The following is a 116599-nucleotide window of genomic DNA, read 5'->3' as shown; positions in this document are numbered from 1 at the left end:
TTTTTTTATACATAGATGTATATAACAATCTCAGTCCGGGCATTCAAAGAACTAATGGTTATGAAATACTGAGCAACAGCAATGTATAAAAGGTAAATGACACATAGCAAAGGAATCTCCCTTCACATCACATAGCACATGAAACCACTCTGGTCTGTGACAACTACACCACTAGATTTTTTCCATGTTTATCCAAAGTAGCTTAGTAAGCATATCATGCATGCCATTCACTAAGTCTGTGTACGAAAATACAGAGTATAATGACCCTAAGCGATGTCTGCAGTGCTTGTAAGCTTGTCAGAAAGGGAGAACGGCTGCTGCTGCTGCTGCTGTAAAGTATTTATTTCAATTAATTTTTGTGAGAGAAGCAATGGAAATAGATCCCATTCTACTACAGCTATTCAACTGTTATTTCAGTGGAATTATACCTGTGTAACTTTCTTATAAAAAGAGGTAGGAGTTGTGCACATGTTCTCTGAGCTAATGAGAATGCAGGAAAGGTTGTCAAGAATGGCACAAGGCATATCTATTATTTTCAATTCAGAACCAACTCATTTATCTTTCTGTTTGCTAAAAAGGGCAATTTCAGGGTTTTTCTGGTGACTGAAAAAAAACGTAATGCTAGATGCAGGCTTCCTTCTGTCCCATATGTCTTAAGTGTACAAAGCTTTTTTTAGAGAATAGCTTTCTTTCAGGGCAAACCAGTTCTTACTAAAAATAATTCTTATGAGATCAGATAAAATGAGAGGAATGCTGCTGGCAGATCCTGGTGCCTTATTTACAAAAAAATAAGGCTAAATCAGCCTAATCCAAGCCTATAATATAAGAAGAGAGCTGAAGAACCTTCTCTGTTCCCTGGGGCTGTGGTTGACAGCCCAAGAGCTATTTTGGTGGTTGTGATCAGAGGATGCAAAGGGCCCGTACAGATGCCTTCCCCCATCTGCCCTAGCCCCGGACTGGCCCACAGAGATGGGCACAGCCACATGCTGGGGTTTTTGAAAAGGCACAGGGACAATCTGCACACCCGTCTGGGGACCTGCAACCACAAAGCATAAGGGCATCTCTTAGATGAGTAGGACCTACCTAGATATGCATCTGTTTAATTTTAAAAATTCAGGTCTAGTTACAGCAGCACTAGAAATACATTGAGGACTGGCTACGCGCATGGAGGTGATTCTCCCTTTGGCAGGTCTTGAGGTTGCATCTAGTATGAAAGTAAAACTTAGATGCCTTTCTAGTGTTAACGTCCTCTTGACTTTGAACTTCACAGTTCTGTCTCCTCTTCCTTCATACCAATCTCTTCTCTCAAGTCTTTAGTATTGAATGGTGCCAGACTCCCCCCAATTTCTGGTGTTGTGTATTATTTTCGATCTTTTTAGCCTGTTACTGAGGTAAACTGCAAGCCCCTGAGGCAGGGGCTTGCGTCATCTATTAAAAAAAAAGCTCAGTAATTATTTGTGATTCATTTGTGGGAAGGGATTGCAACATTTGTGTACATTATTTAAAAACAGATATGGACCACAACTGTTAAGCAGACAGAAAGATCCATATTGTCAGGAAGACTGAAGGTGATTTTGCAAATTGCACGTGTTGTCAAATACCTACGTCAGCAGACAAATTTACTGCACGTGTACATTCAAATCAAGCCAAAGCATACTGATTGCCTTTTAGTTGCTTAAATGCTTGTTCACACGAAGCTGTGTGTGAATTGCTTATCCACACAGTTACTTGAACTGCATCAGACTAGCTTAAATGTAATTTTGTGGTCTGGTTTTACATCTAGCTTTCTTTACTCTTCATTTAAGAGCAAAACTGAAAGGTCTGTGAGGGTTTGGGGTCTTTTTCTCCAAATAATGCATGTCCTTATAAAGAATTAATTGAGTTACTGTGTAAAAAACTGTCCCTTGATCAGGTTAATTTTATTTTAGGTCAAGAAGAAGAATCCCAGGATCCAATTGTTCATTTATAATTCATCGCTAAGGTAAAGAAACAAGAGCAGAAAATGCATAGTTGTAAATCACGCTAGCAGCCACAGAACAACATAATGCCGAGCAGCCATTTTAGGTCTTCAGTTGCTTTATACCCTTTCCACATAATGAAGCCTGCTAAGTGAATCCTTATGGGAATCATTCATGAGGTTTGCGTTTTGTCCATGAAATTCCAAGTACAAGAGCTTAATTTTGCAAAGTAAATGGTCTGCATTCTGTTAAAATTACTTCAAGGTACTTTTTTTTTGGAAAGGCTTCTTGCTTTCTAGGCGTAGCAATAGCATTATCCTTTTAATAAAATATAAACCCATTCTCTCTGGAAAAAAAATAGATTTCAGTGGGATTATTTCAGTCAGAAGGAATAAAGGTGGCAAACGCAATTCCTGGTGTATTTTATTCAGAAGGATTCCCAGAATACCTATATGTGGACCAGATCCTACCTTCTCTATTACAGAAATCTCCAAAAGAAACAAACTGTTGCTGTTTCATTTCAGTCTTAAAAGGGAAGCCCTAACAGTGAATGGAGTAGAGGCTCTACCTAGTAAACATGCTTAATTCTAGCCCACTTTTTTCCTAAAGCTTTGTTGATGAAATTACCACTCTCTTCACAAAATTTGGTTGTGGATAGATGTATTATTTTTTTCAGTGAGAAATAATCCAGGTATCCAATCCACCCAAAGGTTGTGCATTCATTATTTCTATTTAAGTCAATTAGAACAGTGCAGATGCCTCTTCTATTTGATGATTTGCTTCCAGAGGAAGATTAGAGAATTAATTAAGATACACAATCTAATTGAACCGAAATGATAAGATTTTGTTTCTAGGAAACAACTTATGAGTAAAGATGAATCTAAAGTTGTGCATTTATATCTAAGTATAGAACATATCATTTCAAGACGCTCCACCAAAGTTTGTGTCTGAGGTTAGTTTTCAGACTGCAGGTCTAATTTAGTTTCAGAATGGAGAGTACAGCTTAAGATTCCCAACACCCAGAGACCTAGGTGGGGGCGTAGGGGGGGAAACATGTGATTTTGGTTTCAGTTAATTTTAGATTTATTTCTGTTTATGAGATCAGTTGTCTATTTCTAAAAGTGTTTTCATTTTGGCAGACTCCTCAAATGAAAGGCTTATTTCGAGACATTTCCTGTTGAGTAACTGAAGTTGCTGCTGCTGAGAGGTAAAAGAAGACATATACAATGCTGAAGGGAACGTATGGTAGTGTCATGGTAATGACAGGCATGAAACCAAAGACTGCCAAGATTGTTCCTTCCATCACAGAGGAGCTTAACAGGCAGCGCAGAAGGTGAACACAGTGTATAGCATTATTCAATATATCCCTCCAACCTTTTGGGTGAGCTCTGTTAGCCATGTATTGTGAACATGGATTATAATTTGTATTTCATGTGATCATAGCTTCTAACCCTTCCCTTTTCTTGCACAAAGATTCCCAGTTGGCTTTGCATATGATCTATTTTTGGTGAGCGCAGGGATTCTTCATCATTTATTTCCATTGTGCTGAAGACACCAGAAGCCAGCAAAGCAGAATTCTGCATGATACTCCGGTTTGGATGAAGTAATGGTAAAGTGAAATAGTGGCAAAAATTCCTTCTTTTGAGGTGAATATTCAGAAATCTTGGCATTTTGATGAATTATGGAAGACCACTGTTCCCAACTAAGTATTCGTTTCTGTCTTCCTCTACTAATGACCTCAGCTGTGCAATTACTTTGTAGTTTCTGTACCCACCTAAAACTTTTATCCAATTTCACAGCTGTAATAATAAATTTAACATTAAAGAAAGAGCTTTGTTACATAATAAGAGGAGAAGAGGCAGTGAAGATGCAATACAGGACAGTTAAGAAGAATCTTTTTTTAATTGCCTTGTGGATGTTCTGCTCTTACATTTAAGTCCTTTAAATACACTAACACAAGCCTTTCCCTGGTTATTATAGTCGGTCGGAACTCCTTCTTGTAGCTGCTGTAAGAATGCAGTAGCTGGATAGAAATCATGAAATGAGTGAGGTCAGCATCTCAGGAGAGTATGTCTGCAGAACTTGATAGGTAAAAACTAGGTTATGGAAAGTTCTTAGCTTTTGAGGAAAACCTGTTGTAAAGGTTTTAGCAAATGTACATAGTAGCATATAGGAACAGAAACACATTTGTTGCTGCTTGAGAGCCCTAACAGAAGCCAGTAAGATGTGCAAAAGGTGAAAGAGAATTTGAGGGAGAAATGCTTATGAAGCTGAACAATTTTGTGAATTGTGGCTAAGTTCACAAAATTCTTAGAGGAGGAACAAAAACTGCAAGGCAGTCTCTTGTGTGCTTATTTAATGTAATTAATTAATGCATTTCGAACCCCTTTTTTGGTGCAAAGGGATCTTAATGATAGCATAAAAATTCAGATGTAACTGATGTAAAAGATCTTAATGTAAATGAAAATACGAGCTGCTATGTTTCAAAACAAAGGGAAGAGGAAATGCCCTATTGTAAGGTCACAGCTTATGTGGGCCAATCTCATCTGACTTGCATGTGCTAAAGGTCCAAGTCGCGCAGAAAGCAACATGCTCAGATACTTGTGTAGCACATAAAGCAGCATTACGTTGTCATGGGTGAGACTGTAATGCAGAGATAATGAGGATAATTTGCTTATTTCTGAGGTGAAAGATCCATTCCAAAATTTGCCTGAAAACACTACAAATTAAGAGTTTGTACAGTAAGTTCATTGGCTGAGCTGTGCTGAGTAGAGCTTCTCTGTCTGAGACCTTCCTGCAGTCTATACCAGTCTGATCTTCCTGAACATAATCAAGCGCTTTGGGCTTTCCTCAGTGATCCATATGTAACCAGAGGCAAGAATACCTCTTTCTTAGTTAACATAGGAGCAAAATTTCCTACGTCTCCGTATGTGGTGGGTTGACCCTGGCTGGATGCCAGGTGCCCACCAAAGCTGCTCTGTCACTCCCCTCCTCAGCTGGACAGGGGAGATAAAATATAACAAAAGGCTCGTGGGTCAAGATAAGGACAGGGAGTGATCCCTCACCAATTACTGTCACAGGCAAAACAGACGACTTGGGGAAATTAGTTTAATTTATTGCCAATCAAATCGGAGTAGGGTAATGAGAAATAAAACCAAATCCTAAAACACCTTCCCCCCACCACTCCCTTCTTCCCAAGCTCAACTTCACTCCCGATTTCTCTACCTCCTCCCCTCAAGTGGTGCTGGGGGATGGGGAATGGGGTTTGTGGTCAGTTAATCAGATGTTGTCTCTGCTGCTCCTTCCTCCTCAGGGGGAGGACTCCTCACACTCTTCCCCTGCTCCAGCCTGGGCTCCTTCCCATGGGAGGCAGTCCTCCATGAACTGTTCCAATGTGGGCCCTTCCCATGGGCTGGAGTTCTTCACAAACTGCTCCGGTATGAGTCCTTTCGATGGGGTGCAGTCCTTCAGGAACAGACTGCTCTGCCATGGGTCCCCCGCCTTGGGGCCACCAAGTCCTGCCAGCAAATCCGCTCCAGCGTGGGCTCCTCTCTCCACGGGTCCACAGGTCCTGCCAGGAGCCTGCTCCAGCGTGGGCTTCCCACGGGGTCATGGCCTCCTTCAGGCATCTGCCTGCTCTGGCGTGGGGTCCGCCATGGGCTGCAGGTGGATATCTGCTCCACCATGGACCTCCATGGGCTGCAGGGGGACAGCCTGCCTCACCATGGTTTTCACCATGGGCTGCAGGGGAATCTCTGCTCCAGGTCCTGGAGCACCTCCTCCTCCTTCTTCACTGACCCTGACATTTGCAGGCTGTTTCTCTCACATATTCTCACTTCTCTCTCCAGCTGCAGTTGTGCAGGCTTTTTTTCCCCTTCTTAAATATGTTATCACGGAGGCACTGCCACCATCACTCATGGGCTCAGCCTTCGCCAGTGGTGGGTCTGTGTTGGAGCCAGCTGGCATTGGCCTTGTCGGACATGGGGGAAGATTCTAGCACCTTCTCACAGAAGCCACACTGCAGCCCCCTGCTACCAAAACCTTGTCACGCAAACCCAATGCACCGTACAAGTCACAGGCAAGGATTCAAAAGCCACGCTTTTAGTCTCATTTTGTTCAGGTTTGAAGGCATCAGTTCTAGTGATGCGCTTTGACTTAACATGATCTGATTCGTGTATAAAATCCCCTAGGATTCCCTGTGCTAGTTCGTCTTCTGTACTTTAGCTAGTTCCTCTCTCTTCCCAAGCATAGCCTGCTAATGATTCCAGCCTGCTCTGAGTTACCACAAGTGTAGTCCACCTGAAAGGACCATTATGAAGCAGGAATCCATGCGCTTTGGTGTGATGGGGGGCACATCTCCCCTTTCAGCTGTCCTCCAAACACACCATCTATTCCAGATTGTGGAGAAGCACATGAAGTGAGTGATGATTTTTGTCAAATTAACCTTGTAATGTGTCTTGTTTTTTAAAACTTATTTTGAGCTTCCATGATGAAGTTAAGAGATGGAAGGGTGATGTAGCTTTATCAGAATAAAGAGCTGTCCGCCTTTGGTTTTAATACCATATTTAAAATGATAAATGCAAAGGTCACCTCTACAAAGGCAGACTGACTTTGGTATTATATTTTCTCTGGGATCGGCCTTAGAATAATTGTCTATGAAACACTATTATATAATATTTCTTTAAAAAAATACATTCCCTGCCTTTGTATATCCATATATTGCTCTTTTCTCAGGAAAAATGCTGATTAATTCCTGCAGGGTTTTATAGTTTCTTTAGCATTATAACCTTGCCACCTTTTTGCTAAAAGAACACTTCTTTTCCTGCTTGTGTTCTCAGCATTGCTTCAAAGGAGCACACAAGGATTTCCCTTGCTGCTGTGTTTTAGGAACAGGCTTGCAAATCTTGCATCGCTTCTCCTTCAGTTCTGCATTTTTCACCCTGTCAGTCACCTCTTGTGGAAGGGGACTGGCTTCTCATCTTTCTAGCATTTTTTGTCTGAGCATGTGCTCTTACTATCACATCTGCTCATATTACTGATGATTTTATGAATATGCCAACCCTATCAGATGCTAATGCTTATGGTTGCTACGAGCTTAGGGTGGTTCTAAACCATGAACAGGTAAGAGATGGAAGGCTTTTTATTTCCTTGCAGATAGGCCAATATCCTAGTTGTACAGTTGTTTTAATAATAATAATTTCAAACATTACAAAGCTAGCACTTCCCCTCCACCCACTGGTGTAGTCACAGCAGAATGAATGGTTCATTGTTGTAAGAATCATTTTGCTGTACAAGGCAACCTCTATTCTCAATTAGAAGGTTAGAAATGTTCAGCCAGTTGTGACAATTAAATAAAATGATTGTCTGAGAATCCCTTAGGGTTATAAATCAGTTTGTCTTCACACAGTTGGTGTTACCTGTTTTTTTATTATAAATCCACAGAATCTGTTAGAGTGACAACAACCCTAATGAAAATAGTGTCGTGAAATGTGATTTCTGTTTCCATGGTCAGAAGCAAAGAGCAGTTTTAAAAAGACATTAGTTTTGCACACCTGCGGCTAGAAGCATGAGAGGGAGCTTAGAACTAAGCCACAAAATCATAGTGGAGGCTTTTCAGAAACTAAGCTATAAGAACATTTTAAAATCTTGCTTTAGTGACATAGAGCAGTTGACAGTTTAGGGATAGCTGGTGTCTGAAGAAGCTCATGATAAAATTTACAGTTATTTAGAAGAGAAAAATACAGGGAAGGTAGAATTTATCTAAGCATAGTAAGCCTAAGAGAAACAAGGAAAGTTTTACAAAGAAGAACTTCCTGACAGTGAAATGTATTCCAGATAGTATAAGGTTGTTTTTTAAACAAAACTCTGGAAATAGTCTAGTAAGGAAGATTTCTTTATTGGTCTTTTCCTACCTCTATTTATTTATGTTCTCCAGAAGAGCAACGCTTTCTTACTAGCCGGTTAGAAACCCCAGCATTCAGCAAGGATTTGGAAAAGGCTTTATTGCTACGAAAACCTTTATTTTTTGAATGTAGACTCTCCAGTGGTACTTTTTAATGAGTGGTATGCTTGGAAAGCAGTCAGTTGACTGGAGTACCTAAACTCCTGACTGCACCATGCCAGCCGGTGGCAAACAATTGGTATGAGTTGTTTAGAAAAAACCCTGTGAAATAAGAAATAGGGTATGAGATGGTTCTGTTCTGTCTGAGGCTGGAAGGAGCAGGAGAAAATCCGTCACTGTTGTATTTGTGAAACATGGGAGCTGAATTAACAGCGGAATTGGAGAATAAATACTCAGCAGAGAGAGAGATTATTGTTGAGGTACAGAGCCTTAGTCCTGGAAGTGTGACTTAGAGCCAATTGCAAGGAATTCCTTCTCATTGATTTTATAGAGTATTTCTTAATTTTGAAATTGTTGCTAACTGGTTATAGTAATAATAATGGCATGTGTTAGTGTTGTAATCTCTTAAGAGCTCATTTCTTCACATGTCTTTTTATAGAAACATTAATTCATTTGGCAAACATTTTTGTGATGTTCTTTCTAAAATACTGAAGAAGAATATTTTTGCAACTGCTGCTTTGTATATTTTGGGTCTCATGCATGATTTATCACTTACTAAATTTGAAATCCAAATTATGGAGTTGGCTATAGCTATTGCCAGAAAGCAAAATCTGCAGTGCTGGAAAGGACTAAAGAGGTTATCATCATCTTACTAAGCTTCTACCTTTATTGGAACGATAATTGGATTGGAAGTTACTTCCAGCTTTGCAGTCCACAGGTGCTCACTTACAATAGCAAAAGTGTTGTCATTCATCTATAATCGGGACATTATTTTTACTGCAAGTTATTCCAACTTTGCAGTCAGTGGAAACTAACCAGCTATAGTAAAAGTGTTGTCATTCATCTATAACTGGGACAGTACTTTCATCGTAAGTTATTCCAGCTTTGCAGTGAATGGAAACTAACCAGCAATAGTAAGCGTGTTGTCAGTCATCTAAAATAGAAGGGAGAAGAAAGGAGAAAGATGGTCAAAAGACAAAACATAATTGCAGTGGAGTCAGAGTAGAATATTCCCAGGGTTTCAGAACAAGTTTTGCAATTGTTTGCGGGGTGGTAGTGGCATTGCCCCTTAAAGATAAACTGCAAAATGCAAGGTAGCTTTAAATTGGTGAAATCTGGTACAGGCTTCCAACTGAATGGCTACACCACCTCCTTTGGCATCTGCCTACCTAAACTCGGGCCGAATGAAGGGGTACGGTGCAGTGAACACGCTCTGGTAAAGTTGACTCTGCCAGTGTTGGGGCCAAGAAGCGAGATGAGCAGCTGCTTGCGGAGCTCAGTGCAGTTTCAGCTAGATGGTACCAGATAACTAATACCACCTAACTGAGCTAAGTATTTTAAAGCTAGCTCAGGTATGGGAGACTGCAGGGTAGACACCCTCTTAGAGTAACAGCTTTTTTAGGCAAGAAGCCTGCCCCTTTTTTTATGCTACAAGTGCACTGTAGGCACTTAACAATTATTAATAATAACTAATTAATAATGGCCCAAATCCTTGGCTGTGGTTGAGGAACTTAAAACATAACTCATCTGGAGTTGTAAGAAAAGATGGCTTAAAACAATCTTAACCAAATCCTGGGCCAGCTTTGTGCCTGGACTTTCCTCCAGCATAAGATAAAGCAGCAGAGTACAATTTGTTCTAAGACATTAGCAAGGGAGAGCAAAGAACATAATGAATAAATTTTATTGGTAATGCATAAGAAGAATGCAGACTGGTGGCAAATAAGACCATTAGAGGATAAGAGTATAAAATTAGATGGAAAGTAAGAGATGAGATTGGTCTATCGCAGTGGACCTAAATCAACATGTCATCTCAGAAACCACAAAAGTCAGCAACTGAGTGGAGGTGAATGAAAGACAAGGGTCAAAACAACAATCATAATTTACGTGAGTGTCAGAAAAGCATTTTTACACTTAGTACACAATGCATCGATTTACACTTGATAGACAGTACTTACACAAAAAGAAGACTTCAGCCCTCACTGAATAGCCTGCAGCACAATACAAATTCTTTTCATGATAAATATAAGGGTGGAAAAACAATCCCTTTTTATTCAAGGAGTTTTCACTTAAATATTTGAGTCTACTGGGAACAGACTGAAAGACACATACCATACTCCAGACTCATGTCTACAGAGGCTTGCGGTTAGACTTGCTGATGCTATTTGACAGTACGAGGGGCACTATTAGGAACCTTAGAGGAAAGATGCACAGTGGAAAGCTTCAGCTGTTGTTTTCATTCCTCTTTGGAGGTGCCTGATGGAAGATCTATGAATTGTTTACTTCTATAACAAGGAGCAGGGTATGCTGGTAGGAAGAGCTTCACATTCAGGAGTCAAAGGACTGTGTTTGATAGCAAAAGATTTGCTTCCTTTTCTGGTGATGTTGTTTTGCCTTTTTTACAACAAAACAAAAACATTATTCCCTTAAGAAAAGACCTTGCTGGCTATTGTTGTCATTATCTGCTGAGTCACACCAATAATTGTTTATTTTAGCATTCTTAAAGAATTTTAGAGATAGTTTACTCCTCCTCCCCCAGAAGATGGTTGAGAAATACTGCATAATTTCATAAATAAAATAAAGCTAAAGAGTTTTTGGTTGAAAGCATTTCCTTTAATGGTCTGCTATGCAACACTTCAGCAGTTGGCTGACTCATGGCAACCTGAAATTGAAAATGACTTGGGGGTGAGGGAAAGAAAGAGGACAGGAAGAATTACACTAGCCAGTATATTTTAACTATCCATATAGTAGTCTGATCCTCATCTTGTTCAGCTAACCATGACCTCATGGAATTGGTTCAGGCGTCGGCTCTGTGTCCGGTCCAGAGCAAAAGATGTATTTATAAATTAGATTAACATAACCAGTGATGAGAATAATATATTAAATTACCTAGTTCACTTGTGTTTTGATAATCTTAGATGCTAACAGGAGCACACTGTCAGAGCCATTTTCTTTTAGTCCACCATTTTTGGAAAGCCCTTCACTATCACCAGAGAGAAAGTTCATGCTTCGTCGCAGTTCTCTCACTTCTATTATACAGTAAATCGCATTTTCTTCCTATACTAGTTCTATGGAAAATAATCTGAACAAGTGAAATAAAAAAACTTTTCCTTCATATTAAAAAAAACAAACTCTAGGCACATTAAGTAGAAAGTACAATAACCTTCAAGAAACCAAACCCACCAGAAAGATCCACTTCCCTCCACTCCAGAAACCTCTCTGACCGTATATCCTGCATTACGTTATTTACAGGTCATTGAAGGCAAAAGTGATCTTGCATAAGCACTGCTGTCCTAGGACACTGACTGTAGTAAGACATATGAAGATCTCAGCTACTTTTTCCTCTTAAATACAAACAGATTTTCCAAAGAAACAAGGACTGCAAAGTGGGAGATTCTTTCAGAGAAGATGGGAGAAACCTCACTGTGAGAGGAAGAATTACTCTGCTTTTTGAAGCTTTTGGATTTCCCTCATGTCTCCAGAACATTAGTCATGCATCCTCCTCATGACCCTGTATGAAGGGTGATCCATGTTGATGAGATGTGACGGACTCGGCTGGGTTTGCTCAGGAGTAGCCTGCCAAGCCTTTTGCATCTGGCTGATACTAAACAGAAACACATTCACTTCTGGTTTGTGCCTGGGTGAGACATTTCTCTAGCATTCAAAAAGCCTTCATTAGCTGGGTTGTTTGGAGAGGAGGCACACCACACTGCTCAACCTGAGCTTGCTTAGATTTTGGAAACATCTGAACTCTGGTCCTTGGTTCCAGCTCTGCAGCAGAAAATGCAAGAGGGAGGGGTGGCTTTGGTGTATTCTGAGCTGCTTGGATCCGGAGGAAGGAGGGCACAAACACGGTCCTCGGAGACAGATCAGAAGAGCCATGACATGGCTGTGCCTCGTAAGTTGTCAGCAGCCCCAGGTTATTAGCGTGACACCACCAGCCATGAAGGCTTTCTGCCACACTGTTTTTGTCATTGCCAGAAGAAGGGAGAGCTGTGGGAGGTGATGCGGAGGGCATTAACACCCATGCTGTGCCGCTGGAGGATCCCGTCAGCGAACAGCAGAATCGCACAAAGTGACTTGGACACATCGAACGATTACAGCTTGAGAGCACACGGGCCTGCTACAAGAGATTACAGATCTCTCAATGCATAATTCAATATCATAAATATGTACACGACACTAACTCATTTTTCTGCTAGACTACTTTAGTTTCTTGACAATAACATTGCTAAATTGACCTGGAAAGAAAAAAGCACTCAACGTTCATAATGGATTACTGCCCTATATAATTTTGGCTCCCCTCTTTCTCATGTAACTGCTAATACGAGTTACTGCAGATTTAGTGTTTTGTTACAGATTAATTCAATGGGATTTTTTACTAAGCTAGCATCCAGAATGACTTTGCACTTGGTGACATCTGTGATGCCAGCATGCAAAATGATTCTTCTGGCATTTTTACAAATTCTACTGTACCACAGAGTATGTCTTGAGAAATCCAGCTATGACCATATCTGATTTGGCTAGGAACACCACGTAATACAACACAAATAATGATAATAGCTATTTTGCAGGAGTAACAGCTTCTGGCTATTTTCCTTCCCTCTCAGGCAGACTTGTAGCCCGGGCATACTTTCCGTGGTTTTTATATACCTGTCACAGCCAAACTTCTAATTAACTAATATGACCAAACAGTCGTGTCAGAACAGCCACATTATGATCCTGTTTTTTTCTGGTATAGACCAACTGGGATCTTAGAATAGAACCCTCCTTCTTCTGACTGTCTCTGCCATTCCTTCTACTGATATATCTCCTGGAGTCCGTTAGATATACATCTTAGATAGATCTATATAGATACACAGATATATCAGTTAGATATAGATCTTAACATTTATATTTGGCTGCCTTTGAGATATTTTTCACTGTCAGAACAGCTTTCTTTCCAAACCTTTTATTTGGAGGATGTTATGGTGAGAGGAAGCCCAGATCTTAGAAAATTCACGATTCCTTAAGACCTGACATCCATTGTCAGTCATTAGTCCTGAGTATTTGCTGGAAGCAATTAAGATAAATTTATTTACCAGGTTCAGTTGTGTCCCCTTTTCCCAACTGTGTTTACATTGTTGTCAAAGATACCCGCTTAATTTTTAAGAGTATGATGCTGCTTTTCTTCTGATTACTCATCTGCATTTTGTGATTCACCTCTACTGCAACATTTTCATTGACATCATCCCAATGCCAGTAAAAACATATTAATTTTCTTACTAAACTCTTATTCATTAGCTTCAGTTTGAGAGCCTCTCCTTTTTCCTGAAGTAGTATTTTAGAACAATTGACCAATTTTTTTCATTGACTGGCTCCTCTCTTCTGCATTACTGACACCATGAACTACCGGTGGATGCCCCCGTCTCAGACGCCATACTGATCAAGGAAGAGGTTGTATGCATAGCATCAAATAACTGAGATTCACAGTAAAAAAACCCTGAAATGTGTGAGAGCAAGATCTGAAATATATAAAGAAGATATATATGTATTTCTAAAATTCTTTACCTTTTTATACCTAGAAGTCTAGAGATTTATAAAGAAGATACCCATTTATTTTGCACATACATTTTAAATAACTATTCATAATAACTAAATAATTTTAATAACTAAACCCTAGAAAACACTGGTATTTGTTAGGGGGAAAAAATGAAATCAAAGATGCAAAAGAACTAAGACACCTTAGCATCACTGGAAATCGCAAAGACGCTCATCACTTCTATTCACGGAGACAAAAGAGAACGGGCATTTCGGTGCTTGCCAGAACCACAAGTCGGGTTAAAGTTATGCCCTCCGTGCGCTGGATCCGCCGGGGGCACTAAAAGCAGAAGGCGAACCTGCGTTCAGCAGAGGCGCGGGGCTAGGACGGGCGTAGGGCCGGAACACGGCTCCCGCCTTCCCGCCAGCGCGCCCCGGGCCAGCCGCCGCCGAGGGCGCGAGGGGCAGCCGCGGCGCCCGGAGCCGCTCCCGCCCGCCCGGCTCCGGCAGCGGGCTGCGTCTGGCGGCTGCCCCTCTGCACGCACCGAGCCCGGCCCGACCGCTACGCCCGGGGCCGCCGACACGGGCGGGAGCCCCCGGTGCGGGGAGCCGAGGGGCCGCGGTGAGGAGGTGCTCGGGTGGGCACGGGGCCGCTGGGACCGGGACCGGGACCGGAGCCGGGGCCGTGCCGCCAACGCCGCTCCTCCGGCTGGCTAAGGGAGCCTCCCCCGAGGGGCCACCGCCGCCTCACCTGCGGACGGCCCGTCCCGTTCCGCCCCCCCGCGCGGGGGTCGCCGAGCCCCGGTCACCCCCACGGGCGGCGCTGGGCGCGGCCTCCGCCCTCCGTCCCCCGCCCCTTCCTCCCGCCGCACCCCTCGACGCTCCCTCAGCTCCGCTGGTGGCTCCGGCCTCCCCCGCCCGCCTGTTCTCCTCCTCCTCCTCCTCCTCCTCCCCCCCCCCCCCCGCGCCCTTCCCGCGCGTTGGTTCGCTCCTCCCCGCCCCTTTCCCCCACCTCTCCCGTCCCCTCCCACCCCCCGGCTCCCCGCGGTGGTCTGGCCCGGCCCGGCGGCGGAGGGAGCGGCGGAGACGGGCGGGGAGGCGCCGGTGGCGGCGGCGGCCCGGGGGTCTGGCTCTCCCTTGACGCGCCGGCCCCTGTGGAGCGGCGAGGGAGCGGAGCGGGGAGGGAACGGAGCGGAGCGAAGAAGCGGGAGCGGCAGCGGCTCCCAGACCCCGGGCAGCACCATGAGGTGAGGGGCCGGCCCCGGAGCGGTCGGACCGGTGCGGGGTGTGTGTGTGTGTGCTCTGTTATCCCCCTCTTCTAACGGTCCGCAGCCGTGAGGAGGGGGTGGGGGGGTGCTCGGCCGGCGGAGGGGGAGGGGGCCGAGGGGAGCCCCGCGGTGGGGGAGGGGCCCATTGTTAGTGGCGGGTGGGGGAGGGGCGGCCCCGCCGTCTCCGGCCAAGTTGCGCTCGGGGGGCGGCAGATGGGTCCGGGCCGGTTTGGGGAGGGGGGGACACGGACCCGCTCCACCCCCCCCCCACCCCCCCGCGCTGGCGGCGGCACCCCCCGGCGCGGCGTGAGCCCCGGCCGCCCCGCTCCTTTCTTTCTCTCCCGGTGTTGTTTTTTCGCTTCCCCTCCGCCTCGCCCGGCGCGTGTTGCATTGCAGCAGCAGCTGGGCTTTTCCCTCCGCGATCAATAAAGGGGCGCCGGGGCGGGGGGGAGGGGTAAAGGGGGGGATCCCCTTCTCTCGGCAGCCGGGAAAGTGCCTAGTTTGGAGGTTTCGGATGTAAACAGAGAGGTGGACGCGGCTGGGGGCCGGGGGAGGAGGGAGGTGGGCGCCCGCCCGCCTGCCTTCCCGCTGGGGACTCCCGCTCCCCGCCGGCTCATTCATTTGAAGGCGATTTTCTGCCTCCCTGGCCCGCCCCCCCCCCCCCGCCCGTCCATCCGTCTCCCCCCCCCCCAACTCCCTCCCAGATCTTTTTAGTGCCTGCTCTTGTTTCCATAATCTTCCTTCTGGATTGGCGCAGGACCCGGTGAGAAATGCGGCTCGGTAGCCCCAGCGCTGGTCTCTGCCTGTTGGGGGACGGTGTGCTCCCTGTAGGCCTGTCCCCGGGTAAACAACGGGGGAACCGAGCTGCTCTTCTTTTTCTTCCCCTGGAAGATATTGTCTGGCTTGTAGTTGGATTTGAACCTTCTTTGTCTTAAAGATGACCGTAAGTCGTGAGGTCCTTTGGAGTATAGGTTGGCAAGGTTTGTATGGTGAAAATCAGCCCATTCCTCTGCTGCAAAAAGCTGACCATCAGTTAGAATTCTCTGTAAATTACAGTAAAATCCTAATTGCATATTTTGAACTTTAAGGGTGTGTGTCTTCTTCCCAGCTCAGTGTGCGTACACCTTCAGTGGAGAGGGTAGCATTTCAGTGGGAAGCATGGGAACAATCTCCCTGCTGTTTTGTTCAGAATTGTGTTCTGTATTTCCCTCTAGTTTTCTTTGTTAACTGTAAGTATTTACATTCTATGTTATTTTAAGCTTTGTTAGGCTTGTGATAAGTTATTTTCACTTACTCATGTGGCTCATGTAGAAGTCAGATGCCCTGCAAATGAAAAGTTACAACTTACAAAACTCACAGTTTGTATCCACATCCTTTAAAACGGAGGTTTCCTTTTTTTTTTTTAATTATTATTATCTTGACAGTCTTTAACACAATGACCACTGTTAATCTAGCAAGAGTTGGCATAAATATTTTGAGAAGCCCCGTGTAAATTTGGTTATTGTACTGGCAAAAAGTACTTTAGTTGTGCAGTTAATACTGAGTGAAGTAAGCTATACCAGCAAGACTATGCTTTCGCTGATGTAACTGTATGTGCGCTAGGACTTCTGCCAGCTTGGAGGGAGCACAAATATTTCTCTTAACCAGCATAACAGGAAAGTGTCTAGGTTGAACCTACCCTTAGGTTGCTTATTTAGATGTTTGAATAGTTGACTTGAAGCAGTTTGTAAATACAGGCAAATGAATATATTATAGATCTGAAACTTTCTACCTACTGGTGAGTGCAGAGCGTTAAGCTGGTTAATGTCGTTGCAAGCTGGATGGTCGCGTTCAGTGGTCATCAGGTATTTCAGAGAAATATATGACCTCAGGAGTGCTCAGTTCCAAGGCTTTCGAAAAAAGAAGCAAACTGTCTCAATTAGACTATGCAGGCGAAGAAAATGATGTGGTTAAAGGAGTATTTTCTCTCTACAGAGGCACTATTAAATTGACTCAGTTTTGTTTAATTGGTCCGACTCCAGTACAATGGCAAGCTTTCACTGCACGTTCTCTCTTTGGACTTGTTTGGACTAGGGTTGACGGTATATTTCTGAAACATGTTTCAACAATACCTTCACGACGTGTTTTGTTTGGGCAATGCCTTTTAATGTGTAATTGCTGGTCAAGAAGGCAAGTCGTGATGGGGAGGAGTGACAAGGTGGATGAGGCAATCAACTAGTGTTTCTTATATAGCTCCTCTGTTCGCAGGTGCTGTTAAATCTTAGCAGTTAATACTAAAAACATACTTTTGACGCAATATTGATGGTCTCCTGGAATGCATAAACTGCATTCTGCTCTTGCTGTTCTGCAGGTAAGTATGCAGTTGCTGCTCCAAACAACACAAAAAGAAACAAACATTAGAAGTCATTCTGAGATGAGCTGGGGGGTGGGGGGGGAAGCCCTCAGTTTCTGTTCCGTCCTTTCATATGTACATGTGCGAGAGCCTATTCTTCAGCTGTCACAAGCCTGAAATAATTCTGATGATTTCATGTTAAGGTCTTGCATCTTGTCTGAGTGGTTAGCTGGTCAGTTACCAAAGAGCAAACGTTTTCCTTATGCCAAATAAAACTAAACATTGTAGAGAGCATCTTTGTACTATAAAACAGTCAGCAATTCCGTAAGACGCAGCCATCAGCTGTACAAATTGACCACAAGAGTTAATTCTTTTAGAAGTCTGTTTTGTATTCGAATTAAAATTACATGCTATTTGAGTAGCATCTGTTAGGGGTTTTAGGTTGCTGATAAACTTTGAATATTAAGTATTGCAGTTAAATGGTCTAGCCTAAGTATGAAGTTACTTGTTTCAGGAGCCAGCTTGAATAGAGCTTGCGTGTATCTCTCTCCCCCGCTTTAGGTAAACAGTTGATTCCCATGGACACCTGTTGTTCTCATTGTATTGTGGTTAGCTGACTAAGTACTGCTCTTAATATACTTTCCTGAATGCACTTATCTCATAATAGGTATCCAGGAATAGGCATATTCAGTGAGGTTTCCATTTACTAGCTGACTGGAATGTGGTGACGGGGGGAAAAGGTAGTTGAGATCTAGGTGATAGCACAATTTGGTGGCCCGGTTCTAGTAATAGAACCCATCGTATTCGTGCAAGAACATGTGTGAACAGACTTTTATTGAAGCATATGGTGAAACCTGTATTACAGAACTCTCCTGCTAGAGCTGGGATTCTACAGTGAAGGTTAACGGATTTCTCTTAAGTTTTTACTTTTTTTTTGTTATGTAGCTCATTTTGTATGCTAACTCCAATAAAAATAAATGAGCTTTCCAAGATACTGACTTTTTTTTTAATCAAACTGTACAGCCTTCTCGTGGGATTACTGCATCCATTTCTTTGTGTGGGAAAGAATTGTTTTTCATTAGTGTGCTAGTCAGAAAGCAGACTGCTTAGTCTGGTTTCATTACCCAAGTTGCAGGAACTGGGAAAGAACAGTATTTTTTAGAATTTTTAAATCTAGTATTTCCAGAGCCCAGTATATTAATCTGTGTTTAGGATGGGCTACTGTGCATATCATATGTGTGAATATTCATTCTGTATTTAAATAGGGCAAGCAGCTAACTTCTTACAGATTTTTGCCTTTTTAGAAAATCATGTCGTATCCTTACTTGTGTTTTCAAGGTAAAAAGCTACATTTGTTGTCTCTAAACCATATTAAAATTTTTACTTACTTACATTCACCAGCTTTTCTGCTCAAGTATGTTGCTTTAGCATGTAATTCATGTTATCATTTAAAAGTCAGTGCCTGGCTTAGTAAGCCTTCATTATATTTTAAACATAGTGCTAGGATATCCAATACCATACTCACTGGGGTTTTTTTTAAGTCTTTAATACATGAGTGAAAGCCCACAGCAGAAGTAACAAAACATGTACCTTCATTAGGACTAGGAATTCTTGAAGGAACCCACACGCGTTTCCCAGGGTTTCCAGAAAAGTGGTATAACAGCATCGTATTATTAGTGACAGTATGGTTCGGTCTGCTGCAATAACTGCAGTTATTTAAGGTAATAAATACCAGAGTAGCAGAGCCATTAATTTCAATGGTGGCATTAAGTTATTGTGTACATCAAGATGTAGGGTAACGCTTTGGAATTGTATTAAAACTAAAGCAAAGGCACTTGCACAAATAGCATATTTGAAGCAGAAAGCTTAATTTAGTTGAGAAATATTTGACAAAATGTTGGAAGTGCAGTTAAATTAGGCTGGATACGCATAACTGCAACCAATATAGTTCCTAAAATTGCTCATATCTCAAGAGTAAAATTGGTGGTGTAGGCAGGTTTTTTTTTTTCCTTTTCAGGTGAATGCAAGAGTTCAGGTTACTTTCCTTGTTCTTAAGTAAACTAACAGATGGACTGAGTCATCTGTCTGATAGAAGTGCAGTCTTCAGCTAGCAATTTATTTGTGACAGTTGCAAGTAATTTTTGGACGGGTTGTTTCTGCCCACCTGATATGGAATTTGACAACTGTTTTGCCCTCAAGGTCCCTGGATAGTTTAGTGAATTATTTTGGTAGTAAAAGTATAAGTCTTTAAAAGATTACTGTGTGAATGGAGGGTGTGGGGATCAGAATACAATTTTTTTAGAAAAAGCTATTTATGGTCATCTGAGCAATTATGTTGTCAGCCTCTAAAAATTAGAAGCAGTCTGGGAGAGTGTGTAATTCAGGAATGCTCTCTGGAAGGGTATGTACAAGTTTTTTTCTTGACTCTGATTCAGGGTGTCATGTTTGTTGTTAGAGGTCAGAAAACAAGACCCAGTTGGTTAGTGCCCTACTTCAGACCACTATAGCATAAAAGTATTTTTTTTCTAGACTTCCATAAAAAGGAGAGGAATTATTCTTCCAGCACCTGTTTCAGCGGATGCTTTGCTAGCATGCTTATGCCCTAAGTGATGTATCGTGGCACTGCCTTAGGCTTGTGATTGGAAATACTTAGTAATGAGAACTGCTTCTTGCCATGCCAGTGCATTTTGTGCAGAACTATTGTAGAAGTAGGTTATTGAACCACTGGATAGAGTAATCTGCTTTCATTACTAGAGAGCAAATGTATTTTGTGAAACAGATATTATTCCCTTCTGTACTTTGACCTTTCATCTAAAATTGCTCTTGATAGTTCATGCCTGCTTCCACTCAGCAGTGTAGAAATACATGTGCCAGCTCTCTAAACATCCAGACATGTTTAGGTTTTAAGAGTGCTGTAGTGTTGAGAGAAAGCAGAAGATATGTGCTTTTTATGTTTGATTCAGAAAATTTGACTTTTAGTAGTAGCTAAAAGTAAATGTGGCAGAGACAGAAGCCACACAAGCCTTGTTGAACAGCTTCAATATACTTAAGTAGGTGGTGCCTACCTCACTTCCCCACCCCACCCCTGCCTTTCCCTGCCAGTCCTGGTGAATTGTATAAAACTACCTTGTGTTCTTGGGCAGTTGGCACCTCTCTTGGGATTAATACGGGAGCATTTTGTATCTGTCAGTAGTAAACCTGCCAGTGTTTTGTGTCCCTACTGTCCCTCCCCTGCCCTAACTTCCCATGTGTTCTCACAAACCTGGAAAATAATGAGGTTTGTGTATAGCTTTTTTGGTTGAATAATGTGCAGAATCTTTTTTCCCTTTTAGAAATGGCTGCGCTACCTTATTTTAACTTCCCAATTTTCTAACCTAAGAACTAAAACCATGCATCTAAGTAACTGAGTTGGAAGTAGTTTTGTTTTAAAATGCTCTGTACCAGTACAGGTTTTAGAGGAAAATGTTGAGTTTTATTTCAGATACTCATAATTAATTGTTCTATGACTTATTACAAGTCTCCTTTGCTGTAGCTGTTTCATGACTGTTTAAAAAGTTCCAAAAAAGAATGCAAAAGTCACGCTTACCACCTTGTGACAGTGTTACGCATGTGCTGCTTCTAATGTTATAGTTCTGTGGACACTTAGGGACAGCTTATGGAACTGCTCCTTGGGAGGTGATTTGACATTCTTCAGGGTTTACTGCCCAAATGCTAGTGATGGCCCGGTGGAGAAAACAGGACTGTTCAGTGTGATGTGAGATGAATTGTCAATCTACTTTGGATTAGTCTTTCCAGTTGAGCTGCTAATAATAAGCACATGTTTTGGGAATCAATGCACAAGTTAATGTGAGGAGTTGAAGTAAGATTCTCTTGTTCTTCATAAGTAATCTTTAGGCAGGGCTCATTAAAAGAAAACACGATCAATATTCAAGCAAGAAAAAATACCTGCTCTTAGTTTCACACACTGAAAATTCTCTGGGCAAAGCTGGCTTATATAAAGGAAGAATAGTAAAAAGTGTTTCAGTTTAGTCTAAAACTAGTATGCTTCTCTAAGTGTGTAGGTTGGTGTTGTGGTTTTTTGTTTTTAATTTTTTTCCTTTTTTGTTTTTTCAATTATGATAGAGAAAGGTGCTGACACCCAGTGAAGCATGGGGGAGAGAAGTGGAAACTGATTGCACTCCAGAGGGTGGTACAGAAATGCTACTTTGCTGGACTGGTGTGTTGCCAGAAATAACTCTCTAAACTCCTAGCTTGGAGCACAAACAAGATTGGACGGATTTTGTTTCAAATGTTCTCTATTCTTTTGTTATTCTTCACAAATTTGAAACTTCTTTTCAGTTTCCTGAATCAGGTTACTAAGTAATCTATACTTACTGCTATTCCCATAAAGAAGGTGAGGGTAGGTTGTTGCATGTTCTAAGCGTACCAGCTGCCTAGTTTAAAAAATAAAAAGCTTTAAAACTTGGAATTTATCAACATAGTAAAAGAACAAGGGTTATCATTGGTACAGCTAGAGCCTTTATTATGCCTTAGTTGCAGTTTTATAGCAACCAGAGAAATATTTCAGTTTTCTTTCTAGAGGAAATCAGTTTCTGTGTGTGTGTCATTCTCCTTAAAGGAACTTCCTAAAATATAGACTAATACTTGAATTTTTTTTTAGGCCACTGACTGCTGTTGCTTTATTGCTGGTTACTGTACAGTGATACCAGGTTTTTAACTGAAACACTTTGAAGGGCATGTAGTTGAGGGAACACTTTATTGTGGTTTCATCTGGTTACTGGTAAATGCTTTTATATTTCAGTTGTACAGACCAGTATTTGTCTCCATATGTGGTCATATCAGCTAGAATTGTATATTTGGTGGAGGCTTCTGCTGCAGTTGCTTTTTTTTTTTGTTCATATTGCATGGGATTGAAAGTGCACATACTAAATGGGAAGATGATCAGGAATCTGTTGTAGTTCATGTATTTCCAACAAAACTTTCAGTACTGCTGTATTGGTGGTGTTTTTAATGGCATTGGTGGAAAGAGGAGGTTGGTATTTTTAGGTTCCATTCAGCTTTCTAGTTGGCCTTGCAGATGTGACTTAAGCATATGCTCTGAGTAAATCTAGGCCTTGAACCTGGTAGTGTTGCTACTTAAAATCACTAGCTCTTGAAATAGCTTTTGTTAAATAAGTGTTTTTCAGGTACCAAGCTTCCAACTCTAGGCTCACAAGAATTTTTCTTTTCTAGCCACTGTAAATGTTCATGCCAGTAATGCGTTACAATGAACAATATACACTGCTACTTGTTTTGAAAACTTGTTTTCTCTGTATATTTTAGTGTTCTATAAAAATATCTTTCCTGTGCTTCACTTTCTTTTAAAAGCTTGGAGTCTTTTATAAACAGTGCCTAGCGATGTGTACATCTTTTATTTCCTCTCCTGTGTTGAACTCTTGTTGATATCTCAGGAAAGTGTGTGATCCTTTTGGCAAACCTTGGTCTGTTAAACAATGCTGACTCTTCTATAGAAGTACTCAGACTAAGTTAATGGAACTTTTTTTTAAAACTCGTTGGATTTGTACTTAAAATTGAACACAGTGAAGCTTTGCTAGAAAACCTGTACTGTGTTCTTGAATGTATTTACAAAGCCCATTTTTAGAAAACTGCAGTTGGCTACTGTGGATTAAGTTAAATGGACTTTACAACTTCAGAATAAACATTGTTATCTGTTGTCTGAAATAGATGGTGTGGCCAGAACAACAAAACAGTGAAACCTAATCCGAATGAACCTAATTATGGCAGAGAGAGTAAATCTAAGTAGTGAATGACAGCACCGTTATGAAAATGATCGGTGGTGAAGCTCAGATGGAACATATTACTTAAGAGCAGGCATAGTTTGGTTGTAGTTATGTACTACTTTAGCAAAAATACTGATTTTCTTTGTTTGGTGGTTTGGTTTTTTTTTTTTTTTGGAAATTAGGTTTAGAGGTACTTTTCTAGCTCCGCATATTCCTCCTTTGCAAGGAGTCTCTGAATATAGTCAGAACTGGGGAAGCTACTATTATATTTTAATTTACTGTTATACACTGATGTATTCAGTTGAATCATTTTGGTATGAGTAGAGCAGGAGGATGGTGCATGAAGTAGCTGATACTTTTATCTCCATTCAGCCTGGTGTATATATATGAAATAAGAGAGGACTGCCTTCCTAGTCAGATATGAACCATCTAGTCTGAAATGGAATATGGAGACAGTAGTTGCTACTTTGCTCTGTTTGAGGGGTGAGCGAAGGCATGAAAGACCTATCCAGGTCAATGTTTTTCTGACCAAGAGAAGGCTGAGGAGATAGGTTAATCTTAGAAAGCTAGCAGGGTATTCATGTCTAATTGAGAGTAGGAGGAAGAGTGGATGAGTGGCTAGAGCACTTGAGTAGTAAGTTGTTGCTAATAAACTTAAGCAGAAGTTGAATCCAGTACTTCAGCTGCTTCTTCAGCGTTACATGTTTTGGAGAGTAATTGAGAATGATGTTTCGGAGCATTTCAGTGGTTTCATGGGGTTTTTAGCTACTGTCTAGAAATGCAGTAATAGGTTTCACATGGAAATTTTGACTTGAGCTTGAGGGAGAAGACCTAAACATCAAGTACATAAAAAAAAAAAAAAAAGTATACAAATTTTGCATCCTAAAGATCTTGTTCTGTGATCTCAAGGACTGTGGTGGTACCATTGTTCCAGTTTCCGCGATATGTTGTGATGAGTCTAGTACCCTTTAGTTTAGTGATCGGCTCAGTTAACTGCGTCATATATGAATTATTTTAAAAATTATTACTGCTGAACTTTACGTCTGACCTTACAACTAAGTTGTGAGGTGAAGAAATCTGGACTGCTGGGTTCAGGGACTTCATTTTGTATTTTGCCAATATCTTAGTCCTTTCATGAAGTTTGGAAGGATAGCTCATCTCAGCCTTCTTGGTTTGGTGTACTATAAAGACAGCTTTAAAAGCAAAGGGTATTCCTGTGTATTTTTTTTGTTTGCTGTATATTTCTTATTCACTGATAGAACAGTTCTATGTTCCTGTAATTGACACTGTTTCCAACAGTAGCTAAATCTACCAATGGATGGCAGTAAGATAGCCTGCAAGACAACCTTTCTGTTTGTGAACGCTGTTGCTGTAGCTGTGTTGCTCTAAGGATATAAACAAGACAAAGGTTTTATAAGGAGAGGCAATATCTTTTGTTAGATCAACTGCTGCAGTGGTGGGTAACAGGACATAGGGCAACCTTTCAGACATTCAAGAGCTGAGTTCCTGAGAAAGTTATTCAATTCTTTGGAGACACCATGTGGAGATTTTGTACTGTGTGAGTTGTTGCAGGCATGTTGCATATACAGGTAAATGTTGCTGTGTGTTTCGTTATTTTATAGGTAGCTTGTAGTTTTGATGTCTGACCTAGTGGCAGTATTTGGTATAATTCTTATTTCAAAGAATAATGAAGTAGGTGCTTGAAAACAGGTAAGCACCTGTAGGATACTATTTAAATTGCCATTTGTTTTTGTATTACTCTGCAAACATGATGTCTGCATAAAGGAAGTGGAGATTGTATTGCAGAGAAAAAGGTCGAAAAAAGTAAAACTGAAAAAACTTTTCAAATGTTACTGTTCCTGTGTGAAAGTGTATTTTCCTTTGAAGTATCTGACTACTGGGAATAATTTTTTTGGGGGGAATGCTCAGAGTGCTTTGTTTGAGGGGCCCATCTGTGGTGGTGTTGTGTGGATGTGGTCTTGGTCACTAGTGTGACTTGTGTATAGTAGATCTGTAAGATGCAGATAAAAGTGGATTGCGTTGCAAGGGTTGCATTTTAGACATGACTAATGCTTAATAATACTTAATAGCAGGATTTTATTTTTGCCCTCTTGAAGCCCCTAGTTAGTCATCACAGGATAGAAGAGCGTACAGTTAAGCCAGTTCTAAATACTCTGAATATCTTGCCTTCAATTTGTGTGCATCCTTTTCTTTGGGAAGATGGATGTAAACCAAGCAGCCTTTCCTCTTGCACTCCTCCCTGCCCAACAATGAAAAGAAAACACTGTTTTGGATACGTACTGTTAACCTCTGTGTGCTGCCTGTGTATGAAGGTGTTCACTTGTTTAGGATTCCCAATATTTGATGCATGGCAGGTATCTGATTTCTGTCTAGCCCATTCTGTGGGTCCCTAGCTCTGAATAAAGAGGGAGAGAAGTGACCGTATGGTACGAGAAATCCTTTGCTGGTTTGAACTGGGAAGTGTTTGTAAGCTTGTTCAGTAATGGTCCACTTTGCGTTATCTATCTTAACTTTTTTCCTTAACTTGTTCTTCTAAGTAAATTGCACATATTTTGTAAGTGATGTTAGCATGAATTCTGAGCTGTTAGTATAACTCCTGGGAATGCTTTCAGGTTTGGTGATTTATATAGTGGCAATCTAGGTATTTAACATCCATATACTTGAAATCTTGCATTTTTCCTTCTGAATTGAACTAAGCTCCCCGTCTTCAAGTAGGTCTGCATTTGGGGTGGGTGTAGGGAGTGGACTCACCCCAAAGCCCAGTCATTAGATAATTTTGTTGTAACTCTCAGGGAGCTTACCCTGGTCTTGTCTGGCAACGGGGAGGGTGTTTAAAAAAAAAACAACACCACAAAACAAAACCCCAAAAAACAAACAACAAAAACCCCCAAAGAAAAAGAAAACTGAGAGGGGAGTCTCCCCGATTTGGTGTTGCATATTTTCATGTAACTTATGATGTATCCATTTCCCAACCAGTTGAGTGACCATAATTTTCCTATTCTCTGGGGAAGGGATTTTATGCAGTTCATACTGTCTTACAAAAAACTTTCTCTCCCGTGAAGAGGAACACAGTTTAGGTGTCCTCACATAGCTTAGCTTCAAAAATTCGTAACAGATCTTAAATTTGAAGTAGTTTGGATTGATGGTAATTTTTATTTTTTTGTAAAACAAAACCAGCCTCCAAAACACACATAACACAAAATGAAGCAAAACTATTTAGAAATAAAGCCACTGGCTTTTCTGCTAGAATTTGAGAGCTTTAATTTTTTTTTTTTTTACATAGTATGACAGAAATCTGATATAAAATGATGAAAACATTCCAAGCTTAAGAATGGAAATTTTATGCATCTAAGAACTTTTCCTTGGACATTACTATGGAGTTAAAATGTTGCTGGCCATATGCACTGTAGTAATGAATTTTCTCTCAGCAGCACCATACCCCACAATCATTTAAATGCACAGAATCATTTTAACATAAAACTGAGAAAGTGCTTTTTGGTGAGATTGTAAACAAGGGTAGTGTTTATGTGGTGGATGGTCTGTTCCTCAGGAAGGCTGGGGTTAATTGTAGCTTGGCAAGTGGGGAAAAAAAAGTTCCATATTGTTTTTCTGCAGTAGATTCCTGTTGCTATGCAACAAACAGAATGTCACTTAGTACAGGGTATATTAAATTTGTATTCCCGGCACATATCTCGGCACGTTCATTTTATACTTTAACGGGAGGGTATGGTTCTGACTTCCTCTAGGACTGTAGTATGAAGTATATATTTGACTTTATATTCTGGTGCTTGCTGTAGCTGCGGTGACGTCAGTGTACTTGCAGAGCCTTTCTTTGTTTCTGGATGGATGGGACACCTGTGCGACACAATCAAGCTTCCAACCAGATGAAAAGGGGTGGCGGTTATCTTCCCCGAGATGGGTTGGTATTGCCAAGCAACATGTTGAGACCTCAAAAGGGAGAAATTTCTTGTATGGAAAAAAATCTTTGGGTATGAATTCTGAAAAACCTTTAAATGTGATGCAGAGAAAGTTAATGCAGATGGCACTGTATGAATCCTTAAACCAAAAGATCCAGTTAATTTCTAACCGTTAGAATTAAGTTTGATATTTGCATATGTTGATACCTCCTTTCTCTACCTTCCCACTCCCCCCAGTGCTAAAACCAACCAATCTCAGCATCCAAACTCTTTACATTCACTCTAGATAGATTCTGGAACAAATGCTTAGGGCGTGTTTGGGAAAATTACCTTCTATGGCTCTGGAACCAGTAATTAAGTAATGGACAAACAACAACAGCTGGTAAGGTATTATTTTATAATACGGTTAGGCTTCCGTAGTGGAAAAGAAGGCAAAAATAGTATTTGAAAGCCAGAAGGATGTTAATTTGTCTGTGTTTCAAAGGCTGTTATGCGATACAGATGACTGAAATACAGAAACTTGAAAGCTGTGGATTTTTAATATGGTGCTTTTAAGAATAAAATGCATGCATTGTGTCTTGTGCTATGATGTTCATCCTATATAATAATCCATCTTATTTTAAGCAATTCTCTGAATTTTGTTGTGGATTTTGAAAGCAAACTTACAAAATCTAAGCTGAAATTTAGTTAGATGCTAACACTAGCAGGTCAAATACTGTCACTTTTTCTGCCTGTATACAACAGCATATTTCAATTCTAACATATCTTTAAATTGTCAGTCTGAAGTAGATTTATAAGTAGCTTTTTTTTTTTATTTTATTGTTGATTTACTTAAACGTGTGGCTTCTTAATAAAGCAGAAGTCAAAAGGAAGAGTCAAAATGAAGTTAGGAAAGATTTGAAACATCTCTCAGTACTGTTCTCTTGCTCATTTTGCCAAGGGGATGCCTCTAATATATAAAGCATCATTAAAGGAGCAAGCAGCCTTTAATAATACCATTTTCTTTCTTGCGGTCTGCTGCTTAATTCAGAGCTCAATGCCAGAGCCTTGCATGCCTGTTTCCAGGCAGACCCAATAAAAACCGTTTCTCTGTGTACACAAAGAGAACCTGATGCAACCTAAAAAAATTCTTATGGCATTCTATATTTGAGATCAAACCTGAGCTCTGTTACCGAGAAATGATTTAAAGATGTGGATGGGGGTGTTTGGGGGCTTTTAGCTTTATGTTTGGGAGGGTGAATCCTTGCTTCTGTTGCAGAACTGTTTGGCAAGAATGAGAGTACTGCCTGTGGTTTTCAATGCTATGATGACTTGTTTTAATAGTATCTTTTGGCACAGGAAACAGCAGGAATTCGTAAAACTGCCTCCTCTTCTTGAGGGGGGGAGGGCAGAAAGTAGTTTAATTGTGAAGCTAACAGTTTCATCTATAACTTTAATGAAACAAATTTATTTTAATATGTAGAATGGAGAAGTTCTAGGATATGCACAGGAAATTTCCCCATTTGAGACATGAGTAGTGCATTGGTAGGCTATGTAGGTAAATCTTAAAGGAAGTCAAAGTAGAAAATGGATGTTCTAAAAACACTCTGGTCGTAGGACAAAGAGCATTTAACTTTTAAATGCTTTAAAATACTGATCAACTCATTTTTATCTTCAGGTGTCTAAATTACCCATCCACTTTTCTTATTGGATCCTAAATCCAAATGTAATGCTGTGGGAATAATCTCTTAACTTCTGTTATCGTGTAGCCCACCCTCCCCTTTTTCCTCCAAGTCTAGTAACAGCGATGATTTTGCTGACAGCATTCAGAGCTAAAGTAAATCTCCACAGAAATTTTCCATGTGTAACTTTGTGATGGAGAGCCAAACGATTGAGAGCAAAAATTAGCAGCTAGGAGCAAATGCTGTTTAAAATATTTTTTCCTTTTGTTCTCACCAATCTTTTCTTCCTCACTTTTTTTTTTCTTTGAGGAATTTGTACTGCTGTGTTTCGTAGTATAATGGAGTAGCAATCCAAAATGAGCAACAAGATGCAGCAGGTGAAGCAACAAATAATTTCCATGTTATGGTTGCCAGATGAAAGTAATCAGTGTATGGGTAGTGCATACTATTTTGATTTTTTTTTCCTTTTTTTGAAACTCGGGTGCTATGATGCTATAAATAGGGCTGTTACAAAATAGTCAGCTTTTCATATCCATAATTTTCTGCCCCGAACTGAAATTAAATTGGGGCAAATTCTGTAGATTTGATACAATTAGTCCAAAGTTCTGTTTGGCTGTTGGAAAGAAGTGAACGCATTCTTTATGTGTGTGGGCTCAGTCACACTAGCCTACCAGCTCTTGGTCATTAATACCTGTATGCATACACTATATGCAAATTATGTAAAAAGAATGTGGAAGCATGTGAATGATTATATGCTATTTTTCCTCCCTTACAATAGATGCTGGATTCTGGTTTGCAGAAAGAATTAGTTTGCGGTTTGAAGGCTGCTTTTTCTGTTTTAGATTGTCTTTCTCTTGCAGAGGCTGGAAAATCTGTAATGAATGAGGTAGGAAACTGCCTCAGCTCAGTGTTTTGTGCAAGAACTGACTGCTGCTTATTTTTTAAAGAGTTCCTGTCCTTTGGTGTTGGTTGAGTTATTCAGAGTTGTCAGGGATGTTCATTAACTATGTCCTGACTTGTTTTCTTATTGACTAACTTAAGACTGTGGGCCTGATCTCTCAAAACATTAAACTATTCAGTATATACCTTTATCCTTCAAAGCACAGAGAATGTTATATGGCCACTGAAGACAAAGGGCCCTACATCATCTTGGATTAAATGATTGACATCAGAGGACTTGGTACTCCAGTTATTGTCCTTCAGCTCTCCAGTGGAGGAAACAGCTTCCCATCTGTTTCTCCTTTAATTTCCAACTTCTGATAATTCTTAGAAAATAAGCATGTTCAAGTTTGAAGCTCTCAAATGCTCTTTTATGACACTCTGCTTAAACCACGAGTAACTATTGAATTTGGTATTCAGAACAAGTTTTTGATTGATGTGTAAAAAACTTCACTATATGCTGAATAATGAAGAAACCTACTAGCTGTTCATTTACTCCTCAGTCCGTCTATCCTAAGTCAGAGGTAGTCTGAGAAAAAAGATGGGAGGGGTGAGAGGACTAAGTATGTAAGTAAAACTTTTTAATGATTTTAGAATGGTAAGTCACTCCTTCTCATATATAAGCAACCAGAACTTCTGGTTGTTCTTAACTCTTGTACTTTTTTTAATTCTGAAGGTTATTTTTTTAAACTGTATTACAGTGTAATTTCTCAGGTTCTTTAAAAATTGAAATAATAAGCCAACTGTAATGTGCTGTGATATTTGAAATACACGTAGATTTGGAACAGCTAGACTCTCAACCACATGTGCTACCTAAAATCAGTGTAACTCTTGGTAGTTCTTGTTCTGCTGGTAGAGCATGCACATGAAGGAAACTGAAACTGTGGTTACAACAGTGTGTGCTTACCAGAGAGGAACACTGTAACTGCAGGGATCTACGTTCTGCTCGTATGGTGCTTAATCAGAGTTGCTAACTTTAACCAAACTAAGATCCATTGATATTTATTTGTTAGGTTTTATGATAGGACTAGGAAGAACCTTGACACTTAGTGCAGTGTTCTAGTGTTTTTTGTGGATTAGACCATGTGGCTTTTTACAGAGATGCTTTGAATTGGTCTATCTTGGTCTCTCCTTCACCATATAACTGGAAGACAGGTAATGTTCACCTGTCATATGAGACAGTCCACTCCATGTGACTCCTTTTAGATACTGGGAGGTGCAACTGCTCTGTAATGGATGATGGAATGGGTCACTTCTGTATGTTTTGACTACATGGCAGATACAGACCTGGCTATAAGGAGGAAGGTGGTGTGGTACCCTCAGAGCAGCAAGGAACAGATTTTCAGAATAACTTTACATGCTCTCTGGCTATATCATGGGAGGCTCTGAGGAAGAATGATGCCAGGGACTAGTTTGGGCAGAGGTTTCTTGCAGACTGTGGTCTGTAGACTGCATTTTGGGCACCTCAGTTAAATGTATCACCCCTATCAGGAAACCTATTTCCATTCTGAATTATCTTTGGAGTTTTTGTCTCACTGCGTGATTTAAAACTTTCCTTCCGTATATTAAGGCTTCCATACTCACTAACTGTGGATGGTAGAGAACAGTTTATTCTCTTTGAAGCTACCTGTAGCGTATGTGAGGGTTTGTTTCTTCTAAGTCTTTTCCAGATTAAAATCACCAATTTCACTAATCTTTCGTTGTGGGCTGGGCTGTTTTTTAGACCTTCTGCCAGTTGTTACTCTTCTATTGGTCTACATGATTTGGAAGCCAAGGCCGATTGACTAGTCTGTCACATGCTGATTTACATCTGTTCGCTGGAATATATCTGAATGTAGACCTGAACTTTTTTTCCCTCCAGTCAGTTTTCCAGGATGCTGGTATTATTCAGAATTCCTACTCTGTCCTCCTTCTTTCTGCTTACATCTTCTTCTGGGCTTCTGTCCCCTCTGATGATAGCAATCACACTCTTCCATTTCTTTATGGTTCTGCTGCAGCACAGGCATTGCAAAAATTGCACTTGATATATCTACTCAGAGTATAGTGTCGATAGCTGCTATCTGAATACGGTCTGTTCTCCTTGCAGTAATTTTTGTGTATATCTTATGAAAATGCCCTGTAAATTCTGTCAAGAACCAAGTCATAGTACAGCATCTGCTACTTCTCTGTGGTAATTAGTGTAGGACTCCAGAAGACCGAGAGGAAATAAAAAACTTATTTCACATTATTAATTCTTAAGTAATGTTGAAGATGTAGTTGTTATCCATTAGCAGATTTTTACTAATAGTTTGTGCTGCTGGTTTTTTTAGGATTCAAGTTAACCGTAGAATCTTTATAAACCTGACAGCTTGCTTCCTTCACCACTCAGAACCTTGCATCTGCTCTGAATGGAAACCACTGGGCCACAGGCTTCTGCAAATCTGGTCGACATCCCTCCATGGTCTGAGGCTCTAAATGCTAGCCGAAAATACAGTGGTAGTAATTTCAGGGAAAATTTTGCTGAGTCTCTCCTCAGCTTGGAATGGAATCTGTTCAGTCTAAGCCCAACAACTGCAATCTTCTGAAAACTGAGGCTTGTAGCTATGACGTTCAGGCTTTTCTCATGGGGAAAAAATCCGTAGTAAATGCAGACTCAAAGTATACAAAAAAAAGTCATCTGTTGTGGTTGAAGCTTGCAAATTTTTACACAGTTGAAAACATGAGCTTTGTAAAAAGCAGCGTGGAGCAATCTGTTGCTAGCATCACAGATAGTATTGCAGAGAAAAGACTAGAGTGTAAAGAGTGAGAATGATACGAGATTCCCTGGTAACGTTTGAGGCATCGCGTTGAGAAGGATTACCCTCTTGGGATCCAAGTAGGATGTAACAGTTTATGGGGTAAGCTCTGGGGGTACAGCCTACTGATAATAACCTAAAAGAGGAGGGGGGTTGGTTTTGCAGGAGTAACCCTCTTTTTACCATAAACTCTTGTCTTGCTATAGTTACGCAACCGCAGTATGTTTCAGGTTTTGTTCCCTTACCCGTGGTACCTGTGTGTCATAGGTGCCTCATTAAAATCCTTTCTGTTTGACCCAGGCTGTTGTTTGCTGCAGTGGACTGTAGCCAAATTCTGTATTGAATCTGAAATGCTTGAACTTGCTCTGACTTTCAGGAGCAGCTCCAGAGTTTCATCAGAATTAGGTATATTGTTGTAACAGGAATCTACAGAGTTTAAAAACCTTCAAGGAAGTCTAGTGAGTTAAGAGAATATTTTGTGACTTAGAGTCAGTATGTGCTTCTCCTACAGTATAAGCTAGTTGTTTTTAGAGTAAAATGTTTTACTTGAAAATAAGTCTCTGACTGAAGCTGTTTTGTTTTGTACCATGAGAATTAATTTTGCTGACATGTGATTAGCAGTAGTCGTGGCTTCTGCACCTAGCAAAAATACTACCTGAAAAGATGGACACAGTTTGCCTTCTTTGTACACGGCCTATTTGTGTTTCATAGCAGCCTTAAGTGTTGGAAATACTGCAACACAGTGTTATCAAATACTAACTTTTTGTAGCTAGTTGGTACGTTTAGGGGCTGGGCTCCTGAACTGGTAATAATGGATTGATTACTTCTAGAAACTAGCTGAATTGTCATACTGACAATTTTTAATGAAAACTTCTATCTGCAAAATGGCTCAAAAATGTGGAAATCTTTTCATTTTGCTTTCCTTTTGTGTTGCAACAAGCTACTATTTGTAGTTATGGTCTTTTCATGGAGTTCCTTTAATCTACTCTACATTGCTGAGTATCCTTACGTTTAAGTGAGTAACTTCGTGCTGCTTGTCTCCCTATCGGATGCTAGGCTTAAAACGCTTTGTAGATAATACAGAAGAACAGATCAAAAAAGGGAATGAGAGTGGGGAGAGTGCCTGGTCTTTTTGTCCAGCTCTAGCAAATGAACATACAGAAAGAATTTAACTTCCTGTAGTAGGGAAAATCCAGAGGTGTGAGGCAAGTGACCATTTTTCTTAACAGTAGCATCACATTCCTTTCAAAAAATGAGTGCTGCTTTTCGTTCTGACCTGTACATCTTAACTAGCAGTGCCAGCAAAGACACAAATGAAAATCTGCAATAGATATTTGTGTTTTAAACCTCTGTGAGCAGAGTTCTTAATGAAACAAATGCTTTCCCTGTTCACTTGGCAGTTACTGTCTTTCTGTTAGCTCAACCTGCCCAGTGCGCTTTCCAGATGATACCTGCAGATGGGGTGATGGGCAGAACATCCACAAGGCAGTCTTTATAGCTTGGGTTTGTAGCCTCTATAGGTTGTGGAGCTACTACCAAAAAATTCAATATGGTAAAGAGGACTTGGTTGGTAGTGGAGTTTTCCAACTTGTGTTAATGCATATAGCCATTCTCCTTGTCTTCTGTGTTTTACCTCAATAACTTAGATCAGTTCAGGGTTTTGGAACTTGATTATGCTCGGTCAAAATAAATGTTGTTTGTGAAGCTTTTTTATCTGATCTGTGCTTTGCCTAAACTTCAGTAGATGTTGATGAGTGATGCCTAGCACTTGCTAAAATTGTAGTTCATTGTGAGCTTTGGAAATTAGAATCGTATTTTTTGTCTAAACTGTATATCTGCTTTTTTGCTCTAATTCTTGTCTCAAAAGTTTTGAAGTTAATTGAACATTATTATTGAACATTATTTTTTGTAATGCCATTTAAAACTATTTTTAAAAATGCTGGTTTATCCTTATAAAGATCTTTATTTTTCTTCTGTGATTGGGGTTAACTGGACAAACCTCAGCTGAACTATCAATCCTAAATCTAGTTTGCATTTTTAAAATTTTCTGATATGTCTTGTTTGAATAACGCGTTCTTGTCTGAAATGGGAGCTTTTGTTTCCTAGCTTTAGAATGGCTTGATCTACAGTTCAGGCAAGGCTTGGTCAGCTCAAACCACTTTAGAATCTATTTGCTTACACTTGTCTTCAGAGATTATAATTTTAAAAGCCATTTTAAAAAGTGGCTGCAGGCTACAGAAGCCCCAAGACTTGCCCAGCAGTTGGGGAGAACTTCGGTAACATAGCCTGTGTACTCCGTGTGACTGTGGTGAAAAATGCTGGGATTATTTGCAGCTCTGTTTGATCTGTGGAATGCACTGCATCTATTGTTAGCTCTCCGGCTGAAGCAAGAGCAGGAGTTGTTTTTCTCTTTTGACATTGTCTAGCCAGACCTGCTGCACTGCTGTATCAGTCTTGAGTAGTTAAAGGTGATAGTATTGGCAGACTTCCCATCCTTTTAGTAGCTGTGGGGGAGCTGAGATGTGGGAGACCATAACTTACGTGGTTGGTTTTGCTTTTAAATTCTTAAGACAACTGCAGGCAGTCTATCTCTAGAAGCCTATAAAGTTCACTGTGTTCAGTTCTCCTGTTCAGTTTAGAGTCTTTTGGAAGTATAAGTGCTCTTCCTGGATAATTCCTTACCATGGAGATTAAACGCTGTGTTTTTGTGTGATAGTAATGAGGACAAGATTGTTCACATCTAGCCTGTAAATACAACCATGTCACTAACCCACGTATGTGTGCTTCTTTGCTGCTGCCTGTTACAGAAGAGATCATAATCTCTTTTTCTTCAGTCTAAAATTTGGATACTGAACTCTTCACAGTCTCATTGTGGAGTGCACACAGATCTGTTTGTTGTATAAAATTCGTAGTCTGCATTGTACTTCAGCGTGTTGTCTTTTTAAATTTCTTACATCTGATAATATGCTATTAGGGGCATGTAGCAATGCTTTTCTGATGTTGCTTGATAACTAGAGAACAGGGGTTTTAGGGTCTTGATTTAGGATGAGTGTTCTGTTATGAAATATTAGATAAAACTATATCAAAAGTAGGCTAGCAATAGATTACCTATGAAATCATGCAAATGGGTTTGAAAGTCGTTATATCTAAAATCAATGCCAGGTTAAAAAAAAGAAAGCTTGCGAAGATTTCCCCATCTCCGAGCAGCGTGTCTGTTTATTTAAACCGGGACTTCCTTCTGACTACTTAAAACAATAGCAAATGACTCTTAATCTAAAAGGCTTCGCTTCCTATCTTAGATGTAACTCCCTTGATAACAAAACAATGAAAACAGGATGTATAATTAGAACAAGGCAAATTTCAAAGTTCTGGGATTGTGTCAACTAGAGAGATTTCAATATCACTAGTGTTAAAAATGAGAGAAGTGTCCTGTTCGGGCAGACCAGTGGTCAGTCTAGTCCCATACTTCTGTCCTGGAGAGTAGCAAGAGGAGAAACTGCTTGGAAGAAACTACCTGCAGCTATCTTAGTGATCCCTTATCCTTCCCCTCTGCTAGTACCCTAGAATGCATTGTCTGATCTGAGACATTTTGGAACATGCCTGTTAATTGTTTTTATTATGTTATTTTTATATTTATTTTTATTTAGAGCCTGTTATCCATGAATTCTTCTAATCCCTTTTTAGCTTGTTGATCTTATCTGCCTCCATAACTTCCTGTAGCAACGAAGTCCAGAAATTTACTGTCTTTGTATGTAACTTTTTAACCTTTAGGGTGGTTGGGATTGATGTTAAGTCAAATCAGAAGTTCAAGTTTGGCAACTGGCTTCACTTTTTTCCTTCATTGTGAGTTCTGCTTCTCTTAAGCAGTCTGTTTTAGGGTGTGTAGTACAGTATAGTGAATTTATTTCTTTGCAAGTGAAATGAAAAGGAGGAGCCATCATGTTGCTTGTGCTACTGTAAGACCAAAAGGGCATTGTTAATATCCCTCAGTGGGGATGAAGTGGATACGCAGATGAAGTAGTTTAGACTATCCAAATAGCACCTTCCAATTTATTCCTTTTAGCAAATAAAGGTCTGCTGTAGTAAGGAAAGATATTTCTAAACATTTTGACAATTTTTTGACAGGTTACTTCAGTGATTGCTCTAGCAGTTTGTAATATTTTTATGAAACCTCTTCTGTAAAAGCATTCTCTGTGTATGTAGCACAGAGGCAGTACATGTTGCATAATTTTTATGGCTGGAGGGAAGAGCTTGAAACTTGTACAGCTCCTGTGTATGACTTGCGCTATGCAAGAGCAGAACTTCCTTGTAGCTATTGCTTCAGGCCACTGTCCTTCTGCTGTACCTCATTCATTACTCATATTACATGTCAGTATATTTTTGTTTTTCTGTCTGTCTTAAACTATACCTAGGTAGCTGTGTATAGAGCAAAACACAGAAACCAAGTATAAACCCTATGATATAGAGGAGCATTAAATTTTGCCAGTTTAGACCTGCAATCCAGAAATGCTGGTACTAAGTCTTGAACTTTAAATTCACAGATCCTTTTTAGGTCAGGAAAAAACTCAGTGAATTTTTATGGTGTAGTAGTATCAGTTGACTCTTCCACATTCCTTTCCTCTATCTCGTTACGAGAGTTGTAAAACCAAACAGAAGAGAACATGGTGACCTCAGAAGATAGTTATGGTGGCAGCACTCCATATAGTGTGACTTTGAGAGAAGTGTTTTATTTGACACTTGAGGTTTTCTGTGTAAGTATTTATTGCCTGGAAGAAAACCCCACCATCCATAATATCACTTTAAAATCTAATGAAATGCTTTAAATTACTCCTCTTTAAAGTTCTATGGTGGCTATTACATTTTTGTTGCTAGTATTTGTGGGTTGGCAGAGATTGTATATCATGAATGTTGGGATCCCTCTGGGAATTTTAACATAAATTTCTGGATGTTTTAAGTCTTAATCTCACACTAATGAAGGTTTTGGGCTTGATTTATATTCTGTGTTGCTGGGAACAGGAATAGTACTTCACTGATGGAAGGTGCCTGTTTTGTTGCCGGGCTTTGGGTATTCGGGAGGTTAACAGCCTAATGCTGAAGTACAGGCAAGAAACTGATGAGTAACTTCCTGCTTTGTTCTGGGGAATCTGAAAAGCCATTTTAAAAAGTCTACATTTAGTGTACACACAGAAGGTGCATTTACTTACATCAAAATTAATATTCTTGTCTGACAGTTCCTAGCTGTAAAGAATGAGCGTAGCTGTATGTAAAAAAAAAAAAAAAAAAAAAAATTATATAGTTCTAGTTCATTCAAAATTCAATTAAGTTTCCATGTCAGGACCAAAAGCTGTCTTTATTTACACTTGTAAAGCTCCCATTGAAAGAAGCGGAGGTTATATAATTTAAATTTAGGCCACACTAGGTTCTTTTGGGTGTTTTGGAACAGTGAATGATGCAGAAAAGGCCTTCCTTTTCTTGTATATTGGAATTACGAAGAAGTAACACCTAATAAGCATATGTTGATCACAATGATATAGCTTTATGAATAACTTCAACTCTGTTTTAAGGTGAATAGCTTTTATAATACATAAAACCTCTTCCTTTTCTTTCCTTTAAAAATTGTTGTGAGCTTAATGAATTATTATTTTCTCTTTGATGCAATTAAGATGTCTAACTTTGCATTTAACTATTTTGTTTCTCTGCAGTGTTTTTTCAGACAGTGAGCTGCAAAATTTAGAATATACTTGGATATTTTGAATATAAACTATTAAAAAAATTTTTTTTCCCCTTGGGGAATCACACTTCTTGACTGAAAAGGTGTTGGTAGGGTTTTCTAATAAATGAATGTGCTGTAAATGTTTGTTCTGATAATTGTTTTCATAGGCATGTATAATACCATAACCTAGATTAAAATACCAAAAATACTGCAGTAAATCAAAATTCCTACTAAAATTGTAGTGACGACAAATTGGTAATGAAATTCTTTTTATAGCAACTTACTATTATAATTGAATCACTTGGTTTGAGTTTTATCACTCACCCAAAATTGAATATTGATGAAGGATGGACATGATTCTGGCTGCTGTTGCCCCATAAATCTTGCAGAGGACAGCATTTCTTGGCTCTTGTGATTCTACATTGTTGTAGAGAAAACAAACTGAACAAAACGTGTTAAGCAAGAACAACTATTTTTCCAGCAAAATCAAGATGATGGGATTGTTAGTTAAATGTAAGCATAGAGATTTCAAGTTAATTAAATCTGGACTACGTCAGGTAAACTAAACCTAGGCTACAGTAGTAATCAGTACAGGACATATTAATTTCATGCTATGGCTTTTTCTTCAGCCAAAGTGCCGGGGTATTGAAATTCTCCTTTGTAAGTGTTCTTAGCAGGCTTGTTATCAACCGGAGAAGGAGTCTGGAGGGAGCCTCCAGCCACAAGTGCTGCTCCACCCAAGCTGCTCAGCCTAGCTGTTAGGAAACGTTTAAGTGGTATCTGCAGTAATTTGCTATTTAAGTAGACACCACTTAAAACTATATGAAATGTAGTACAATGATAGCAGTCAATGCTTTTGGCTTCTGGTCATAAAGAAGCTTCAGAGACATCAGAAACTGAGTTGCAGCTCTTTAAGGTATAGGACTTTATGGAATGTTAGTTTAGCCTCAGAATGAAGAACGCGGGGCTCTGTAAGGCAGCTTTTTTCCTGGTGAAGTTGTATAGTTTTTAAGACTGGAGACTGCTTTTAAAATAACAAGTGATGTTATGATGTTAAAAGGTATTTGAAGTACTTCTAAAAGTTTTAGGGGAGAGAATTTTCTCTATTTCTTTAAATATATTTTTCCATTACAGCTATGGTCATGCAAACTTAGACAATGTATTCACTGATTCAAGCTAAAAATTGGTATGCGAAAAATGAGGACCTGTTGTCTTTCAGATTGCACTTTGACTCAAATGATGTGCATAGAACAGGAATTTCAGCAGGCGTTCTGCAAACAGACCTTGTGTACCTTCTGAGTTTTTAAAAAAAATTTGTTGAAATTGTAACCTCTCCATATATGCTGGAGTCAAAACTTTCAAAAAGCTAGATTTGCTGTACCTATCTTGATGACTGCAAATATTGCTGATATATGCAAGTTTTAAGCCTGTGTAAGCTTCCATTAACCAGTATTTCTAAAAACATGACTTTGTATACAAAAGGGAGGGCATGGATAGGACCAACCTGATTCTGGGACGAAGAACATCTATGCAAACTTTCCTACACAATTTTCTTCTCTGTTTTCTTGCAGCCACATTCAGACCAGTCTATAACAAAAAGCAGAAAAGAAGGTTCTGCGTTTCCCTTTAATGCACCTAGCATGAAAGGTCATTCACACTGGCTGGAGCTTTGGAGAGCAAAGGCAGATTTCAGAACCAACACCAAATACCACAAATGCAAAATGCTCCAACTTTTTTTTTTTTTTAGGAAGGGTGAGTTAATAGTTATTCAACCTTCAGCGGTCAGTTGTTTGAATCGAATTATTAGAGTTGTCCCAAAGTGTTAGAATCTATGCAAATGCTGTAGGATTTCAGAGGACAACTGTTGCCCATTTTCTCAGGGACATCGGTAAGATTGATTGCTCAAGCATTTGTTGTTGCTTATTGCTATGGCAGTAGTAGCGGATTGAGGATAAACACCTGGAGTTATTGATAACTGAAGTTAAATCAGACTTAAATATGGATTACAGCACCTGAGAAGCTAATGCATGTATGCTGTGCAGCTGTCCTGCAGACAGCTATGGTAGGGTGGTGAACAGGTGGTACTAAGTTGCCATAGTTGCAATTGCCAGGCACCTGCAGATGTCTGCTGGCTAACATCCTTGGGTTTCTAGGACAAGTCAAGCACAACAGTGTTTTGAGCATATTGGTGGCAAAGTTGACAGTGCAGTACATGTGAAGAGGAGCTGTACATGCTCAGGAATTTTGGAACCATCTGTACCCCAGAACTTTTAAAAGAAGCAGATAAAGATCCAGACAGTTTGAGGGGAAAACTTGAATTTTCTTATCATCTGGAACAAACACAGTTTGAGGAACCACAACGGAATGAGTTTTACCAGGCACTTTTATAATCTGAAACTTAAGTAGAATAATACTAAAACCGAAACGATCAGTTTTACTACATTAAAAATTGTTGGGAACTGCAGCTAAGAGTCTGTTCCTAGACTGTTTAGGAGTTGGTTGTTTCATTTTAAGGAAAATCACTGCTAAAGGCTAATGGGTTCTAGAAATTATAATCGTAGATAATGCTTGATGTTGATTATGCATCCTCACTCTTCTCCTTTCCCAATCTCCCATCATTTGTGAAGGCCACCCATAAGGATATATTATAGTGCCATGTGGAGTTTCTCCTGGTTCTCAGAATAGTAGTGTGAATGCCTCCTATGAAGGTAAAGGAAGGATTTCTGTTTTGTTTCTTCCCCTCAGAGTTATCTCTACATGTGCAACGTATACACAAATATGTACAAATATGTAATATTTGAAACTTGGAATGAGAACATTTGTCTCTAACTTGGCTGCAATCTTTAGGACAAATGCTGCTTTTTGACCTTGAAAACATACAATTCAGTTTCTCCATCAGCATATGGGAAACACTTAATTATGACCATTATTATGCAAGTACTGCCCACTTCTTTGTTGGGGAGAGGGTGTTTATTTGTCAGCAGCCCTGAAAGTCTTCAGTATATCTGTGGAAGGTGTATAGAATCATAGAATGGTTTGTGTTGGAAGGGACCTCTAGAGGCCATCTAGTCCAACCTCCCTGCAGTGAGCAGGGACATCTTTAACTAGATCAGGTTGTTCAGAGCCCCATCCAACATGAACTTGAATACTCCTAGGGATGGGGCCTCCCCAACCTCTCTGGGTGACCTGGGCTAGTGTTTCACCACCGTCATTTAAAATTCTTTTTCCTATGTCCAGTCTAAATCTACCCTCCTTTAGATTAAAACCATCACACCTGTCCTGTCACAACAGGCCTTGCTAAAGAGATCGTCCCCATCCTTCCTATAGTCTCCCGTTAAGTACTGATAGGCCACAATAAGGTCCTCCTGCAGCCTTTTCTTCTCCAGGCTGAACAACCCCAACTCTCTCAGCCTGTTCTCCTAGGAGAGGTGCTCCAGCCCTTGGATCAGTTTTGTGTCCTCCTCTGGACCTGCTTCAACAGGTCCGTGTCCTTTTCTGTGTTGAGGGCTCCAGAGTATCTAAGGAGGCAAAACATTGCTTTAACCATGAAGAGCTCATTCTGTAATTTGCTGCCCTGGGACTCAGAATTAATCAGGTGCCAACTCATAATTTACCAGGAACATTTCTAGGCACAATGGCATTTGAGTGACTGTTTATCCTGGGCAGATAAGACAAATACAAATCAACTGGAGAAGGGTGAGGAAAAACAGTAAGAACATTTCAAAGGATATAAAGCTGTGTCTCACTTGTGTGGATGAGGTATTCTGAATTCAGTGTGTGTTTTGGGGAAGACACTCTTCCATTTCCTAAACTACTAACATAACTGTGAGTGTTTAGATCCTTGCTCAGTTGTTTTCGTACATTTAACTTTGTCTTTCAAATGTTAAAGGAACTTGGGATATTCTGGGCATCTGGGTTGGTTTTTTTTTTTTTCCTAACTGCCACAGATACTGAGGGCTGTGGTGCAGAGGCCCAAATGACACAGCATGGTGTTTTGGGCCACCAGCTGGTGCTGTAATTACAAATTAGTTCAGCGGTAGCTTCAGATCTTAATAAAGTTATGCATGTTCATCAGGCATTTCTTAGATGTGGGACTGGAGCCATGGTCTGGAAACACCTGAGCTAGATTCATTTGACTGATTCTTACTCCATACCTTCTGAAACAGCAGCCTGCTGATCTGGAGATGATAAAATCAGCACTTACTAAGTGCTGCAATATATTTAGTAACTGCTGGATCTTGGCTTTACTTTGCATAGAGCTGCATCGGTCTCTTGTGTGGCAGGGCTCGTCTGCAGCAGATACCTGTGAGCCGAGTGCGCTGGGGTGGCGAAGCCACTGACTTGCATCACTGCCCTGGGGGATTCGAGGAACCAGGTTCTGTCCCGCCCCACAGAGGTGTCAGAAAGGGGTGCTCGTGACTTCTGACTGGAAGTGTGCCCTGGTGGTTGCAAGGCTCAAGGGCTGCCTATGCACAGGGACACCCCTAAAATACTGAGTTGAAAAGTAAGAATCAAAGAAATTTATCTTGACATGTCGAACTTTTTCAGGATCTACCATGAGATTTGACGATATTACTGAATAGGCTGTTCTAGTACCTCATTGCTGCTGCTGTTGGGGGAATTTTCATGTTACTCATTCTTGTTTATGGAGGATGTTGTTAGTACATTCTCAGGTTTTTATCTCTGCATTGCATGGTTGGCTCTTTTATTCTGAAACCCCTGTGTCTTTTTTGATGAACTTCTGCCTTCTTAAGTGTCTTTCTAATGTATGTCTGCTGTAGTCCAAAGCATACTACTTTGTGTTCATGTTTTTAAAAAGCTAATTGAAGTTAATTTTTCCTTATCTTTTAGATTTTACATCTGCCTCCATTTTACTAATTATTTATATGGTAATGTTTTAGATATCAAAACCATATACTTAGTGTGCTGCTTACTTAATGGAGGTGAAGAGACTCTGTTTTATACATCTGGTTTTATACAATTCATTTTTTATAACTTTGTATAAAGGTATTGCCGGTTGGCCTATGCTGTTATATAGAAGAATTAATTTGTGTTTTCACGAGCCTGCTTCATAAACTGAAAGTCTTTACCTGATGCAGCAGTGGTTCTGGGTAGTTTAGGATGCTGCATCACTCCTTTGAAGGCTTTTGTAACCATTTCTTTAGCTGTTGAGCTGAAGGAAACACTGGTGCTCATGGTGGGTCCTGCTGTATGCTCTCTTTTGTGAGGAATTGTGAATAGTATTTGGTCCATGCACAGATACTTTGAATGCTCACTTAAAATGTATTGACTAATTTTTTGACTGTTGTTAGGCAGGAAGAGGTAAGACTGCATGCTGGTGCTTGTTTTAATATTTTTTCGTTTGAATATTTTCTTTAAATTCACTATCAAAGTTTAGGCTTTTTATGTTAGTTTGGGTTCGTTTTTTTTTGAGAATTCTTGCTCCTGTGAACATCTCTGTGTGCATCTGCTTCATTTAACAGATACTAGTTGTTAAAGAGCACTGCCTGATGTCCCTGCTAGTGGAGGGATCTGTGTTGCCTTACCTAGATTTAAATGCACTTTGTGTCCTGCTTTGAGTATGGATGATGCTGTTAGTCTGACCAAGTACCGTAAGAAAAACAGCTACTGATATTCAAACTACTGTTTTTAACAAGATCTGGATTTGATTAGGCTGCCTAGGTCACTGGCAGCCTTTGATTGCTGGAATAAAAGCTGAAGTAACTGGTTTCTAAACCAAACCAGAACTTTGGATTATTCAGCGGATTGTGCTGACAGGGTAGCTGGCCAGTTTGCTGGGGCTTCTTTTCTCCTATGGTCTGGAACAGCCTTTCTGTAGCTTTCTGCTTTGTTCACTCGCTGCTGGCAGTCAGAACCTTGAGTCCCCCCTGCTTGTTTTTGCTTCATATGAGTCCATTTGTCTTAATTTTAATTTCGTAAAAAGCCATGAAGCACTTCTGAAGCAACTTTTGTGAGGATGTAGAAGCAGAAGAGCTGCATGGAGTAGCATGTGTTCCTAATAGTTTAGGCTTACATTATCCTCACTGGCATGCTGGTAGATGGATTCAGTAGTAGTGTACAGTCTGACAAAATATGATTAGTCTGCACTTATTGGTACACGTAGTGTCTGGGAAACCCTGATGTAAGTCTTGAAAGGTTTTATCTCAACAAGTCTTGCTTGATAGCCTTTGGGAGCTTTTTTCCAAAACAAATGACTTGCAGCCTTTAGGTACTTAATAGATGCAGTGAATGCTGTCCTTTGTACACAGGAGGAGGGAGAACAAGCAGCTTACCTTTTTGCTTTTAAAGACAATGATAAACTTTTAAAACAGAACAAATCCCCCCACAGCTAATATGCTGATGTAGGGGAGAAAAAAGGTCATAATAGAAAAAAGTTTAGAGTATATACTTTTCCTAAGGTCTATGATAAGCTTGTTAGTGTTTTCTGGAACATTACCTTTTCATTTTATGCATACAGAAGTGTAAACTAAGTTCTGTTGACTTTGTTTTATGTTACATTAACCAAATTTTACTGTTACAATTCATCACATGCTCTTTAAAAAGTGGATTTGGACAATTGAATAGGCATAAATGCAAAATGGATTTTACTATATCAGAGACCAGCTAACTGAATTGTGGTTGTAGCATATGCCCATATATTAAGAAACAGAGATGACTTCCCAGTCTCAAAATTCAGGTTTTGTGTCAATATGAGTGTTTGCAAAGCAGAGAGAACAACTGGGGTGACAGCTGGATTGCCTAGGAATTGAGACCAGGAAACCAAGGGAAACAGTTTCTCACTGTTTAACTTGGTAACTGTTTCTCTGGTGTGACGATGGATCTCAATGACAATATTTAAGAAGCTAACAAACAAAACATCCTAAAATGGGGGAAATAAAGTATTGCAATCTGAGACAAGAGCTGCTGTCTGGAAAAAGTGTGTGATGTCATGGTAGAGATGCTGATATAAAATTTATAACTTTAATGAACTTGGGTCATAATTTAGTAAATTCTTATATGCTTGTGTTGCCTGCTCGGTGGTTTTTTCCACAAGGTAACTATTTTGTAGAGTTTTGATAATAGACCTATTTAAGAGAGGTACAATATGTTGAAAATAGTTTTTGTTTTACTCATTGAGATGACAGGTCAAATGTCCACTTATACTCTGCTACTCTGCATGGATAAAAACTCCTCAAACAAGTGTTTAGAGCACACACCTGCATTGATACACTTCTGTGCAAGGGCTCTGTGCTTACTGCTACTTCAATCTAGCTGCTTAATTTTTATTGCAGGAGATGCATGAAATAGCTGACACTGAGAAAATCAAACATCTACTACTCAACAGTTCATGGTGCATCTAGATCATCCTTTTTTCTAGGACAGAACATTAGATGTAATGAATGCACAAATGTTAATTATTAACTAGATTGAATTAGTTACCACAATTGCCTGTTGGTGTTCAAAGTTAAAAGTGGGTCACTGAGACTCAAAACACACTTGCAATGAATTCTAGCTTGGATTTTTTGTATTTCTGCTCATGCTGTTTCTTGGCTACTAGTTTGGAGAGGAAGAGTAAAACCTTCAAGCCTTTTTCTTACGCTTTCATTGTGGTTTAGCCCCAGCCAGCAACTAAGCACCACACAGCTGCTCACTCACTCCCCCCTCGGTGGGATGGGGGAGAGAATCAGACAATTGACTTGAGTAACCACTTCTAGAATGATATTACTAATAAGTAGAGTATAGGAGGAGTGAAAAAATGCTGATTTAAAAAGTGTTATTTGGAGATTAAATGGTGTGGGAAAGAAAACAGAGTTATTCAAAATAATGTTGAATTCGACTTGCCAAAAACTAATTTCGATCAAAGAAGAGAGGACTGAAAGAAAAATGTGCTATTTGGTGAGTAAATGCAGTAGTTTGGCCTGAAAGCTGAATTAATATTTTAATGTAGGTGATAACTTTGACTGTGTTCAAAGGCAAATGTAAATAAACCATAATTGAAGTGGAAGCAGAATGCTTCCAGATTGGGCTAACCTGATGATGATAATCTCTCCTTGAATTGTGGTGGAATTTGTATGTGGAAACCCATGCTGAAATAAGGGGAGTAGAGCTCTACTGTAGGTAGGCGTCTAAGTGGAAATTTAGTATTCCGTTGTTTTACAGATTATCATAAATGTCTATACTGACTACACAACATGAGAATGTTCGTTAGATCTTCCTGTACAAAGAAACAGTTGTAGGTAGAGTAATCTTTACAGATCAATGTTTGCTGACTATGCCTTGACTGGTCTTGGATTGCTTAAGAATTCACTTGTTTAGAGTTGCTTGAATAAGGCCTGTAACTTGGCCTTATCCTGGAGCCCTGGGAAATAAGGAGAGGATTGTCAAGAGGTGTGTTTGTATTTGAAGTATTTTGTAGTATAGACTTGTTAAGAGATTTCAGAAATTCATTAATCTTAAATGCTTTGTTGGGAGGAGAGTATGCAAGAAGCAAGGCTTATTGCACAGAAGGCTGTGTCTTTTTGTCTTGACCGACCATAAGTAATTTTACCATGATGTTTTTCACTTTTTGTTGTCTCCAGAAGTAATTATTGAAGATTATAAGGTTCTGTTTAACATGAATTTAGCCTAATTTTTTCTATTTAGGAGATTTCTACAACTTGTTAATTTAGTATTATCAGTTATTCTTATTTCTCATTTATCCTGTTGGGTTTTTTTTAAAGGTGATTTTTGTGTATAATTCATACAAAATTTAAAAATATGAAGTGTGTGTACAGAAAACGTGTGTGTGTGAGAAGGAACTGGCATGAGTATTAGCACAGTTTATTAAGCTGCTGTGGTAAAGTGCCAGGTTAGGAAACCTATTTGTCTTAAGTCTTTCAAGTAGAGAAAATTGCTGCCTCTTGCATATGCTTTAGAATACATGTATGGCTTTCCAAAGAAGAATAAAATGGAGTAGAATAAATACAGCACAAGACTAAGCTTCTAGAAGTATGTTTAAGGAACAGAAAATATTTCAAGATTGACTTGAGAAAATTGATGTGTTGCTTTGTTGCTTTTTGTGAAGAATAGAAAACAGCTTTGTGCTAGGAACAGTATACCTTTTCAGAATATTGGGATTACTGATTTGGTGGATACTTCTCTGGGTTTGTAGTTGCCTGTAAGAATGTTGGAAAACTTCTTGTTTCAGTAACTTGAAACTACCCTGGTCATTTTTCTTCTAATTTTATAATGGCTTTAGAAAATGCTAATAGTCTTTAGGAAGAATCTTTGTCATAAGCACATCTGTAGTGTTTAGTAAGCGTCATCTAGCATCCTTGCTTGGAAATTAAATCATTTGAATAGGTTCTTCTCTACTTTTGAGGTATTCACTGCACTGGTTGGTTAGATGGTAGAAAGGAGAATGGGGTGTTTATCAGGCACTGCTGTTCAAACTACAAACTGAGTTTAGTTCATTCAGTGGGAGGTGGCCTCCTAGGTGAGCAGGGTGCATCTGTGCTGACCTACCAGCCACAATATTTGTGAGTACTGAGGTGTTTAGCTGCACAATGTTATGTGGATGAAGCTAGGGTTTCTAATTGGAGATGCAGATTTCTTCTTTGCTTAAAAAAAGTTAATAACTTTTTTCAATATCTTGGTGTTGTAGAAAGGTATGCTGACACCTTTCTTCTGCAATGTTTAGTAAATATTGACTGCTGTGGCAAAGAAATTGCTATTTTTAAGGCTAGTATAAGTTCATTCAGTTTCTCATTCTTCAATGCTTTCCTGTGAACTTGATGATGAATTAATTCTGTGCCCTATGAGCTACTTCTGTGTGAAAAAGCAGGCTAGTCATCAGCTTTTACAGTTCTTTTTCCAGCAGGCTGTACATCAGGTGAGTGAGCGAAGCATTCAGGAAAAGAATACTATTTTTTGAAATGGGCCTTTTCTTGTCCAGTGTTTCTAAATCAGGGAGAGGCACATCTCCAGTGAACGTCTTCTCCAGGGAAGTGCAGGTCTCCATGTGGTCTGTGCTTCTAGGCCCGCTGCACTGCGCGGCTTAATTCAGAGCCAGTTCAGAATAGCAGTATAGGTTCAGCTCATCTTACTGCTAGTTGGTAGTAAGGGTAATGTGTGATGAGACGGGTGAGATCGAGAAGCAGCGATGCTGGTGAGGAGCAGGAGTTAGTATCAGGCTTGGTTATGGGGAAACGTCGTCTCACCCGGGGGAGTGATAACAGCATGTATCTGGGCTGTGGAGATTTGAGGAGTTGGTTAAGTTAACCAAGGGCTGTGGAGTGAGTGAAGTAAGGGTCATTGCTGGGGCAAGAAAGCATAAAGTAGAGGAGGGAGGGAGACAGGAGAGAGGAGGGAAAGAGTGGGGAGTTGTAGCAGGTAGCACAGTAGACATGAAAAAGGGAAAGCTTTGGGTGAGGACAGAAGGAAGAGGAAGATGCGAAGAGCTTTGGCATACAGGAAAACTGGACTGATCTAATCAGTCGCGTCTTGGAGGAAGGAGGTGAATAATACCATGATCGCAGGTGTTTGGTCTCATCTTTTCTCAAAAAGAATCTCGAATGAAAGGGGTTTCTAGCAACTCCTTTATAATTACAGTTATAATTCATTTCTTCTAATGTTTGACCAAAACTCATTCTTAAAGCTTTTTTCTTCTTCCTCTTTCTGTTCATGGAAAATAATTTGTCACCTGCCTTTTTTTTTAAACCACATTTTACTTTCTCTGCCTTATTCCAGTGGGAGTACTGATTTTGATTCCCATTTATGCATCTGCTAGGTGCCGGAAAAAAAAAGGGTGGGGCTGCATGAGGGGACCACATTAGGATTATGTAAGTATTGTATATAAGATATTTAGAGTAATCCTTCCACTTTACTCTGAGCAGTGTCTTGGTTGAAGTAACGTGCTTGAATTTCTCTGTCTCACTTCACTGTACCTCTAATAGTTTCATGGGGTATTTTGGTTTTCTTAATAGTAGAAAGAATGATTAGAAGTTTAGAAAGAGCTACAAATTGGTGAAGACTGAAAACTTGGTTGGTTTGATCTGGAAAGGAAGATACTGAGGGGTCTGTTTTCTCTTGGATCTTTACTTACCAAATCCTTGAGTTTGATGGTATTTGTTTTGCTCTTCCTTATTCCATCCGTGGTTGAGAACTGAAATATTTTTCTTTCTCTTACACAGTCAAATTCAGTGAGTTACTCTGCTAATCATAACAATCTAAAATAGCTTAATAAAATGCTGTTTTAAATATTCAGACATTTATTTTGTAGTACAGGTCAGTGATATAAATAATATGTAGTTTATGTAAACCTCTTACTTTCAGACAGTGAACATTAGAACTGCTACTAGTGTTTTAAGATCTGTATTTCTAGGCTACAGGAGGAGAGGCTGGTTGAAACTTCGTGAAATGCATAATGTTGTTTTTGGGAAGAACATTCCAATAAAATGAGGTGCTAAGGCAGTCACTGTCATAAGTAAGGTACTTATGGCTGGGACCTTCTCAAAGGAATTGTGTTTCTTCTAGAACCATAGAATGATTTAATCGAGGTGGGCGTTCTTGGTGTTCATCTATTCCTGTCCCCTGCTTGGAAGGGCCATCCTCTAAGTGAGGTCAGGTTACTCGGGGCCATGTCCAGCTGGATTTTGAAGTCTCCAAGGATGGTGATTGCACAGCTCCCCTGGGCAGCTTGTCCCAGGGTTTAACTGCTCCCGTGGTCAATTTTCTCTTGTCTTGCTGAAAGCTCCTTTCATGCAACTTTTGACCATTACCTCTCATCCTTCTCTTGTGCACTTTTGAGAAGATTTTGACTCTGTATTCTCTGTAATGACCTACTGAGTAGTTGAGAATGGCAGTTACGTCCCTGCCTTAGCTTAACTGAACAGACAGAGATGTCTCAGGCTCTCCTCGTGCATCTTTTTCTCTAGTCCACTAAATGGTTTTCTGTTTGATTCGCTCCCATTTGTCAAAGTCTTTCCTTCTGCTGGGGAGCCCAAAACTGGGCACAACATGCCAGATGTGGTCTGAATAGAGGAGAATAATCCCCTTTGGCAGCCAGTTTCTCCAACTTGGTGAGACTCCTGTGAAGAGTAGCTCTATTGCCCAGCACATCAATGTATCCCAGTTTAGGGAAGGCCATCCACAGACTTGCTGAAGTTGCATTCCACCCATTTTGCTAGTCTTTAACAAGGACATTAAACAGTATCAGAGTTGGTATTGACCCCTGAGAAATTCACCAGTAATAGCTTATCAGTTAGACGTAAAATTCTTTACTGCAACCCTTTGAGCCTCTGGCTCCCTGAACCTTGGTTCTTGCACTGCTGGAAGATGGTCATGACATTTGCCTTTTTCCCAGCTGTGAGGAACTTGTCTTGATCACCTTGTAAAGATGTTAGAGTGGCCTCGTGATGTCACCACCTAGCTACCTCCACCCTTGTTGGGTGCATACTAGCCAATTCAGTAGACTTTCTGTATCCAGTTTATCTCACTGGGGCCCCTAACTTAATTTTCCTCTACTTCAGGTAGTACTCCAGTACTCACGCAGACCTGGGAAGTCTGAGAATGAAACTTGCCAGTAGGGACCAACGCAAATACACGTAGCCTTTTCTCTGTTGTTTGTGCTAGATAACCTGTCTCATTTCTCCAGTGGACCCACATTTTCCTTGATTAATTCATGTTAATGCCAACTCGGTGTTTAAATACAAGTGCTTAATTCAAAAAATACATTTTTTACTTTCATATTTTTTAGGTGAAATGAAGTTTTAGAAAGGCACTTTGTAAAAGAATCTTTGGTGTAATGAATTGAGTTGCATATCCATATATTAACACTGGGGCTATAGTGTCTCAATCAAAGTTCAGTCACGTTCCCTTTACACAGCTCTCTACATCAAAGGCAGACGTTATATTAAATAGGTAATGTAAAAATGCTACTATCTCACTATTCCAGGAGGAGTTGGGCATTCTTTATCTGAAAGTAAAATGAGTTACATGATCCTCAGCAATGGTAGTGTAATGATGGATTCTGTTGCAGCGTGTGTTCAGGAACTCCGGGTTGCGCCGGGGAATCTGGACTGTGAAAGCTGTGATTTGTACTATGCGACAAAAGCTTAAGAAATAACATAATAAGGTAACTTTTTGTTAAAATATGTACAGAAGATAAGAAATGTATGTTAAGTGGATTTTCACAGGAAATAACCAACTGTCAGTCTGGTTGCTGAAGATGATGATGATGATGTCCACTTTAAAAAGGCTTTCCACAGCATGCCTGGGCTCAGATTCATGGAATTGTAGCAAGAAAAGCAACAAACCATCAAAAACAGGCTATTTGTAGGAAAGAAGTAATGTATCTGGCTAGCTTTGGCCCTAGTCTTTAAGACCTTTAAGTTAAAATATTTGAACTTTTAAAATCTATCATGATTGTTCGTATTTGGTGAAGGTATTGATTTTACGGCTGTTAGCTTTGTTCAGTTACCAGTGTACCCTGGTGCTTACAAATTGGTTCATTCCCAGATTGTGCTGTAGAGCTTGTTTTCCATTAGCTTTGTCAAAAGGTAGACAAACTGATTCTTTGATAAAAATCTGCCTTAAGATGGATGAAAGATCATGGTGAGAATCTTCTGCTCCTGTTTTACTGTTGAGTAAAATAGCTATCTAGGCAGTATTCACCTTATTGTGACAAAACCTTTGGCTTGCAATGCCACTGTATTGAATCTGCATTGAGGAAATGTAATCTATTTAAATTACTGCATAGATTCTGCATAACCTTTTAGTGTAAGTAAAGTAGTAAATGCCCTTGAGAAATATGTTTAAAGAATCAGTGGAAAAATGGATTTTATTTTAACAATGGAGTATTTTCAGGAAAAATATCTAGATGAAGTACCAAAAATGCTACGGCTAAGAGAACACCCTGTGTAAGAGGATAAAAGAAAATGAGAATATGGATAAGTGCATGGAGGAAGCATAAGGTGAATTATCTTATTTAGTGGTTCCATGGAGTCTAAATTTAAGACTTTTTTTTTTACCAGTATAAAAAATAAAGGCTAAAAAGATTTCTTCTTCCCCACCGCCCCCCCCAAATGCATTATAACAAAATAGCCAGCCACAGCGTAGTTCTGATTTATTTTTTTTTCCAAAACATCTGTTGGAAACATTTACTGGGGAAAAAACCCCAACTATTCATGATTCTTTATAGGATGAAAAATCTAGAAAATTCTAGAAGAAACTGGGAAATACTGCTTTTGTCACTTGCAGGTCGCTTCATCGAAAATCTTATCTCAAAGCTATATATTGAAGGCTTTTAATAAAGTATTTCCATGGAGTTATCACTAGGTTTACAGACAAGACAAGGACCAAATCTTCTATATAAAATTCCAGTATATCCAAGCTCTTACTTCTCTATCTCATAACTTGGAATTTTAAGTGAACATGGTATTTTTTTGACAGTAAAGTTTAGACAAACTATATAATGTCTTGTTGTTCAAAGTAAACTCCTTCATTTAGATTTAAAACCTCACATTGTGTTTCAAGCATCCAAAGTATTTTCTGTACCAAGGCTGAGCATGCTTTTTGGACATGTATAACATTCTCGTGCTGCATTTTTTTAATCCAAATTAGTTATAAGGAAAACCTTGATCCTGGAGTGCAAGCTGTGAAAAACAGTTCCTCTTCATACAAAAATAGATAAATATCTGGATAGTACTAGAAAAATTAAGTGATAGAGATGAAGTCCTGAGTTGTATCATGGTTCTTTTAGTTAAGTTTTGATCGTCTCTGGTTTTATAGAAGGCAGGGTATACTGTGGATAATAAAAGTTAAAAGATTTTTATTCTTCCTTTATAAAAAACAAGACAGCAAATGGGCATTCCTTTTATCTGCTGGAGTCATTGCTTAAAAAATCACACCTTCCTTTGTGTATTAAATGATTTTAATTTCTGGTCCTGTTTGAAAACTGATACCTGGTTTTGGGTAATACACTCTCTTTAGTTTAAGATTTGAAAGGTATCTTAATGCCATCTTCAGCTTGAGATGAAAATTAGAAGGTTGACTTCAGAGAGTATTCATGAATTTAAGCTTAAGATGGAGATTGTAACTAGAGGTAATAGTAAATAATAAGAAAGGAATAAATAATCTCACCAGGGACGTCATTGACTCTACCACATTGGACACTTAAAGATTTGGCTGAACAGGGTGCTGGGCCATCTTGTCTAGACTGTGCTCTTCCTAGAAAGGTTGGACTAGATGATCCCTGAGGTCCCTTCCACCTATGATTCTGTGTGTAATTAGTCACATACGTATAATAATATATAACAATATATTTTATAGCATATTATATTATTGCATATTACAGATACGGTTAGCCATCGTTACTATAACTAGTTTCATGCTATTCAAAATCCATGGTTTTCAGTCTGCTATTATTAATTACTATCAATCCTTTGTTTTTATTAAGGTTCCTCTCTGTAGTGTGGCTATTTCTTGGTTTGACTGTTCTCATATTCTCTTAGATATACCTGATTCCCTTTGAGTGTGAATAGATTAGGGATTAGCATTTACTGATGTCAAATTACTCTGAAGTCCACCTGTTCCAGTGGACCACCAATATACCATCAGTTAATATGTTAAGATGGTTCAAAATTTTACAGTACTCTTCCTCTATTGAAATGTTAATGTAACTTCTGTGCGTTTTGCCACTCCTTGTGCTGCCTGTGGCTAGAACATGTTCTCTCTTCCAATTTCTCAGGTCTCTGTTCCAGATTGTTTCAGCTTGTGCTCTTTTCTCTAAGTGTGATTGTCCATTTAAAAAACAATTTATACAGAAATTTTAATTTGAGTATTTCTAGAATGCTGTTCTAGATTGTGAGCATTTCAGTTTGACTCCAGCGTGCGTTTTCAAACTGAAATGTTTCTTAATGAAAGGAATAGTTAAATTTTTATGTGAATCAGCATATGAGAAACCTAGAGACAATATTGAATTCCCAAGACAAAATTACTTTGTCCATTATATGAAATACTCTTCTGTTAAATATGGCCTGTGAAACAATGTTGAAAAAAAAAAATTTCCCATGGTTATAAATTGGTAGGTCTGTGTGAGAAGTAGACTTTCATTTGACATCAATCTGTTGTTTTAAGTAATTTTTTTTTTTCCCCGAGTGTTCTGCAATGATTTCCTTAACTTGTTTGATATTCACCTGCTGTTATGGAGCAAGCTGAAACTGCAAAATTGTGAAGGAATAGATTTATAGCAACAAGAGAAATTAATTCTGTAAATTGCACTTGCCCCAAGAGCAGTCTGCTCTTACATTTATGTTAAATGCTTTTATACATGAGATGAAAAGCAATTTTCTTTCAGTGGAAGGTGCTCATTGGGTAAAGAAAGTTTAGCTTCAAGAAACTGCATATCGACTAAAACTCTGCAATGGACTGTTGCAGAATTCGATGTCAAAAGCAAAGCACCTTTCATTTGCCAGCTATTAATCCCAGTGTTTAGATTCAGTTTCCCCTGCTCCTCAGCAGCAGTACTTCTATTTCTAGTGGGGGCTTTCCCATATAGGATTTCCCTCTGCTTTCTGATGTTGCAGCTGATCTGTATTCTGAGTAGTTCATGAGAAGAAAAAGTGGGAGAGATGAATGAATCTCTCAATTATGAGAGACGAAAAAGTGGGAGAGATGAATGAATCTGAGTTATCAATCAAAAGTTTTCTAGGCACAGGCAAGTACTAACTCATTAGCAGGAGAGCTGTTAGTGAAGCAGTTTGGAAATACTCCCTCTGCATTCTCCTCCCATTTGAACAGCAGCTCCAGTTTGAGTTTGATCTGCTGGAAGAAATCAGCAAACACTCTTGGCCTCGGGGGGGTTATAGTGTCAGAAGAAGAATCTGTGTGAAAACCAGTCAGATAAATCAGCTGGACTCAATTTAGTTTTATTCTGAAATCTAAAGCTAAATTCTGTACTAGCTGAAGTGCTGGAGCGGGCACGCCACATCATTTGAAGTTGGATGCGTGTAGCATAGCACAGCATAGTTCCTTGTGCTGTACCAAGCACATCATGTTCCCCCCTGCAGCAGCATATTCAGCTAGGTTTTAGTAATGCAGAAAAAGTTGAGGTTCTTGCCATTCAAGTGAGGATGAGTTACAGAGAAATTAATTTATTTGAAGAACTACTATGTTAATTGTTGCTGAGCCCAAACGGATTACATTTTTTCATGATGTCCTGTTGGTGGCGTGGATGCCAGTCTAGTTGGCAGGAGGAGCTGGTGACTGTTACGCTCAGCTTCCTCTGAGATTTGCTTTGCGGTAAAGCTCTGAAGCTCAAAGAATGAGTAAAATTAAAGCAGTGGATTATAAGTTAAAAACTTAAGTGACCCAATGTTCTTCCCCTCTGCCTGCTCACCACCCCCCCACCCCCCCGCCAAACAAATCCAAACCTCTTCCCCTACCCCTACTCCCAAAAATAAATATTAATAATCTATGTAGTTGAGTTCAATCTGGCTCTCAGCAGACCGTAATGTGAGGAGCATATCTGAGGGCATTGGAAACATTTTTATGTTAACTTCCAGATGCTAACAAGAAGCTCAACTGTTGAGTCCAGACAAATGAGCAGCTTAGGATACACGATACCTTTGTCTACAAAGTGTCTGTGTTAGCCAATAGAAAGTAGTGGTACAGCACACAGTATGTTGTGTGGGTTTTTGTTGTTTGTTTATTTTTGTTTTTTAATGGTGAAGGGGAGAACACGCATTTTCACTGTGATATGCCAGTCGGGGTTCAGGAACAAGCAGGGAAAATCGTCTTACAAAACAGCACTGCCAAGATGCAAAACTCAATATCTGGACCAGCATTTAGCTGCTTTTAAAAAATGTATATTTTAAGATGTTAGTATTGGAAATATTTGGAGTTTCTTTCTAGCTTTGTGCCACATGATTTGAAAATCCTAAACAGGCGTTTGATGAATCAGCGTCTCTTTCCATTCCTTCTGCCCCACGAAGACTGCACATTTAAGAACATGTTGTTATGTTTCTGTAAGTTGAGAACATGGCAAAAAAAGCCAAAACCCTGAATCACCAGAAGAAGTAGTAATGGGATATGATTTTTTCGAAAAACCTCATTGTTACATCACTGACAAAAATACTAAAGGTTGAGAATCAGAGCAATTGCAGCTTTTCCTTACTCTCATATGTATATTTAAGCAATTTTTTCTGTGGCTGCAATCATGCTGTTTTCCATATGAGTTTGATCATTTAAGTCTGTTTCTTCTTTTTAGCTATTGAGAGAGGAAAACCAACCATCCACTTCTTGGGGAGAGAGAAAAAAAGGCTTAGGTCAGCAGGCTGTGCAACGGTGTTGCCGTGCATTGAGCTTAAGAACTTGGGATGTGAAAGAATGAATGCATTCCATCTGGGCGAAAGAATGATGTCTTGTTAGGGCTCAGTTTGCTATGCTTTTTGAGCTTTCCGTATGATCTCATCACTGGAGGAGGAAAGTATATTCTCCCATAAGTATAATCTCATACTTATGATTCATTACTACTGTGTTTTTTTCTTGTGAGCCTTTTGAGTGCCAGACCTCCCCCCACTCTTCCACCCCAAATAAAAAAGAACCGCTCTGTCTTTGGCTTTATATGGTATTGCTGTAGGTGGACTTATCCAGAATTACGGTTGGCTTCAACAATCAGAGCTTTACATCCTTGTCTAGAGAAGAACTCTTGCTAACATACATTTATCCAGCTATTTGTCAAGGTCTACATTTTGGGATGAGAGCTCGTACACTTCGTTTCCTCAGGTTTGGTAAGCAGTGTTTTGCATGAATGTTCCCTTTTATGAATTTTCCCTTTTCTGTATATAATTTCATATACTTAGTTTGGTAAGTTTACTTGGGAACAGAAAATTTCTTAATTTTTCCCAGTTAATATTTAGGTTGTCACTTTAGTTCCCCAATAAGTTAGCAATCAGTTCTTTGAGCAGCTGTGCCTTTGGCAGTAGCATTTGAAGCTGGAGACGGATCCCTTCAGTAGTTCTCCTCCATCCCCTAATGAGCTCTCATGTTGGGAAGGTGCAGGCTAATCCAAGTGTAATAGTTTCTGGAACTATTACACCAGTACAGCGCACCAGAAAAAGGAAAAAATCTGTAGATAGGTAAGTAAATCCTGTAGGATTCTTCTGAAGGCCTAATGACACAGCAAATAGATGAAGAACCTTTTCCTTTTTTCTTTCAACATGACTCTAGCCAACTTGTTTATTTCCCACTAGTGCTGAAGTTGTCAGTTTGTTTAAAAAAAAAAAAAAAAAAAGTGTTTGTGATCAGACCAAAGTGATTCTGGTGCAGTGAGTGAAGTCAGTAATCTTCTAGCGTCTTCCAGTCAGTTCCTGCAGTTTAAGGGACACATGTATTACAGAAAATCTTGTGCACTGTGAAGAGTTTATGTATAAATACTGAGATAACTGATGAATGCTGTTAGAAGTACAGCAGGGAAGTGTAATAAGCTTGAAGATCAAGAAATATGATTAAACACTACTGTTCTGATTCACTTGGCTCCTGCTCCTTTGAACTGAAATTTCAGTTCATATGTAGTAGAGGAATACAAAGGACACTGGCTCCGGTCCTAGTAACAGTCTGTATGTTAAAAATCAGCATTTTCCTAGGAAAAGGTGGGTTGTAGAAAGAAAACCAAACCTTGTTTTTCACTAGACCTGTCAAAGATAAAGTCATGAGCTAACAGCATGGATATTTGATTTGGTGTAGCCCTTTGAAGTTAGTGAAATTCAGGTGTACATCATATTTTTTTAAAAGCAAGGGTTTTTTTATACTTAAACACTTTGTGGTGTCTAACTGCTGTAATATAATATGCTATATTTGAATACTGAACTATTAAATGGTCATTGAAGAGCAGATCTAAAGATTCTTGTTTGCCAAAGTTCCTGCTTCCATGCTTTTCTTCAAAATAAAATGTAATCACTTTAGAGTGCAGAACTTTTTACTAAGAGAAAGAAATTGAATTGATCTCCCCCACATCTAGTAATGTGCAATTTTTGAACCCAGGAAAAAGGCTAGCTCACTGTGATGGTTTAATTTGTTTCTGATAGCGATAGCTTCATTTTTCCATCTTACTGCTGCAGTCTGATAAACAAAGTGATGGGTGGTGGGAACTGTTGGCAGGAGGGGAATATTTCACCTTCAGATTGGTACCTGGATATGAAAATTATAGACCTGGAACATTCAAATTTTTGTTACAGGATTTGTGTGAAATGAAGGCAGAAGGCTTATTGTGTAATGATTGCCTAGGTCAACTGGAAATTGTTTGTATTTGTCATTTTTTAAAGTATGTGAATCATCTTGTATCTTTATATGGTTAAGAATCATCCCCTGCTATTAAGAAAATTATTTTATTTTAAATGGAGCATGAAATATTTGAGATCTAGAGTTGTGTAATATTTCTAGTTACAAGGCATAGCCTGAGAAGTGAAACTAAAAACAGTTTACCAGTTGTTAAAGAAAATCTAGAAATTCTGCTCAAGGTCGTCTGATTTGCACTTATGAATTGTGCCACTTGAACACCAAATAGTTCTAAAATGAGTAGGTTTTTATTCCTGTTATGTTAAATAAAATCATGTAAAACCAGAGCTTTCACAAAAACTTAGGCCTGTGGCAGGGCAAAGAGTGGGAATGCTCTGAATAAGAATGTCTGAACTTGATGGTCTGTCCTATTAATTAAGTCTTCTGATCACTGTACCATTACTCAATCACTCTCTGGTTCTACCTTCGTTGTAATTGGAACATATTAGCTTATACTCATAGTCTCAATTTTTAATAGAATCTAAAAGATCTTTTTATCTGTCTGACTCATGATTGAGATTAAGATATTTTTTGGCAAGAACCCTGCAAGCCACAAGCCTCTGCTTCCAAGTCCGTATCTAGGTCCTGTCATCTATGGTTTATCATTCCCATGATTGATCTAAATTAAAATGTAGCAAAAATTTGTTTCAGGTTTAGAAATTTTACAGACGTTTTCTGTAATAACTGCTATGCATTTTAGAAAAACTACTACTGGTTTTTCTGTACTCAGCGAACAGTACAGAATGTTTCTAGGTTTGAACTTTAAGATAGTTCTGTGTCAAAATACTCTAAAAGTAAAGAAACCCAATAGGTTCTTGCATTGTCCTTCTCAGCTGAGGGAACCTTCGTATTTACCTGTGGCATGTTTCTAATGGGACTGTGAAACACCTAAGACTTGTAACTTTTCATTTTCTTTCCATCTAAACTTTCTTGTTGGATCAGATGTGGTCCTTTCTGTCTGATTTGTAAACTATAAGATGAACTATGCTTAGAAAAGAAGCACCGTATATATGTGTATTATAATTTTACTATCCTTATATTGAACTAATTTCTGGCTAGAAAAAAGGCAGTCTAATTAGACGTTGTTATCCCATTCTGATTTAGCTGTTGAATAGGTGATGAGACTAGAACATGTGTATTTAAAATTAGGAATACATTTCCTCATCTGATCCTTGAATCTCTCATACGCGTAAGAGACATGATCTCGGTATTTTCTCTTCTCCCCTAGTCTTGAAAAGCATCCCAGTGTTGAGTGCTTTTCTAATTGTTGGAGTGCCATGGAAAGTGTGATAGGAATTGATGCTATGTTTTCTCAAAAATGCTAGTATTGAAAGCTAACAGAAAAGCTGGATACACTGCTGATTTTTATTGTGCTGGAAGATGGAAATAAGATACTGGGAAGTTCAGTATGGTCTTAAAAAAAAACCCAACAAACAAAACTGCAAACTGCAACAAACACCCCCCCCCCCCCCCCCAACCAACCAACCAATAAAAACCCTCAAAAACACCAGGTAAGACTGGGGGGGAGTCATCCCTCCTTCATAAAATATGAAGAAATATATTTTATTACTTTCCTTCTGTAACTTACGAAGAATGCATGCCTCTTCAACCTTCTTGGTTTTCCAAATGGCAGGCTACATTCTTTGCAAGCCAGGCATCGTGTGCTTTCTATAATGTTGGATATGCTAGAGTGGTATGTTCAAAGAATTTGACATACTGATAAGAAATGATTCCTTTCTATTTTTATTTCCTGTCTACATCTGGACGTTTCCCATAAAGACAACTTGTGTAATATCACCCACTCCTCTCCTAATAAATAGTCTATTTATGGTATGTCTGCTTTCTTGTTTTTCTAACACGATGACATGATGATATGCTCCCTTTTAACTTTAGGCTGTACCTTAGCTTCCAGCTGACTGCCATGATCAGGATTAGCTACTGATGAAATTGAAGTTTTTGGTAATCAATAGAACATTTTCTCAGGGAGAAAATGTTACATCTAGGTGTCAACTCTTGTAAAATAGTCAAAATCAAAAAGCATTTCATTTATGAGCAGGTGAATTTTTTTGTGCTGAACTTTATCGCATGTGTGTTTTCTTCTAATATGTTAAAAGGAGCAAAGGCCTTCCAATCCTCATTTCTTGTAGAAGTAATTGCTACTAGAAAATGTAAAGCTCCATGAAGCTAGTGTAACTCCAGATTGTTTGTTCTCCAGTCTTCGCAGAAAACTTTGTATATAGTTGTGGCATTTAATTAACATTTGTGGTTGGGGGTGAGGAGAAAGGGTGGGGGGAGAAAACCTGCAAGGGGAAAAAGTGCAGAAAAGGGAAGAATAAATCTCGTCTTGGCCTCTTTCATTAGTAGTTAGGCCTGTTTGTCTTGACCACAACTTTTCAGAATGAACACCTTTAAGCAGAAGTCAGAGCACTAGCAGTTTTATATTTAGAAAGGTGGATGTTTCGGCAAGTTGCAAGGAGTATTACATTAATGTTTTGCATTAAAAAAAAAAAAACTTTCATCAAAAAGATGATGATTTGGCACAAGTAATTTAATGTGCTACTCTAAAATACTTGTATTTCAACAGTGAACAGAGTATCTGCCAAGCACGAGCTGCTGTAATGGTCTATGATGATGCCAATAAGAAATGGGTACCAGCTGGTGGATCAACTGGATTCAGCAGAGTTCATATATATCATCACACAGGCAACAACACATTCAGAGTAGTGGGCAGGAAGATTCAGGATCATCAGGTAAGTGAATCTCTGAAAATTTGGAAAAGGAATCTTAAGTTACTTTATAAATTGTTTTTAACATTAAGAGATAAGTCTTCAGTAAAATTATGGGAAACTGTAAATAATAAATTTTGAGCTGAAATAGCAAAACTCTATTATGTCGTCTTCCCTGTAAACAAAGCACCCTACATACGTCCAAGGCGATAGTCCTTGTGCACTCTTTGCCATTCCTTCCTACAGACAGATATAAAGGCTAGTGGTGTACACAGAAGTCATCTGATTCTCTTTAAGGCCAAGTGTCAGCCTAAGAACTTTTGTTCTTCCCTACTCTCTGCTCTTAGCTGCAGTCTACATAGGTACCAACAGTTCTCTTGCAGCTCTTCCTGTATTATGAAGAGTTGGATGCATGATTTGTCATTTCCCCAGATCAGTACATTAAAAGAAAAAAAAAAAACACCAAACACCAACACAAAAACAAAACCCAAGCACTGCTCCCCGCCCCTGCCCCCCCACCCCCCCCCCACCCCGAAAAAGAGGAAACAACCAACAACAAAAAACCCACCCACACTTCTGAAATTTGGTAATGCTGATTATCTCCCACTCTGAGAGCTTCAGAAGGGAGCAACAAGGGTTAGATCATAATTTCCTTGATGAAGAAGTTATTAGATCTTGATTAAATGGAAAACTTAGTGCTCTGTCTTGAAATATGCTCTACTTTGTGATGCTTGGGTTGGGGTTAAACATCTAATCTTTTTATGTGAGGAAGGCTTCTATATCTGTTCGCCTCTCTCCCAGCATTTCATAAAATTCTTTTGGTCTGTTCTTGGTCTTTTATCACATACCTGAAGCATAGGCTGATGATCTCCTGTGTGGTTTGTCATTAAACACCTATTCCAAGAATAAATGATCCCTGTCTATTCATTTGAGAACAAACCTGGTGAGTTTTGGGAGGGTGTTTGTTCTTTTTTTTTTTTTTTCCCTCTCACATTGTTCAGTGGAAAAAACTGAGAGGATATAGTTATCCAAGTGCAATGGGATCCTCTCAGTGGAACGTAGCTTGTAATAAATGGTTGTCCTACTAACTAGAATTTATCACCTTTTGTGTAAGCCATAACTACCCTGCAAAATGATACCTCGTGAGGCATAGTAGAAGTCCACATAAGCACAGCAAGCTAAGGGGCGCAGCAGCCTGAGTTTCTGAAATCCAAATACATGTTCACATCAAGTACTCTGCTACTAAGTCAGAAATGTTCATATTATTACATTGCTGTTACAAAACATCACTGCATCATTTGAAATGAGAACACTTAAGCTACAAAAGTTGATATAAAATATCTCATTAGTCCCCTTGTGTGTTCTCTTCACTGATTTCATGTGGCATTAGAATTAAAATTGAAGTGTCTGTGTGCTTCAACATTGTCATCTTGTGGATTGTGGGACCGGAATTAACCCACGTGGTTAGGGAATAAAACCTACATGAAGCTGAAACAGCAATTTTAAACATAAGTGATTTTTTTATGATTATAGGTGGTAATAAATTGTGCCATTCCGAAAGGGCTGAAGTACAATCAGGCTACACAGACCTTCCACCAATGGCGTGATGCTAGGCAGGTGTATGGTCTGAATTTTGGCAGCAAAGAAGATGCCAATGTCTTCGCAAGTGCCATGATGCATGCCTTAGAAGTATTAAATTCACAGGAAGCTGGTAAGAGTCTCTTGACTTTTTTTGTTCAAGATTGTTCAAATACAGAGATGGAAAAAATTTGAATGTTTATACCTAAAAGTCAGTAAGTCTTGTTTCTAATCATGATTCAGCCTTTAGCCATTTTAATTATTTGGATGTTTTGTCTGCCTAATTGCTGCTGCCTAATAGTGATTCTCAATTTGACTGCCATCTGTGTAAATGCAATTTCTAACAAGTAAACCTGTTTTCTTGTTATCTATTACATATAGAAACTTGTTGACCGCATTTTTTTAGGAAACAGAACAAAAACATCTGCCCAACAAGTGTGTAGCTCTTAATCAGGGTACTTTTCAGGATTTTTAAAGACATCCAGTGTTCTTAATGTGTTTTGGTGTTTTTCCTTCTCATTGAGTACTGGATTATTATGAAAATGTATGGGGTTATTCCGTTCAAACTTTGGAATTCATGTCATCCTCTTTGACGGTTCTTACTCTACAGAGTTTTCTAGGTTGGAGACCTTGGATCCAGAGGTAACATTCAGATGAGCACATATAATTTAGACAACAGATCTATCATTTATTTTGGAGAACAGGATGACATAAAGCATTTAAAACATTTGTGGAAAAGTTAGAGCTTTCAGGCTTCAGGTGGTGTCTGTGTAATACATTCTAGACAGGGTCTACAGCAAATTGATCTGTATTAACACTGGGAAACACACAGAAGGCGTTCTTATTTTACAAGACTTCAAGAGACTTTCATGTTCTTGTAACCAAATAGAATTCTTTTGTCCTGATTAAACTTTAAAGATTGTCCAACAAGAGGTAGTACTTCTGTGCCAGTTTTCTTTCTTTTGTGTAGCAGAGAGGCTGTGGATAACCTTACTAGTGCTGTCTCAACTACAGCAACAAAGGGTGGCTTATCAAGCTGCTCTTCATTCTGATAGTTGTTTCAAGACTTACCTTTTGAAACTAAGCTATCTAGACCTAGTAGGATGATACATTCTGCAGTGCTTATGCTGTTACACAGCATATGAGGCCAAAATATAAAGGGTAGCTAGAGGTATGAGGTTTCTTTTTGCCAGCTAAAATAATCTAGTTGTGTAGCCCATTTTCTGACTTATCAGCTGGATGTTTCAGTTTTCTCCTCTAAATCCCTCAGTTCTCCTTTCCCTAAGGGTTGTTTGATTGTAAATATTTCATGCATTCTGACTGTTTGTCATCCATTTCCCAACTAACATCTGGGGACACATGAAGTGTTGATTTCTACATATTCGATGTAAAATCTGAAAAGGCCTGATTTATGGTAATCACCTCAAGTTTGAGGGTTTTATCTTGTGTCCTGTTACCTGTACTTGAAGGCTTTGGCACAACATGTTTCAAACAAGTGTGTATGTGTATATACATAATATTTTTTTCATAATTTAATTTAACTCCTTATCTAAACATTAAAACTGAGCTACTAGAGAGGCTGAAATAATAGGCAGGCATGACAGTGCTATTTTTTTTTAATGGTCAGCGTGCCTGTGTTTTAATTTCACAGATTATTGTAATTCATCTAATGACTAGTTCTCTTGCTGTTTATGCAAAGTATACGTGGACTAAGAACTATGTTGTTATATTCTTCAGTAGTAGAAGTTTTATTGACCTAAGATGCTACTTCAGTTCATAAAGACTCATTATTTAGACTTGGACAAAAAAAAGAGTCATTTTTAGGGGGTTCCTTGAATGTGACTTTAATAATACAAAATGTCATCCAAACAGTAGCCTAGAATCAATGTCATTCCACAGGAGCAAACAACTTGGTGAAAATAACTCTTGTTTCTGTTGCATCACTTCAGGAATTCTTTAAATGGTGGGGGGAGGAGGAAGGGAGCAGAGATTTGCAATGAGTATAAAAATCACTGTGCTTAGCATTCAGTCCTCTGTTCATCCCAAATTGTGAATTCTTCCAAATCATTCTGCCAGTTGTCTCTTCAATGATCTCTGAAGTGGCCCTTTTGTTTGAGTTTGCTTGCTTTATTCAACTTAATACCAATTAATCCCTGATGATTGGGGGGAATTTTTTTCAGGTGTATTTTTGTGTGGTTCATGAAATGAGAGTGAAGTATGACTGTAATGTCGCGTCCCAGTTGCTGGCTACAGTGTTGCAGTTCACCTGGATTGTTCTTATCAGCTTTGAGATGTAGGTCTCACAGGGACGTGAATTAAGTTGTGTAATTATGTTTGTTAGTGACTGGTTGTAATCTCTAAGTTGTCTGAATTGTAATATAGTCACTTTGTTTCTCTTTCCTGACTTGGTAGTAGTAGGTGGTACAAGTCAAAATAGAGTAATTAGCTGCATCACAACCTAATGGTGGACGCTGTCGGCACAGGAGGATATACCTGTTCTGCTCTAACTTCTTTCAGCCAAGGACTGTGGCTGTTTAAGATTAGCTATCACCTATTTCACAGTCATATAGGTGCACTAGCTTCCATCAAGATGAAATAAAAACAAAGCTTAACGTTGTCAGTGTTGCTTCAGCAGACATCTGAAGATGAGTAGTTTTGCACTGCTGCTTGTAAAAAAATAAAAATAAAAAAAATTTCATAATTATGCGTATAGAATCACTTTGTAAGCCTGGTACCATTTCCAGCCAAAGTTTAAAGATAAACATTCATAATGTATGTGTGTTAAAATACTGTCAACATGTTCCTCAGTTTTACCAGTTGGGAGGTCTGTAAGTGTATGATCTACATATTACTTAATTTTTCAGACCACTTATCAACGTAAGAGGTGAAAAAGATGAAGTATCTTTCTGAGCACACTTGCTTCAATAATGGAAATAGGATACTAAGTAGCTTGCAATTTAGAAACAAACTAATTGGACTCCTTGCTCAAAGTTTAATGCATTTCTTTTCTCTATAGTCAGTATAATTTCCTAAAAGTGCAGCTAGAAATTAATCCTTGGTGTTAAGTTTATTTTTTCCCTAGTGTATCTGACATAGCTGAATATTTACTTAGACAGGTGACTGGTCCAAGGCTGTAATATTAGCTCTTCATTTTAGGAAATGGATTGCAAATGCCCCGTGCCCCCTGTCCCTTGTAAACAAATTAGCCTTCTTTAAAAAGGTGTTAGGGGGTATATGTTATAAAATGAATTTGTGCTAATAAATACTTTATATAGAGAGAATTTTGTTTCTTCCAAGTTATCTGGTAGAACTTTAAAAATGTCTAACATATGCAGTCCTGGTTGGTATTCTGACAACACTGCTTGAAAAATCTATGCCTGAAGAGGATAATTTGTCTCTAATAATTTATGTGAATTGCTGCATTTCCTAGTATATTTAAAACAGCATAAAGAATCTCCCAACCCAAGTAAAATAAATCCTGTATAGATAACTTCCCTTTTACTCTATAATGGCTTACAATTAAAGTTTGATTCTTAAGAGTATCCTTATTTTTCGCTGTGTTTGCTCATTTTGGCAATTTCTTTTACTAGCTTACTTAATTTAAGTTGTTTTTTGTTCTTAAAAGGAAAGCAGTTTTAATGTTATCTGAGAATACTGTTCAGAAATTCATAAAGCTGTAGATGAATTTTAAACTTTATGCAAGGGTTCACAGACATCTAAATGACTTCTGAGCAATATTAAAGATTATTTTGCGGACGTCCTTTTGGTTTGCAAGTCAGCTGTTATTTACGGCTCTTGCTCTCTCACTAAAAAGAAAAAAATGGAATAGTCTCCTTCTCTTGCATATATTTGAAAAATGTCATTGATCTTGCTTGCAGTTGGCATCTTCACCTGTTGTATTGCTGGCATAATTTGAGGTTGTTTAATTTAGGATCTCCCTCTAGTGGATCTACAGAAGCAGAGGCAAAGACATTGGGTGCCTGTGCCACTGAGCACACAGTGACGGGCGTTTTGTCGTTCTAATGAGTTCAGAATGCAGAATGAAAGTGTTTGAAGTTGGGACAGAGTAAAGGCTTTACTGCAACTGGCAGTTTTCTTCTAGAAAACAGTATAGGTTTGTCTCAAAGGACTCTGAACTGATGGTGGCCTTGTCAGTGAAATTATCTGAAATATGCCATGTCTCCCTACCCCCACCCCCCCACCCTATTTGCAGTGCTGATCATGTGATTGCCCTAATTTCTCTTAGGCTGGAACATTTACATTTACATTAACATAAAAGTCAGTGTTTTCACTCCATTCTGGTTTGGATTATTGTATTGGCTAGTAGCTATTCAGCCAGACCCTATTTTCCTGCTGGCTAGTGGAGCAGCTTGTAAGCCACCTGCAAATCCAGAGGAGAACACTACAGAACTGCACTTTCTCCTGGAATTTAAGGCAGACTACTAATGCTACAAGTTCCTGCTCCCTACTGTTTAGGACATGTATTAAAAACGAACTAAGATTTGTTCCTGATATATTTTTGGGAGATTTTTGAAAGACTTACTCATTAAATAATTGTCTGAGGTCATCAAAAGTTATAGCTTCATCAAATGACAAGTATGAGTCATCAGTTTAAGAGATCATTTGAAGAGGATTTCTGGCTTTAAGGCGGTGTGGTGTGTTCAGATACTCAGTAACTGGTCTTAATTGTCCGTCATAAAGATGACTGTTTTCTGCAAAGGTGTTGCATTGCATTACAAAGAAAAATTTCCTATCTTCATTAAGTAGAGCTCAGTGTTGCAATGAAAGTGACTCTGGAGTGAGAGTAAAGCCTCAATGAAGGGAAATTAGATGACTGAAAAAATTCTCTGATGTGTGAGAAAACTAATTATTCTTTTGAAGGAATAGGGGCAAGTAAGACAAGTGTGTGTTGGGAGATGGGAGGAACAAAGGGGCATCATACTCAGTTTTGCTGCAAAAAAATCTCTTCTAGTTCAGCTGGAATTGGCTTTGTTTTGTGTGGCATGTCTTCAGTCCCAGGGAAGCCTTGCTAAGAGACTAATTGTGAGATTTATGTGTGTAATTTGATTTGAGGTGTTACTTCGAGTTGTTCATTGCAGAAAATGAAAGCAGCAAAAGAAGAGCTGAAGGGTGTCATACAACCGTAAATAAGCCTATTCTAATTCTTTCTAATAGAAGGTTGTTCTAATATTGGCTTAGGTGACACTTTGTAGGAAAATGGGGAGGAGGAAAAAGAAACTTGTTTTGTTTCCAGGGTCTCTTTATATTGTTAGCCTTATCTTGGGGAAAAAACATTGAGCTTAAACTTCTTTGAAATGATTAGGAATGCTAGAAGTTAAGTTGTCCATGTGCAGTCCTTTCTCTTACAGCAAAGATAGTTCATTAAATCCTTGCTGATGGGGAATGCATGTACTCATAGATTGAATAATTTAGTATCTTTGGGAAGTGCAAACCGAAATGAAAACTGGAGTTGCCTAATTGGGATATGTTGTAGAGACTATAGGATTTCAGATGCTTGTGCTCATACTGTTATAGTTCACATCATGCTAAAACCTGTTTTGAGAGGAAAATTATTCTACTGCAATGAAGTAATTACACTGTCTCTGTACTCTTGGTAAGCCTCTCGAGCAGGCTGTCAGCACGCCCTGTCAGAATGGGAGTAACATGATGTGGTATTATTACCTGTGTTGTGAGAAGTTGGGTATTATCTCTATTTCTGCTAGTAAGTTTTTTCTTTTCCTTATAAATGTAGAATTGATCAAAGAAATTTTTTTTAGTTACTAGATTCTATAATACCTAATCCTTACTAGCTAATGATTTATATGCCAAAATATTGTCCTAAAGGAATTTTAACTGTTCAGTGGACAAAATACTTCTGTTCCATTTTAATTGCACATAAGATTATTGAAAGCATTATCAGTGTTAGTTGTGGTATTTGGAAGCGAAGGGAGAGTTGGTAAGTTTTCGGAGCTATACTCCCTTTTAAGGGTTGCCTGTGTGGTATTTCTGATTTGTGAGTTTCTTCAGGATTGACGTTGTATCAGGTGAAAGCATTAAAGTTTGGTTCAGCAATCTAAAGAATTTCATTAAAATTTGGAGTTGGTCTTGACTGCATGGCAAACATACACAGAAGTATTAATTTTGTGGATAAGGTTTTGTTTTAATAAACATTGGGGAATGTTAGTATATTTTTCTTTTCAGGGTTTATATTGTTGTCTTGAAAACAATACCAGTGGAAGTTGCAGCTGTATTAAGTCTGCCTTTTGGGAACCAGGTGTTGTCATAAAATCATGAGCACAATTGTGGAAATACAGCTTTGTTAGAAAGGCTCATTTCTTCAGTATTATATACAAAAAGTGACAGTCATCATCTATAATGGTGCTATTTAAACAAATTTTGACAGAACTGGGGGAAAAAAAAAAGAATAAATATCCTGCAGTTGATGGTATCGATATATTTAACTTTAGATACTTCCTTTTTTTAAGATTGCGATATCATAGTTTCATTAAGCAACTGTAGTACTCTACTGCCACAGCTTTGTCTGTCTTCCCCTGTGCGAAAGGACAGCAAAAGGAAACTACAGGCCTGCTTGAGGCCACCCAGCAAGCTAGTGCTGAGCCAAGCCAAGCACCCAGGTTATCAGCACTCTGTTTCTGAGGCTCTGTTGGCATTGATAAGAGGCTTATCTCTACTTATATTCAAATGTATTTTAATTAATATTTTTGTTGTTCTTGGCCCCTTTTATTACCTTGATCGGGTAAAAGTGCCTATGAAGTGAAACAGAAAACACTTTCTTTCAATATAAACAATGCAACATAGTTACCACTCTGCTAAGATAAATCAAAGTGATGAGGAAATTAATGCAGCTGAAGGTACTCCGAAAATGGTACCTGTCTATGGGGAAGTAGATGTTTGAAAGAAAGGTAAGTCTTAGCTGGAAGGTGATTCAGCAAATAGAAGTAGTAGAGAATAGTTTTACCACTTGTTAATGCCCTAGTTTTTGACCATCATGGTCTTGCTTTTAAATCCATAACACAAGCCCCAGGTCTAAAGGAATGGTTCTGTTTTGCTTCTGCTGAAGGCTAGTTAGCAAGTCTCCCCATGTCTGTATTGTCCCAGAGCAGGATAGGCTCTGAAAGGGAGGAGAAGGAGCTAGAGTCAAGTGAAAGAAGTTAGTTTGCCATAATTTTTCTTATTACTTCCTAGTATAGGTCTCTGAAAAAGCCTGGTTTCCTTTCATTCAGAAAACCTTTATGCATTTAGTAAAACGTGATGGGTTTGTTGTTTTTTTGTGTTTTAAGTTCTTATATTTCTGTTGTAGAATACATCTTATTTTCTGTGGTTTTGAACTCTTGCCTGGGGTGTGTTCTTTGCTTAGTAGGTGTACTCAAACTGTCCTTAAAGAAAATATTTTGTAAAGATTATAATTAGTATGCTTATCTTTATAGCATATGCCTATATAAATTAACTTGCTGTCTGCTTTCAATCCGTTCTTCCTTTGAAAAGTCAGTCATACTTTGATTTGAATATCAGACTGTATAATTGCAATGTTGCTTAGTTTTGGCACTAACATACTGGGAAATGAAAGAGTAGAAATTCTTAATTACTGAGTTGCTTATGTAAACTGTTTCTCTGGGGGGAAAAGTGAAGATCTTCACCTCAAACTAAAATTCTTGTGTGTAAGAGTTGACCAACTTTTTCTAAATACACTAGATTTTTAAAAAACAAGATACTTTTTTTTGGTCTTTTAATGATGTACTTTGAACAGTACAGTAATTGCAGGAGTGTTTTTTTTTTTTTGTGTGTGCTCTGGCTTTCTTGAACCCTGGGGCATGCAGGCGTTCTGAGGGAATAGTTCATGTGATCCGACTGCCAGTGGTGTCGTGTCCGCCCGCCCCCCCCCCCCCCCCCCCCCAAAAGGTTTCACCTATCCTTACAAGCTCCCTTGCAAGCCTGTCTAGCCAAACGAAAATGCACATTGTAGCTCATTGTATAACCTGTAGCACATGTATTGTTCCACTCTTCAACAGTAGATACTTGGGGTTTTTTAGAGCTGTTACCTCAGAGATGTGATGTCTTCAGTGTAACCCAGCTGCTATGTCAACACTGCTAGCATAAGAGAGGTTACATTAAAAGAAGTAGGGTCAAACTCTAAAGCGGGCAATGTAATTGCAGAGATTGAAGGAACTGATGAACCAAAAGACATCAAGGGAGGGGAAACCATGTGTTTCCATCTCCAACTTGCTAATTATACTTTCATGGGGTTGTGCAACTGGAATTAATTCATCTCTTGAATGGCGATACAGAGGTAAGAAGTCAATTGGAGGTGAAAATGAAGTTAAGGAGTTTGCTAAACTGCAACTCTGTTGTGGTTTAAAAAGGTGATGTTAGGGATGCTTAATTTGGCTCAAGCAGCCCCTGGAAGTCTGATGTCGTTCTCTGAGCTATGTCAGGGTAGTTGTGTGACTGCGTGAAGAACCAGAACTGGCTTTGATCTAGCTGGTTAAAACACTTCTTGCAGGCTTTTTCCTGTGGGATTTTTAATGCATTGGATTTCCAGTCCCTCTCTCGTTACACAGTTGCCTGAACTGTCACAGAGGAGGGGTGAAGCAAAGGTGAGAATAAGCTGAAAAACAGAAAGCATTTAAAGTGGAATGACTGCTGAACAAATTAGTATGAAATTATATCCTCTGTCTGTCAGAGTGCGCCCCAGAGTGCACCATCTGTGCCTTCTTTAGAAAAAGAAAGATTTTAGGTTTTCCTTAAAACCCAGGATGAATAGACCATTCAGCCTTGTCTCTTACTTGGCTTGTACTGGTCTCTGAAGATAAAGTGATCCTGTAGAAGGATCAGACTTTTTTTCCAGGCAGTATCTGTGACTATTCGTCTTGGGGGTTGATGTTTCTTGAAGTATCTTGAAGTGTTCGAAAGACTCTGGGAGAGCTTTTCATGAGCTAGCTCCTGCTTATTTAGTTACTATACCATCTGTCCCACTATTTAGACAGTTGTATTTTAGCAATGAAATGGTGGTCTTGGCTTGCTGTAATAACTTAATTTTATAGGATAAAACATACTTTTCCTCCTGGTATGTACCTTTAACTTGCAAGTGTCCGTTAGCACCGTGGTTATTAAGAGTGTATGCTCCCAGAGAGGAATTTGTCAGAACAGGCCAAATGACTTGGTAGCTGAACTTTTCTTTCTTGAAAGCCTTTGGAATACTCAGGTTGCATTTCCTTATGGCAAAAATGTATAAGAAATACTAGAACAACCATGTTAATTGTTAGCAGGTGATTGGTTTTGGCCCTCTTGCAGGTATAGTTATGAAAGAAGCATATAATTTACTGGAGTAGATGGGCCAGGTTATGCCAGAGAACGTGATTTTCTCACACAGTGTGCCCTAAAATGAAGTTTGAGACTGTAAGAACGGGGTTTTCTGATACCGAGGCTGGTTTGAATAGCCAGTGCAAGTGAAACTAAATAGTTGGTTTCCAGTGGTGCTAGCAAAAGAAAGAGTTGGGGGGACACTAGCAGAAAGGCTGTAGAGTGGTAGTCCAAACTCAACTACAGCAGCATAATACCTTGTTCAAAAAAACCTGTTAAATACTCTTAAAGGTTAAAGGGGTGGAGGTTTGAAGTTTTCATTTCTTCTGTACTTTCAGTACAAAATAGTTCCAGTTGGTAAATGGCCATAGTATGACCATTTCTTCTTCTTTTCTTTGTTCTTTGTTTTTAATTTCTAAGGTCAATGTGTTTCATACTGAGAAACGGCAGATCTGAGGGAGGAGCATATTAGATGTGGCAAACGGTAGTGGCATGCAGCACCTTTAAGCAGAAAGACAGCTGCTGCTGGATTGTGTCTACTTCTAAAAGTCCATGAAAGGCTGCACCATGGTGCAGACAGCAAACAGCCCGGCTGCTTCCCCGGCTGCTTGGGAGCTGTGGTCATGGCTTAATGGGCATAAAAGTCTACCTACCACCTGTCACGCAGGGGAGATGACAGAGGAGGACGTGTGACTTCAGAAGTTTTAAAGCAGAAGAGTTTTCCAGATGAGAAATATGACATGTTTCTATGTACTGATAACTTAATTGTTAATTTTCATTGCAGTTAGATCTTCTGCATTAAAAATAATACAGATTTATATCTGTGGGTATCTCCTTGGAGATACTCCAAGCAAAAGTAGTACATCCAGGGCAGCAACAGGTACTAGGTATGAGGACCTAATTCTTGCTGAAAAGAATAAATAAGGAAGATACAACCTCTGTAGTGCACTTCCTGCTTTTCTCTTCTGGAAGGAAGTTCTTACATTACTTTTTAACTGCAGGGTACAGTGGTTAATATACACTTTTATAATTCTCAGGATTTGTTGTCTTTATGACCACAGTGTGACCACTCTGCTGTTTTGAATAAATGAACCTTTTTTGTATAGCCTTTAAACAGGGCACGTGTTTGCTGAGTCTGAGGCAGACGACCTGTCCTTGGTGCCTCAATATATCACACATGGTCTTTTCATGTTTTTGGCTGACGTTCACAAGTTCAGATGGCAAACAACTTTTACATTTTGATATTTGAGATGGGGGAGATCTCATTACAACTCCATCACTCTAACTAGTTTGGTGGAGTATCAGCAAGAAATTACTGTTTTGCTTCAGGACCTTTTCAGAACTGGATACATTTTTATTGTTTTTTAATTCTGCTTGCTTATAAATTCCATAATCTTAAGCATAGCTATGGTCTAAATAATTTCCTGGTTTAATGCCCATTTTTACGGAAACAATGCTTTCATTATCTGCTTACTATATTCCATTCCACACTTCTTCGTCTTTCACTTCTGTTAATTCTTTCTAAATAACTTTGTGCTGTAAATACATTTCTGAGGAATGTGGAAAGGCCTCTTTGTTTTTAGAAGACAGATTGAGCATATATAATTAATTGAAAGATGTATGATTCAGAACTGCCCATCACTAAAAGCTGAAGATGAATTTGCACGTCCTTCTCTTTTGTGCTTCTTGTGCTTAGCAGAATGCAGAGTTTGTAAATCTGTGTTTTGCCTCTGTTCCTTTGGGGACAGTACTTACCTATCCACAAAGGCAGGTCTTTGATCCAAGTTGATGAGCTAAAATCTGATTAAATTTTGGTGTGACCTGTAGAAACATACTTTGTCTTCCTTCTTTCGATATGGTGATAAGCTTCTGATGATTTTTCTCCTGTTCTTCCCCCCCACCTCCCTATTTCCAGTGTTCTATTTAGGTGAGTGTTTTAATTTTTTGAGCCTTTTCTCCTCTTCCAAGAGTATTTGTTAACTGTTTTAAGAAAATCTCGGACTTGGGGTGCTTTTCAAAGCTTTTGTCAAATTCCATCATATATAAAATTTATTTTGCATTTCTGTGAAACCTTTTCATCCATGTGAAATAAATCCATTCTGCAAATATGCAAGGTAACATTTGTTGCAGTTTTTATTTGCTGTATTACGTTGTTGAGCTTGTTTGGCTTAAAAAGCAGAAGTAAACAGTTCCTGTAGTGTCATGTGGTGGCTGGCCTTTTTCCTTGATTTTGTGCTCTTTTTGCAAAGTAAAGGTTCAAATTATTCATTTATGGCCTGTCTTCACTTTTTAGGTCCTACATTGCCTCGACAGAATTCTCAACTTCCCTCTCAAGTTCAAAATGGTCCATCACAAGAAGAATTGGAAATCCAGAGAAGGTACGGTATTGTAAGTGAACAGCTGTTCAGTTAGAATGTAATAACTCCTCACTAATGATGAGATATTAAATGTCAAGGACTTCTTATTACTCTCTTGCATTAGGGCAACATTTATATGCTTGTGGTTTTCAGTATCACAGAATCACAGAACCACAGAATCACAGGTTGGAAGGGACCTCAGGGATCATCTAGAAAGTTTGGACTAGGAAGAGCACAGTCTAGACAAGATGGCCCAGCACCCTGTCCAGATGACTCCTGAAGGTGTCCAATGTGGCTGAGTCAAGCACTTCCCTGGGGAGATTATTCCAACGGTTGACTGTCCTCACTGTGAAAAATTTTCCTCTCGTGTCCAATCGGAATCTCCCCAAGAGTAACTTGGGTCCATTCCCCCTTGTCCTCTCCACGTGACTCCGTGTAAAAAAGGAGTCTCCATCTTCTTTGTAGCTGCCCCTTAAGTACTGCTACATGGTGATGAAATCCCTGAGCCTCCCTTTCTCAAGGCTGAACAAACCCAGCTCTCCCAGCCTATCCTCATATGGCAGGCTTCCCAGTCCTCTCATCATCTTGGTGGCCCTTCTCTGGACCCCTTCCAGCCTGTCCACATCCTTTTTGTATAGAGGGGACCAGAACTGTACACAGTACTCCAGGTGTGGCCTGGCAAGCTCTGAGTAGAGTGGAATAATGACTTCTTTCTCTCTGCTGGTGATGCCCTTTTTGATGCAACCCAGCATCCTGTTGGCCTTCTTGGCTGCAGCAGCACACTGTTAGCTCATGTTGAGCTTAAAAGTAGTAGTAGTAGTAGTAGCAGCAGTAGTAGTAGTGCAGCTTTCCTGTGTAAAACTTCTGATTGTAGCTAGATCCCTTGTTCGTGATCTCTACTCATTCAAGCAATGCAATTGCTATTGGCTTGTCATGAAAGAGCCGCAGATCAGATGGGGAAGCCTTGGAAGATTTCACTGCTGTCATTTTTAACCAGACTAATTAATTTTCCAGTGACTGTTGTGTCTTCAGTTTTTGACACATGCTTAGAAAGAAGAAAGAAGAAAGGAAGGAAGCTTTAACCTTTAGAAGTAGAGAATTAAATCATCATGGAGAATGACAGTTTTTCTTCCTGAGTGTGGATGCACTAAATCAAATATTGTATTGGAAAGCTTGTTCGCCTTTATTCTATATTAGCTCTTTAACAAAGAAACCTTAATTTTCTGCTTTGGTGTATTAATTTATGGAACCTTTCATAGTCCTACTTTCCGCTGTAGCAATACCGGTTATATCTGTGCTGTCTTCAGGGAATAGTCCCTGTTCCCCTGACCAGTCGGCACTCCTCCAAGCTAAGTTGTTCCCTTCAATGAGGAGCTGCAGTACTCTGTCCCATGCTCTGTGGGATATTTTTCAGACCCGTAGCATTTTTAACATATGGGGTTTTTTCAGTTCCTTTTAATAATAGCTACATATTGATCAAGTGCCCAAGTTCTGGGAACAAACTTTCTAGTTGCCATATACCTGCTTTTGTTGCGTAGCAATATGGGTTAGTGCTGTAGGTTGAGTGTCTGGGATATGGGTGTACGAAATGGCAAAGTCTTCTAGGATAGTGCTGTCAGACTGGTTAGGTGAAAACAGCAAGGCCTTGGGATGTCCAAGCATACTGCCTGTGGTGCAATCCTGGATTATTTTACCATCAAAATACTCCCAGGAGATTAGCTGTTCCCTTTCAGAAGGGAGGCTGGGAGCAATTTAGGTCACATGCAGTACAGATGCAGGGAACAGGATCCTTGAATAAATAGGAAGTAGTCCAGATTGATGGTGTAAATGCACTTAATAGCTTTCAGTCGTAACTGGAAAAATATTTTAACATTGGGTCTAATTGACGTGGAAGTTTTCCTATTTTGACATTTTGCATTTAGTTTGTGCAAAGGTGAGCAGAACCAGATTGCTAATTTGGGAATAATTCATATTACAGATTTGATAAACTAGCTATACGTATTGAAAAAAGTTTTGACATCAAAATTGGTCATTCTTGTCAGTCTCTTCTGCAGTATGTTCTTAAATGTGAGCAGGGATCGCTTTTTCTGAAAGTCTCGTTTAAAAACAAATAGCAAGAAGCTCATTATAAATCTGTCTGATGTGTTTACATGCAAGTCTGCTGTCATGATAAAGGTCTTTCATGTCACTTTTTTTGACAGACTCTTAAAAAGCTTTTTTCTTTTGATATTTTTTCTGTTCTACAGTAATGGCTTTTAATATTTTTATTTCCTGTCTGTTCTTTTAGAAGGCTGTATTAATTGAAATTTATAATGCTGAAATACTTTTCAGAGAAGCATTGTATGTGGACATCACTTCCGAAAAAAGTGCTGCTCCACATTAAGAGCTCCGCAAGTTTCTCTTGAAATTGTTTGAGTGTAAAGGACATATTATCAGGTGGCATTCTTATGGCTTTGCTTTCTCATTTGACCAGTGTACTCTACTTGTTTTCGTATAATATAATGTCCTCTTGGTTTTGATTTGTTTTTCCCCTAAAAAAGGATAGACGACTGGAATGAGTGTTTGCTCATGTTGCTAGCCAGGTTGTCTGTGGAAAAACTATTGCCATTGTGTCATTAAGCCTAAGAACAACATGTAATTTCGTTAAAACATTTCACAAATGCTTCTCCAGTCTCTTTATTACTGTAACTATATGGTTATAATACAGTTCAATTAAGTCTGAGCTAGAACTTCTTTTCTGTAGTAACTGTCTCTCAGCTTTCAGACTGTAATAACAATAGACTTACTACCATAATGTAGTGAGTAGTGAATGGTTGGGAAGAAAAGGTTTAGGTATATATTACTTTTAATCTATCTGCAAGTGGCATTTCCAGTCACAGTAAAGGGTAAAGGCAGTGTGGGCAGAATTGAATTCTGTGGGGAGCAGTAAGACTACAGGGAATGCAAGAGAAGGGAATAAATGTTACTGCGTAGGAAGGAACATGGGGTTTGTGATGGATCAGTAGAAAGGCAGGCTTTGCTAAGTCTATTGCTCGTGAAATGAGTGTCTGTGGGGTGGGGGTTTTGTTTAAGATGTGGCTTGATAATAGTTGGTTTTAAGTGCTGGTCTCATATACCTCCCCTTAAGTGTACGTGGATTCAGTAGTGTTTGACTGACTCCCATGTTAAAGAAGATATTTGTTGAAATGATCCTAAGCCTGAGAGAGAATAACCCGCTTACACAAAAATTCAGATTGAAAAAGGGACACTGTGGAGGTCATGTAGTCCAACCCTCTGCTCAAAGCAGGACTAATTTCCAAGTTAAATTATGTGGCTTGTAGCTTCAGGGTTTTCTGAGGCACAAATAGAAACATTTCCTCAGAAATGTTTCGCCAAAGGAGTGGTCGGTGAAGAATGGCATATCAAAGAGAGCTCTTTTGCTGATCTGATGTTTTCCTTCGCTTTTGTAACTGGTGTTCAAGAATCTTGGGGAAATTGGGAGCTGAAAAATTAAATTAGAACGTTGCCAACAAAAGTGTATTATTTTGGTTCAAAGATTTTTCTCTATTTTAGAAAGGATTTAGATGCCTTACATTTTGAGTAAAAGTGCTAAAGTAGTAATATTACTTTGTTTTGCTGCAGATCTTGTTACTTGAATATTTGCATTGTTTGCTCTGCAGTGATTATAGTCTCTAAAGCCACTAGGACCAGATGTGCGATCTAAAACACTGAGGTTTTTGAGGCAAAGATTACACATAAGGTGGTCAATGAAAGAGTTTTTTTTTTCTGGTGAATTGATAACTTTGTTACTTTCTTTTAAGAAACCATAACACATTGTGTATGCTTTCCCCATCAGGGAGTAGTTGAAGATAACTGTAATTTTCCTTAACTTGCACTCATTTAAGTACTGTAATAACAAGCTTTAAAACACTCCAGCTCCCATTTTCAATCCTCAAAAATGAAGGGATTTTTGTTATATGGGTCATTTTTTCATTTTGTCAGAGCGGTAGTCAGACGGTGTTTATAAATTCCATGGATTGTTTGATAATGAGCCAACTTCAGTTGGCATATGTATTTGTTAATAACTTCAGAGTTACTTAATGTCAAATACCATTTTAAAATATAAGGTTAGTTCATGGCATGCCTCTGTGTGCTACTCGTGCATGTAAATTTACCTTCTCTTCCAGCCATGATAAATATATTGTCAGGGATATGAGTCACTGGGTTGGTATCTGATATGACACTTGGGAATTTAATGAGTTAATGTTCATAAATAACTTCAAAATCATCACTGCTTCATAAATAAAGAGACCAAGAACACCAGAAACAGAGAAGGTGTATAGATCGTAAGGAATAATGAAGGTATACAAGCCGCCTGTTGTCCTTCAGGGACGTAATGGACCAAAACTTGACCGGCTTCTCTCGTAAGTACTCAAAAATGCTAGAACTTCACATAAACACAACAGTGGAATATTAGGGGGTTTTGTAGTTGTTAAATACTTCGAGTTTGCTTACAGTTTTAGTTTCTATATATATAGGTATTTATATATATAGATCGGGGTGATACTATTAAAGAAAAATTGGTATGTGACTGCTAGAAAGTAGCAGTGTTATGGTGTGGGTTTTATAACATCTTTTGGAGGCTTCTTAGTTTTTGATAGTACAAGTTCAGAGGCTGACCAGGGTAGCAGTTTCTTATTTAGTGATAGAATTAAAGGAATGCTTTTTATTTTACAGATTAATAGTAGATTTTGCTAATCTTAATTTTTTTAACTACTGTTAAATAATTTACAGGGGGGGAAAATTCGTAATTATTACATATACAATTCCTGAGCTGTTTTGAAAAGGTGTGGAAATACTGAAAGTAAAATAAATAAATAAATGAAAATCCCACAATACAGTAGTAATGTAGTTATGATAATTAAACGGAAGCAAAGTTTGCACATTGCTTTCTCTCCCTGGTAGCCTTGTTTCTACTGATTTCCCTCAAGCCCTTCCCTAGTTAGTGGCCAGATGTACTGTTTCCAGTTTTCCTTTGCTTTTTCAATTGTGCCATTTATCCAACAGCTTATTTTGAGGAAGTAGGATTTCTTTAAAGGTATATGGATTGATTTCTAACTAAGCAAACAGTTCTAATCTGTCATAGGCATATGTATATACTATTCATATTATTTTTATATATAAGCTTTTTGGTTTAGGATATGAGCGGTCAGTAGAATACTGTCATGTGATTGTGTTCTGTGCTGTGCATGTTAGAAAATCTGCGGGAGGTTTTGCATCCTGGAGATGTGGTTTAGATGGAATCAAAGGGCGTTTTTTAATGCCTAAGCTAAAGGTTTCCAGCAGGTCAAAGTTACATCAGTGTAAACTTTTCAAGTTGAGCTTGTTGAGTTAGTTTCATGGGACAGCCTGCAGCCATTTGGATTTTTCCAGCCTCTGCATTGCGTAGTAGGACAGGAGACAAAAGGAGACAAAAGTAAAAAGATCCATCAGTCAGTGTTGTTTATCTCATCCTAAAGACTTCAGGTTTTTTTTTTTTTCCTTCCTTGCCTGCAGTGTTTCTGGAAAACAGAATTCTGGTATAATAATGACTTTTAAAATTTTATCTTTTTTTTAGTGCCCCTCACTTTCTTTCCATTCACAGTTTCTTCCCATGCACAATAAAGTTTTCCTTAGTTCTGTCAAGTCTAGCTTTTAGAGGCTTAATAACTGGCTTTATGGAGAGGTAATGGGTGCCGTCTGGTTACAGTACTGAATAGCTGTAGGTGTTGGGTAACATTGACATATTTAGCAGACTGAGAAGAGCAGTCTTTTGACTACATTGGCAAAATTGCTGCCTTAATTGCTGCAATTGAATATGGATGTTGCTTGAAGGATGGTTTTGACAAGTATCTTAGTTAACACTTTTAAAAATGTCTCTTAGAAATCTTACCCTTTCTGCAAAATTTCCAGTTCTGTGGGGTTTTTCTGTTTAATGCAAAACATGAAATTGGGATTAGAAACTGTTCTCAGTTTTTCCAAATTTTTGGTTATTGTGGTTACCTTCTATGAAATTAATTCTGTCCTGGCTACACTCACTACAATACCGCTAAAGGAGTTGCCAATGGAGAATCTTATTTTTTTGTAAAATTTGATGTGCACAGATTACTTCTTGCAGTCTGGCTTCTGTCAGATATGTGAACTAAAGAACAATTGAACTTTGTAAGTTGAACAGATCAAGGTGAGAAGAACTAGGCTTGATGAGGTTTGATCACAGAGCGTCGATAGATCCCTTTCTCTATTGGAAATCCTGTATCTAATAACCTTTAAGTTTATAGCTGCCTCTTCATGTCTTTGTCGTCGTGGTTGATTACCAGTTTTTGCTCGACTGATAAAACCTAATTCTTTCTCTTATTTTCTTATTTCCAACTAATGTGGCTTGATCTTATAACATAAAAGCTTGTTGTTAGACCTTAAATTCCTTTTGATCAAGGAAATGAAAGCCTGTTAGTTTGACCTTGCTAATGTGAAAAGCTTTAGAAGTACTTTTGAAGAAAAGAATAATTAACCAGATAAAACAGCAGAGTAAACTGTACCCAGATAATATTTTCTTTTGCAAAAGAAGAAAGGCTGTTCATGTGGTATTCCTGGGCTTTAGTGAAGCATTTGACAGATACCAGGAGGGAAGTTCCTAGTTAAGGTAGAAGACAGTTGCTGTGGAAGTGTGAGGAGCATAAACAGGCAGTTCCTCTTGCATCATTGGGATTGGGAACAATAAAATTTTAGATTTTATATGGTGTTTTGCTGAACAAAATAAGTCCTTGCTGCTGATGCGAGTTGAGATATGTGAGTACAAAGGAGAAGAGGAGGAGTTAGATGATGTTGCAGGTTTTGATGATCAAAATGGAATGACAAATAATAAGTAGCTGGTGTCTTGTTTTCAGACATTGGGGGAGGGGTAGGACGGGACGAAGAAGACACACTGCAACCTGTTGACCAAATACTACTGTTTAGGCTGTATTAGTATATATTAGAACAGGGAAAATCAGATTGACAGTGGAAGTGTTACATGCAACTGCTGATCAAGCACGGGAAAGCTGATAGAACATTGGAAACAGCTATAATGACCTCTAGATTTGCCTGGTGTTTCAAAATCATGTTGTAGGTAATCAATTAACATGCCTTTATAATTTTGTGTTAAATTAAGTGCAAAGTGTTCTTTGATACAAACTTAAAAACCACATAATTGAAACAGTCTCACCTTTCACTACTGTTTAAAGAACTTGAGGTCCAACACTGTTGAAACTATGTTGAAAACACAGTTGAACACACTGTTGAAATTTGTCAGCTCCAGAGCATATACATAAACTCAATTCACCAACCTCCTCCTGCCTTTGAACAGTCAGGCTTTGCAGGTCATCTAAGTGTCTGTTTCATGCTCATTTTATCAAGTTGACTACCTCTGGTCTGTGTTTCTCTGAAACGATGTGCATATTCTCAGGTAGAAGCTGTCTGGACTGCCTAGCACTTGAAAAAAAGTAAAGCTAACTTGGTAGGAGTTTTGGTGAGAGCATATAGCAAGAGCTCAGTTCAGATCATGAAAAGCGAAGTTCATGTAACTGAGGGAGCTTGGGAAGATGTGAAGAGGTTAAATATTGATTTCTTCTGCTGAGATTTTGTTATTGTTGCACCAAGTGTACTTTTTATTCATGAAGACTCTCGGTCTCAGTGCAGGCTGCTTTTGTTTGACTGAAATTTGCTATCTGTATTAATATAATTTTCTCTTTGTAAATGAATTATGAAATTTGGGGGATGGTGTGTGTTCGTTCCATGGTATATAAACAATAATGTGTAGGTCTTGAGAGACGTATTCAGTAGGTTTCTGTGACCATACAGGAGACCGAGCTCTGTGGTAAATGCTGAATTTTGGGATGATGAATAAATATTTAATATTAGAGGTGGAAGAGCAAGTTTAATGTTGATATTAGAATAATAAAAACTGAATTAGTTCCTGGAAATTTGAAGGGCCATAGCAGACAAACCTTTTCCTTCCTTTTCTGACCTGGGGCAGAAGGTTAGAGGATTAAGCTATTATATCAAAACTCAAACTAGCAGCTAAGTTCAAAACAATCAACATGTCCCTTTCTAACTTTTTCCCTATAAACTATTATAACAGTGATATAGTATGTTGACTGTGTCTAGTTAAATTGGTGTCCACAGAGTGCATGCAGTTACTTGCAGTGGCAAGGTAGCTGCTCTTCTGTAGGCGACAGCATGCTTCAGGTGGAGCTGAGGTCACCCTGCATCTGGTGCTGGTGCCTCTAGCTCAGCTGCGCGCTGTGTAGCCTGTTTGCAGCCAGCTGCTCTGTTTGTTGCAGTGACTCAGTGGTGGGAGGAGGAGAGCCATCATGTGAGATGTATTCTAGTAGGTAGTGACTGTTAGATTAGATAATGGTATCTCTGCCCACATGCTGGGGCTTTCAGCGTTTTAGAATAAAACTCCAAACATTACTGTCTTGTTTATTGCTCTGCAGATTGAGGCAGGGTTAGAGGAGTTGGTACAAGAGCTCACAGCCACCCTGAAAGCCTAGGCATATGGAGACTCCAGGGCTGGAGTACTACGGTGGTCTTCTCATAGTCCTAGTCATTGCAATGCAATTTTTAAATTGATAAATGTATTTTAATGGTTAAACATATTTTAATATTTATTTATTTGGTAAGTGTAAGCTTAATGGCCAGATCAGCAACACAGTTTGAACAGCCCCATTGGTTTGGATTAGTGAATCCAGGTTTAATTATGGTCGTTATTATATGCTTAACTTTAGAGCTTTGACATAGTAGTGTTTTATTCCTAGATTTCTTGTTTATGTTGGGTTATGAAATTTACTTTTTTTTTTTAACTAGTGAAGCACAGCATTAAAGATTCATGCAGCGTTGAATACTTTTGTTATAATCACATTTGGTTTCTTATACAGAATGCCTTAACCGTAACTTTCAGAATGGACAAAGTGCAGAATATATTACTGCAGTGTTTTAAGCTACCAATGGGCAACCTTCATGGTGCCTTTTGGGTGTCATCCTTGTGCCTGTTTTCCACTGCGCCACATTTGTTTTAGAATAGGTAACAGCACAAGCAAGACACTGTTCTTCAAAAAAAAGAAAAAAAACCTGATGTGGGACACAAACCTGAGAATCTGTTTTATGATATTTTTTTTTAATTCAACTTACTTTTTAGTGGCTCAAGTGGTATTTTTTTTAATGTCTTCTTCAATACACTTAGCTTGTTTGTTTGGTTGTCGTCCCCTCCCCCAATCCTTGTTGTTGCTGTTGTATCTTCAAGCAGATGAAATGGGGAAAGTATTGCTATTGATCTTTGAGTGATTGGGTGCCCTGATTTGGCACAAAGTTATTCAGCCAAGAAGAAAATCGGTGTGTTCATAAATGATGACTAACAGCTGTCAAATACTATGTATTATCTGCCTACAGCTGACCTCTTTATGCAGCAATTACTTCAGTCAGGTCTGTTCCTTAAGATACTTTGTTTTCTGCAGGCTTTGTATTGGATTTTTGTTTTCTACAGTGAGTTTTAAGATCAAATACTTCAAACCAGTTTCTGTTCATCTTGGAATGTCTATCAGCTCAGTGCCTGTTGAATTTGGCCATGATACAAAGATGCTTCTGTCTGTACTATTCATGGAAATACCTCTGTTTTTAATGTATCTGGCTTTGTGACAAGAAGCCTTTTGGGTTTGTGGCTGAATTCTCTTATTCAGGTTGATATATGGTCTTCTCAGTGCGGTTTCCTGTCATCTTTTTAGGGGAAAAAAAAAAAAAAAAGGCTTGATCTCACGTCCAAGAGTAAAGCAAGCCAGTGTTTAAATTCTGAAGATTTATGTGAACATACAGAAAAACTTCCACCTGAGGAAACAAGGTGACCTGCCAGAGCAGACAGCTATTTGCTTTCACAAACTGTTTCAGCAATGGATTTGTTACATGTTGGTTGGGTTTTTTCCCCTCTTGGTGCCCTTGTGACAACAGCTCTGTTTTTGGACACAATAAAAGTTGCTTAATGCTGAGGCATACTTTCTATGGTGGAAGGACAGTCTTTGCATTTGCAGTAACTCTTCTGCAGATGACCAAGATATAGGCTTAAACATGAAAAGTGTTCCTGAAACAGGTTCTGCCTGGCTACTAAGTCTGCTTTTACACAGAATATTGTTTCACCAGTAAACATTGAAATTTCTTAATTGAGTTGAGATCTTTGTCTTCCCTTTAACCCATATGGCAATGGTCATATTTTAAGAAAATTGATTGAGGCTTCAATTCTTTTGAATGACTATGAAGTCCTTAGCAAAGGGACCAAAGGATCGCTGTCAGTCATTCACTTCCAAGATGAGAAGCTAAAACAACCTTCCCCTACCCCCCATCCCCCCCAGATTTAAAGGTATTGAATAATATTATTTTGGGATCGCTTTCTAGTTGCTGCATGCGGTGATCTGTTGAAAGTAGTGATGTTGCTAGTGAAAGGCATGATAGAAAGTGATCTTGGTGTACATGAGGTATTGGCTCATTTCATATAACATCAAGAGCTGAGATAGTAGCACTGCTTCTTAATTGTTATTCCCCTTTATGGGCTGATTCAGAAAAAACTAGAAAGGCTTTGCATGTACCTGGGTACAAACTAACAGCAGTTCTGTTTTGCAGTTGTCGTGTAGGAGAAATTCTAAGCACTTCGACCATTGTAAAATGTGTTTGGGTTTTTTTTATAGCAGGGATGCAACAGTGTGTACTTAACTCTGCTCATTGCATTTTTCTCCTTGTGTTATTTCAAGAATGTAGCCAGGCTCCTGATTCTTGGCTGCCCAAAAAACTGGAGGATTAATGCTGATAGAGTTCAAAGTCACAAGTTAGTATTGTAAATATGATTCTTTCTTCATCCTCTGACTCTGCCTCCTCATACCTCTTTAATTGGGCAAAGGTATAAGGGCAAGAAGAAGAGATGAAATAACTTTAAAAGCTGTTGCAATATTAAAGTAAGTTAATTTAAAATAACAAAACAAAAAAACCTACCAATACCCCAAAGTGAAGTTTCCTTGAGGTGCTTTTGGCGAGGAACTAGTTAACATCCAAAAAGAAACTTTCACGAGTAGAATGCATGATAAAGCTAGCAGCTCTTCTGAAATTCTGAAGTTGACTCTTTGAACCTAAAACCACATGTAACAGCATCTACGCTGGGTATGACTGATGTGCTGTTCAGTTTTCTATCACTGTCTCAACTATTCAATGTAAATGAGCTCTTAGATTCTAGTAATTCACACCTTTAAAATAATTAGAATCACTTTGCCTTTGCATAGTTAGCATTTCACTATAAGAGGAGAGGTTTCTGGGGCATTTTTAGTACCTCTTCACTTTTTTTTCAGAAGTTGTCCTGGTAGCTACTGTGCTTTCTGAGGCTGAAGGATTTTTCATGTATTGCTTTCACAATGTTCTTGAACGTTCCCATGCTTTAGATCTACCAAAGTCTTGATGTTTCAGAAATGCTTTAATTGATGTGTAGTGACTCTTCTTAATCTACTAATGCTTTTGCATAATATAATTTTGATCTCTGACAAAATTTTAAAATAAAATTACATTATCTAATGCTAAGTAAACAAACCCAGGGTGGTTTAGTGCAAGCAAATTTACACACACCCCTTCTTTTTTTTTACTTAGCAAATGAGTTCTTAATCTTTTTAAGGTACAACTGTTACACTTGTTAAGCTGTAATTCTTTCTTAGTTTATTAAATTCATCCTTGCTTATTAAGTTGTGTTGAAGCAGCTTGATTCCATTGCTGGTGTACTGATCTTTTGACCTGCATCACTTTTGTTTTCTATCTGAAAGGTTTATTCAAATCATTAAAACTACTGTAAAAATGTAGTGGGTTGTGGTGTGTGGTTTGTTTTTGTTTTGTGGTTTTGGTTTTGGGTTGGGTGTTTTTCTGGGTTTGTTGGTTTGGTTTTTTGCTTTTCCTTGTTGACAAAGGGATGCTTCAGCAATATATAATGAGAATCATTTAAACTTAAAATTATCCTCAAGTATGGTGTATTTCATCTCATATATCTTACTGCATGGGAATTTTACATAAGAGAGGAAACGTTTGCAAGGTATTTTGCTGCCCTCTCTTGGTAGAGCATTTGTATTGTAAGTAAAGTCGTCAACTTGTTCATAGTTTTTATTTGTAGGTTAAAAAAACACCTGGTTTTATTCCTTTATTTCCTGAAGAAATGGCAAATGAGGATCCTGTTACAAAAATAAAACATCAAACACTGAATCACTCAATACTTATTTAATTATGAGAACTTTATCATTTAGGTCCTGTGTAGGGGTTATCTCACTGCCATTTATCTATGTCTTAGTAGACAGCCAATACGGTTTGATAGCGTTGATTGATGACTGAAATATTTTTTTCTTCAGATAAAGGCTTAAGTGTATAAATGCTTAGGTACATTTTGTTATGGCGCAAGGGCATTATGTGTCTTCATAGCTCTCTGAAGAGAAGAAAATCCCCAGGTGAGCCTCAGGAACATGTACACACACATTAGGAGAACTAGTCAATCCCAAAGAAACTCTGATTTAGGCATACACCTTATGCTTTAGCTAAATTGCATGTAATATAGAGAGTATACATTTATATAGAGTCTTATCATCCATGTCTCCCTCCTCCCCTCCTTGTCTATAGTACCTACATAGACACACGTGGACATAACCCTCTTGATAGTTAGAAAAGCTTTAAATCAAAGCGAACAAAAGTCCCCACCCTCCTGGGCCAGGGCAAATGCCTGGAATATTTTCCCCTGCTACTCTCCAATCCTCTGGGCATTTTTGGTTCAACAGCTTCTTGTGTGTGATGCAATTTCTGTTTCCTAAATGACCTTCCATGTTGTTTTTCTTCTGTGGCCTTTTCCCTGCTCTTTCTTTGAGTCACTCTGGCAAGGAGTTCCACTGTTCATCTGCGTGACGTGCAGAGGTGCTCACTCTTTATTATTTTTACGTTTTTTTGAGCTTTGCTGTTATTAGTTGCATTGACTCTTTCCTCCCAGCTGTTGTATTAGGATGTTCTCATCGCTCAGGATGTTACAGACCTCCGATTGTCTTCTCCAGAATGCAGAATTCCAGCCCCTTTAGTTATTTTTTCCATGGAGGCTGGTACTCTTGATCATAGCGTTGGTCCTCCTTGAACCTTTTCAGCTCTGCTGTTTTCTGCCTTTCAAGATGGGAGCAGAGATGCAGGGTTTGTGAAGCAGGATGATGATTTTTTCTATACAGCTCTGTAATCCTTTCCTAATATGAAGTACCTGGCTTATGTTTTTGAACAGAACACACCATGAATGGATGTTGTCATAGAACTGTCTGTCATAACCCTAATATCTCACTCCTGAGTGAACCTGTAGTCTGGCATTTTATGTATGAATTTAGCAGATTTCCCCTCTCCCCTGCATCACTTCAGTTATATCTAAGTTTTATTTTCTAATTTTATTGCCAGTTACTTGGAATTAGAATATCAGTAATTCTTTATAATCAATCATCATCCTTGCTATCCTAAATAATATTAAGGAGCTTAGTCAAGAGCACCTCACTCTTTCTTTTCCAGGTTGCTTTTGAAAATATTAAATAGCACAGCTGTCACCATGGCTTATTGCAGAACTGCCTTGGTGACACTGCTCTTATGGGAGGTGTGACCTATACTGAGGTTCTCTTTCTGTAACAAAATGGAGAGCTTAAGAGAATTTAAATATCTGGCAGCTGCTTGATGTGTTATTAAACCCAGTGAATTGGTACCTTTTAGTTTTATAAACTAAATGTAACATGAAATGCTTATAACTTCAAATGCCGTATCTACATTTTAGTTTTAGGATTAACAGGGTGTAAATTTCTGGGTATGCTAGTGTCTGGCAGATAAATGAAAAAGAATGAACAAAACAAACAAAAGCTGCTTTGGAGTCTATAAATGTTGTCTCCTGCTCTGAATAGCCTTTTAGCTACAAACATCTGTGCATCCAGCTCTCCTTTACAAAATGAGAGCCTAAGAAGTCCATGCTGAAGTTATCCATGATGTAAACCTGCTTTCCTCTAAAAACAGATTTTATCTGAGGGAAGAAGAGCACATAATAAAACTGGTTTTGTACAATACAGAGCAAGAAAAAATGTAATACCAAAAGTATTTTTAATATCCCTTTTGGAGCTTAAATTTCTGTGGTTTATATTATCTTGATACTTTGTAGGAATCCTCTGCTGGTTCCAAATATGTAGCAGTGAATTACCAGACTTTCTGGTGGACTTCAGAGGGTAAAAATCAAACGTTTAACAAGCTGAGTTGCAGCCCTGGTTTCTTAATGACTGCTGTTACAAGTTTGTAATGTAGGAGAGCAGGAGCTGGTAGCAGAACTGATATAGAACTATATTGCAGCTTCTGAGGATGTTGGGTAACAAATTCAGTAGGGAAAAGTCCTTTTGCTGTACATAACTGGAACTTAATTGCTTATAACGATTACAAAATTTCAATATTTTACAGGCCTTTTTGTTTGTTTTTTAACAGAAAAACATTTTTCTGAAAGAGGATGGACTTCAATAGTAACAGTGTATGAGCTGGAGTTTCCATTCTGCCAGTATTTTCCAAGCATGAGTAGGAATGAAATAGCTGAAGTTCCCTTCATTTTCAGGTTTCAGTTTTACATGGCTCTAAGTGTATAGTATAGAATTACTAATGACCTTCCCAAATAAGATTGCCCAGTGCCAGTCTATAGAAAACACATCTCTATTAGCTTAAGGTGTCAAAATTTAGGTCTCCTTTTTGCCTGATATTTAAAAGCTGCCTGTGCTTTGTATTTAGTGAGAAGCTATCTTCAGTTGGCATCTGCAGCATGGCAGAAAAAATCATTGTGTGCTTTATATATAAGTAGTTATCTTTAAATGTCATGATTTTGTTTTGAAAGTAAGAATTCAAGTAGAGGATGATGACTAGCAACATTTTCAGTGATATGTATACTGACAGGAATGTACTGACCGCAGCTTTGAGGAGGATATATGCCTAATTTTTGTTTTAACTAGTGAGTTCCCCCAAGAAATGAAAAAGTTTTGAAAAATCAAAAAGCTATATTTTAGCCAACTAGAAACTATCTTTTTCCTAATATAGTTAAAAAAAACCCCAACCCACTAACTAAAGAAAATATAAGACAAGTTGAAGAAAAAGCAGAAGGGTTGTTTACAGCTTTTCCCACTGTATTTTTGCAGGAAAAGTCCTATTATTTTTCAGCAAACCTAGTGGCTTTGGCAGCAAATCTTCATGATTCCTCCTTACCCTTAGGAAGGTCTTTGTATTTCCTCTGCCTGGCTTTTACTTGTTTTCCTCCTTTCCACACCTTCCACCTCTCTGCTTTACTTTGCAAAGACTCCCATGAGCTGGAACCCCTGCCAGCTCCCTGCAGTGTTTCCCTGGCTGCTGCACCATGTGTTTTTTTCTGACCACATCCAGTATTCCCCTGCCTTCAGGGTGTTCTCATTGTGATGCCATTTAAGTTGTATGTGTGTGTAGTAGTATGCAGGTGGAGAGGGACATGTATATATTTTGATGCTCCTGTACAATTTGGATAAATAGTAGCTGACTAGTTTATCTGAAAAACGTAACTTGTTTGGGGGTGGGGTTTTTTGATGAGTATTTGTGCTAATGCTATTTCACTATACTTTTTATTCACTGCTTCGAGTATAAAATACCATGCAAAGAACAAATGTAATTCCATATCCCAAACTGGGAAGACTGCATCAGTTAGTAAATTACCACAATAGCTTTCTACTCTTACCTCTTGAAAGCTGTCTCTCCAAATGTTAAGAGGAAATTGGATATATGATTCATTTTACTGTAAGCATAAAACAACTATTATCCAGCTCAGGAAATAACATGTAGAATTAAGAATTTTATGTAGGTACAAATGCTGTGCTTTTGTTTTCACTGGTGCAAAGATTGTTGATTAATTTATCTCTTCTTGTCCTCTATGAGTTGCTTGATATTTTCGGTTTTTTGCTTTGCAGCTTAGTCTTTTTTCCTTTTTTCATTACTGCAGACAGTTGCAAGAGCAACAGAGGCAGAAGGAGCTGGAACGGGAGAGGCTGGATCGTGAACGAATGGAACGGGAGAGGCTGGAAAGAGAGAGGCTAGAAAGGGAACGACTTGAAAGAGAGCGCCTAGAACAGGAGCAACTGGAGAGAGAACGGCAAGAAAGGGAACGGCAAGAACGCCTAGAAAGGGAGAGACAAGAGAAGGAGAGGCAGGATCGAGAGAGACTTGAACGGGAAAGGCAAGAAAGAGAACGGCAAGAACAGTTGGAAAGGGAACAACTGGAATGGGAAAGAGAGAGAAGAATTTCAAATGCTGGTAAGAATTTCAAAACTGAGTGTGTTCAAGTACCAGACTACTCTATGTTTTGGGGTGGTGGAGTGAGAGAGAAGCAACAAAAGGCAATGAGTACAGTTGTGCAACAACAGTCAGTGTTTCAGGCTTCTATTTGCTGGAATTGCTTCCTTTTTTTATGGCAAGAAGTCAAAGATCTTTGACTTCCCTGTCATAATTTTCCATTAACTGAAATAAATTTTTTGCACTATTTGCTCACTCCATCGCTGTACTCTCTGATTGCTTGAAGAACTTGAATCATGTTGGGACACCTCCAACACTGGTTAAAGTATGATGAGTTAAAATTTCTAAATACCTTATCATTGTCTGCTCTGTTAAACAAATTGTATTCTCATTACATAATTGGGGAGAGGGGAACCCAGACATATCAGGCTGTGTGTTTTAATTTAGAAGGTATGTACCTACATAAGGCAAAGTAATAGTGTGAGAAATGCCTTTTCAGTATGAAGTCTTGCTTAATTTATCATTGTAGTAACATTTCAGTTAAATGTATTGTATGTATTTGTAGATAAGATAATGCACTGCCTGCGGAAATGTATCCAGCGATAACTGAAAGCTTTCTCATTTTGGTAATATAATGGAACATTTGTCAAGCACTTGGTTGTTCTTTAGTAACAAACTCAATTTATGTAAGAAATCAGCTTATGGTAAAAGTCGAAGAATACTATGTAAGAGCTAGTCACTTTAGAGCAGAGAATTTTCTTGGTAGTTTTATTCCCAGCATTTTCAAGTTTGCGATGGAGCTTTTTCTGGGGAAGAGAAAGATGATACTTACCTGCTGCCTATGGTATGAGTTTTGATAGTGGAGTTGTAACAAATGTTAAGATCACTACACTTGCTTGCACTTTGCAACCAAACAAGAAGATAAAAGCTGATAAAAAATCATTAATCAACCCTGTATCTAATTCGTCTCACAGATGAGATTTGAGGAAACTTCCTCTAGAATATACTTGTGAATTCAAATGTTGGCACAAAAATAGTTGGTAAAATTTAAAAGCAGCTGTTGATAATATGTAAAACTTTCCTAACAGTATTTTCACTTGTGCCTAATCCTCTGGTACTAACTGTAGTCTACATTTATACATTTTGTTTGAATGCTGGTTTTGTTGCTTCATTAGCTCCCTTTTTCTCTTTCTCCTTTTTTTATCCTGCCTTTGCTGCTGCTTTCCATCTTCTGTCCAGCTCCATCTTTCGACAACTCCCCGTATAGCACTCCACTTCCTGAATACTCCAGTTGCCAGCCTCCTTCAGCACCTCCTCCATCATATGCAAAAGCAGTCTCAGCACCAATGTCAGAGGCCACACCGGAGTACGCTGTAGTGACTTCTGCACCACCGACTTCCACTCCCCCTACACCGCCTCTAAGGCACTCTGCATCACGTTTTGCTACATCTTTAGGCTCAGCTTTCCACCCTGTACTCCCCCATTATGCTACAGTTCCTCGTCCACTGAACAAAAGTTCTCGGCCCCCTTCTCCTGTCAATGCCCCAGCGACTTTGCCTCCAAATACAAAGCCCGTTGCCTGGTCTGCGCCCAGTTTTGCTCCCCTTCCCCCATCTCCTCCAGTAATGATAAGCAGTCCACCAGGCAAAGCTACTGGTCCGAGACCTGTCCTCCCAGTGTCAACTTCTAATCCAGTGACCCAAATGTCCACGTCTCCCACGGCTCCTAATGGGCTTCCTGAAAACTTGGCTTATCCAGTTCCTTCACCTTCTACCTCAGGTCCAACTCCGCCTCCGCCACCTCCTCCCCCACCACTGCCTTCCTTTCCGCCTCTGTCACTCTCTGGACCTCAAGCTTCTCCTTCTCCCAACTCCCCGAATGCCTCGACTCCCTCATCCAAGCCTAGTGTTCTCCCTTCTCCCTCTGCAGCTACCCCTGCCTCTGTTGAGAACTCTCTAAACTCTGTGCTGGGAGACTCCTCTGCTTCTGAGCCAGTCTTGCAGGCAGCCTCTCAGCCGATTGAACCTACGACCCAGCAGGGTAAGGCTTTCTGTTATTGCTACTAATGCACTAATCAGGAATGCAGTCAAAACCAATTGGTATCAAAGCCCATAACTGCCCTGAAGAATTAACACAATGCTTCCAGAGTTGCAGTGATCTTAATACCACAACGAAATACCGTTTGGAAAACTGGGGTAAGGGAAACTTTAAAGCTCCACAGAGAAGAGCCAGTGTTCTGTGGCCTGTCATAAGTAAAATTCTGTTTTCTTAAGCTCTCACCTGTTGAGAACAGAGCTTGTCAAACACTTGCTTGGTAAACCTTGCACTGTTAGTTTATTTGGAACATGGTGTTAACAGGCAGCATCATTAGTTTCCTGATGGCAGCCAACATGGAAAAACATATGTGTGGCTTTGGACATATGAATGACCTTCAGCGAGGAATAGTCCGAACTGTTTTGATACTCTGCATAGTTTCAAATTTAGTATGTAACACCTACAGCATTTCTTTCTGGACAGCAGTCCTATTTTGATATATGGCCATACATGTGCATATATTCTACTAGTGTAGCTAAAAAGGCTTTAGAAAAAAGTTTGGTTAAGCAGGTGACAGTCTTAATGGACGCTCTACTAAAATGATAGAAATGCGTTTTACATAGATGTAAATGTCTCTATTAAGCTTTTAAGCTTTAACCCTGCTTTTATATTGATTTAATAGATTTAGGTCTTTGTATAAAGTCTGCAGTAGCTCAGGTAAAGGTGTGGGCAGAGGGGCTCCTGGGGGCAAGTAGACTGTGGCTTCATCAACACAAGCCATGTGGAGTAGATCCTGTTTATACCATACTCTTGTCTTAAATGAAGGCGCGAGCTACACTGTGCTGGGATGGAAACAGGGTGAATGGCCTCACTTGTAGGATGGGAAAAAAGCATGTACCTGAGCGGTGAATGAGGCCAAGAGAGTTTAAAAGGCTTTTAAAGTTACACAGTGAAGGAAATCAGGAAGACTTGTGTGTGAAATTCCTGCCTGGAGAGATTGCTTGAGGTGGTTGTGCAGTATTTTTAGTACCTTATGGTGGTTTGGGTGAGGCAGGGGGAGGATGTGTGGGGCTGTTTTCCTAGTCACAATTTCTTAAAATGTTCCTGTAATAATAACACAGTAATTCTCAGAATATTCTTTATTCAAAACACATTTTGTATTGCATATTAATGTGAATTTAAAGCATTAAAGATAGGTAGATAAAAAACTAAAGAGCTTGTTCCCATCAGCTTAAAACGTCAGTCTTCTAACTCACTAATTAGTGTTTGTATTAGAGTATTAAAATTGATTCCTGGAATGTTTTTTAGAGGAAATATTTTTATGCAGCTTATAAATCAGCGTTGGAACTCTGAAACAGTTTGAGGGTTCAGATGTTTGGGTGGTGTGTTAAATGCTCGTTAGTACAATGAGAAGTCACTCTGTGGTTAGCACCATTTGGACAAACAGTATTGTTCCTATGTGGCCTTACTTAACTCTTTTCTAAAAAGCTTTGCCTGTTTCTCAGTGTAAGATTCTTCTTGGTTGCAGCACAGAACCTGACTGGAGGGGTTTTGTATGTAAAAGTCTCAGAAACTATCTGATCTCTTACAGAGTACTACGTAATGTTTTTAGTACGTTTAATAAGAATGCTTTTCTCCTGAAACTTGCAGTGTTTTCTTGCCTGTGAAAAGGACCCTTACCAGTATTAATGTCTCATACACTGAGCAAATGAACCAGTATTTTAATGGCCTTAAGGTCTTTCTTTTCTAAATCCTTAATACAGCCTATTTGTTTTCTCTTTGATACTAGGTGTTGTCCAAGGACCACCTGCACCTCCTCCCCCACCTCCCCTACCCCCTGGCCCAGCTCAGTCTTCAGTAGCAGCCCCACCTCCTCCTGGCCCACCACCACCACCTCCACTTCCACCATCAGGGCCTCCACCGCCACCACCACCGCCTCCTCCACTTCCTAGCCAAGTTCCTCCTGTTCCCCTTCCACCTCCTGCTCCCCCCCTCCCTGCCTCTGGATTTTCAGTGGGATTCGTGTCTGAAGAAAATCGCCCTTTAACTGGACTAGCAGCTGCACTTGCTGGAGCCAAACTTAGGAAAGTCTCGCGGGTAAATGCAACTCTTGTTTCTTTTTCCAATTCCTGTCTCTAAATCCTGTCTTCCTGAACTGGTTGTATTTTTTGTTCAAGATTAATAGCAGTATCAAGACTTTTGTAGTCGGCTTAATTCATTATTAGGAAAGTGTTAACAGGATGTACTACCAGCCCATCACACTCCTTATGCAATTGTTACTTTCTCGTCTGTGAATTTTGTTTCTTTCATTAAGTCGGCTATCATTTTGTTGGCACATCTACTGTTATTTTGTGTATTATGAAGGGTGAAGACTCCTCCAGTTCGAGTGGAGGAGGAGGAGGAGGTGGCTCTGCTTCATCTAAAACAGACGGTGGCCGTGGAAATGGACCACTTCCTTTGGGAGGCAGTGGGTTGATGGAAGAAATGAGCGCCCTGCTGGCCAGGAGGTAAGGAGCTGTTCCTTGCTCTAGCTGCTTGGTCATCACAGAGGTAGGATTTTGGGTGCCTGTTTTCAGCTGGTTAAGGGTCAAATAAACATCGGCTTGCTTTTGTGGTTGCTTTGTGAAGTTGATAACATTTTGGAATAGCCATTTTTACTCGAGTGTAATTGAGTACTTCTGTGTAAGTCTTTGTGCAGCAGTAAGAGAGGGGATACAGACTTCAAGAGGAGAAAGAATTGCACAGTTGCTTTGGCAGGAGGGCTTTGTCCTTGAAAGTATTTTGGAAGTACTTTTTTAAACACCAATGTTCAATTATCTAGCTATCAACCTGTAAATGTCTTTAATTACACTAAGCAATATTCTTCCATCTTAAAGCCATGACGATCTTGGTGACTTTTGTCTCTGCTTATAGGAGAAGAATTGCTGAAAAGGGATCAACAGAACCAGAGCAGAAAGAAGATAAAACTGTGAGTTGAGAAATCTGATCTACTTCACATTATTCAATACTAGATTATGAGAAAGATTCTAATGGTGTACATGAGAGATTATTTATACTTGTACACATAATCACTATTTTGTGAAGTGCATAGTGTTTGCACGTTTTCTACATACAATTGAGCAGAACCATCTATATAAAAAGTGAAATAAATATTTGAACAGTGAGATTAATCTGTTAGATTCACAGGAGTTAAAGATGGTTGTTTTTTTTTCTTTCTCTCTTCCTCCTCCCTCCCCTTCTCCCCCTCTCCTGCCTTTTAATCAGGAAGAATCAGAGTCTTCAACTTCTAAGGTTTCTTCAACAAGCACACCTGGTAAGTAACACAGGTTTGTGAACTTTGTGACTCTACAATGCTAAAACCTAATGACAAATATCAGTCAGCTGTGCTGAATTTTGGAGCCTGCTGCTTCTCCCATGATTACAGCCTGGTACTTTGCTATAGAATGGGTCCTGGTTCAGAAGTGTTTCAGAAGAGTACAGATAAAAAGGAGATCCACTGGAATGCTGAGCTTTGTATAGGGTCCTCCTGTGTTGAACCTATGGGGCTGGTGCACAGAAAGCAGTTGGCAGTGAATGTGAAAACAAGTTGTCTCAGTCATTGCAGGGCACAAGTTGGGACAGCAGTTTGTTTCCTTCAAGACAGACATACAAGACTATCAGTGTGAGAAACAGTTGCCACTTCCAGGTACTTTAGTAAAGATTCCCACATGCAAGTGTCCTTTCCTTTACAGAAGGAAAATGACTGGGTGATGAATATACCAGTCTTCAGTATGCTCTAACTTTCTCTGTTGATTGTTTGCCCATGTGTATACTTCTTTACTAGATGATTCAGCCACTGGACAGTGTGCAGGCCTTAATACTAAAAACCACTGCTGTAGGGTGAACAGAACCCAGGTGGCCACTGGCTGTGGAATAAAAAGGAGAGCCAGGAGCTAAGTGTGTCTGGATGGAAATAACTGGAAAACTGTTAGTATTGAGATACAGCCAGTAGTCTAAAGAAATTAGACTGCAAGGCAATAAATGACTTTATACAACTCAAGGTTTTAATTCTCTTTTTTTTCCTCCCCTTAGTTTAGGGGTTCTAGGTAGGAGTGAATTCTAGGTTATTCCTACAATTGCTTCATTGAAATTGACACTAAATTAGTTTTATATAATTAATTAACAGCTTGGGACAACTCCTTTAACTTAAAAACACCTTCCCCCAGTATTTGAAGCTGACTATTTGGTTACAGTTCCAGAATTTCATGTCTTACAACTGAAGCAATAAAATACATTAAAGTATAGGCAGACCGTCTCCTAGTTGGATTAAGAATCAAATGTTATTTACAGTGTCTAGCAGAAAAGTGAGACTTGAAGATGCTATCACAATATAAATGGTAGTATGACTAAAAGTAGATTAATACAACAGGAGGTAACTATTAAGTTAAGTGAAAGCATTAATACCATGTAGTGAAAAACATCGCCAAACCCAAAACCAAAATAAGGCTGACTTAAGTTGCCAGATATGTGAAGTTTCTTCATGTAAATTACACAACAAATAGAAAGAGACAGTTTTTAGTCTTCTCTTTATGTTTTCCAGAACTAACAAGAAAGCCTTGGGAAAGAACAAATACAGTGAATGGAAGCAAGTCACCTGTTATCTCCAGGTACTCCCTTTTGTACCAGCTGTCTTTTTATGTTTGCTGTTATTGCTCATGGTGCCGAAGACACTGGAATAAAATAGCAAAAATCACCTTAATAGTATTAAAAGTAAAATGCATGGGTTTAAAATTCCTGCTCTGGAACTACTTTGGCAGCCTTAATTAAGAATGAAGAGCTGCTTTTGGAGAATGCTAGTAAGTGAAATTTTTTATAATAAAGTCAAAAGTAAAACCCAAAAAGATTCCTTAACAGTTACTGGTGTATAACTTCAATTATTAGGGTGTATGTTTGCCTACAGCAATGATTAATTGTTTCTATTTCTTTAAAATTTAAATTCTGAAATTCCCTGCAAGGTGAAACCAAATTCAGTGCGTGGTTCATATATTCAGTAGTAAATCTACTGAATAGTTTTTCTCCTTTCTATTTCTGTGCTAGCCATAGGATGGTTATTTAGATACTTAAGCCATTTTGGTAAGATTTGCTTCTGTGACAATTTTCAGTTGCTGCTGTCTCGTAACCGATCCAAGGAAGTCCATCCTAAAGCAGCGTAGAAATAGAATACATCCTTCAGTGCATTAACCAATCTTTCGTAACTTGTCAGCTGGAACTTTGGTAGGCAGTGGGCATTTCAGTACACATTTCAGTAATGCAAAAACGTCTGCTTTAGCTTTTTTTTTTAGGTGTATTAATTGTCATTTACATCAAGCAGAAGGCTTTTGCGGTTAATTTTAGAACTCCTGTATATTCTGTGTACAGAGGTTAACGGATTCTGACCTGTGATAATGTGATAGTTATCTGAATTTCCTGAGAGGAGAAAAAAAAACCAAAAGAACATGCTAAACTTGAGAATGCTGTGTTTGAAATTACTTTAACTCTTCTTAAAATTCTGGCCTGTTGGAAAGAGCTATGCAAGATTCTGCGATTAGAGAAGAAAAGCCAGTTATTCTCTCACTGGCATTACTTGTGGTTGAGGTTGCCATCAAGGTTTTCAGTTCTAAAACGCAGGACTGAACACACTTAGCCTATATCAGTATCCTTGTCTGTCTTTCAGAAATAACTAAGTCCAGGAGCTTAAAATGTCTGCAGCCTTGATTCTGGTGACTTGCTTTTTCTTTCGTCAAAAAGCAGGTGACATTGGTGGTGATGTCCTCTCTGCTACACTGTCAGTGTAACAAAATACTGCTTAACCTTTAGCCTTGACTTCTCCCTACCTTCTTCCCCCTTATCCCCCAGTAGGTCTTATCTGCTTTAACCAAGGTCTCTTTTTCCAAGCAGGCCGAGGCATCAGTACATAGCATTGAGGGGGAACTTGTCACAGAAATAATTTGTGTAAGGAGTCCTAAAAAGCATTTTAGATTTCACATTGTTTAGGACAGTTGCTGACCTGGCCCTTTGGCTATAGATAACCTATGGATAAGCAATAGAAGAAAGGAAAGTGAAGGGATTAATAACTAGAGCAACCCTCCATATAGACTCCTTTGGGGAGTCTGGGGTGTCCTTAAGTCTTCATTCTACCTGTCTTTACAGCCATAGCTTCTTGTAAACTGTTTTATGCCTCCTGTTTCACGGATCTTGTTTCCACTGGTGAAATTCAGAGGTTACTGAGGTCTGTTTAAAAATGTTTTCTGACCTAGAGGAGTACAGGAGTACAGAGGAGTTCTGAGACTTGAGATGTACTGAGAAAAATCTCTCCATCTGGCTTTCGTCTTCAGTCATCCAATGGAAAACATTGATAGAATTCAGATTGATGAGAGCCTCACTGGGTATATACTCTAGGAGTACTTAAAAAATAAGAATTCCACATTTATCGAATGTCAGTATTATTTTCTAGTGCTGACATAACCTGCTGGAAGGTACCATAGCATATATTTTAAGACCACTGGTACAGTTTTCTAGTCAGTGTTGACAGCTTGTCCTGCCAGGTTGAGGAATGTTTCACAGACCGAGAAAGAAAAGGTATTAGTAGAAGTGCCTCTTGAATATCCTTGCATTTTTCTTAATTCTCTACACTTGCCAAGTCTATCTCAGCAAGCAGCTTTTTAAAGTAACTTTCTTTGAGTGAGTTAGTCAAAGGGTGCTGCTATTTGAAAGTCTAATACTGTGCTTGCCAAAAGGGGATATCTTTCACCTGGTAAGGCTTGAGAACCTGCTTCTGACCTCTACAGAGAGGTTATGAGTCATTTATGGGGATTAAACAAAGCATACTGACAAGTAAGCTTCCAAACAGGTAGACAGTGAAGAAGTTGTTATTTAAATGAATGTTCTAAGTATTTTAAAATAACTAGTGTCCTGTTTAAAATCAGGCCTTTTTTGTTTGTTTGTAGCAGACTTTGAAAAGACTTAAGCTATATCCTTTAGTATTTCCTGAAACATTCGAACAGAACTCTTGCAACACCACTAGTGAAATTCCATGGTATTTAAGGTGCTAAAACTGAACAAAATTAAGACCTGTTATAGCTTGTTAAGGTAGTGTTTCTCCCCTTCATAGACGGGAATCTCCGTGGAAAAATCTGCTTGCTTCTGAAAACAGGTTCTATGATTCATTAAACAGGTATCATCCTGTTGGGATTTGAGACTTTGTAATAATGATTTTGACCAATTCAGGGGTTGGACTTTTTCTACATGGATTGGTAATCACCACACGCACCACCAGGTTCCTCTTTGTGGTGCTTGTCCAGTTGAGCCCATTTTGGACTGGTTGAAAGCAGATGGTGTCAAAGGCAAATTGAGATGAAGCTAGAACTAGCTAGAACTAGAAGAACTAGCTATGAATTCATATTAAATACTGGTTTTCTGGCAGTTGCCACCTGCAAAGGTATAAACTCCTGTGGGGTATGCCAGGACTTAGTGAACCATTTGCAGTATTTTGAGAAGCAGGTTTTTGAAAATTTAAGTTTAGATACACAGGAATGGCAATTAATTTTCCAGGTGAGTTTTCACATCTGCTTTTCACAAATTAAGTAAAGATAACAAATAGATTTTGCCTGACTTGAACATCAGAAAGGAAAAAAGAAAAAGGACTTGTCAAACATAAATTAATGTTTCTGTTGGGAACATATTCACAAGTTAGAATTAACATTGTAGGTATTTTAAGCTGTAGATCTCAGTTTTGCTCTCTGTAGTGGTAGTCATAAAATACTGACATTGAAAGCCTTCAGGTTTTAAGAGCTTTCCACAGGAAAATGTGTTACAGGGCCCCTCAGAATTACTGAGTCAAATTCCAGCTTTGTTTTTCATGAAGGCATTCATTGTGGTGACTACTTAATCTTTTGTATGAAAAGTTCCCCTTTTAGCTACTTATCTTGGGTGGGGTATTCTGCATGTTGGCATGAATAAAATCTTTATCTTGCATGCTTGATTTTAAGGTGTTCTAGGGACTATCAAGGTTGCCTCACTGTCCTGTTAGGCAATGCTATGAAAAACCACACGGGAGAGCTCTTTAGTCATTTTAGGATTGAATGGTTGGGATATTTTGTTCACTAAATTTCAATGGCAACTGCATTCACCATTAATCTTTCTTCTGAGCAAGTTGAAGGAGGAGAAATAGGATAATTTTGGGGGGAAGACAGCTAGATTTGCCTGAGGCTAGAAATTATCTAGTTTACAAATTACAGTCTTTCATATTTGAATGAAGAATGTCCTGCATTTCGGAAAGCAAAAACGGAACACATTCTTACGACTGAATGGTAGAGTTTATAAAGAGGCTTTCCTCTTGAGATTTTTGACAGATAGCAGGAGTATATCATGTATGATTGCTAGAGCTGTCTTTTTATTCTAAAGATCTGAAGCAAAAGGAACATTAAGTGGTCTGTCTGTGGAGAGCTCTAAAGTTGTCTTAAGAAAATATTGAATTCATAAGTAATTTTATTGAAATATTAAAGTATATTCTTGTTTGGGTTCTTCCATTAAGGCAGGTAGTAGGTGCCTGTTATCAGTTGCCAGGAACTGCATTTCAAAGGACGCTGATTCTTTTTTCATTCATGTTGGGTAAATGCTGTAACACCGTAGTGTATGGGCACAAAGCAATAGTCAATGGAAATGGTCAGAAACTATATCTGGAGAATCTGAAAAATTCCTGCTATTCTGCTTGGAGTAAGTCAGTGTTCACAGTTTGAGGTGGAAACTGCAAGTAACACTCTAAATATCAGATAAGTGATGGAGCAGCAATTGCCAAAGATCTCATCCTGATGAAAGTTTCTGAGCAAGGAATTATTTCATAATGAACTAAGCACTGTCAATATCTAAAGAGTTTTGTAAAAGATCCTAAACTGTGGTTTCTCTTCATAGCATTAGCGCACACTGTAGATTTTCTGGTGGTTGTAAGGTGAATTCTTTTTTCCAGCTTCTTCCACTATCAAGTTATTGAATATCTCATCTTCTGTCTTAACTTGGTGGATCATGTATTTCATTTCGGTGTGTTTCAGGCAGTAACAGTTCTAGCGATTTCTCTCTTGGAACTTATGTTTAAACAGCTGTAGACTTACATCTAAACAGCTGTAGCAATTGAGTATTGTGATCCCAGGTGAAGAACTGAGCTGTTTTAACAACACAGGATGTTCCTGCTCCTCTCTGCTTTGATGAAAAGTCCAGCAGCAAAGGGAGAGTTAATACAGTCCCTTTTGCTGACTCTGTTTTGCGTGGTTAACTGCTGGCAGTTTTTGTCTAAATGGGTGCTACTAGGCTTGACATAAATAACTTGTCAGTGCACAGAAATAATCATGAAGCATTAAAAAAAATTGTCGAGAGGTTTCTACCACCTACACTGGAGTTATTGCCTTTTGAAAAGATGAATGGGCTTGGGTATACCAATTTAAAATGTCCTGTCACCAGAATTACTTGGTAGCTATGAATGTGTATGAAGGTTTTTATGAATTTTTTTTAATGTTCCAGGCTCTTCAATGACACAGGCGTTCCCTATTACAGATTAGGGGAGGAAAAATAGGTGACTCTCCTGTCCCATGTTGTTTCTTAACATTTTTGACACTGGGAACCTGCAGGAGGTAAAAATGTCTGCTGGAGGGCACAACCTGAGAAAGTTTCTTTAATATCAAAATGATATTTTAGTCTGCATGCCCTTTTCTGTTGGAAGTTGCATTTTGAGTGTTTTCCTTCAGTTAGAAAATAAGAAGGAAGTCCTGTCAGGTTATAAAAGTCATCAAGACAATCCAGTATGAGGCTTGTTCTGCTCGTACTGAACAGAAGCAGTGTAATCAGACAATTTCTTCATGGATGAACTGCTGTCTTGTAAGGGAAGATGCATGAAAGCTGAAAGTAGTGGTTTTGTAAAAACAAAAAAATATAGAGGTTCATTATTCTTTTTCTTCTGAGTGAGAACACAGCTTTTTTTGTTGTTGTTAGCTAAATTAAAAATACATAAATAAATGGAAAAAATAAAGTAATGGATGTACTGCTTGTGTCCCTCACACATTCTGCTTTATTCTGAAAAAAAGGTTTTATACTGTGTGTTTGAGGGAAGATAGAGCAGAACTGTGCCTTTCCTGCTAGTTTGTCTTTTTTTTTTGTTCCTGGACACCTTCCATTTTAATAAATAAAGCAGCACCTTCAGGTAATGAATCCAGAAAAATGCAGTATTTAATGAGTTCATCCTATATCGGAATTTTGAACTGACACTGAAGTTTAGTCCAGGCTTTTTTGTTCAGTGATGCCACTTGCAAGGATAATGAAATAGGATCCAGTTTAGCCTACTAATATCCTGCCCTCCCTTAACATTAACATATTGTGATAATTCTAAACTTTGGGAAAACCTCTTGACATGAACTGTCAGCAACTTTTTCAGCTGCTTTTTGCTTAACATTTTGTACAGTACTGGAGAGAGAATGTTAGCCAATATTTTTAAAGTAATTAAGAACAGCAGGACATTCCTCCCTCTTTGTACCACTCCCTCCCTCCCTTGGAGAACCATGTCTGTGTTCCTGTTGTTAGCATCTAGGTTCTGTCCCTGCTCGCAGCTTTAGGTATGAAAGGCCCTGTGGCAGCACAGTGAGGACATGAGTCTGAGTTACACCTTTTATAAACAAAGGGGATCAGAAAAGAGAAGTGAGAAGGTAGAAAGCGTGCTGCTTCTGGAATGTGTGTTAAAAATAGTTACCAAGATAGTCTTGGTAAGCAAGTTTTCAATGTCTTAGCATTATATAAGCAAACATTAAATATGACATAGTCTAAAGCACTAGAACTTCCTCTCAAGTATTACCTTATAGATCTTGCTGCTGTTCCAGTATTTGCTTTCAGGAGCTTTAGAATGCAATTGCTGGAATAATTTAGGTTGGAAGGGAGTTAGATGAGGTTGCTCAGCTTTGTCCTGTCAAATCCTGAAAACCTGAAATCACCCTGAAAAGCCAGGGTGATTCCACAGAATTCATACAGTTGCAGCATCAACATGTAGCCGTTAGCTAGTGGGAGTGTTTCTTTGAGAGGGCCTCTTTTGAAATGAGTAAGCAGTTGAAAAGGGAGAAGGGAAAGTATTTGACATTGAAAAATATTGAAAAAATAAGAAGCCACTGACAATGAAATCTGCTACTTGAAATGTTCTTGTTTTGAACTAATAACTTGTATTCTTACAGTAACATTTATTTCCAGTATGTGGAAAACATTCTTGGTTGTTGCTTTCTATTCTGTGTGGTATTTTGGGTCTGCCTGATTTTCCTGCCCTCCCACTCCCAATATATTTTTTTCCATTCTGATTCTTTGCTATAGTTTTGATAGATGAATGTTTGAGTTTGATGGGGAAGTCCTATGTATCCTGTAATCATGAGTGACCAGTAAGTCATGGATGTGTTTTTGTACTGCAGACCAAAATCTACACCAATGGGGCAACCCAGTGCCAATGGAGTACAGTCAGAAGGTCTAGATTATGACAGATTGAAGCAGGTATGTATATAATGCTTTGTATAGGAAACTTGGGTATAGGGCTTGTAGCTGTCCAATACCAGTTTTTAACTGTTTTCTTAACTAGTTCCAAACTTAAATAAATATTTAGTAATTATTAGTCATTATTTTTCTGCAGACGTGTTTCAGTATTTTTAGGAGCTGTAACTGGAGGATGGTGGCTTACACAGTCTCATTACATTCTCACAGATGCTTATTCCTGCTTTTTCATTAGGCAGAACACACAAGATGGTGTTGATACTATGGATGGAACTGGGAAACTGGTTTCCCTGGAAACACTGCTTCCCTTCTCTCTATACAGACAAACAAAGAAGCTCTCAGAGCAGTTCTTGCAGAACAAGTATCACCAATTTATATCAGATATGAGCACCCATGGTTGTCAGTTTGGTGGTGAAAGAGCATCCAGTGATACCACCTTTTGTGTAGCTAACCTGGCTAAGAGCAGAGGACAGTCTTGTGGGAAGAAGGCGGCAGCTGCCTGCTGTTAGATGAGGAAAAGATATTATGGGATGCTTTGGAAATAGTTTGATAAGTTACCTGTAGGTAACAGGCCCTTGTCCAGTACAATTGCTGAACAGACAAACCTGTGCAGCCACAGGCTTGGCAAGGGATCTCTTGTGACTTGTATGAAGACAGGAGCTATCAGTTAAGAGCATTAGTGATCTTTAGACTGAGCAAATGTTCCAGCTCCTAAGAACAGGAGCCCCCAGAGGAGCAAACTGAGTGTAAGGTATTTGTGTTCTTCTGACTACTGAGGAGGCCCCAAGATGATGATCTTTGCTGCTGCTGGTAGGTGCTTTCAGTGCAGATATCCTTTTGAGAGCAGTTGTTGCCTGATGCTGACCTGAGCAGACTTGTGTAAGGTGTTTGGTGTTGTCCATATGCAAGAATGCTGCTGTGTATTTTTGCCCTATTGTGCTTCGTGGCATGTCTGGAAATCTTTAGGGTCTCTGGGAACTGTGAGGACAAAGTGCAGCAGGGAAGCCTGGTTCCTGTAGGTTCCAGCATGGTGTCCTTGGTGTAGAGGAGTGGTATGATTGGGGTAGCTGGCCTGCTGGTGGCTTGCTGAGTGAGGCTTGGGCAAAAGCAGTAGCGTGCTTTCTCAGTGCCAGTCTGAATTGTCTGGTATGGGGAGTCACGTCTGAGATTTTGGTACTGGTTTTTGGCTGCATTTGCCCATGTTGAGCTGGTGGAAGCCCCTTTTCTTGGGGAGCATGTTGAGATGGTGGTGCTAGTTACTTTACTGGCAGAGACTATGAGCAGAGTGTATTGTGGGTGTGGTCTGCCTCTTTTCCAGGCAAAGCTCTGCTGAAGTTGGATCCCTGTCCTTGAAAAGGGGAAAATGGTGTGATTGCTGTTGCCAGGGGACTCTACATTCAGGAGTCTGTAGAGCGGTGGTTGGTTGTACAGCGGGTGGGTTCCAGACTTGGTGAGTTTGGTTGTTTGTGAGGCCTGTTGGCGGGAGTGCTTTTTAGAGGGGGTGGAGTTGGAGGTGAGGGATCTTCCTCAAGTGGCATTTGGATCCATGTGGTCCCGGTGTGGGAAGGGGGGGTTTTGGGAGTGGGTTTTTCAGCATGGTGGGTTTGGTTCTATATTGGGGTTCTGGATCAGTGTTTTGTTCTAGATTGGGTTCCAAGTTGGCATTTGGTTCTATATAATGTTCTGGCTTGGTGTACAGTTCTACAGTGTATTTCTGGCTCAGTGATTGGTTCTAGAGCGTTACCAGCTTGGTGAATTTTGGTTCTAGATCATGTTCCCGCTGAACAGTTAAGTTCTAGAGTGTGTTCCTAGTTCAGTGACAGGTTCTGGGTTGATGGCTGGCTTCTAGATTGGTTTCCGGGTTGGTGTTGGGTTCTAGATCATGTTCCAGTTTGACCGGCAGATCTAAAGTGGGTTCCAGCTTGGTATGTGGTTCTAGATCTGGTTCTGGATTTGTGGTTCTGGAGTGTGTGTGGGTAGAGTTCAAGGGATACTCCTGTGCTTCCATGAAATGCTGCTGCTGATAGCAGTCTGGCTGCTTTTTCTTCTCTTTTGGTTCTTTCAAGTTGAAGGCACAGAGGATGGGGAACCTATCATCCCATAAAGCACAGCTCTCCCAAGTTTCCAGCACGCTGCCTCTCGCTGCCTCTGAGATTCTGTGGAAGCAAAATAGTGTCATTCCATTTCTTGTGGACACGTGGCAAGCTCTTACTTGCCATTGCCCTTCCCAGCAACTGGTGGCCATGCTGCTGCTCCAACGCTTCTTGCCACTTGTCTAACAGTCTTGTCTAAGACTTGATGAACTGGGAGACCAACCTTTGCAGCTTTGATATGTGCTCTTATGCCAGGAATGACTTCAGGCAGGGAAGGTGTGTCCCTGTGTGTGTCTTCTACCAACAGCTCATAAAGGACCCAGCAAATCTAGAATATGCTAGAGTGTAATTGCACGCTCAGTTGTGAACAGTATGCTAATCCAAAGCTGAAAAAGAAATGGCTGAAGTGTTCTGGATGAGTTTCCTGCTGATTACAAATTTGGCCAGGAGGTAACAGTCTCCTCTGCAGAAACAGATACTAACCGCCATTCTGCTTGTAAAAACATTGTTGCCAAATCATCAGTTAACATCGCTTAGATGAAAGCATGGAGAAGACAGCAAGTGGGGGACAGCACTTCACTCCGTCACCTTCATTCCCTCACATTCCACTTGGCATCTGGGAATACCTTGATAACTTGATCCCCCCCCCCTTTTTTTTCTTCGAATATTTCCTTGGCTTGCTGTTTTTAGTTACTTTTAGTTACTTTTTTTGCATTCCACATCATGTTGTGTCCGTAGCAAAGCTTTCGTATTTTAAAGGGGTGTGCCAAATATTTTTTTTTACTTTTTTTGTATTTAGCAGTTACATTAGAGCAACTTTTTAACTTCAGTATGTCCCTTCTCTCCTAAGTTCTACAGGAATCAATTTGTTGGTCTTCTGCAGAAGGGTTTTGGGTTTTTTTTCTTCATTGTACCTGCAGTAAGACTGTCTTAGGGATGCTTTAGGTTTGGGGGGTTAACTTGCAATAAACTTGGGTTATGTATTTCAGAAGAGTTGAAGGTGGTTGAAAGGTTGGAATTTGGGATTTCTCTCAGCAGAAAATTACAGGTGGCAAAACTAATCTGTTCATGTTGCAAAACTAATGTATTATTTATGCTCTGACACCATAGGACATTTTAGACGAAATGAGGAAGGAGTTAACAAAATTAAAGGAAGAACTCATTGATGGTAGGTATCAATCTGTTTGTTGCTGTTGCTCAGTCTTGGAGTAAGTAGCTACAGGTGCACAACAATGTAAATGTAACGTGTTTTTAGCCCAAGAATGATATACTGGTAAAAGCAACTTTGTCATTAGTCTGGTGGCATACTTCCATTTGTGCCAGACCTGTTCTGACTGATGTGCTTGTATGTTTTCACTCCTGTGCTTTTTGTTTTAATAGCACATTGACACCAAGTAGTGTCTTTTAAAAGTGTTTGGAGGGATGCTATATTTGAGTGATTTGTAGTTATCCTTGTATCATGTGGTGGTAGGTGGGTTATTTTTAAATAATCCAGAGCTGCTGAGGTATGTATTTTAAAACTGGTAATATTCAGACTAGGGTTGTGCTTCCAGCTTCAGTCTTCATTTGGTCTGTAACATAAGAGTCAAAGAAAATAATTCTCACAATTTTCAATTTATTTTAACAGAAGATATTTTCCTGAGCAGTCTTCTGTAGTCGCAGAGAGAGCCAATCAAGGAGTGAATAAAACTCTGTGTGTGATTTACTATCTTGGTGTGCTTTTTTTGTTTTTTGCTTTGTGGAAAGCACCAAAATAAAGGGGGCTGGGCAAGTCATATTAAACTTATGCCACTGCTGGTAAAATACCAAATGTCATCAAGTGATGTAGAAAGAGCTGGCAGGTTTGGGGCTTCAGAGGATGCAGTGCTTTTCCCTACATATTTTGACTGTGCTGTGTACTGCAGCCTTTTAGAACAGTGCTATGCAAACAAGGCAGGGCCCTGAGGCTGCTCTTAAAACAAACAAAAAGAATTAAATGAGCCCACACATATGTTTCTTGATAATCCCAGCGGTAGTGATTGTCATGAGGTAAAGTCATAGTTCTGCTGGAGATGCAGAACTGAAAAATAAGATGTTAAAAACTTTACATGAGGAGAAAGGGTGTTGCCTGGTTGAGAATTACTCGTCTGAAGCCACATGAAGCTATCTTACGTATAGGTTATTCACATTATAAGACTGTTGGAGCAGGGTGAGCCTTCTGTAAAGGGCCAGTTGTATATTCTGGCTTTCTACCTTGTCTTTGACTATTTGATTTGCTAACATCTCTCTCTTTCTCTCTAGCTATCAGGCAGGAACTCAGCAAGTCGAATACTGCATAGAAAGACTAGTACTAAGCCGATGTGACTCTTTAACTTGGTATAAAACTGACTACGTTTTGTGAGCTGTTAGAAGAAAACGGAGACAGACAGACACTTGGAAGGAGGGAGAAACAACCTATTCTGAAAAGCTTCAGACACATCACTCTGGTGATATGCTATTCCCCTCCTAGTTTGCAGCTTTTTTCTGACCTTTACAGCAGGGTGGAAAAGACTCTTAAAGTTACTGTAATGATTATGCAGAAATTCCTATACCTATCAGACAAGATCACAGTGCTTTGAATTCTACTCATGTCAAGATAAAATTGCACATGTTTCAGAATTTGTTAAGACAAAAAACAGGGAAAAGCTTGGGAAGGCTTTTCAGAGAGGTTTTCTTAATGAAGGAGTTAGCAAGTTATACTGTTGTACTTCAAATGTATCTCAGGTTTGTCTTCCTATTGTATCTGATATTTCCATGAATAATTTAAAAGATCAGATGTGTAGAAGTTCAGTTCACAAAACATGGAACAATTAGAAATGCGTGCTTTTAAAGGGCAATATTTGTAAGTGAGTGACCTAGACAGTGATGGCATATCAAGATTTTGGAATTTTATGATAGGAAGCCTCTCTAGTTAGCCTTCATGCAATTTTATAGGAAAATTTAAAAAGCAAATACGGTCCAGAGTTTAAAGATGTAGATGCCTTCCTACATTGTTACAATGCTTTACCAAATCTAAGACTTCTACATAATGCGAATCAGCAGTCAAATGTAAATCATTAGTATGTTGTAGATTTACAGTAGATTTTGGGGCTTTTTTTAGATTTATGCATGTGGACATTTTTGTAATGTAACACAACACAGCCAGCTTTTTAATTAAAAGAGAAATTGCATGTCACAGAGTAGCCTTTTCATTTGTAAGGCTTGATTTATGCCCAGAAAGATGCGGGATGAGGGAGGGGGAAGGTGACACATTTTTATTACTTTCTACACTTTTTCTTCATCTTACATGCATGTGTAATAATGAGGAAAATGTGACTTTTATCAGTAACCATGTTAATGGAACCAGGTACTTAACCCTTTTGTATCTTTTTTCAGTTTTCTATTTGAAATTCAGTAATACTTCCATAATGGTTCCGAAACTCCCACGTGAACCTAACTCATTTCTCAGTAAGAGAACAAACATGTAGGCATCTGAATTACCAAGGATGCCCCTGTGTAAGTGCGTTGTCCTTTACCTTTTTACCATGACCCTCTGCTTCACTCTTTTCTGAGACTCCTTTTTTGGTTGGTTAATGAAACAGGACAGCAGTTAGTTACCTTAGAATGATGGAGCATCAGGTCACAGTAATTGTCCCCTTCTCCTCCTAATTTATCTGCCACCCTCCTTCCAAAAAACTCAAAACCAACAAAAAACCCCACAGCTCCACACAACCCAAACCCTGAAAAACAGGAGTAGTATGCCATTGGTTTCGGTCAACAATCTGAGAATCATTTTTAGGGGAGATTATACCTTTTTAATTTCTTTTTTTTTAATGTGGTACAGTTCAGTGGAATAGCAGTTCTGTGAACTGGGTATGTAGTGCTTTGGACAAAGAATAAGAATTAAAATCTTCCCTTTTCCTTTGCACTGTCAATTTTTCTGAGCCGTAACAGTGCCATGTTGCTTTGGGATCTGTGCTGATCCAAAAGAAGAGTTTACGTACAACTTTTGGAGAGGTTAATGTTTCAGCTTGGAAGTATATGCAGCTCCATTTGTAGGACAAATGCTTTTAATAACATCCTGTCTTAAGTGCTGAACACCAAAGCAAAACAGCACTTACAGCTTTGGAAAGGCTTCAATGGGAATTTTTTCTCCAATCCAAACACTTCCTCTTTCTGTAGGTTCAAATTCTAGGAGAAGACTACAGTGGAAATATTGCCTAACTCAATTTATTAACCATTTTTTAAAAAGAAAAAAGAAAAAAACATTTTTCTGCATGCATTTATTGAAGGCATTAAAAAAAATCCGTAGTAAGCTTGTCAAGTACTGTTTTTCTCAAAACAAGAGGAGGCATTTTCATCTTTGTTGATGTAACTTTTTGTTTTACACGGACTTTTTGAGCATTAAGGAGGTTTACCCTTGTCAGAAATCATGTTTGATTTGTTCTAGGAGAGTTCAGGAGTAGCATAGTGGAATAGCGTGAATGGGTATAAGTGGTCCAAAATTAAAGGCTGAACTAGATTGTGCAAGGAACTGGCTTATGCACTAAACGTTTTGTGCCTTGGTCTACAATTAACATGATTTCTGTTTAAAAGAAAAAGGAACAGATGTCGTCTTTTGTGCTGCTTCTACATACATACTTTCTGTAATCCCAAACTGCCGAATTGGTTCTTTCCAGGAAATCGGATTGAATTAAAGATTACTGTGGACGTTTCCTGTCCTACTGACAGTTGCACCATTTCCAGAGATTTCAGTATTGAAAAGGAACTGCAGAAGCTAAGATTATTTTGCGTACTGGTAAATAAGTTCTTAAAAACCATATTGTGGTGGTTCTGTGCTTTTGTACAACGGATGTCTTAAGCTGAGGGCAGTTTAAGGGATCCTTTCTAATGCCAGGAAGGCGTTGCTTTCCTCAACACTGTGATCTGACCTGTGATAAACCTGTACTATAGACAAGTGGCTACCAAGTCAACTGCAAACCAACTGAATGTAAAAATCTTAGTGCTGGTGCTGAAATCTCTTCAGATAGTCATAATGATTTCCAGTTCATTGTTTTAAAAAGTTATGGAGCATCAAGTGTCAATCGAAGACTGAAGATGATCACTAATGAATGTTGACTTTTCATGCATTTAGGTTTACCTTCTTTTTAGTTTCTCAGTTCATTCTCTGCTATTTTTATCATATTGTGTCATTTTAAATTTCTTACATGCTAACGTTTTGTTTGAGCGAATGAAATAAAATTGCAATATATAAACGTTGCCACCATTTTTTTCTGGAACTTTGTAGAAGACTGAGGTGTACTACTTGAATTCCTAAAATTTTTATTGCCTGAGATCATTCCTTACTCCTTGACAACACCCCTCCTTTCTGATTCTCCATCAGATTATTCAGTAGAGAAAAGTGAGGACTTACCTTGCAAAGAATGTAGTTGCAGGGACTGTGTAACATTCATGAATGGTAACTGCTGTACATATACATTTAAAATGGATTTTAATTTGATTTGATTGACATTCGCACATGGTATACACTTTGGTCTCCGTATCCACGGAGAACTTGGAAGGGAGGGAGAGGGAAAGACCGGGGCGGGGTGGGGGGAATAATTGCACTTGGTCCAACTTTTGCTGCTTTTATGTTCATGACTTATTTTCAATACTGGTAATAAAGAAAGCCTATACCATGAAAGATGAATACAGCTTTCTGTACACTAAGGGCAGTTTTGCTCCGTTAGTCTTACAGCAGAATATTGAGAATAGCTGTTTCAATGTCCTTCACTTAGCATCCTGAAAGCTGTACTTCTCAGCTGTTATCTTTTGTTCAGAGAGATGATGGGATACTTCTGCTCTGGCAACCATTGGACCCAGTTCCAATTTTGGCACCAACCTTAATGAGGTTATAAAAGTTTTTTTTTTAATAAAATTACCGCTAGGTTCTAAAATGGTCTGCTATTATTGGGGTAGTGTTTAGGCAACAAGTATAAAAACTTCTGGTCAGTGTTACAAAATGTGTCCATCGGTGTCAAGCAATGTACGGTACCTACTTTTTGAAGTTTTGTATTACAAAAGTAGGAAGGTGGTCTGTGGTTCATCAAACTGGTGATTGTGAGCGCTTCACGTAGGCTCTTCTGAAAATGTTTAATTGGGCTCAGTTCCAGTGCTAAATGCTACTAGTGTCTCTCGCTAATCGTACAAAGCTTGCAAAATCAGATTTCCTCTGCTCTGAGCAGATGAACAACGCTGATTGGGGGTGGGGGGGGAGCAAGGGAACAGTTTTCCAAACTGCCTTTGTGCCCAAGACTAACAATTCTTTGGGGAATTAAATATTTCTGCCTCTATAGACTGTCACTGGGGTGGGGGGCCATGATAGATAGCAGGTGGAAAGGTAAGCAGTCAGTCATTTCAGTGGAACTGGGGCTGGTACAAAGTACTTGAAGAACAGGCTAAAGTTCACTTAAATTTTTTCTCTTAGGGGTGATTTTTGGGTATGGAAGCACTGAGGATTATTTAATGCTCAGTTATGTGTGTAGGAGAGTCTTAAAGGAGAGAAGTCCGTTAACTCTCACATATTTACACATTCAAAAGAGTATATCTGTAAGAGCCCATGTGAACGCCTGGCAGATGTTAAATATTTATTTTAATTCCTTGGAGATGGTCACCTAAGACTGTTGAAATTGATATGTCGGGAAATATATTCAGGTTGATTTAGGTTTGTAACTTTAATTTTTAAAAAGTGTAATAGAACTTGGTGTAATTATCCAAGATATGGAAGAGGAGGTATAGTTCTAGACATTGGGAAAGTTCAGCAAAACCTTAGTCAGCACTAGTGTCTGCATGTTACCTGGTAATCAGCATCTTCATTCATTGCACAGGTGGTTCTTCAGGTAGTTGGTTTTCACAGCAATACTGAAAGTCAAGGAGCTTTGTGAAATTACCTCCGTTTTATAAATGGATCCCAATTGAACTCTCAGTCAGTAAATGCATTTTCTAACATTTATTTTATGAAGCTTGGTGTCCAGAATCTTACTCAATGAACATTTTTAAAATCTGGTGTCTTATTTTGATAAACTGCTAAATGGCAAAGGTGATGAGCGATTACTGCAGATGAACTGTATTGCTGCTCTGGCTGTTGCAGCTCTTGGCTGCAGGCTGACAGTTTTGTTTTGAGGTGCCTAATTTTGCCATCGTTGTTCAGTTACGTGGACCTTCTTCTCCCTTCCCAACCTATTTTAGAGCTGTTCCTGGTGTGGCATTTTCAATTCTCTTTGCAACTGCAGGTCTCTTCTGCAACTGCTTGAGCATGGTAGAGTTGGAAGTGATCTCGCACCATCCTGTGTTTACCATCTTAAATCTTAAGCATAGTTTTTTTTATCATCAGTCAGCTGGAGCCACTTAAGTCCCTGCCTACTCTCTGAAACTCTCAACTCAGCAATAAACTTAACCTGTGCTAACTACGCTGTGACTGTCCTGAACTGTGTCCTGGTTTTCTTTGCAGAACCTCTAGGAGTCGGTCCACAAGCTGCTGACAAAGGCAGAGGAAAACACAGAGTAGCAAGAAAGTGTAAGGGAGTTCTGGAGGTATTCAGAGTAGGCTGATACCTGCAGGGAAGGAAGCAGCTAGAAATGAGCAGGCCTGCAAGAGTCCTGAAAACTCACAAACAGGTTTCAAACCCAGTCTGGATGCTGTTGGAATCCGCAAATGTAGGATAGTCAGCAGAGGTGGCATTCTGGGCAATCTTGAGGCTGCTTGTCCATCATTGTAGGCCTAGTACATTATCTGCTGCTTGCCATTTCTTCCCAGTAGTGTATTGTGAAACCAGTTTGACTGTGCATAATTAGGTAAGTCCTGAGGTGCTGCAGAACCAGCCCCAGCAGCTAAAGCGTAGCCCTGGGGAAAGCGGGAGTGCAGGCATGCTCATAAATTCCTCCTGAAGGGGATCTAGGGGAGCCTGTCACTGCCACGAAGCCTTGTGGCTGCAGTAGATGAGAAACAGAGTTTTATTTGGCTCTTAGGCTGAGACCTTCAGCTCTGCCAGTGAATGATGCTCATATTTGAGACAAAATTGGCCAAAAATATGCCTTATCTCTGCCCAGTAATCTTTGCTCCACTAATGAGAGCAGCTTCTCTGTGGCTCTCAGTCCCACAGGCTGGCAACGCGCTACAGCGTAAGCAGTGGAGAGGGGCCGAGAGGAGTCCAGCCCCAATGGAGCTGGTCCGTCAAGGGGCTTCACAAGGTAAGTGAAAAATCCTTTCCCTTGTTCAGAGTGAGCGATTACAGAAACGCAGCCCTGAGGAGTACTAGCTGATACTACCAGGTGCCCACGGTGCTCGAAGGACATTGGCATTCATGAAGGACTGTTGTCACACATGCTGGTTTTGTCAGCAGATCTTCAAGAAACACTGGAAAAATCTGCATTAGCGCAACGCTCCTCATAGCCTGACCCGAAGGGCAAATCTTTGTATTCTGTGTGTACCGCAGCCTTAAATGTTATTTTCTCTAACTCGGATTTTTGCCAGTGTTTGGATTGTGAAAGGTGAGAACCTTTTTATATCCTACTGTCATGCTTTGTGGTGTTAGTTGTATGGGGGTGGATCTCTCAGTTATGGAGCCAGTTTACAAGTTTGACCTCCCAAAAGTGACTTCTAAATTTGGAGTTAGTCACTTAGAAAACTGGAATTAGCACTGTTACATGACTCAATGGGGTATTTGTAAAGAGGCGGCGACCACTGCACCCAGAAGCAGTGGGGAAGCCAAGGAGTGCAATCCTGTCAGTCACTTGGAAGTTCAGGTGCATCAGAGGTGCAGTGCCTAATAAATGCTGTGTACCCAAAGGCAGAGTGCAGTTAGCTAGGGATGTGCAGGTTCAGGCTCGGTCTGATGGTCAGGAAGCCTTATTCCAACAGCAAAAGGAAATCAAATGCTTGTCACCTTTTCTCTTTTGTTTTCATTTTGGGTTTGGTGGGGTGTTTTTTTCCTAGAGTCTTTGTTATTAAAGAGAATAGTAAGTGACACTAAGAAAAATTGGAGATTGGAGTATCTCTCTAGCATGGTAGGTCAATGTGTGCTCAGGTAATTTTGGGGAGGCAGCATTTAAAAAAGGAAAAAAGCACTCTTCAAAGAAGGCACAAAATTATAACTTGCAAGCTGAAAACGCAGGTTCTGCAATTTATTGGTTGTAACTGAGAACACGAGTTTTCAGTTATTTACTCAATCTGTTAGTTTGTATTGCTTTTCAAATATGTTTCCATCTCTCATTTCACTTGTGTCATACTCGGTGAGCTGCTACTGGCTGTAGTAATTTGTCACAGAGTCAGCGAGATGCTCTGTGCTCTCATTTGGGAACAGTTTTGTCTGAGTTCTGCTGAACAGCTGGGCTCAGTTACCGCTTGCACTGTGTGGCCCAGAGTGATTGGAGAGAAAAATCCTTGTGTGAGCTATTTGATGTGGTTTAATAGAAGCATATCTGAAAGTCACCTGAAGGTGGAGATCTCCAGAGATGACCTTAGGGATGGGAATGGGGTAGTGCATCTTTAGGGAAAGTAGGTAAAGAAATCACAAGTCCACAGCAGTGGTAGGCAAATGAGAGGACTCCAGAAGAGAGGGTTTCTGACAGCCAAAAATGCAAATTCCTTCCTTGAAAATGAAGGAAAAGAGGTGCAGAAGGCTTTGAAGATGGTGCCGCGTTTAGCATGGTCAAAATAATGAGTGTTGGATAGAGCATCAGGGTTTCATGTGTTCCCAAGCATTGTGTGTGAGGAAAACCAGAGGTGACAACGTTAATAATCATCAATAATCAAGGGGAGGGGAATGTGTTCTTCATAAAATACTGCATTTTCTTGCTGTACTACTACTACTTTTCACTTATATGCATTTTTTTGTTAACAGCATAGAAATATAAGGTGAAATATATAACTGAAGTCATGTCTTTTACGTATTAGACTAATACAAAGGGAGAGGAGTTCAGGTCTGAAACGCTGCTCCCTAAGTGCAGGACCTCGCAGTGTTACAGCTTGAGGTCTGAGCATTGTGCAGACAGACCCAGCATGGCCTGTCTGTGAAACCTTGAGCACAACCAGGGCCTGTGCCAGCAGTAAAGTCTTGACTTTTTCATTGCATAATAAATTGTTAATTACATTTTATATATCTGCTGAAGGAAAGTTTCGTTGACACGAAGTCATTGGTCTTCTGGGAAAAGAAACAATGCCTTTCAGTGTCAGCTGGTCAGCCTGCAACATTTAGAGCCAATATGTCATTATATATTTACCCTCCACGTTACTCTAAAGGCAATAGGTTTCATGCTTTGTTTAACTGAACCCAAATCACGAATGTTTCTTTATATGCTTTCAGCTGTCTTGAATAAAAATGTT

The 116599-nt window shown here is 39.2% G+C and overlaps 1 protein-coding gene and 1 long non-coding RNA gene across 7 annotated transcripts; one reads left to right on the top strand and one right to left on the bottom strand.

Moving 5' to 3' along the window:
* Positions 1 to 9683: 9683 nt before the first annotated feature.
* LOC135312492 (uncharacterized) lies at positions 9684 to 14492 on the bottom strand. Its single transcript, XR_010372047.1, has 2 exons — positions 10906 to 14492; positions 9684 to 10410 (listed from the first exon to the last, which is right to left on the bottom strand). It is a non-coding gene; the product is annotated as an uncharacterized LOC135312492 (long non-coding RNA).
* Positions 14262 to 109432, top strand: ENAH (ENAH actin regulator). 6 transcript variants are annotated; one of them, XM_064446350.1, is made up of 15 exons: positions 14262 to 14783; positions 60842 to 61007; positions 62517 to 62694; positions 74176 to 74260; positions 90297 to 90607; positions 91826 to 92626; positions 94410 to 94717; positions 94985 to 95127; positions 95534 to 95588; positions 95885 to 95933; positions 97200 to 97266; positions 99750 to 99812; positions 104071 to 104149; positions 107350 to 107407; positions 108520 to 109432. In XM_064446350.1, exons 1-15 carry the CDS (start codon positions 14779 to 14781, stop codon positions 108555 to 108557), a joined length of 2406 nt encoding a protein of 801 aa, XP_064302420.1. In that variant the 5' UTR covers positions 14262 to 14778; the 3' UTR covers positions 108558 to 109432. The 6 variants fall into 6 exon arrangements, with proteins under 6 accessions (XP_064302420.1, XP_064302419.1, XP_064302421.1 ...); XM_064446351.1 differs by having other exon boundaries at positions 14508 to 14783; positions 92516 to 92626; XM_064446349.1 differs by lacking the exon at positions 99750 to 99812 and having other exon boundaries at positions 14460 to 14783.
* Positions 109433 to 116599: the final 7167 nt, after the last annotated feature.

Source organism: Phalacrocorax carbo, chromosome 3 (genome assembly GCF_963921805.1).
Source record: "Phalacrocorax carbo chromosome 3, bPhaCar2.1, whole genome shotgun sequence".
NCBI classification, from domain to species: domain Eukaryota; kingdom Metazoa; phylum Chordata; class Aves; order Suliformes; family Phalacrocoracidae; genus Phalacrocorax; species Phalacrocorax carbo.
The sequence above is the reverse complement of the archived record's forward strand: the minus strand, read 5'-3'. Positions and strand labels throughout refer to the sequence as shown.

What these genes read in the sequence shown, in the direction of transcription:
- ENAH (XM_064446350.1), top strand. An exon ending in TGAACCTACGACCCAGCAGG is followed by an intron (nt 92,627 to 94,409) that starts GTAAGGCTTTCT and finishes CTTTGATACTAG; the next exon opens with GTGTTGTCCAAGGACCACCT. An exon ending in AACTTAGGAAAGTCTCGCGG is followed by an intron (nt 94,718 to 94,984) that starts GTAAATGCAACT and finishes TGTATTATGAAG; the next exon opens with GGTGAAGACTCCTCCAGTTC.